This window comes from Macrobrachium rosenbergii, chromosome 8 (assembly GCF_040412425.1).
Source record: "Macrobrachium rosenbergii isolate ZJJX-2024 chromosome 8, ASM4041242v1, whole genome shotgun sequence".
NCBI lineage: Eukaryota > Metazoa > Arthropoda > Malacostraca > Decapoda > Palaemonidae > Macrobrachium > Macrobrachium rosenbergii.
In genome coordinates, this window is record NC_089748.1 from 55229049 (window position 1) to 55356097 (window position 127049).

At 38.5% G+C, this 127049-nt stretch overlaps 1 protein-coding gene and 1 long non-coding RNA gene across 3 annotated transcripts; both read right to left on the minus strand.

Annotated features, from left to right (window-relative positions):
• Positions 1–22896: 22896 nt before the first annotated feature.
• LOC136841269 (uncharacterized) lies at positions 22897–24238 on the minus strand. Its single transcript, XR_010853861.1, has 3 exons — positions 24107–24238; positions 23789–23894; positions 22897–23200 (listed from the first exon to the last, which is right to left on the minus strand). It is a non-coding gene; the product is annotated as an uncharacterized lncRNA (long non-coding RNA).
• A 9876-nt stretch (positions 24239–34114) lies between these two features.
• Positions 34115–121580, minus strand: Gcn2 (eukaryotic translation initiation factor 2 alpha kinase Gcn2). Of its 2 annotated transcripts, XM_067107834.1 has the most exons (19): positions 121388–121580; positions 115893–116015; positions 112421–113195; positions 103596–103769; positions 101862–102041; positions 96793–96960; positions 95858–95950; positions 86031–86175; positions 76007–76136; positions 73354–73536; positions 64588–65830; positions 63937–64182; positions 63279–63433; positions 61913–62058; positions 61614–61744; positions 60972–61206; positions 58957–59060; positions 55875–56050; positions 34115–38677 (listed from the first exon to the last, which is right to left on the minus strand). In XM_067107834.1, exons 1-19 carry the CDS (start codon positions 121504–121506, stop codon positions 38536–38538), a joined length of 4668 nt encoding a protein of 1555 aa, XP_066963935.1. In that variant the 5' UTR covers positions 121507–121580; the 3' UTR covers positions 34115–38535. The 2 variants fall into 2 exon arrangements, with proteins under 2 accessions (XP_066963935.1, XP_066963936.1); XM_067107835.1 differs by lacking the exons at positions 115893–116015; positions 121388–121580 and adding an exon at positions 113955–114041.
• Positions 121581–127049: the final 5469 nt, after the last annotated feature.

The following is a 127049-nucleotide window of genomic DNA, read 5'->3' on the forward strand; positions in this document are numbered from 1 at the left end:
GGCCCGAAGGATTAGATTTATTTTGCCTTCCACAGGCTGTTGCCTCTCGGGCGGCCTTCAGCCGGGTAACCCCCCCCCAACCATGTTGTCACTCATGGCAGTAACCATCCGGTAGAATGTCTCACTATCAGCTCCTTGACGGGGAGCGAACGCTGGTCCCTGAGAATACGAGGCCAACACGTTACCAACTATACTAGCCAGACGGCAATGAAACACTAATCCATGCCTTGGAGTGGTTTGGCCCTGTAGAGAGAATGAGCGAAAGGACAGGAGGACAAAGGGATGTAAAACGTGAAAGGTGCCTAGTTAAGACAGTCAGTTGGCTAGTGTTAGAAATATTTAGGATATGAGAAATCACAGGCAAATAGACATTGAAGGACTGTGCATACTGCTAATGAGAAATGATGTAGGATTCTGTGTATTTGTGGCATGAGGTTCACCTTTATTTAACAGTTCTGGGAGAAATGTTGCAGTCGGTTTTTAAGAGAATTCTTTAATAATAATAATAATAATAATAATCATCATCATCATCATCATCATCATCATCATCACATCATCATCATCATCATCATCATCATTAAGGCTCTACATTGCCTTGAGCTCTTTGTAAAAAAAAACAGAAAATAATATCATCATACTAATGATGAACTGAAGCAACAACATAAAAGATGGGACGATTATTAGGTGTAAAAGTAAAAATTTGATATATAGAAACGAAATAAAAACTAAAAAGTCAAAAGAAATTGTAGCCGCATCGGATCAATGAAACACTTTGTAGATGGCGCCACGAGCAAGCCATCAGATACGGGTTCACCTTGATCGCGCTGAGATTGGCAACTTTTACCCACTTTTTTCACGCTCATCACACTTGATGGAGAGGACTGACCGATTGAAAGTGAGCGAACGGGTCTCTCCACACACAGCGGGATTACTAATGCATCGATTCCCTCGAAGGATGCGCCGATGGAAGGAGATAAAGAAGCGTACGGACAGATGATGAACAAGACCAAGAATGTGTGGGGTGAGACCTTGGCGGCTGGTGCTGTATGAGGGTTGAGTAGTTTCATTGAGGTTTCCCCATCCATGGGCACTTTCGCTGGTGGGCAGACGATCTGAGTAATGGTTCTTGAATTTTCTCCTTAGGCTAAATTTCATAAAAGGCTTTTGGTTACAACCTGTCATCCAATAATACCTACATCAGCAATGATTCCATTTCACACACATATAAGGCAACTTCATTATCTTTACCAACAGAAGAACTAATAGAAAAGTTAGTCAGTGGGGCTGACAACTGGATCAGACAGAAAATTCTATTACACGGAAAAGTTTCACTGGTTGGTTAGTGGTATATTATCACGAAAATGACGAGATGCACTGCAGTTTTGCAAAGCGGGTATCCAGGTTGGCAGACTGCGTAGGACTGAATAAGACTGACTGAGAAGGGACATCAGAAAAAAATAAATATTTTCGTGCACTGAGATCACTATTGAGCTCGCTTTTAAGGCTTACCAGGCTCTTAAACCAGTCATTATGAGAGGCTAGTTTTCAGACTTTTGACATTTTGACATAATAAAAGATTTGTGATTGTTTGAAAGGCCACTTATCTTCACTATGATTACGAGGTATATTTCTCGTTCAAGTCGTGTATTTATGAGTAAATTACATTCGCTACCGAAGTCTTAATAAAAGGAATACCGAAAGCACTAGAAAGTTGTTTTCGGGAGCCGGACAGAAAGATGGACCAGTTCACACAAACAAACGAAAGCTCCGGCCCTTGTGAAGCGACGCGAATGAAGAGCTAAAAATGAAAGTGAAGAAGTGAACGGTCCGGTAAAAAAAAAACAAAAACAAAACAAAAATAAATAACACACAACAAAAAATTCTAGTTTTTCTTATAAACGATTAAAGGCTACGGACCAAACATATGCTTGACACCGCAATGCAGGTAAGCCGCTGTGTCCCCTAATTGTCCAGTCTTCTTCCCACATACAAAGCTGATAAAGTTTTAGTAAAATAATTTCCCTGGATGTTTCTGAACTCCATTTCATCTACTTAAAAATCAAAATCATTGATCTACTTAAAAATCAAAACGTCCTAGAGTCAATTACAAGTATAGATGGTGGGGATTTGTTTAATCTTAATCATGGGTATTAACTCATGACTGAGAGTATTGACATGATTTGCAACATTACATTATGAATTTGATGCTAAGTAACTTTTTTTTAAGATGGTCAACGTGAAAATAGGTAGAAGTCTACCGATAAGTATTCGGTATAGATAAGGGTTCTCTTTTGTTAATAAGTAAGTGAGGCATGGAGGTAACAAGTATTTACCTAACTTACAAATTTGCCATCTATGTCAGTTGCATAGATGGTACCCTTGTTAACACCTGACACCAGTAGGATATGTATCTGAATTACAATGACTGTCAAACGGTTGTTTTCTCAAGGAAATCTCTTGATCAACCATATTTTCCCTGGTCAGTACAGAAAGTGTCACGCGTATTAACTTGAGAAATTTTCATAAATGCCTTCAAAGACAAGGGTAATGTTGTATCACTTCGGAAACTTAGCAGATGTTAAAAGAAAAAAGATAAAACTCTCACCAACTTAGGAAAGGCTGACTGGCATACATCGAATTAACACCGATGTGATTCGGAATATGACACGCTTAACGTATAATACCTAAGAAAATTTGGCATAAATAAAGAGACTGAAAACACTGAAAAACCCCGTAGGGGGCTAGTGGCGTCAGTTCACCTCACGTGGAGACACTGTAGTTATTACTTGGTCTTGATTGTGTCTTTTTCGTTTACGTTGTAAACTCTTCATCTTCTTTTTGTGTAGCCTGTTCATATTTTTCCTTCCATTTCGATTTTCATTCCTTCTCAACAATTGTTTCAAAGTGCGATCGAGGATTCTCCTGTTACACCCCTTCAAACCTTCTTCTGTCGGTTTCCTTTCAGAGCGGAATGACTTCATAGGTCCCAGCGCTTTTTCCAGCCTAAATTTATGTTAAGTATTCTATTCTCAAACTGCAAAAGATAAGGAGGGTAATTTATTAGTTTTCTGTCTTGTTGGAATTTACCTGTGGCTCATGTGAATGTTTCAATTACAGAGACAAGAGGACGAAGCACTTAACGAGAATGATTGATTTATAGATTTTAAGCATACATGCCAAGCACCGGGGTAATTAAGGCCATTCAGCGCTGAAACGGAAATTGACAGTAAAAGTCTGAAAGGTGTAACAGGCAGAAAACCTTGCAGTTGCACTGTGAATCAATTGTGAGGAGAGGGTGGACAGTAAGATGGAAGAAAGTGAATATGAACGGAGGTACAGTAAAAGGAATGAAAGCAGTTGCAGCTAGGGGCCGAAGGAACGCTGCAAAGACCCTTAAGTAATGCCTACATTGCACCGCATGAGGTGCGCTGACGGCGCTACCTCCCTACGGGGTAATTAATGAGAAACCATGTCCCTGTGAGGCCTATGGATGGTTGAAGTATGGTTTGTTTAAACTCCCCGTGATACGCTGGGCCCATAATACCTTATAATCCTGTTGACATTGTGTCGTTTGAGTTGAGGGAAGGGAACACGAGTAAGGTTTTCTTTAATGCTCTAGTTGACACGGATGAATTTCTTTAAGACCTGAGTAGTGAGACCATTGATTAATGGCAATAGACATTTAAAGTGAAACTTGTACGAATTTACTCGAGGTAAAGACAAATATACAAATTTTCATACAGAAATGTGAGAATTTAATGCAATAAACTGCACAGTTTGGTGGTTGAACAAATTTCTCATGTCAGACATGTACGAAATTCTGGTATCAATTTTTAAAAATTTTATTTACCGATAAAGCATGAACATATAATTACTCTCCTAATGGCAGGTAATATTCAGTATTGGTTCTTTACCTTCCTGATGACTGGCAACATTTGAAGGAAAGAGAAAGATTAGTTTAACCGGACCACTGAACTGATTAACAGCCCTACTAGGGCTGGCCTGAAGGATTAGATTTATTTTACGCGGCTAAGAACCACTGGTTACCTAGCAACGGGACCTACAGCTTATAGTGGGAATCCGAACCACATTATAACGAGAAAATGAATTTATATAGCACCAGAAATAAATTTCTCTAATTCTTCATTGGCCGGTCGAAGAATCGAACGCGGGCTCAGCAGAGTGCTAGCTGAGAACGATACCAACCCGTCCAATGAGGAACTGAAATACCCACCAAATTAACCCCATGAGATAATTTTCGACAATCAAAACAACCTGAATCTCCAATTAGACATCCTTAGGTTACCAAAAATAACAAGCGGCATTTATTTTTTCCAAAAGAGTACTTGTGGTCTCTTTTTCCTAATAAACAATTAAGTCGTGTTGGACTTTATCTCATTTTTTTTTTTTTGGTGGGGGGGGGGCAAAACCGATGTGACAAACAACACCATTCCCTAAGACCTAAGTCTATCTTTGGACGGAAAGAAACGCGGAAAAAAATAAGGAAGGATAAACAACAGCTCCCAACACGAATGCACTTGACCCGTCTAATAGAGGGAAGATTAAATAGGAATCGGGGAAAATAGAAGCAAAGAGGGAATTCAGGGGTTTATTCGCTAGTTGTAATCTCCTTTGATAATTTTAACATTTCACTGCTAGCAGTATAAGTCCCTCAGTCATCGATGCAACTTGCGTGTGTTGCAAGCAACTTAAGGAAGAGCTTATCTGTTGATACCCTGTATTTCCGGGCAGAACTTGTGATTAACCCTTTATCTGAATATTCAATCACACAACCTATACCCAGATTAATACTCTTTAAAGCCCTTCATCCATTTTCAAATTAGCAGAGGGAAATGCATCCTTGAGCGACGGGGAAGATAAAACCACGCAGCTCCGGCTAAAACAACACACTCGTTTTCGATCGCGGGCTTATCTACAAACGCGTTTCGCCAATATAATTGCTACCTTGCCGATGATAGTTCCGATAAGCTCCGTTCTCCCACTCACGGCGCCACTGATAGCAGACGATAGACATTATTTCCTATTTGGTAACACGAAACTTCCACCCTCTACCATTCAATGGTCCTCGCCAGCGTCGTCGGTGTTTGCTCGCGTTGGGTTACCGGCTGCGACGGTAAATACGGGTTGCGTTACGTCGTTTCTTTGATTCCCCTTGATAGTGATCTGCTAAAATAGGGGCTCGCAAGGTGATGGATGGCCGATAAACAAGACGAGTGTGCGTGTATCCGGTATAATTGATTCAAGATTATTAGTCCCGAAAGCGATTAAACGCCGTGTGGTTGCAGCGGGTATCGGCTTACCGCTCCTTCTCTAGACTGTGGATCTTTGGAGATTGGGAAAAGTGAATGAGATAATGGATGCTGAGGTCACTGATGGCGAGGGAAGATTGCCAGCCATAGTCATCAGTGATCGATTAAACACGTTCGCACCACTGCACTGGTCTTCCGATCAGCCGAGCCGGGCAAAATTGGGTCTGGACTCTACGCGGAAGGGTGATTTATTTGTCATTCTTGTGTCATGTAATTCACCCCTAACCATCTGGCGTCGGCGGAGTATAAAAATGACAGATCATTTATGTACCACATTCCCATCTTCAACACTGAACTGATGAAAAAGTAGTCAACGATGAGAATTGTATACCAGAGCATTAGAACAACTTATACAAGAGACCGGAAAACTTACGACAAACTAAAATATGCTGTTAACTAAATATACATAAAATAATCGTCTGATACTACCTTTATTTTAGTACACAATTATAATACTTCTACTGAACTGGACCTTAGGAGACCTAAACATCATGGCATCAAGCATTTTATTCTCAACATTATGGGTGAGGTCATTAATTGCATTCCTATTCTTGGTCAGTCTTGGACGGGAGGAAGTTGTAAATTATACGCACGAAGGGAGATGAGTTTAAAATGTCTCCTTTTACAACATACAGTTACTGTGTTATCATCCTCTGCTCATTTCCCTGTTGATTAGTTTCCCGGGAAAATGGATGTAATGTGGAAACAGTGGTTCAAATAAGTGCGTATTGCATGTTTGTAAAAACAAAGGTGCATACTGACACACACACACATTATAAATAATATATATATACACTATATATTACCAGTGAGATTTGAGGAAGGATTCTCTTTAAAAACTTAAAACATCCCACTAAGCACTTTTGTCACCTGATATATAAGTTTGTAACAGCCACAGTGACCTCTTAAATTCTCAGTTTTTCCACACTTCCCGGATACACTGGTCACTACAAGGTTCAAGTAGGTCAGCCTTATTCTGACACATCGACTACGGGTTCGAATCCTGTCATGGGGGTCGCATATTTTCATTTGTTTCTTCATTTGGAAATTAGGCTTTGTCGTGACAAGGATCCACAAAGGGAAGAAAAATTAAGGGGGTCTTATGGCACTCTGCAAATATATATATATATATATATATATACATATATATATATATATATATATATATATATATATATAATATATATATATATATATATATATATATATATATATATATATATATATATATATATATATATATATATATATAATGTATGTCTGTGTGCTCTGATGTACCTGATTTTATGTATAAAATCTATACAAATAAACTCACACATGAGCCCAAGTGCAGACTGCCAACTGAGAGAGAGAGAGAGAGAGAGAGAGAGAGAGAGAATCCTGGCTACCAAGAGTAAACTTTTTAGTCAAAAGCACCTCTCATCAAAAGAATCTTGTAAATCTTCTGGCGCTCTTTTTCTTCTTTTTTCCCGTGTCGCAAATCGTTTTTGTAAAATTAGTCGTGTAAACGGCGCGAAGTCTCGGAGCCCTATCGCCGACGGTTTGCTTTCTATTAGTGTAACAAAGTGTCAATATTTTTCCTGGGACAACTTCAAGTCCTTTCATCGCGGAGATCTCGGGGCCCTAAAAGTGAGAAGGCCCGGCTCGCTTCTCTGATGAGAAAGATGTATATTTGGCATTTCAATTTATTTATTTTTGCTCTGAGAGCTTGTTTTTTTTTTCTTTCTTTCTTTCTCTCTCTCTCTTTCCCTACTTTTCAATATGGGAGTTTATTTTACGATATGTTTTTCCGATATCTTCTTCTTCTTTATCTTCTTATTCTTCTTCTCCTTTAAGGTTCATTTTTTGTTATGTAGATTTTATCCTCTACTTCTCTTCCCCTTTTCAGTTCATTCTAATTTGTTTCTTTTACCTTGATTATTTTCTCTTTCATACGATGTTTTTCTAGTCTTCCTCCTCGGTTTTAATATTCCTGTTTCACCATTTTTACCCTTGAGTTTTTCCTAGTCCCTGTCACCTTCTTTGCTTTTATTTATTTTTTTTTAGTTTGCGCCTTTACAGTCATTAAAATATCCCGGTTTGTCCATTTCATCATTCCATTTTGTTTTCGAGATCTGTCTCTGTCTACATGACATTCTAGTTTATAAATTCTGAAATAATTCCCCATTTTAATATTCTTTGTTCTTCAGCTTATTACTTTACACTTTTCCCCTTTTTCTTTCTTAATATATATTTTTTTACATCCCAGCGCGTTATTTTATCATAAATTTTTTCGAGTGCTTTCTTGTTCTCCTACTTTCAAACATTTCATTTTTCCTGGTTTAAGCTTTCTTTGTATTTTTTATTCATCTCGTTTCAAAATCGCAATTATTATTCTTACTTTGATCTGCTCACGAAGGCTAAGAATACCTATATATAATCTTATAAAATGTGTTAGCTGGCGCTGCCACTTACTCCTCCAAATTGAATATTACAGACAAGCGTCGCAACTACTAAGGTCATCGTCGCCACCTTCTTCACAATGCTTAATTTTCATAATTCTGAGAGGGAACAATTAACATCCCTTACTCAGGCGCGTACAAACAGTACGAGTATTTGAAAATTGCTATGTAAATGTGAATGTAAGTATGAATCTATCAGCGTAACGGGGCAATTATGCTACGAACCGAACTTTTGACATATTTTAAAATGAAATTTGGGTGCACTATCCAGGCTTCAAGCAACTTAAAGTTCGTCTTGCCCAGAAACTTTAAGATCGATAGACCTAATGCAGGTGAAGACCGATTTACAGTGTTCCCCACCTCCAAATTAAAAAAAAAAAAAAACAATCGTTCAGAACCTCCCTAAGGCAGAATTGTCACAGCGCCTTAGACATAAACCTCTCGCCTATAAGACTAGCCTCTTTTATAGTCACTGATAGGGGAACGTTTTCTGCTACACAAGGGCTCATGATTATACCTGCATCTTCCCGTTATAAAAACCCACAATGACGAATAGGTATTTGGCTCAGGGCTGCACAAAACTAAAGCTAAAACGGATATCTATATCTTTATGAATACCCATTTAAATGTTAACTGGGGGCTAAAGTAGTTTTTAGTTTGTAAAATCAATCTGGATATCGATACAAATTATTATTTTTTTTTCTAATATTGCGAGATTGGGCTTTACTGGTTCCTTTGGAATGCCTATGAAATAGTACTATTCAATCTTTGCTGTGTCAGTAGCTTGAAAATAGCAGTTTGCTTTGGATGATTAATTTCTTTGGTGGCGGTAAAGGTATGCGCTATCTCAGCACTTTAATAGTTTCCATAAGCAATTCTTATCATTAAGCTATAGTTCCATAAATGCTTTTGCATGGAATTAAGGACACAGTTATCACACAGACAGTTCAGTATATCACTAGCGATTAATATAACGACATAAGAATCTCTGTTGTCAGCAGTTACATTACTACCTTGTAAAGGGGGCTCTGTGTATTTGTATTACGGCATTATAATTTTAAAAAATTATGGTCAGATGATCATGAAACTTTATACGAATTTGATGCTGAAACGGCTTTTTGTTTCTCCTACCTGTCCACTAGTAAAAACTTAATAGCAACCTCATCAGCATAGACCTATAACCTTGTTTGAAATAACAGAAATCAGCTTTGGACCAAACACGAGTTCATGAGACCGATCGTAATCTAGTCATTGACAGAAAACCTCAGTGCCACTCTGAGTGGCTATGTAAACAAAGGTTATCCAATACGCTAATATCCACATCATTTAGTCACAAAGACTTACCCTAATCTGAATGACAATCGTTAGCACAGAACATTTGAGTGTGCAGCACGATTATACGTTCTAGTAATTATACTAATAGTTACCAGGTCTTCTAAATCACATCACTAGCTCCCTGGTTATTCATTTGATGAATGCCTAAATGCACTGGTTACCCATGTGATGAATAACCAACTGTAGCACAAAGACAACTTCAAGATTGTTCACAATGGCTAGCAAGTTGTTTGTCGCCATTATGTCAAGTGAGGCCAAATAGCTCTTGTTTACCAACAAAAATAGATAATTACGTAAGTGACACGCACCAGTTGGAGGACTGGAGCAAGGTTAATGGGGAAAATTAAACAAATTAAGAGAGCATAGAATCGGGCAGACCTCTGTGCTATTTTAGGAGTACTTTAGCCTTTGTCAATTTTCTTGAGAGCAGCCATTTTTTTTATTAAGCATCCATTTATTTTTAGATTTAGCTTCATCGTGATTTCTATGCTTAAGTAAAGGAACGCATTTGAATTTAGGGTGGTGATCGAGGTATGAAACTGTAGTACTACGTAAGATTAAAAGAGCGACAGAGAGAGAGAGAGAGAGAGAGAGAGAGAGAGAGAGAGAGAGAGAGAGAGAGAGAGAGAGAGAGAGAGAGATAACACAAAACACAGGCCCAGTGTGTGTGAGAGAGAGAGAGAGAGAGAGAGAGAGAGAGAGAGAGAGAGAGAGAGAGAGAGAGAGACTCCTGTACACATTCAACGTTTGAGAGGGAAATATTTGTTGTAAAGAGTTTTAATCTGTTTGGAAAACTAAGAGAAGAATCAAAATGGAAGCAAAATATTACGAGGAAAAAACAAGTGAAAACGGAATAAAATCCTAACTTTATGTTTTTCGACTTGCTCTAGATTTTTTATTCGTCCCAATAATAATAATAATACAATAATACACATTAATAATAATAATAATACACACACAACAATATTATTATTAATTATAATTATTATTATTATTATTATTATTATTATTATACATATTATTATTATTACATATACATATTAACCAGCAAAATTTACACAATAAAAATGCCTGTAAAAAAGAGAAAAATACAAAATAAAAGGAGTGAGTATATATTTTAAAAAGAAGTGAAGTGCTGCAAAGTAATAAAGAAACATCTTGAATTTTAATATCAACACGATTAACGAATGTCTTAATGAATCGTACCACATCATAACTGTAACATTTCAACTGAGTATGACCTGGTCTTATCGTCTCAGACAGATGAATATTTGGTGTATAATCTGGCAAGTCATCATTTATTATGATTTACTGATCACGGTTTGTACTAAGCCAGCTACGGGAATCAGTTTTCAGCCAACACTAAGGTTTACATAGAATTTAGAGATATTTCCCCTTTATAGTACATGCACGAGGTCAAAGAAGCATTACATAACTAAATAAGGGATTGTGATATTGTGCAACCAAAGTCTTGCACAATATCACAATCCTTTATCTAGTTATGAAATGCTAATAACCTCACGTATTTACAATGTAAAGGGAAGCTAATATATAAGTTCTATGTGACCTTAGATTGGCTAGAGACTGATTTCCGTACCTGGCTTAGTAAAAACTGTGATTAGTCAATCAATAGAAATGGTGATTTACAAGACTATACACCAAATATTCATCTGAAAGTAATCACATGATGATCAAGGTCATACGTCAGGTAAATGTTTACGGTTTATAATTAATGATTATGGTTTCACTATGACATTCATTAATCGTACTGTTATTAAAATTCAAGATGTTTCATTATTTGGCACCTGGGGAAAAACGATGACCCAAAGAATGGTGGCATTGATTAAAGTCAGCCAGTGATCTTCATCACATAATGGACTAGCAAAAAAAAAATAAAACTTTCATAACACGTCTCAGTAGAAGCACTGCTATTTTCCTCAGTTGCTTTAAGAGATTTTAATTCATCATATCAATTATTCTTCGTTAAAGGGAGAGAATATGGACAATAAAAAGAGAGACGATAAAATACGAGATCTGAGTAAACTCACTTTTACCTAATTCATTCACTTTAATAGACTTAAATCTACTTAATAGCATACTGAGATATATATCCCAATAACTTGCTTGTAAAACCAACCCTCCATCTTGTGTGTGACAGTTATCCTAGCTATAACTTTTAATCCCTTTACTTTCCTAGATGATATTTACAACATTCTGTAAACCTGCCAGTATTTAAAACTTTTTTTATACGAGTCATTCCTTAGCCAAAGTTGTCTCCAAGCGGAATGCCTACCATCCTCCTTACTAACCACTGACACTTGAGCGAGAAAATTGTGTAATCCACTTAAGCCTTCCGACAAAATCCTGAGTAGTGGAAGAACATTGAAAGCGTCACCACTGCATTAAAGGGTGACCGCGCCGTTCATCACTACCATTCGCCTAATTAAGGACCACCGAGGGATTTTAGCCCTTAGAGAAGAGGGCCATAAGGGCGCAGGTGATTTCACAGGGCGGACTCGGGAGCACTGCGGAGGCTGAGGCGCCTTAAACCGTATCTCCGGTGTCACGGTGTGCACCGCACATGGCGAGAAATGGGCGCCCCACACTTCTCCCTATCCTTTCGGTTACCGGGGAACTCCCTTCACGAACTCTTCATTAGGGCGCTCTCTGATGAAACGTCTGACGACGGTTGGTTCCTCACGTTCCTAGAGTTCATCTCCTCCCTCTAGTTTACACATTAAAAAAATGGAATAGTTAAGCTTCGCGGCCACTGGAGAAAAACTACGATACAATCCCTCTTACCTGAGGCGCCAAACTTTTCAAGATTGGACTTCGCGCGATCTTTAACTTTGAAAAACGGTGAATGAGGGGCAGAGAGAGAAAGAGAGAGAGAAGAACTGAAAAACTTCTGGGGAAATAGAGACGCAACCGGGGGAGGCGATGTTTACCGAAGCAAGCAACCGAAACGACCTCCTCGACAGGATGTTCCACCGAGCTGAAGTTACACCTCTGCCCTTCGTCACGTCTTTTTACCGCGACTTGAACTCCATAACAGGTGAGAGAAGGAAAAGGTTGTCTCGCTAGATATCATAATCACGCTGTTTAATCTGTCTTCTTGTGTGGTTTCTTGTGTAAAAGAACGTCCGGGATCTTGCCGCCCTTTCCCGGGATTTTTGGAGATCGCTAAAACAGGCAACGGCACAACGAGCGGAGCTACATCGGGCTGTTTTCTTTTTCCTTTTAGTTACGAAAAGATATCAGCATTTCACTTCACAGGAAATATCGCGAAAATATCTATTTTTTTATCGTCATCATCTAAGCCAAGTGATCTTGGTGTTCTGATTCAATTTTGCCTTGGCAGTAGACCTCCTAAGGAGTTGGACTTCGGAGGGATAGAATGGAGCCAGTTGCCCTGTTTAATGAGAAAGGTTAGGATGCAAGGGGGTTAAAAGTGAAAATACAGAGCAACGCAGAGAGTAGTGCAGACCCAACGATTGCAATTCATCTCAACAGGTGATTATTTTCCAATTTTATGGAACTATACTTACCAAGGAAATGTTAACAATCTCTAGTTACGAAGACATAACCGTGATATAAAGATTGTAAACCGTTTTCCGAAAACTTGATGTAAGTTAAAGAGATAACAATTTTTGGAAAGATTTAAGTTTTTGCCAGTCAACATTGGATTATCTACGTGCGATTCGTCTTGGATTTTCATGAGTAATTTTTCTTAAGAAATTTTCTTCTCACGAAAACTCATGTTGGCGCAGTACTTCTCGTCCTGCTGGTGTAGAATGGTACAAACTAATTTTTCATCGTGACTCGGAATTGCATCCGCCACCGTCATGAAAAATATACACGTTTCCTTATTTTTGAGAATGCTACGCCTAATCTTACACGTGTGATTTTGTCTGTTTTTTACCCAGCAGTATTAAGATTTGTACAAATGAGTCTTACTATATTGTGACTGTTCTGGTTCCATATGCATCCTGCCTGCAACAATTATTGGCAAACATCCATCATTCTGTGCTTTCTAAGAGTCCTGTCAAGATACTCTTAAAGTCATTATACTGTATAAGTACCATGAATCTAGGCCCTAGCTTCCCGACAGCCAATTAGAATGTTGTAGAAAAAATTTTTATGAAAACACTACCTAAAGTTCTTTTTCCCATCTCCCTGTTACCCCCATTACACGCAAGATGTTAGACATTTCCATTCGACACTACCACTGAGATTCAGATTGTCCAACTAGTCATTTTTTTTTTTTACATTATTTTAGTTCATTCTAATTACGCTGATAGCTGACTAAATCACATAACAATTAAAATCGGTTGTTTTGCATTATAAATGACCTCGTTTATACTATTAACTTGAATAGTAAACTACAGTCTCAATACCAAAGTTTACTGAAGTTGAAAACTTACTCAAAATTTTCCAAGAAGAGGCTCCCTGTAGCAAACGGCTAGACGTAAGAAATTAGAAGAAATTAGACGTAAGAAATTAGACGTAAGTAATTAGACGAGAGTTGAATCACTGAACCTTGCTGTCAAGAGTTCGATGAATGAATATGAATAGAAATTTACTTTCTGTAACGAAAATTAATGCAACTTTCAACATGGTGGCAGTTGTTCAAAGAATATAATATGGAAGCCTCGGAGGGTACTCTGTTAAGTTTATACTATCTAGGAGCATTTCCATGTTAGTCAAAATGTTCATCATAATACTCCACTTTGTTGGTCGTTTCATGGCAGAGATTGTCATTTGTACGGTTTAATTTGTCATTAAATCATCTCCAATCATCCAAGACTGTACGATGACTTCCAGTCTCATTGGCCTTGAGAGAGAAGGTTTAAAAAGTGTCATTTGAGTGGTTTGTTTGACAATCCCTTTTCCTCAGTAATATCAATCTTACCTACCTCAAATTGTCGCCCGCAATAGTGACCCCCAAACCGACGCTTGAACCCACGAACAACCTTTTGTGGAATCATTCCACCATAGAATAGTTTGTTAATAACATAAAAGCAACCTTTATCGACAGTGAAATTGGAATTGGAATATAAAATTCCGACCAAAGGCCAAGCGCTGGGACCTATAAGGTCATTCAGCGCTGAAAGGGAAGTTGAAAGCAATGGAGGTTTTAAAGGTGTAACAGGAAGAAAAACTCGCATCTGCACTATGAAACAATTGTTAGAAGAGGGTGGAAAGTAAGATGGAAGAAAGATGATATGAACAGAGGTACAGTAAAAGGAACGGAAGGGGTTGCCGCTAGGGACAGAAGGGACGCTAAAAAGAACCTTAAGTAATACCTACAGTGCACCGTGTTGGGTGCACTGACAGCACTAACTCCCTACGGGTTCAGCAATGAAACTGACATCGTATACATACCAATGAATTTATCTTCCCTCTAAAAAGAAAGTCGTATATTCCAATTGCTATGAGGTCCGCATTTGCTCCCGAAACCCTTACACGGTGACTTTAAGGAAACCTGAAGATCTCAACAAGACTGCTTTGTGCAAAGCTTCAATAAAGGCCATGCAAATGCAATTTCACTGCAATTATTACTTTATAGCCTGCCCTAATCAACCACTAACTTGCGCTTTTATGGGAAACGGTCACCAACATGCAAGTCGACATCAAGAGGCTAACACCAGATTGTCGAACCCATCTGAATGGGCAAAGTGGATCCTTGGACAGGACCCATAAGTTTGTTTTCCACAAGACCACAAACTCGAGGTCTGAGGAGGTCCCTTGCGATATCGAAGTGGCCATAGCATCTCCTGAGTACCATAATGTCCACGCCCCATCGCCCCCCACCACTGATGACTCATCATCACTTGCAGATATGCAGGATGCAGAGGAAGAAACCCTCCCTACCCCCCTTGCCTTCAGTAGAGCCGGGGAGGGGAATCTGTAAACCAAGTTATGCGGACCCAAAGAGTTTGCAGACACTGAATCACACTCTTCCCCACCATGGGAAGTTAGTAACCACGAAGAGGACGATATGTAGGGTACGCACATTTGCAGAAGAAGAAAAAAAAAATATATTTGCTCTCGAATGACCGAAACCCAATAACCTCGAAGTCTTTCGCTATGAAAGTAGGAAAAAAATGTCAAGTTCTTAGCCATAATTTACAATTTTCATTGACTGCACTCCGCCATTCAGAAAATTAAGGATCTCACGGGCTCTGACCGTCTTATCTCCAACAATCTTACAAGCATTAACAAAAGCAGAATTGCCTACAGGATTACCCGCATTTTCTGTCTTCTTTGTCTAAGGCAAGAACTTCTGTTCCAGTGTACAGGACTCCAGATGTTACCTTGGTTAAAATCAACCATAATTCCCAGTGTCAAATATACCCTAACTCATCAGCTTCTCCTAGAATCCCTGTTCCTTGAGCATTTTATGCCACTAATAAAAAGCTGGCTGAAGGATGCAACTGCTCCAAGAAATTCTAATCTGATTGCAAATACAAGTTTCATTAAAAATTATCTTTTTGTCTTGTAAGTGAGCCTAATTCCCTTTCTTGCGCACATCGGACAACTAGTTTGGAATATATTCAACTTAGGCCGAAGGCCAGTCGCTGGGACCTATGAGGTCACCCAGCGCAGAAAGGAATATTGAGAGTAAAAAGTTATAAAGGCGTAACAGGAGGAAAACCTCGAAGTTGCACTATGTATCAATTGTTAGAAGAGGGTGGACAGGAAGCTGGAAGAAAGGATATGAACGGATGTACAGTAAAAGGAATGAAAGGGGTTGCAGCTAGGGGTCGAAGGGACGCTGCAAAGAACCCCAAGTAATGCCCACAGTGCAACGCACGTGAGATGCACTGACAGCGCTAACCCCCTCGGGTGAACAACCAGTCTGGATTTAAAGCAACCACTTAATCGACACCTGCACCCACACCTGGAAATAATTGCTGAACTACAATTAAACTATTAACAGTCATCAGCCTCTGTTTTATTTTTCGGCATCGTTGACGTGAGAAACGCTTTCGACAAAGTAAACAGTCTCAAAGTCTTCCTGAAGCTCAATAGAATAGAACAGAATATAGAATTTAGGCCGAGGGCCAAGCTCTGGGACCTATGAAGTTATTCAGCGCTTAAACGGCAATGACAGTAAAAAGGTTTTAAAGGTGTAACAGGAGGAAAACCTCACAGTTGCACTGTAAATCAATTATTAGGAGAGGGTGGAAAGTAAGGCGGAAGAAAGAGAATGTGAACGGAGGTACAGTAAGAGGAATGGAAGGGGTTGCAGCTGGGGACCGAAGGGACACTGCAAAGAACTTAAAGTAATGCCCTCAGTGCACCGCATGAGGTGCACTGACATCACTACCCCCTATGGGGTCCTGAAGTTTAATAAAAAGGAATACCCTTCTTTCATACTGGCATCTTACATTTATGGTTCTCTATGTAATTAGTGTGTGTCAAGGAAAGCCAATTTATTGCAGTTTGTATAGTCAAAATAAGATCATGTATCTCTCTTTTGTTTTTGGTAAATATTATTTATAGAAATTATAAACATGCTTAACTTCAGCTCGTCCTTGATCTGTTTTTGATGTCTTTTTTTTTTTTTTTTGACAAGCTGTGAAAAAGTACAACTATTCAGCTTTTATTTGATGCCAAAATCCTTAATCAAAGTTCACAGGGACAAAAGAAAAAGCCGAGAAGCAAACCTTAATGCAGAGTTCATAGTATTGTGGTGTAATTCGCAAACAAATAAGTAAAAGCGTGACTCATCTAGGGTTTTTGGATGAGGTTGCAAGCTTATGCCCTTGCCCCTATGGGTGATCGATTGAGGTTTATGTGCCTTGTCAGTTACCCATCCAGGGAAAGGCCAACTGCAGCTTATTAACTTGAATAATGATATTTATCTATACCTACATACACTAAAGGGTCATGCAGAATGAAGGAAAAAAAAACCCGTCATGAATTAGACTACGGGACAGAGAAATATTTTGTTTGATTCACAATGAAAGCTAATTATTTTTTCGCCAAAGGAAAGTTACACAGCTGCATAAGTTGTTAAAAATAGGCTTTACAGCAGACAAGCAAGGAACAGCAAGGTACAAAAGGAGAAAGGGAAGTGAAGTCTAAGAAAAGTAAACTGAAAAAGATTCTGCAACGATATTCAAAGAAGTGGATGACCTAAGCGTAAATAATGAGATAAAAATAAGAGAGTAAACTAGGAAAGAAGATAAAATTTCATCGATGATATCTCCCAGACCACCATCTACGTTAGTCGACGAGGAGGAGGAGGAGGAGGAGGAGGAGGAGGAGGAGGAGGAGAGGAGGAGGAGGAGGAGGAGGGAGGAGGAGGAGGTGGGGGTAGGAAGTATCCTATCTGGGGTTTTCGCCTCACCAGGAATTCTAAAGACGTGGAGCGAATTAGGGCGTTCAGCGGAAGATGCGTTTGGGGAGAAGGAAAAGAAGAAGCGAAGAACGAGAGGGAGCTGTGAAAGAATGTTTTGAGAGAGAGAGAGAGAGAGAGAGAGAGAGAGAGAGAGAGAGAGAGAGAGAGAGAGAGAGAGAGAGAGAGAGAGAGAGAAAGAGGTAATTTTGAAAAACAATATACTGAATATATATATATATATATATATATATATATATATATATATATATATATATATATATATATATATATAGATATATATACAAATATATATATAAATATATATATAATATATATATATATAATTGCATTATATATGTATGATGTAGTAGCCTATATATATATATATATATATATATAGAGAGAGAGAGAGAGAGAGAGAGAGAGAGAGAGAGAGCTGTATGGAAAGAAGAGGAAATCTGAGCGACCGAAGAAAATGGTCAAGAAAACGAAAAGGGCCTGCACGAAGTAGAGGAAAAGATAAGAAAACAAATTATTCGAATACTCAATGCCTGCCTGTAAAATTGTAAATTCGTCGAATATGGAGACATATTTTAGATGAAGTTAATATGGGTTAATCTGACTGAAAAATGCAACGATGTTGTTCACTTATATAAACAAATTTCGATACGATACCTGAAAGGGTTTGATTTTCCACTTATAGAGGAAAGGGCATCAGTGTGGTGTGAAATATCACAACCATCAAACGATAACAATCTGCAATTTTGCAATTATACCTCTAGTACAAGGAAGGGCCTTTTTAAGCAATAACATTAAATGACTGCTGATTTGGTAGTACGCATTATCATTACAATCAAGTAAGAGGGGAGAAAAAAATTTCATGAATGACACAGAAACTCTCACTCGATATGACAAATGAGAGGAGGAATGGCTTAATTCGGCAGCGATATCAGTGATTAGATTGATCGCCTGTCAGTGTTGCCAGACATAAAAGAGGTGGTGTGAGATTTATGGCCCTAAGCAAGATTACATGCTACGCTACACGTCAAAATGTGGTTTAACCTGGCATCACTGTAGGCTGATGATGTATCGCTGTACGTTCGTTTCATTGTACGAAGGCATCAATTTGCTGGTTTTATTCTTTCTTTGGTGAGGACGGGGCAGGTGATTCTTAACCACTACCCTCTTTTTTTCAAGGTTTTAATTTTCTGTGCAGGGAAATAATAAAAAAAAATTATTTATCAGTGCTAAACCTGCCAGCAAAATAGAAGTAAACGGCTGAAAATGTCTCTACGATGACAAGTTACTCATAGACGAAACCAGCAAACTAATTGATCAAATGAAAAGGTATGCCATGCACAAGTATAGACTCAAAAGATCGTGTAAGTCGGCGTCGCTACTAAATTATGAGACTTCAGACTATTTGTATAAAGCACGTAGAGACTCGGAACGGGGTTTTTTTTTTTTTTAATACAAATATTATCTACGATTTATTAGCCTGTTTTCCTCTAACTGAGTAGTGGAACAAGCCGAAAGGATCATTAACGCGTTGAACAAGATTCATAACGACTGAGAAGGTCCATATGATGAAGAAATGAAAAGCAATGAAGAATAAGTAAATGTACTATATAAAATAAACATGAAAATAACCGCTAAATAATGCTAAACAAATCAACAAATAAATTATTAGAACGACCTTATAACGGTCATAAACGCAACAATTTGCACGTCAGTAATTTATTTCACCATTCTTCTGCTAGTATATTATATAATTATGAAAATTTCAATATGCAACCTTTTATAGCAAATTTTGTCTAAAGGCTAAGAACTACACAAAAATTCCGATCGTCCATCAATGCCTTGACTCTTTATAATAACTTTACAAACTCTCTTACAACTACTTTCTCAGTAGAGGATGATCGTAACAGTAGTTTCAAATGCTCTCTCTCTCTCTCTCTCTCTCTCTCTCTCTCTCTCTCTCGTTCGGGAAACTGGTCGTTGTTAAATTGAATACAGAATTTAGGCCGGAGGCCAAGCACTGGGACCTATGAGGTCATTCAGCGCTGAAACGGCAATTGACAGTAAAAGGTTTGAAAGGTGTAACAGGAGGAAAACCTTGCAGTTGCACTATGAATCAATTGTTAGGTGAGGGTGGAAAGTAAGATGGAAAGAGAATATGAGAGGAGGTACAGTAAAAGAAAAAAAGGGGTTGCAACTAGGGGCCGAAGGGACGCTGCAAATAACCTTAAGTAATGCCTACAGTGCACCGCACGAGTTGCTATGACGGCACTACCCTCCTACGGGGAATTGGTCGTTGTTGAAAACAAATTATGCATGTGGCGTCACTAGAGAAGTGGCCTAATTTAGAGCATTCCACATTGGATATCCTATACGTGACCATTAACACTTAACATCAGAACGTGCAAGTTTGTTACCAGCAATCCTTAAAAACAGGAGGAAATAAGAATAATCCCTCCTATTCAATCATTAAAATTTGTTTCATTTGCATGTGGACAGTGTCTGTACAATTAAGTGTTATTTCCTGCAGCAACTAGGCTGTTGATAGAGTATTTGAGAGCACTTGAATCAATCTAATTAGAGGTAATGGATCATCACGTTACCGTCTCGGTTTAATCTTTAATGGAAATTGGTTAATGGAAGGGAATGGAATATATGAAATTTAGGCCAAGCGCTGGGACCTGTGAAGTCACTCAGCTGTGAAAGAGAAATTAAAAGTAAAAAGGTTTTAAAAGTGTAACAGGAAGAAAACCTTGCAGTTGCACTATGTAACAATTGTTAGGAGAGGATGGAAACTAAGAAGAAATAAAGGGAATATGAACGCAGGTACAGTAAAAGGAATGAAAGGGGTTGCAGCTAGGCGCCGAAGGGACACTGCAAAGAACCTCAAGTAATGCCTCTTCTCTCTCTTAGATACTATGCCAGATTCCACCAATTCTCTACCCTGAAGCTAACTATACCTGAACTCCTCCTTGCCAAATTCACTAACATTCTCAACCGACCTCGCCCTTTCTCTATCCCTATGAAAACCCTTCTTTCTCACTCCAAGGTCTACTGTATAGACCTAGTCTCACTCTTCATCACCATAACTGGAAATCCTCCTTTTCTACAGCCCCACTCCCTCAGTCTGTCCACCTATACTAAACAACTTATCAAAACTTAATACTCCCTCTCCTATTATACGTTCTCAATTCCTAGAGCACATTTTGACATATGACGCTCGAACCCCGATTTACAGAGATGGCTCCAAGTTCCCTAAAGGAACTGGGACTGCTGTCCTCTTCCCCACCATACATTTCCAACTACTATCACCACCTGTGGCAAGCATACTTACAGCAGAACTATATGCCATGTTGTTTGCACTTAACTTCTAATCTACCCCTCATCATCCTTTGTTATTTTCACAGACTGCTAATTCATCCCTCATCCAATATAGTGACTGCATCCATCCTGTAGTCCGTGAAATTCGAGATTGGCTCTTTCGTATTTCAGTCCGGAAAAAACTAATCTGCTTCTGCTGGACCCCGAGCCATGTGGGAATCCTAGGCAATGAGCAAGTGGATTCTCTGGACTGCTCGGGATCCACACATTTCAAAACCATCCCATATTCAGATTACTTCTCATTCTTCCTTAACTACCTACTAAATCGCTGGCAGTCTTTTTGGTCCGGTATCTCAATAAGATCCGCACTGTTAAACCTACCATACTACCATGGTTAAACCCATGTCACAAGAATAGACGATGGGAAACAGCTTTTGCCCGACTACGAATTGGCCAATCAAACCTCACATTCTCCCACCTGATGAAAGGATCCCCTCCAACCTTGTGTCCAACTTGTCATATCCCTCATTCCATATCCCATATAATCCTTCCCTGCCCGTCCACTTTGCCTTCATGATAGTCTCACCGACATAGAACGTGCAATCTGCTTCCTTCAGCAAATAAAGATTCAATTAATGTAACCTGCCAACCTATAATTCTGATCGTACTCTATCTATAATCAGCGTAACATAGCACCATATGGTCTTCAAGACCTGGTGCTTGATTGATATTAACACGTGAACACGGCGCTCTGACGGTACTACCTCCTTACGGGGGAAACTGATTAATAAACTTTCGAATCTTCGGAAAGGCTCGTCAGTACGATATCAGGCCAACTGTTAAAAGATCAAACCAGTATCTAAGACATAACGATCATTAATTTACATTGCGATACTTGCCGATATATAGGAAACCTGGTAAGCAAAGGTCCCTCAAATTCAGTTTGATGTGCTATCACAGTCGAAACTTCGTGGATGCCTGTTTTACTTGTGAATCTGCAGTCGAGATTGTCAATTTTTTTTTTTTTTTTTTATAAATGTTGGTTTTTCTTTTCCTTACGCAAGGTTTGATATTGCAATAGTCCTTTGTAAAGGATTAGCGTTACCTTTTTTTTCTATGTGGTTTTCATCTGCAAATTCGTAGTTTATTTTTTCTTTATAAAAGTAGGTACGGATACACGCTGAAATATGATGACTGTTCAAAGACGAACTTGAATTTTCAATGAAAGACGTATTACAAGGATAATTTTAAATCAGATTCCAGTCATATATTACCTACGTGAGGAATCAGAGTTCTTAATTTTCATTCCAGTGCCAGAACTCCCTAACACAACCAGGTTATGAATAAGTTTTGTTTAATCAAGCATATATCTACGTAACGCTCCAAGTTACACGAATACTATGGATGAATAGTAATTGAAAAGCAACTTCCTTCGATCTTCCTTTAAAGGGATATTTACTACAGAAGTTGGAATATGCTCAAATGTATTTCTAGAAATACGTCCACATCTTGTGGTCGTAAGCAAAGACATTACTGATAGGTTTTCCAGTACCATACCAGCCAAATAATACTCTGTCCTAATTGCGAGTTCGTTCTTATAGTATAACCCTCGTTCCTTTCAAACATGTGAGCAGTCGTTGTCCAACCACAAGTCCATCATACTCCATAGACTATTACTCACTGACAAAATCTAGTCTACCTATTAAGCTTTGAATCTATTTCTGCTTTTACATTAAAGGCTAGACTGAAAACAGCCCTTTTGTTATAAGTATCAGGGCTACGGAAATCAGACCATGAATTAATTATTTGTCTTCAAACAAATGATTAATAACATACCATGCCGGGCGATCTCATTTTCCCCAGAATTATGAAGGTAATCACGCTGTATCCAGTATGGTGGATTCAAAACGTTAAAGCATTTTTTTTCCCCACACCCCTCAGTAGTCAATTCAAGTTCCTCAAACATTAGTCCAGTAGAAAGTGATTACCGAAAGAACTTTCATAACCAGGTAAGGTAAGCTTGCTGCCAAATGAGTATTACATATTGCTTAAGAACATGACTGTTTTGGATCAAGTGCGTATACAGAAACTAGTTAGTAAATCTAAAATTATTAATTTATTTTATTGATTGCACAAATGTTTTGAAAGACCCAAATCAAAGCAACGGCGTGAAACATCCCGTCCTTGCAATTTGCTTTATCCTTTTCTTAATTCAGTATATACTGTATATCTTGCCGGAAGCCCATACTAACTTTCAATTTAAAGAGGCCAGAGCGAGTAGAAAGTCATATGAGTCAAAGAAACAGTTGTCTTAGTTCCCTGTAGTGATTTCATTAGGTCTAAATTTGTGTCTTCATTTCGTAGTCCTAACCACATCCCCTGTTGGTTGGTCAGTCCAGCACAACCTGCCAAGAAAAAATCAGTTTTACTTCATGGTTCCTAATACTGGTAATGTAACTTTCACTTTGAAAATCACAGAACTGGGTAAATTACAGTTACTGTACTAGCTGTATAAGAAAAAAAAAGATACATTTACCAATACGTAAGCTTTCTTTATCAAGAATCTCATTCTTCAGATTTAAGACTTACTACTAAAATTCCTTAAAGTTTAAAAAATCCATTATGAATTAAACATCTAAAACTTTAAAATACACTAAACCAAAGACTTCAGTTAATTATTCTGCCAACACTGATTACTGTATATAAGCAATACCAATCCACTATACTTTCATTATTAGCTACTGAGATTTCCAAAGACACACTGCGCGAAAGTTACATTTTCCCTAAATAATTTAACGCCAGAGTTCCACTTACCAAGTTGTAGAATAGAAGAAAAAAAAAAAAAAAAAAGCAAGCCCCCCTTCCGGCGTACGGTAGACTAGGTCTACCGTACGTCGAAAGGAACTCCTCCCCCTCCAGGGGCTCCACCCCTGAAGGGGGAGGATAGGCTTGCAAAAATTTTTAGAGTACACTAAAAGAGGAAAATTACTTACCCCTTTGTTCTGAGGTAAAACATAGTTACCGACGGAGTTATGAGAAGCCCACAGGTCTCCGGTGTCTTGTTTGGCCGTCATTAGAGTAGTTGAGTAGAGCCAGAATCTGAAACAAATAAAACAACTTACGAACACTTGGTACTTATTTGTAGTTTAAGGAAAATCTCAAGTTGTGAAAGTGGCTTGAAAAATTCTGGAACAAAAGATACCCAATATCTAAAATTAAAGTCTCTAAAATTAAAGTCACAAAAATCTCAGCTGTTGAAGAAACCAAGCAACACCAACCAGTAACAAATAAAAACTAATAAGCGTGCTTACCCAAAGAAGACGAGTTACACAGCAAAACGCACAGAGAACACGGTAACAACAGGCAGCCAGTTACCAGGAGACAACTAAAATCACAACTTTCACCGTCTACCTACACCTACCGAATACGTAACTATCGCCTCGCTATTCCGACGAAAGAAACACACGTGAAGCCAAGGATGATGATGACGGTTGCGAGCACTCTATAACATCAAGTTTACTTAGGCCATTTGACTAACTGACGGTAGATGGCAGTAATATACAAAGCATGACTGCGACCATTACAGGTTGGTGATTATTTATTTACATGATGATTAATCATTAAAACTCAAAACTTCCTAATATAAACAACGAATAGGTAAATATACGTTTGGAAACCAGGCTCTGTTCATTTGCTACATAATGATAGCCTGTAGGGTGGTCCAAATATTAATACCACTTTGATGTAGCAAATTCGCTTTCGTTAACCTTTTATTTGTTGTGTCCTTCGCGGTGCATTCAAATTAATAACCAATTTAAGTTATTAGTTCAGGAAAATTTACTGCACTTTCTGATTAAAGCTTTTATAAGTCATCAGTGTTCTTACAAGATTTTAAACGTCGCTGAAACTGTGAATAAGCTACTTGGTAATAAGGTTATCATTTCAAAATGTTGTGAACATATATACATTAACTGAGCGAAACCCAACTTGCAAAATGCGAAAACGAATGGATAAAAAAAATTATATGCGGTATTGAATTATTTTCGAATTCCATATGTTCTTTTTTCTTCTCAATTCTGGTGTGACAAATGATTTATACGCAATTTATTTTTAGCGGAAATTATTTATTTTATAAGTAATACTAACCTAACTAGCCATCCTAGCCTGCCTAACTTAACTCACTCAATACCACAAATTTTGCATCTGCTTTCGGACCTCATCCAAATAAAAGTAAATAATTACGTGTTTTCTACTACTGTGGCATAAATATGAAGCAAAACTCTTGAGAGTACCAACTCACTCGCTCTTGTTGCACACACTGTACCCTTTCGTTACTCACAAGACACCCATGGTTTGTTCCACGTAACAGTAAAATTTAGGGGAACTAGAGTTCATTTAGTACCAGGTAAATGCTCATGTTACACAGATAAGCCTCCTGTAACTTTTTGGAAAGGTCAAGCAATATTCATGGGTTACATTTTCTCTTTATTGAGTTTCTCCCGTAGGGGGTTAGTGCCGTCAGTGCACCTCACGTGGTGCATTGTTAGCATTACTTAAGGTTCTTTGAAGCGTCCCTTCAACCCCTAGCTGCAACCTTTCATTCCTTTTACTGTACCTCCATTCATATACACTCTCTTCCATCTTGCTATCCAACCCATCTATCAATTTTTTCATAGTGCAACTGCGAGGTTTTCCTCCTGTTACACCTTTCAAATCTTTCTACCCTCCATTTTCCTTTCAGGGCTGAATGACCTCACAGGTTCCAGCGCTTGGCCTTTGGCCTAAATTCTATATTCCATTGATTGAGTTTGTTACCACTTGCATACCTATTAATGACTACAGCCAATGGCAAAGTTTCTATTGTAGATCACTCATTTTTTTAAACATTCAAATTTATCCTTTCACTCATAAGTATTTACTGTGTTAGGTTAGTTTCAATCCAGTGACAAACTAATTTTTAACTGGAAGAAAGCACTTGGTTGCAATTATCTGTTTCACTGCTATTTTGAAGTTCTGTTACTTGAGTTTCCAATAACCAGTGTTGATTAAACTTCGTCTGTTACATTCTTGAAGAGCCTCAATGAAACTATTTAGTTTGATTACTTCATTTTGGGCACCTTTCAATGGGCCAGTGAGTGTTTCCACGATCATCATATTAACTTTCAATGGGCCAGTGAGTGTTTCCACGATCATCATATTAAACTGTTTTAATCCTCGACTCTCTCGCTTCCCCCAACTTGTAATGAAAGTTCTGTTGGTTAGGGATTGAGTCAAATGGTGTTTACATTTGCTTTCCTGCAATCATTAGACTTTAACAGTTACAAAACTGTACAAGGATTCTTAATCCACTCAATCAATATTCATTCTTGAAGAATGGTCAAAAAATACTCATAAATAAAATGTCCATCCAGTTCTTAAGGAGATGGGGAATACCTTTGAAATCCCTCTTTCTTGATGGGGAATACCTTTGTATGGGTTGTAAGTTTCTTTTATTGTTTAATCCAGAATTAGGATATTTTAACTGTAATGTTCAGCTTCCTTTCAAGGTCTTCTGCACCTTCTTCATAGACTTGGAAGCCTCACCACACACACACTACTTCTGAGAGTGAGTTAGTTACAAATGATTTGTTTAACCAGACCTCTGAACTCTTTTAGGGTTCTTCTCGGGCTGGGAAAAGAAGGGGGGAAAGAGTACATAAAAAATTAAGTAGTTAAATAAATAAATCAATAATAAAAAAAGGGGGGGGAATTATAAAAAAAAAAAAAATCAAGAGGAAAAGAAAAAGGGAGGGGAAAAAAGGGGGAAGATTATATTTACTTGATCACTAAAGATATTCAACACTTCAGGCACTTGAACTCACAATTATTCAGAATTAATTTGAAGATTAACAATGAATTCGATCAACTAAAATTATTTAGAGTTTAAACTAGGCGTCACATACATTATACTTATGCACAGGTGATGTAAATGAGGTGCCCACAATTCAGTGTCTCTTTTCTAGCTGAACAACATCACTGCCTCTGATGATACTTTTGCGCGCTTTTCCAAAAAAGCTCCGATGTAGATTACAGAAAATTACTGGTCACATCAATATTAATTGTAGACAATCTTGTGGACTAAATATCTTATAAAAGATTGCTGTATATGTAAAATTATAGAATACTCGGGTTCATTTGTACTGGTTATACACTGTTTAGGATAAAGCAACATCACCTTTGAAAGTATCACACATTATTCAAGCCCGAATTTTAGTGATGAGAGGTGGCACTTTATTTTTCCAGACTGTAAATGAACAAAAATACTGATTTTATATGTTTTCATTATCTAAAGGTAATCAAAGGCAATCTGTCAAATCCACAGCTACACATCTGAATTTTACCCTCAGCCTTTTGAACAGAGAAAATTTTTCTCTCTTGCTGAATCAAATTAAGAAGCAAGTTAAAAATTCGAATTGTCAAAGGAATGAAAAGAAACGCCAACCATTTTTCTCTCAAATATATTTAGGACTTTATAAATTATCACAAAAACATGGCACCTGTCAACACGTCCATGTGAAAAAATATTCTCTCAGAACTACTCTATAGGAATCTATACTTTTTTCTTGTTGTATGTAGCACTTACTAAAATAAAATACCAAAAATAGAAGAACATATCACGAATGCATGAAGAAAGTTATGGAAAAATCTTGAATTTAGCTAAAATTAGTCTGAGCAAGTTTTCAGTAACAAACTAGATAAATCATCCAGTACACAAACTTCTTTGCCAAATCAAAATAAAGAGAGATTTTAGAATCTAAAACTAATGAATTCATCCAATTTAACACAAACATTTTGCAAAATACAAAGCAAGTTTACTGTTCGGGATTATGATAAACAATAGAAGTATTCACACGAATCACTTTGAAAATTACTCACTTTGGAGCTCATACGATGTTAAGGCAGATAAAATATTCTTAAGCACTGCATTGCTACTATAAATCAATTTGTATAGGCATTTTCATATACCTACAACATTTTTTACATTTCAAACAGAACTGAAAGCCTAAGATTCTGAGGCAAGTCATTCCCTTTTCATAATTAAAGACAGATTAGAGTTCAATTAAAAAGAAAAATCTTAAATGAAAATCAAGGCAGCAATAAGTGGATGAAACACAATGGAACATGAGATAACGAAGAGTTTGTATGAAAAATAATACGTACGAGATAATGCAACGCAATTTGCTCAAGCAGCACAGATATACTGCATTATAAACCATAATTTTAGAGAAAACAATAAATCAGTAGAGTATACAAAAATGTGGCTTGAGAACAAAAGTATTACAACCACACAGTTCCAAATAGATATAAATTTCGTCACTTAAATTATCTTGAGCATAAGTATAACTTACATTACTCAAAGGCAGTGTTGAAGTTTAACAAAAAATGACAACTCAGTCTCATCTGTCCATGGATATACATATAATTAAAAAGTTAAATCCCTTGTTACTTTGGGACAATGCACAGGCAATTATACACTCATAAATTTCATTAAAATCATCTAGCAATATAACTTCAAGTTAAAAAATGTTACAGAGAACTTACATGATCTGAAATGCAATTTAAAAACAAGATATTTTACCTCAACCTTCAGCTGACAAAATGCTAAGCTGTCACATATCAATAATAAACCCTGACACCAACACAGAATAAAGAACATAAAAGCTAAAAAATTACCTGACAATTTTTCTAAGTACACACCCAAAAAATAGACATCATTGTTAAAATATACGATCATGTGAATACATTCCATGGCTGTTACATATTACTGTATATACAGAAAATGATAAATATTACCTTCACTCCACTGACTCCCAAAAATTTATAAAGATTACTGCAAAAGGGCACCAATATTAATTGAATGTTAAAAAACAGACTGCAGCTAAAGAATTGAGACTTGACTGTAAGCAAAGTTCTCAACTTGTCCTTGGTATCTGCAAGAAAAGTGGTGCACCCAGTAGTGAAATAATGCAACACATCTGAATCACCCAGTCTTCAGGACAGACAAAGAATATGATAAGTAATTGTTACTTATCCGAAGGGTATTAAGAACTTTTAAATCGACATACACACATACAAAATGTTTTGCAAGTGCAGTCAAACTAGTGATGTGAGCCTACTGGTTTTAATACTTCCTACTCTATCATATATTTGCCTGTCCTGTTTCTGCATTTCCATGCATACCAGTACAAAAACAGAATAAAAAATTAGTGGTTGAAATCAACCATCTGTAAAAAAATTAATGCTAGATAACACAACGATAACCACCCATAAAGTGAAATTAGGTGGTTGATAAATAAAAATTCTCAAAGCAATGTCACACAGTTATACTTCTGACATAGTTTTGCATCAAGACACCACTTTCAACAAAGTTGCTAATATTGTCGATTACATATTCTTTTGAAAGCTATCTCTCTCTGAATCCTTATCTGTCAATATGATACAGTACCAGCAACATTCACAAATAAACAAATCTTGCTTATCTGCAGAAACAAAACCATGATTAAATGAAGTTCAGGGGTATCCATGAGCTTTACATATCAGCTATACATAAGATATAAAACTAAAGTTATTTATGATTATTAATCAATTTTCTATAACACTGAGCAATCACTCATGATAGAAACGAAACTTGTATTCTCCTACAAGCAAAATCTAAATTCACTCAAGTTTCAAGGATGCACAAAATCTTGTAATGATTGTTAGACACCACCCCCTGTCAAAAAACAAAAGTTATCTTGTCATATGAGCAACATTTAAATTGAATTAATTTGCCAGAGACCATAAAATTCAGCAATGATTGTTATAACCCTCATTCATTATTATTGTATATAGTTTAGCCCAACCACCTAATCTCATTTCTAGCTTTTTTATAGGGCTGACCAAAAGGATACATACATATATTATAAATAGGGTTGGAAAGTCTGTTTTCAACTGAGGTGAAAATTGTTTTTAAAAGATGGGTGAAATTTAACTGACAAAAAAAAGTCAAACAGCTAGGGATTTCAAAGGGTATCAAAGGGACCAGATGAAAATAAAAGATGAAAATGAAAATAGCTGGAGCTAAAGTAACTCTTTCACAATAGCTTTAATGCTGTTGACAGTGTTCCAAAGGGTGCTATAACCATTCAATGGCCGCTGGTGTACTATATAATATTGCTTTTGATAGCATAGCTGCTGTTTACTCTTATGATTCCCCTCAAGGCTCCATAAGGCAGACCAACAAATGTCAAAGAATTCTCTCAAAGTTGGTCTTGGTCAGAATAGCAATAGAGTATAAAATTACTTAATCATGCTTACCACCATTATTAACATTAAGATTACTATACCATTATGTGTAAAACTATTTTGGATGATTAGCAGAAGAGCATATGAAATAAACATTACTTTATATGAGAATTCTTGCATAAAGTATGTTCTTACAAATATTTTAAATCAACTCCATGAATTTCCTCCTATAACAGACAGAAAGCAATAAAAAAAATTCTGACAAAGTTCTTCAAAAGACTTACAACTAATAGATATCTTTATCACCTAAATTTAATGGTTGTAAGAAAAAATGTCTAATTTTAAAGTAACTATACATTTCCTCAGCAATTTACTTCGTAGTTAGCCATTTTCTTTTTAGTTTATTACTAGTGTAGTGATCATAGTTTTCTTTTCTTTGATTATTAGTTTTTAAGTAGATAAATTGTCAACCAGCTGAATACTAATATCTGCTGTGGGTATCATTACAGCAGATTCAGGTTCCTCTAATACTTCCTTTCTAAGCTGGGACCCAAACACTTGAGTAACGTTATTTGGTAATGAACTGTTAATTACCCTACACACTTCAATGGAACATTTTTTTATTAATTACACCTTTGTATAGCAATGGTGCACTTCAAACTAGAAAGTTTTGCATTTTCCTTTTTACACTACTGCACTCTCATTTTATAGTAAAATGTAGTATGTAATATTTATAATCAAGTTTTTAATTAGCTCTTCAAATGTCCATTAATAAGAAATGTAACTTGAAAGTGGAAAACAGTGAAGCAAATATTATCAAAACTAATAAACTCATAGCAAACTAATATGATCTAAAGAAGCAGCACATTCTGATGATCATTTAAGTACATAATGCCTACTTTGTGTAAATTCTTTCCATAAATACTACACTATTTATTACTATGGGCAGCTTACATTCAAGGTTTATTCCATCTACAGCGAGAAAAAAGTAAAAAAAACAGAAGGAACGTTCAGAAAGTAAAAGTCATTATAGCTGCACTTGTAATAATTTAAAGCATTTGCTGTTTCAACCTAAACTTTACCTGATACAATGTTCATCTTGTCAGATTTGTTTGCATTTTAATCATACAAAGTGAAACAACCCAAAGTCTGCCTCTTGTAGTTAACCATAGCTGGAATTAAAGACTTTGCTGTCCCTTTGGGTTCCAATTGAATTGCTCCCTTCCTTTTCATTTTCTCTCATTCCATTTAGCCGCTTCCCACCTCGTTGTCCAACTTCCTTAACTTTACCTTGCTTCAATTCTTATGTATCATTCAAGAATAAATCCAACTGCAAACTCTGTCACAGTCTAGAGATTCTGTGTTTTGGCAAAACTGTATACTGTACTAATAATAATGAAGCAGGATAAAAAGACCCTTGAAAAGAAAAGTACTCAAGAAATTATGATAACTTTCCAGCTTTCATGCTTCCTTCTTCTGAGAAAAAAAGAAACAGGAATTTCCTGGAGGTTGAAGAGTTGTTATAATATTCACTAATACTATTGCTACTTTTTATGCTTTTGGACATAAACGATCATATGTTAATAATAATAATAATAATAACAATAATAATAATAATCTTTTGGACATAAACGATCATATGTTAATAATAATAATAATAATAATAATAATAATAATAATAATAATAATAATACTGTAATACTGTCATATTTTCTTGTTTCATAAGTTTTCAGCGTACAATGAATTCTAAAACATATGCATTCACATCCTTTCCTAAACACACTACAAAGATTGCAAATATAAACATTTAAAGTTTGAGTCATGACATCTGGCTATAAAACAATTAGAATTCTCTTCTTGTCCACCCCCAAGAAGTTAAAACAGTAGTATATGAACAGTCTGTGCAGAGTTGGATGTTAACTGTATTATGAACTGTGGATACGTGCCTTTAAAGCAAGCATGAAGCACTGTATAAAAATTTTCCTTCACTCTCATTTCATATCCTCTATAACACTCCTGATAGTATAACAGAGCAAATAACTTATTACCATCAGCACCATAAATATTTCTCAACAACGTCATTGCTAAAAAAATTCACGTCATGATTAAACTATTGTAGATCAAAAAATCCACAATCATAAAATTTATTGACATAATTGCATATTTTTTTATCTACACCATTACTATTATCATTATCATTAGTTAATTTAAGCAGACCATAATATTAGTAGTGTAAAGAAGGTCAAGCTGAGCACATCATGTATCTGTTTCTTATGAAGTCATTTGATTTATCCATTAATTGTGCCGTTAATTCTTTTGTCTAGAAGTAAAATAGAAAAACAAATTCCAAAAGGACAATGCAAAAGAGGCTATGTTGAAGATTTGAGCACTGAATATGTTAACTTTACAAATGGGAAAACTAAATGGCCAAATTCATAAGCTAACTTAAGTACACAATATTTAATAAATACACTTCCACATTAACCTTTCATGTCACAACAGTATTAGTCACAAAAGACAAGTTCATGCGTAAATTCACCTTACTCATTAAAGTGCACACTCTTTGATAATAAAAATTAAACATTTTGATTACTTGCCCAAAATTCTGTTATTTGTCAAAACCATTTAGCATTTGCTTACTGTTATGTGTAAAGTCAAAACATTACTCTACAAATAAAATGTAATATATATACAGCACATACAAAATAAATATTATGGTTGTCTCAAGAAAACAGCCCTACCATAACAGAGCATTTCAGTTCTTCTGTAATCAGCACTAATAATCTGGAGTAAGAAATTCTGAATCAATGTAAAACTTCTTAAAATTAGAACATATCTTAGAGATAAAAGATACAAAAGAAATATGGACAAAAGTGCACCATATTGCAACCATAAAATATTCATATGAATGCCATCACTCAATAAAAAATAAGCTTTATACTATGTGATTGTTCATCCTCATAAATATAAAAATACTGCCACTAAAGTACCATGAATATACCAAATACAAAAATTGTATATGAACCAAAACAATATAAACACAAACCCTACCAAAAAACCTTTACTTTCATACACAAAAGTATTAACAGTGATGGTTACTAGCACTTTACCCAAAAAAATCTATATGAAAAGAGTAAGATATTCATAAAAATATTAAAAAAGATCACACTATTAAAACTTTACACTTACCATTCACCATACTTTTCCACTATTAAAACTTTACACTTACCATTCACCATACTTTTAAGTTAAAATTGCCTAGTTATATGGGGCGACCAAAGAAAGACCATGAAGGTTAGACCCAATTAATAATGACAGTAAACTATGGGGGGGCCACAATAACTATTTTCCAGAAATCCATAAAATTACTATTTGGTAATTATGTTTCCAATAATACACATTCCTTTCACTTTCCATTGTCAAACAAAGAAACATATAAAAAAGCCACTCCAATAACCTCACCAAATTAAAATACTAAAAGGCAGTTTTTTATAATTTCTAAACCTTAAGGCTAAGAAATGCAAATTCTGAAATATTTCGCTATATTACCGGTACTTAGACCTGGCAAATAATTTCTGGAGTCTAATATTCTTTAGTAATACTGACAAGAAAATACAGCCTTTTTCTGGACTGCTTTTGGAAAATTTATCAAAGATTACTGGGTATTTTATGTCAAGTAAATAACTGCACTACAGGCAGTCCCCGGTTTACGACAGGGGTTCCGTTTTTACGCCATGTCATAAACCGAAAATCATCATAAACCGAAAATCATCGTAAACCGAAAAATCGTCGAAAATTGTCAAAAATCCTAAGAAAATCTTACTTTTAATGCTTTGGGTGTATTGAAAACGATGTAAACTACATTTTTATTGAGTTTTTCATAAAAAAAAACTCCAAATTTTTATTATTCTGCCGTTTTGGAGCCATCTTTCTTCCGTCGGATCGGCATACGATGCGTCGTAACCCTGGAACATGCGTCGTAAACCAGGAAATAATTTCTGATTAATATATTTGAAAAGTGTCGTAACCTCGGAACGTCATAAGCCGGACCCGTCATAAACCAGGGACTGCCTGTATTTGGAGTTTGAGCATCTTTGCTTTCTTAAATTATTTCACTTAATCACCAAAAGATTAATCAGTTCTCCACACAATTACAACAACTAGTTCAGTTAATTTATCTTATATTTTTTTTATCAATCAACAATATCTGAAGTACATTTTTACCAAAAACTGTAAATCATGACCTAAAAGACATGTACAAAATTGTGAAATTTTTCATGTATTTTTTAAAAATTACATTAAAGTTTTAAAATAAACATACAACAGTGAAAATGTTTCAGTGGAATCCCACGATAACAAACAAAAAATGCAAAATTTAACATTCAAAGGCTGGAGAGTACAAAAATGATTTAAGTACATTACACAACAGCTTCAACATGCCAACCTTCAGATAAATTAATTATAAATTTAAAAAATCAAGTTACTGGTTTTCATTCCATTATGTTAATAGCCAGTTACAAAAATTTCTTACATTTCAGTTACTGGGGAACTACTGAAATGTAAATACATAACAACCAAACCAGATATCCTATCTAATTTAACTCTAACTGTTATAATCATTAGTTATGAATTAACAAAAAATCTCTACCAGTAAGTCTAATGCTGCAGGGCAAAATTAACCTTTGTCCTGGTGTCTGGGTATTGCTTACAATCCTGTTGGCCATCTAATTCTAACATACTGTAATAAAATAATAGTTGCACTGTAATAATTATGTTTTCATCTTTTTTTCAACAGTGTCATGGTTTAGTATATTTCCACTGGAAATCTTGATATAAAAGTTATTTGAATATAACACTCCAAAATTCATAACCTTTCTCATTTCTATACAATTAATAGTAGAGAGCCAGCAACAAAAATAAATTAAACAAATAACCTTTCATATAATGACACTGAAATGAATATATAGACTACTGTAGTACTATAAGGCAATTATAAGAAAAGATGGAAAACAAAAGAAGCACCCTATCTACCTTCATATATGAGTATCTCATAACAAAAAAACATTAACATTAGCAAAAACTAATGTCTTTGCCACAGATGTATAGTACTGTATCAGTGCTGATACTATACATTTATTGTAAGAATACTGTGCATGTATATGGCTCTGTATGTTAATAAAATGAGAATACTGTAAAACAAAATACAAAATAGAATATCACATACTTATACCTTTCAGACAAAATATCACATTACAGAAAAACTGAGAATTACCGTACCAATAATTGGAGAGAAAGGTAAAAAGCAAATAGAAAAGGTGGTTTTCTTTATGTGAGTATTAGAACAGACAAATTATTTTTAGCTAAAAATTATTAAATCAAAAAAGCTTCTTGGATATTCCCTCTCTGGAACAGTTAATGTCTTCCAAATGCGTGTATGCTGTTAGCCAGTTTTGCCTTACTTCACTGTCTTACATTTACTTTGCTTTAAACCTCTTATTTCTGATTCTAATGTATTCAGACACTTTACTAACATGTACACTTAATTACAACTTCTCATTAACCAGCTGATAATACTGAATTTACCACAAGCAAACTCTTCTTTCCAGCCCTAAAAAGCATGTGAATTTCATTAAACAAAAATAGTACTAATGCCTAAACAATAAATCCATTAATACATAACATTGATCAAAAATCATTGTATTTGGTCCACTCTGGCAGAATACACTGGCCCCTCATTAGGTGATTCATGTTTTTCTCCTAACTTATAATTCCAATAATTCTCTTAATTTGTCTGTTCCTTAATAACTTCTAGCTAATTTTATTTTCCTCTCATGGAATCATCTATAACATCTAAGGAATATTAAAATCCATATAAAAATTACGAAAAGAATAAAGTAACAAGACATTTTTTCCTTTGCTGATGTGTATTCTTAGTCTTGTGATAGATGGGGATAAAAAGAATTATGCAATCCAAGAGTAGCTAACCTCAACAGTGTCTGTAGGAAGATGTTGCCTGACAGCTGTTTATGTTGCCTGACAGCTATTGCATAACCTCTTTAGAGATTAGAAGATGCAGTTTCTTGACTCTATAGAACAATGATCCAACAAGAAATTTGGGGATGTGATGCACGAAAAAATACTGAAACCATTTACTGGTCATGAAAGCAATATTTACAAGAAACTGTGAAAGTGACATGGTTACAAATCTCAGAAGATGAAAATTCAAGAAATCAAAACTGAGGATTATATTTTCCTAAATTTGATTCAGCAAATTAGAATTATAGCATAAAACATACGGTCAGCTCTCAACTTAGGCAATGCTAACTTACACAAATTTGAACATGGATTTTACAAATAAAAAAAATGCACCAGGCACACAAATAACATAAAGAATATGTAAAAAAAAATTCAGCTTTCCAAATAAAAACATGAATGATGCTACTACCACCAACTTACAATACTGTACTACAGTATATAAACATGACTTCAAAACAGAAACTGTAACACATCCTACGACTCCTGCTGATGTAACCCCCTTCCAATGTGCTGTTATGTAAATACAACATGAAACTGGAGCTTAAATCTATCCTTGCTGAACTGAAATAAAGACTCATCATATCAGAGTAAATGCCAGGTTTACTTAGTTAAATTCACTGTTACTAAGAGAAACTGTATTCAGAAAGAGAGAGAAAAAAAAAATTATATCCATGTTACATATGACCAAGTGCCAGACTTAGCTGGGTAAATTCACTATTACTAATGAAAACTGCATCACAGAGATAGAGAGAGAGAATTTATATCAATCACTGTTATAAAGAATGCCAATCAAGCTTACTTAAGTAACTAGTAATTAAAACTCTGGAGAGATTTACATTAGTCACAGTTATATATGTATGAGTAAATGCCATACTGCACTGTACTTGGTTAAATCAATTACAGTGCCTCTGCATCTAAATCTCCAGCAAAATAAACTACACTTAGCAATGATAATAATAATAACAACAACTGTTAAAAAATAATCAAAAAACTATCATTAAGCTCGGTTGAAATCAAGCACTTCTCACTGTCAATTAATTGAGATGACTAAAGAAATAAACTGTACGCCGAAATCTCAATTATCACATCGACGGTGTATTTATTTCCCTCTTTCATGTCATAAATACAAGCAATTTGTAAAACAAGCAAAACAAAATAAAACAGGTTCTTGCACTGTTGCTTACACAGTAGTGCTAAGACAAAAAAAACAAAGAAGGCAGATGAAGACTGATGGGATGGTGCCATAAACCTTTAGTATCCTCTATAATTTAAGTGTCACCCTTACAGGAATATGTTCTTGAAGTAATAGCAGAAGAAACCTAGTCAATCTGAAAAGTAGTGTAATGTAGTTTTGCAAATACACAATGTGTGATATGATATTTAAGAGCAACTGACATTATTAAGTAATTTAGGCAGACCATCAATTTAATTGACATGATATGCAGGTAATTCCATAAGTGACAAAGCTCTTGATTTAATATGCCTATGACCAATCTTAATCAGTTACTGGAGGAATAAATTAAACAGGACTTCATAAAACTATTTCACAAGAGATATATGAACAACATAATTTTGCATCCTGCAAATAATGTTCATCAGAAAAAACACATCTTACTGTTCAATGTACATTGAATATTTGCTCACTTCTAGTATTCATTATGACACTAAGATTTGCATGATGTATTCCTAATAATTTGGGGTGAATAACATAATTAGGTAAATAAATATTTCACTAGTAAAAAGAGAAAAATTACTCATAGGCGGCATGCTATGTTTATAGAACAAAAAATTATGAGTTGCGTTGATGAAAATTACTTACAAGAAGTTAAAATAAGCAGGCAGTGATTTTACAAACATTATTTGTCCATGCTAGCAGGTTACAGAATTACAGACTGTGATTTATGATACTATCTTTAATCTGCTGCATAATAAAGGAAAAGTAGCAATAATCAAATTCTCTAATTGTAATTAAACTAATTTCTACACTCCTCACTGTATCTATGAAACATTAATTTTTTATACATATATTTAAAATGTCTTTTTTAACATTATTCAGTAAATACTGAATACAAATAGTCAGCCAATATTAAAAACCTGACTCTACAAACTAGAATTTTTTGTGGGCTTGAGAATTCCAAATCGATAGTAAATTGCCCAAGACGCAATACTAGTGATATTTGTACTGCACTATATTAATCTTTGTAATTCTCATATGAAATTGCAACTAAATTGCATTGTAAAATACAATTTCTGGGATACAAAAATAAAGTTTAGAGGAACCAGTAACTTGATCAATAATCTAAATATTAATACTGTTTAATAAAAAAAATCATAAAAATAAAAAATAACTACTCAATGTCATATATTGCACCAATACTTAGCTGGCAAAAACTTTAATAACAGTAATATCACCATTTATTGACTAATATCACAATTTGAGTTATATAACTCTCTTAAATGTATTAGAAGAAATAGTGCTATAAAGTATGATTGGAAGACATCGCTCCGACTTTTTTCTTGGAAAAATCTTCCTGTGTAATTGATTACTTATTTCTTCAATGTAATCTTTTTGATCTTGAAATCTGTAAAAACAACAAATGAATAATTGCAAAACATAGCACAACTACATAACAAAACAAGGTGGGCACTGTAAATATGAAATTTAGAAAACTACAAATCTTATATGTTCAGATACTACAACACACTGAAGAAAAAATTCAATAATTACAAAAATGTACTTGTAATAAGTCCCTGAACTTGAAATGGAGAGGAAATGGTTGAGAAAAAATTTGTTGAAGGTTTGTTTCCTTCAACAGCTCTCATGCCTGAAAACTAGAATACCATGGCATAACTGAGTTATCAGCATGTCCCTACACAAACTAATGGCCTATCAGCTAGTCAAGGGTTTTCTCTTATGATGGCTACAGACTGTTTTCAAGGTAACAATGTTTATGCATATTGTGCCCAAGATATAACTGAATAGTAATTATAAAATTTTATACTGATTTATATAAAAACTAATCATGTTGGATCTTGTCATTCTGAATATTGGTTTCTGACTGGCCTAAGTAAGAATAGGCATATGGGGAACTAATATGAGCTGGCAAAAATGGTGACAAACACTGATGTCAAGGTCTACATTTCTACAGGGAAAGAGCAATGACAAACCCCTAATTCAGCCATTTGAAAACTTCTGAGAACATGAGAACTTTATAGTTATCATTTTATGTCCTTAAAAGCAATCATTTACTCGCCTACAAAACGATGAAAGGAATTGGTTATGCTCAGTGAACATTCATCTACTTTTCATTATTATAAAAACATAAAATCCTGAGTTATCTCCATTCTAAAGTTATGGATCACTAATAGTCATTGGTCTGATAATTCACTGTATCCAGTTCAAAATCTGTGATTTACCATTTGAAAGAAACAAATATATTATCTTGAAACTTCAAATAGAAATAATAACTACAGGTACACAATCCTTCATCCAAAATTCTAGAAACCAAAAAGCTCTAAAAACCAAAAAAATTTTGTTGAGAGCAGGTCATTTGGGTGTGTGCTGCTACTCAAATTATTTTTCTTTAGAAATCCCAAGAATTGACCTTAGAAAATCCCAAAAATAACAAAAAATCTAGAAAATCCCAAAAATAACAAAAAATCTCAGAATAATAAGATAATTGTACATCTGCCAAGCCTTACAGCCCTTTATAATTCTCTCTCTCTCTCTCTCTCTCTCTCTCTCAGCTCTCTCTTCTCTCAACCTCTGACTTGGCAGGAGGGGGCTCTGAACCTAGGGATCTATTTTTCCTAAGTTTGATCCCAAGTGTCCACATATATATAAATACGCTTTAGGAATAATTTCGTGGATTTTTCCACTTTTCAAAATTACCAAAATTAATAAACTAAGGAAAACATATCAGGGCATGGAGTGAAGTTGAATCTGAAGCTAAATAGTGGAACTGGTAGAACCATCAACTACCTGATAATGTTCAGACCTGGTTTTTCAGGCGGAACTATTCTGTGGAGCTGGACCAGTTCAGGGGGCCTGGTTCTAGGAATAGGACTCTCGGCTTTCTGTCCGGTTAGCCCATATTGTGATTGCTAGGATGGGATGACTGTATTGGTTACAATACACTCAACCTAGCAAGCGGTTTTGCTTACACTTGGGCCATACTAATCATGATGTGCCATCCCCTTGGAGTAGGGTAGGACGCTGACATTTGGGAGTCAGTTCACTTGTGCCATTAGTGGAACATCCAACTTCATAAAAAGCCAATGATATCTTTTCAAGATTTATTAATTTTTTTTTTTTTATATATCTTTTTTGAAAAAGTAGTCTTGAGGATATTAGTACCCCTGACCCCATGATGGTAAAATTTGGCACAGTCGATGACTAAATGGAACGTCACTCCTAATCTCCTTAACATAGATAGAAATGCTACAACGGAACATCCTGTTCCAAGTAAAATATCAATCACTAAAAGACTCAAGAGTCTAGAAAGTCAAAAAGAAAAAGAAACAAATAACCAACAAATTGGTAAGCTCAGTATTATAACACTGGAACCATACATTAAGGACAAATGCTCTAAAATAGAAACAAGTAATCCCTAAAACCCCATCAACACAAGACAGCTCATCACCGGATGAATGAAAAAATTAAAAAGAAATAACTATCGACTAAATCCAACACTAGTTCATTTTTGAACATATTTTGACCAGACAATTGGTCCAGATTTTTAATATTAAAAGCAGAAAAACAGATCTCACCAGCCATGTTAGAGAACAGATTATTAAATATACACCCCACACAAGACATGGAATGTAGGCATATCAAAAACAATGAATGGCTAATACAAACAACAACCAAAGCCCAATCAACAACTTTTCTACAAATAACCAACATAAATGAAATAAAAGTAACAGTAACCAGCCATGAAACACTTAATTATACACAAGGCACAGTAATGCTCCCAGACAATGATGAAAAGAGCTACCATCAAAACAAATCTAATTGACTCCCTTAAACTAAGATACAATAACATACATGACTTGGAATTATATGCTGTCCCAAGTAGAAGGGATGCAACAAACATATTAAAATAGTCAAAAATAAAATTTACAAACCGAAATCCACGAAAAATAAAAATTTGGACTGAATAGAGGTTCGCCCCTTTGTCCCTAAACCTCTCAATGCTCTCCTAACTGCCAAAAAATATGGCCATTCAACCAAAGATGTAGAAATAACGCTATATGCTGTATGTTCTGAAAACCACACAACAAATTGGAAAATGCAAACCTTCAAATGTGTAAATTGCAAATTAAATCATCATGCTAAATCTAAAGACTGTATATTTTATCAATATTATACAGAATTACAAATGTTAATGGACAGAACTGGTATGCTGTTACCTAAGCCAAACTCGAACTGAAGGTGAGAGGAATCAATGACCCAGCAAAACTCCATTCATATTCAAATATTGTAACAACTCATAATAAACATAAAGAATCTCAACACAGAATAGATGTGACACACCTCTCCCCTCCTCTACTATTCATAAAAGCCCAAGAGTACAGTTGCAACAGGCCTCCCCAGTAACAAGCGGTTAATCGCTCAGAAACAATTCCAATGATATGGAAAATCAACAGAGGTTAATAATCCAGATCTGGAAACTCATAATGCATTAACATCATCCAGAAAACTTAATTGACAAAATAACCATAATAAAAAAGGAAAGTGGTGATAGAACTCCCCAAGGGAAAAAAACCTAACATTCCATTCATAGATCGATCTAGCAAAATCCAGTCTCACCCATTAATCAGAAACAGATTACATTAACTGCATCACAAGTGGAAATCCATAGTGTTCACAATCCAAGACAAATATAAATAACGATTCCCCAAATATGGATAAATCAACTAACTCTTCTGCATTCTCATCAAAAATCAATGCAGAAACTTTCAGTTAAACATCCCACTGAAGAACCAAAACCCATAAAATTAATCAAATTACAACACATCAAATCAACCTCAACAAGACCAAAGAATAGTAATAACACAAACCTAAAAATTCAAATCAAAATTTTGTACCAGCACATCGGAGATCCAGTATGCCTATACCAGAAATTCTCACAAAAAATATTACAACATCCAGTAATGGAGCATAGATGGGACCCAGAGATTAGAACCATTCCTTCAACACTCAGAACATGATTTATCTTTATGGATGTCAAGAGTGTTTTATCATTACGCATAATCGCTTACCTAACAAAAATGAAAATGTTTTATCAGTTACGTACAATCGTTTACCTAACAAAAATGAAAAAATATAACCCGAAATTTCATAATAACTTTAATAGGTTCAGAAATGCCTTTAACATTCCATCAAGATGGCGAACTATGCTCAGAATCCTTAAAACTAAAAGAAAAACATGATCAAAACTCAAATAGATTTCCTAATAAGGAAATATGAAGAAGAACCGATCAATGCATCAAATATTCAGCAATCAAACCTAGCTGCAAAGAAACCACAAGCAACACAAACTCTCTTAAAATGTTCATGGATGTAGCTAAATCATCAATTAACTTACAAAATCTAACGCCAATCCCCTTCAAACAATGACCAATAAAATAATTCAGTGGAACATGAATGGATTTTCTTCGGCTTCGGCTAGTGAAATCCAGAGAATACTAAAGGAACATAAACCTGTTTGCATATGTCTACAGCATATTGGTACAAACTCCTAAGGACTTTAGAAACTATAAATTAGCTTGCCACTCACCAATAGTGGATTGGCAAGCAGGAACAGCTATATGTTCATAACGATTCAACTTAAACCCCTAAATATAACATCACTGTCATATCAAATAACTGCAATCAAATTGTATATGCCAGACAATCAAATTGTCTCCATAATAAATCTATATAATCAGCCAAATTTTAACTCAAACTTTTTAGTGATTTACCACAAATAGTAAATAATGTAAATGGCCCTACTAATAGTGCAGGCTTTTAATGCCCATAACCCATTGTGGACAGCATGCTAGTAACTTGGCCGGCTCAAACATTGAGAATTGCATAAATGTTCAGAATTTACATTGCCTGAATGAAAGTGATTCACCAACGTATTTCTCAAAACTCATTTAACCTTCTCCTCAATAGATATTTCAATATGTTCACTGGAATTAGTTGAGACTGGAATGGAATGTCCTAGACGACTCATATACTAGTGATCACTTTCCAATTGTTTTGAATTATTTGAACAACCAAAACAATCATTTCCCATAAAATATAACTTACTGAAAGCTGATTGGGATAAATACAAATTTACAAACTAGAAATATCCTCCCTTCCCATTAAATCAAAACAATAATGTCACAATGATTTTCTTTTCCAGTTTTGTAATCAGTGCTGCAGATAAATGCATCCCCAAAACTTCTTCAACCCCTAATATATCCTGTTCCATGGTGGTCTAATAATTTATCTCTTAATCCAACCAAACACACACTGGCACGAATTTGAGTAGACTAAAGTCCAGATTAAACACCCTTAATAAAGGCCCTTGTAATATAAACAAACTAAACAAGATAATAGTTATAAGTATAACTATTGATCACATTAAACCACTTTTCAATAAATATAATGCAAAATTTCGAAAACAATAATATTCGAAAAGCTCAGTCATGGAAAAAATTATATATCGGAATTGTCACCAAATACTTCAATTAAGGAAATATGGCACAAAATCCGTAAAATCAATGGTAAACATGTAAGACCACCTAGAAGCCCAATACTATAATGGCAAACTAAATCATAACCTACAAGATATTTCAAATATATTAGCCAAACATATAGAAGATATTAGTGCTTATTCTAATTTAGATGAACACTTCAAAAGAATTAGGAACACAAAATAAATCATACACTTAATTTTGAAACTGATGAGGACCTTGATTATGGCAAGAATTCAATATGAACGAACTTAATTTTGCCCTAAAATCATGTCGATCATCAGCTCCAGGGCATGATATGATTTCTTTTGAAATGATCCAGAATTTAGCCACACTAGCTAAAGAATTCTTATTAAAATTATATAATAGCATATGGCTAACGCATGTCTTCCCAACTAAATGGAGACATGCAATAATCATACCCATCAGTAAACCAGGAAAAAAGACCCAGCAACCCCTTACCAATTATAGGCCAATATCTCTAACAAGTTGCTTGTGCAAACTGTTGAGAAAAATGGTTAGTTTGAGATTAACAAGTCATAACAAAACACTCAATTTTATCACCTACCCAATCGATCAATAGCTGGTAGATCTACACTAGACCCAGTTAACTCAAATAGAAGATCATATTAAAAGGATTTGAAAAGAAAGTTGAAGTGGCTATTTTCTTTTGATATAGAAAAAGCATATGATACCACATGGAGATACAATATTATGCAGAAACTCCACAGGTCCAATATTCGAGGTCACCTTCCAATATTTATCAATAATTTTCTAACAAATCGTACATTTCAAATCTGATAAAAATACATATTCAAATTGCTACGTGCAAGAGGAGGTATCCCCAAGGCAGTGTTTTGAGCTGCATCTTATTTGCCCTGCTTGACAGATGACATTACTCATGAACCTGCCTGAGGGCGCACAAAATAGTTTGTATGTGGATGATTTTGTAATTTATTATTCAGTTATTCTTTGAGACATGCTCAAAGAATACTTAATATAACAACAAAAATATAACCACTTGGACCAATTCCGTGAGGGCTTCAAGTTGTCAGTAACAAAACAAATGGCATTGTCTTCTACAAAGACAAAAGATGGTTGAAACAACAAACCATTAAGTTATATCTTTATAATGAAGAGATAAACATGTGCAATAGTGTTAAATATTTGGGTATAATTTTTGACCAACATTTAAATTGGAAAGATCATGTCAAATATATCAAAGCCAAAAGGATCTAAAAGCCCTTACTTTATTAAAGAAAATCTCACACACCAAATGGGGTGCAGGATGAGACACAATGTTAATGTTATACAATGCAACAGTACTATCAGTTATAAATTATAGCTGTCCAATTTATTCAACTGCCTCAGAAACAACTTTAAAATCTCTAGATGCTTTACATCACGAGGGAGTACGATATGTACAGGAGCCTTCCACTCATCTCCAACTGTGTCTATTCTAGCAGAGGCAGGCCAGCTGCTCTAAAATATTACAGAGATCTAATTACTTTAAGAAGAGGCTTATCCCTTCAAGCAGGCACATCTCTGCATCAAATAAATTTCAATCAAAATACAAATAATAACCCAAATCAAAACTCATTTACTAAAAAACTAATCATCTATTGAATTTACATAACATGATACCCAAATTTACCCAAGAAATAACCGGTCACACCATGGACACTAAAAAGGGCAAAACTATGCACATATTTATCATATCTTTCAAAGAAATATATGTCCAAATACAGAAATGTATCATCAACATGCCATGGAACACATAAGACGGAAGGGTAATCCCTTCCATAATCTACAGATGGATCCAAAAATGAAGGTGGAGTGGGCTCATCAGCCTATTCAAGTGATAAAACTATCCAAATGGGCCTTCCTCTAATATCATCAGTATTTACAGCAGAATTAACAGCCATACAATTGGCTCTCAAGATTATAAAAAGGAATTCCTTCAGCACTCATATTGAGCGACTCGAGAAGTGCAACTGAAGCAATAGGATCATTTAAATCAAATAATCACCTTGTCCAAATATACAACGGGAAATACATCAGTTAATTACAAACGGCCTTCAAATTCAAATTTGTTGATCCCAGCCCATGTAGGCATTGAGGGTAATGAGAGCAGATAAAGCTGCAAAATTGGCTTGTACAATCCCCCCCAACTACTATGAAAAGCACCCATATCAGACTGGCTAGCATCAGTTAAACCCTTTAATTTATAGGGGATTGGCAAAATGATTGACAAATATACCCCCACAAAACAAACTAAAACAAATTAAGAACAGTTAAAAAATGGCATTCTTCTACCCAGAAGCAAAGAATCAATGAGGTTATTTTAACAAGACTCAGAATAGACACTCCAGACTCACACATGGTCATCTGATGTCAACTCCGCACACAAAACCCAATAACTTGTGAAAGATGTAACATCCAGTAACAATCAAACACATCTTGATTGGACTGTCCCAGATGGCATCATGAAAGAAAGACTTATTTACAAAATAAATCAATAAAGGATATTCTAGCAGAAGGTAACAATTTTCAATTAATAATATCATTCTCTTCCTAAACAAAAATTAAATTGATAAGTAAAATATAATCTTCCCCTTTTTTTTTGTTTCTCTCGATTGTTTTTTTCTAATTCCCCTTTTTTTATTATTTATTTATTTAGTTAACTACTTAATTTTTATGTACTCTTTCCCCATTCTTTCCTCTAGCCCGAGAAGAACCCTAAAAAGAGTTCAGAGGTCTGGTTAAACAAATCATTTTATACTCTCTCTCTCTCTCTCTCTCTCTCTCTCCTCCTCTCTCTCTCTCTCTCTCTCTCTCTCTCTCTCTCTCTCTCTCTCTCAAGAAAAGATACTAATAATTTGAGTCTCTTTAAACAACAGGTATTAGCACATATGTACACAGTGAGTGTGTGTGTGTGTGTGTGTGTGTTCCTAATGTTTTAAAAAATGTGCAGTACAGGTAATACATCTTTGGAAGACAAAAAAAAAAATTTGTCGTCAGTTGCATGGACTATAAAGAAAGTGACCGGCAGGTAAACAGAAATGGATTAACACTCCTCGAGAGATTAAAGAGATGAATTTTGTTTCGAAGGTATGTCAACACAGCATTAAATATCTTCTGAAGTAAAGAAAAAAAAATGCTTTTGTTGCAGAAGAATCTCTGAACCAACAAAACTGGCACTCATAATAATGAGAAGGAATTCATTCTATTCTTCATATAATCAGCAAAATACATACACTTAAAAACTACATTCTGTATTCAAAACACACCCACACACTTACGTCATCGTCAGCTTCACGTGAGCAGAACGATCTTTCTCAGACAGAATACATCTAAAACCTGATTGGCTGCCTGGTTGCCACAGAGATTTGTTAGCCAATGACTGCCCTATACTTCTGTTCTATTGATAGACATGTGGACAGCAATAAGTTTGAACGTTGCCATGATCATGATTATTCGACTGATGGCAAAAATTACTCAATAATTTGCTTTACATAATTACTTCTTTGTGAAAAACAAGGATTTCTGAGTTCAGTCCTGTCAGCGGTGAAATTCCATTACAGCACGAATTTCTAGGTATAACAATGCTAGATATACCAGAGAAAAGAGCTTTCAGAAAGCTGGGCATTTACCCCCAGTCCATCGCCTTTAGAAGACGCTGGTATAATGAAGGGTGAGTGAAATACCACTACCACGGAAATATACTCGAAAGATCTCTCCTATCAAAACCTCGTAAAAGAGCGGTGAGCCGCTACAGCTCCCACCTCAACACCGGGCTTCAGACGGCGGCACCAGCGCCACCTACTTCATTCCATTTTCTAGCACGTGATATGCGTTCGCTTTTTGTGTGCTCGTCTTTTTTGGATTGTTTTTACTATCATCTACAATGGCTTCGGAGCACCTTTTCCATCTCTAAGTTAAGTACCATCTTCTTGTGGGGTTTGATCTGTTTATGGCTGTTTTGGTCTCCTATTTTCATAAATATTGGGATCTTCTTGACGCCACGGCCCCCGTCAGCCATGTCGCATCATGAGGCAACTCCTTCTGTTCTTTCGGGTCGGTTTTCTCCTCAGTCGCTATATATAGATTTTAGCCCTTGAATTCCTTTCCTGGTGGTTCCGGCGGTGGCTCCCCTCCAATTTTAGTTTTGTTTTGCATTTTTGGCCTGTCGGCCTCTCTTGGGAGTTGCTCCGTCCAATTACCCACCAGGTTGGGTTCTTTTTCATTTAGTCTCATCGGCTATTATGTTATTCTTGAAGATGGTGCTCTTCTTTTTAGTTTTAGTATTTTTAATTTTATTTGTTATTGTTTTTTTGGTTGTGTAGTTTTTGTTCTGGTGGGCCTCCGAGGTAGGCTACACTTCTGTGAACGTAATTTTATTTTGATTGTTTTTATATGATGGTTGTAGTGTGGGCTCCATCCCTTGCCCTGGGTGCGGAGATCAGGTTGAGGGAGTTTTGCTTGCTGTTTCCACAGGATCGTGGTTAGGGCCAGAAAGTGAGCCCTCAGTCCCTCTTCCTCCACCTCGGGGAATCGAGTTCTTGGATGTGTTTCTCTAGGCTAGTGCCTACTTATCCCCTACTGCTCCTGGTTGGCTCTCGGCACAAAATTTCTCTCCTGTTGGTTCCTCCTCTCCTTTACACCCCTTTTCTCCTTCCTAACCTATACTAGGTTGGGTTTATATTAGGCTACGCCTAGGAGAAGTTGGGCTTTGGGCTGTGTAGCTCCCCTGTGGGCTTCCCTCCCAAGTTCATTGGGAAGGAAGGATGCAGTTGAGCTGGTGTCATGTTCTCTTTGTCTCCCTCTCCCCTTCCGGTAGCCTACTCCTCTTCACTACCCCCTCCCCCTCAGCTTTGCGACTGCGATGCGGAGTGACGCTAGATGGCGTTTCTCCGAGTCAGGGACTCCTCCCCCTATTGGTAGAGGGATTGGCTCCTCCCCATCATCGTCCCCAGCTTCGCTGTGGTGGGGTGGGTGGTTGCTTTGCTCGAGCGTGTTCAATCCCTGTCTCAACCTCTCGTCTCCCCATCGAGCCACGGTTAGGGTTTTTGTGTGGTTCACGATGTTGCGAAATGATAGATCCTTTACCCATTTGTTTTCTCCGGCGGGGAGGTGAATGTGAGATGATTCTATGTCACGCTAGCGTAACGGACTCCTCCGGTCTCGAGTGTTACCATCATTGTTATTTTTGATTATTGTTATTATTATTATTTTGTATACGTGATTCCGGTCCCACACCTGGGGCCCGCCGCATTTTCTGGCAGCCCTTATGGTTGGTTCCTGCATTTCGTTCCTTCATTCCCCGGAGTCTTCGGGTCTGAATCTCACCTTCCACTCTGTGCATTTAAAGCTTATTGGCCCAGTTTAATTTGGTGTTCTTCTACGGAGTATTCCGGTTGTAGTTGAGTTTCCGGCCTTGCCGACTTTATTTTTGCTGAGAGTGTGAGGTTCATGTACCGTTACCTTTACAGACTGTCGCTGTGAGGAGCCGGGTGCACCGCCTCCTTCAACAACCCTACGGGCGTGGTGCGCCGGACCCACGCTGGTTGTGCGGTCCGACTGGACGACCTGGTTGTTTGGCACCCCGATGGCTGTGAGGGTTTGCTTTGCTCTCTCCTCAACCATCCAAGACGAGCGTAAGTGAAAGTCTTTTCCTCCGGTCCATGCTCCTCATAATGATACGTTGTTTATATTCTCCATCTGTCTTTCATTCCTGACTAACTGCAGGTTTCCTTGCAGGCGGATGAAAACTTCCAAGAAGTCTGCCTTGGAATCCCTCCGGCCTGGTGGCTGGGTTGGCAGAAATGTTCCGTCGGGAAGCCCATCTCGACGCCAGGTTGAGGGACTTGCTTTTACCCTCGGCGCACGGGTGGCCGCTGCAGTACCAGAAGAACTTGCCACCCCTATTATCCAACAGATCCGCGGATGGCCCAGCCACCTCAAAGTGGACATCATGTCGCCCGGATGTCTCGAGGATGTTGCCGCCCTAAACCTCGACTTGGAACCAATGAATACGGAGCAGGACCAGGTGGTAAGTGGTGAGGTAAGTGAGGATATTGGGGCGGGCCCCCTTGTTTGACTCTGCTTCATCTGTGTCTTCATTTGTAGGTTTTGTAGAAGTCTTCCTCTTTGGGTGATAGAGCTCCGCCTGCTATCCCCAAGTTGAAGACTTCATGGAAGGCAAGGGCTATAAGTCCTCGACTTCCAAGAAGGCATTGCCCCTTCCCGAAGGCTAAGGTTTCAGGACCGTAGCCTCGGGAGTAAATCTAGCTCCTCTCCGGCAGTGGCGCGAGTAAGAGGGGCAAACCAAGCCCTCCTCGCCAGCCTCTTTTTGATGCTAAACCTCCCAGCCACTGAACTATACAAAAAAGTTCACGGAGGACCTAGATTCTAGGTTTGAGAAGATCTCAGATAAGTTTGCCAACTATGACAATATACTGCAGGTTTGGCTGCCAACTAAAAGCAGAACCGCAGTATTCTATCCCCGACACTGCGGACCTCCCGCCGCTTGATGTCGGAAACCCTTGGCGTTCGTGACCGGGCCATCCAACATGATGGGCAAACTTACCTTAGACGGTCTGGGCATGAGACGGTTGGAGGAGTTGGAGTTCTTCCCCGATCTCTTGCCCCTTATCCTGGCAGTGAGGCTTACCAGAAGCTCTGGATTCGGTCAGACAAGGTACTAGGGAGACTGTCATCATCCCTAGAGACCAAGCCCAGTCGGCTCTCCTACACCCTGGACGGAGTGGCAGGCAGTGAACACAAATTGACCCCTTTCAAGGGGCAATTTCACGATGTTCACCCTGGGAGAAGATCTTCCCACTCCTTGCATGGACAAAATTGCTCTGGCTACCGACCTAGCATGCTTTGACGGAATCCTTTTTCTCAATTAAGGGAAACAGATCTACTTCCTGGTATTCTAGGAAGTAACGAAGTTCTGTGGACGTCCACCACTTTCACTGTAGGCAAGCTGGACCTTCACTGCTTCCACGCAGTTTAGCTTTAACAACTCCCTAAGCTGCCTGAATCATTGTTAAAAAGCGAGTTTGAGACCGGACTAAGTTAACCCGGTCCTTGAGTCTCGGCCGTCTTACTGAGGCTACTGCCGCCTCCGCTCGGATTTAACCCTTTTCCAGGTCCTAGCTAAGTCTTTCCCCCATGAGCTTCAGTTAGAGCTTGCATGAGTTTGTTATGGCTAGGCTGGAATGCAGAAAATTTATTTTTGCTGACGCTATTAATCCGCCACGAGCCTAACAAGCTCATTAAAGTTCAATCTGGGGACCTAACCTCTTCCCTGAAGGAGAGGTTACATCAAATCATGTCTGAAGCTACACGGGCCAATCAGGAGTCTGCGCGCCGGTGGGGAATTCCCACTTATAAGCGCAAGACCCAGAATCGGCCGACCCCCAGACGAGAGGAGGAAAAAGGTTCAGGAGACATAAGAGGCCCCATCAGGCGGTGGTTCAAGCCGTCCCGGTCCGGCAGTGGCCCAGCCATCTACCTCTAAGTCCCAACCCCAACAGTAGCACGTGTTGTCCAACCAGCGACGCCCCTCCCATGTATCCTCCACCAGCATACAACCCTACATGAAGGCCGTGGATTTTTTCACTGCCTCAATAGGGGTTGCAAGGGGAGGAAGGGGCAAGGCCCCACAGAGGAAGGTCTAACACCACCCCAAGGGAGAGGACGTGGTAGAGGGAACAAACCCGCTCCCTCCCACTGAGAAAAACGCAGGGTGGGCGGTCGCCTGTATTGGTTCAGGGACCAATGGACCCTTCAGCCCTTTGGGCACACAGCATTGTGTCCAAGGGACTAGGGGTGGAGCTGGATCAAGAATCCTCCCCCTCTAAAACAGATTTTACCAGCCACCCACATCAATCTACAGGATTATGTAACAGAATTGCTCAACAAACGGGCAATAAAGAAAGCAAAGGCACCCAAAGTTTCAAGGCAGGCTATTCACTGTTCCCAAAAAGACTCGATCAGCAAACAGTGATCCTGGATCTATCGGCGTCTAAATCTCTACATAAATGCGACAAGTTTCGCATGCTTTACGGTAGCTCAGGTTCGACTCTACTTCTGCGTGGAGCGTCACCACTTCTTATCGATCTTTCAGACGCTTATTATCACGTCTTCGGTTGCGCCGGAACTTCTCTCAGTTCTCGGTTTCAGACTCGGGGAATCAAGCCCTCACTCCTTCGGGTCATGCCCTTCGGTCTGAACATTGCACCCAGGATATTCACCAAGCTGGCGGATCTGGTAGTACAGCAGCTCCGGTCCTGGGGCGAATCTCCCAGCAGCGTACTGGACGACTGGATAATCTGCTCCAACTGTTCCGGAGTGTCAAGAAGCCACGCTCCATAGTCACCAATTTCTAGAGTCATTGGGTTTCAGCTGAACAGGAGAAGTCCCGCCTGACTCGGAGTCTCGGTTTCAGTGGCTGGGTCTTCAGTGGACTGTCCTCCCACATTATCTCTCCCTCCTTCCAAGAGGAAAGAGATAGCATCTCTCACCAAGAGGTTTCTCAAAATCAGTCATCATCCCGTCGGTCCCCAGGGAAAGGGTCTCGGTCTCTCCAATTGCCTCAGTGACAGACCTGCTCTTGAAAGCCAAATTAAAAGACATAAACAGAGTGGCGTGGAGTCGAGCAAACACCAAGCTCAGGGACAAGGCCTCTATCCCTCGGATCTTAAAGACAAGACTGCGGCCTTGGACCACAGTCAAGGGCCTGTCCAAAACAGTTCCACTTCAGTTTCCCCCTCCGGCACTAGTTATCCACACAGACGCTTCTCTGCGGCTGGGGGATATTCACCAAACAGAAAGTACAGGGAACGTGGTCCACAATGTTTCAGCAGTTCCATATAAACACCCTGGAAGCCATGGCGGTCTTTCTAACGCTGAAGAAAATCCGCCCTCCAATCGGATTCATATCAGGTTGGTGTTAGACAGCGCAGTGGCAGTTCATTGCATCAACAGGGCGGCTCCAAATCAGGTCGGAGTAAACCAAGTGATGGTAGCTATCTTCTCCCTGGCTTAACAAGCACGGTTGGCACCTGTCAGCCACCACCCTAGCAGGTGTCCGAACGTGGTGGCGGATTCTGTCCAGGACTACCCCGTTGGAGACGGAGTGGTCCCTGGATCGGAATCTTTCCAATGGATTTGCCGGGTTCCGGGACTCCAAGTGATCTGTTCGCAACGGAGAGCAACTTCAAGCTCCTGTTCGTAGCCCCCCAACCTGGACCTCAGGCGTTCGCCACAGACGCAATGACAGTAGATTGAACAGGTGGGAAGAATTTATCTGTTCCCTCCAATAAATTTGCACCTTTGCAGTGTTACACAAACTAAGGACATTCAAAGGTCACCAGCTCTGTAGCCCCTATTGGCATGAGCAACGGTGGTTCCTCATTCAGGAACTGGGCTTGCCCAGTCTTGATTCCCAAGCCCATTCTGACCCAGACAGTACAAACCAGACTGTGTCAGCTTCCTCAGGATTCAAGATGCCTAGCTTTATGGACTTTATAAAGTTCGTAGCTCAAAAAGGAGCAAACATTGACCTGTCAACACTCTGTTTTTAGAATCAGATAAAAGAGATTCTACTATTAGACAATATGACTCAGCAGTCAAAAGTTAGCCTCCTTCCTGAAAGCCATCTAGCCAAAAATTATGACGACAATTTAGGAGTTTCCTTCTTTAGGTCACTGTTTGAGAAAGGTCTGGCTCCACTATTACCACAGTCAAGTCGGCATTGAAGAGGGTATTTTTGCTTTTAAATCGACCTTACAGATTCTTATTTTTCATCCATCCCCAGAGCATGCGCTCGTCTGAGACCAGTATCACGCCCACATTCGAGTTACTTGGTTTCTCAATGACGTCCTTAAGTTAAGCGTCAGAGTTGGATAACTTCCATTTCTTATCAGGATCTGTTAAGGAAAACTCCATTTTTACTTAGTTTGGCTTCAGGTGCTAGGAATTTCAGAGCTGTCAGCTCTCACTAGAGGTGATAATTTGTTAACTTCTCCCATCCGGAGAAGTCCTCCCCCTGACCCTATAGATTTTTAGCTAGAGCTAAGACCCACAGGACAGGGTGGTCTCCTTGGAAGGTGGTGCCCTTTCTCTCAAGATCAATCTTTATGTCCAGTCCATACACTAAAAATTCACTCTCTCAAGAACTCCACAGAGTAAGTCGGGTCCTTTTATCAGGAGAAAGGTGGTACTCTTTCTCTTAATGGTATAAGACAACAAATTTGGTATTTCATTAAACAAGCCAACCCAGACCTCAGTTTCTAAAGTTCATGATATTCGAGCAGTGGCTGCTTCTATTAATTATTTTCATAATATGGACTTTTCAGAGTTATCAAAATATATGGGTTGGAAATCACCTCTAGTGTTTAAAAACGCCACTATTTAAAATCACCGGAAGCCTGAAATATACTATAGCAGTGGGAAGTGTCATCTCCCCACCTTAAATAATTATATCCTTTTCCTTTTCCCCGCCTGCCTACCTCCATTTGCTTCTCTGCTTATTCTCCTGGTCGTTTATGCCTCACTGCCTAGCTCTTCATATTGATATATTGTATTTGATGATGAAAACTGTAATCTGATTAGCCATAATTGTTCGTTTGATGGGTACTGACAGTTTTTGTTTGGCTCCATGTACACTGATAATTGTGTGTGTTATTTTCATTAGTCTTGTCTCTTACATGTTTGACCTAAGTTTGCCATATATAGTTTTAAGGTTGTATTTCTTGTTCTGTGCACATTTCATGTTTCACTACTTTTAAGTAATTTTAAGATTTTGAGGTTTTTTCCCATCAGACTGGGGACCTCAGTGTTTTGTAGTGTTAAGTTTATTGGTGTGCTTTAAAATTAAGTTGCCTTACTTTTAAGTATTCTTGTTTATGGAAGTGAGATTCTTAATTAAAGTTATTTTCGTTACAATTTTGCCTTTTCTTCAGGTTACCCCCTTTTTTCCAGTAGTAGCAGTCTTGCATGATTTCCCTATCACTATTTCGGGCTGACAGGACTGAACTTCAGAAAAGGGATTTTGACAGAGGAAAATCTATTTCTGAGAAGGTCCCGATGTCACCCGGTGACCCTCCTGTCTAGTCTAGTACTCTCCCTCTTGCACATGCCAAGTCTGGGGTTAGCATAGCATGGAATGAAGTAGGTGGCGCTGGTGTCGCCGTCTGGCGGGTGCTGAGGGTGGGAGCTGTAACGGCTCACCGCTTACGGGGTTTTGATAAGGAGAGATTCTTTGAGCATATATTTCCGTGGTAGTGGTATTTCACTACCCTTCATTATACCGACGCTTTCTAAAGATCATCACTGGGGGTAGTAACCCCAGCTTTCCTGGAAAGCTTTTTCTGGGTATATCTAGCATTGTTATACCGAACATGCTGTAATGGAATTTCACTGCGACACGGGACCTTCTCAGCTAGATTTTTCTCTGCCAAAATCCTTTAACAATAATTTTAACTTTATTATAGTGGCATGAAAAACTTAATAATAGTGTGTTGTAGTGATGCATCATCACTTGCGAATCCAGTTATATAACCGGAAAATCATGAACAAAGCTGCTGCAAGTACTGGATGTTTACATCAAGCACGGCAGAAACAAAATGAGGTTGTCTGCTAAGTCGTTCCTAGTATTGCCATTAGTGGGTGGTACTGGTCACCTACACCAAACAATCGAAGTGTTACCACTGAATTTTGAATTTAAGCTATCGTACTAGTTGGAAATTATAGCTATGTAATTACTTGGTAAGTTACTTTTATGAAAGTAAATAATAATAAAATATAATGAATAAATAACTACCTGTATAATGAAAAAAACATGTAAAAAGGAAAAAAATATGTTTTTGCTGCAGTTCTGAAATCAAAAAAATTCCAAAAACCAAAACACATCTGGCCCCAAGATTTTGGATAAAGGATTGCATACCTGTACTACAATTAGGGTTTTACTTATATCTAATATATTATAGAATTACTTGAGCATCTGAAAACATCATCATTATTATATTTTCTTACTGAGATTTGAGATCTTTCACAGAATCCTTGAAGTTTTTGGAGCTGCTATCTGTATCCAGCATTCCAAAAGCCATAAGAGCCCTTTTATCAAGGTCTACAGCCCAGACTTCCAAAGTTGTGCTTGGTCCTAGATTTGGCCAACGATTAGTCACAGCATGCATAACATCACGGTATATCTGTATGAAAACAAAGAAAATTGAAATACTTAAGATTCTGAGTTCTCTAAATAAGAAATTTTAACTTTACCACTATTATAAATTCACTCATTAAACCTTTTTAAAAATGAAATACTGGGCCAATTGAGAATGCTCAGAATATGCTGCTAGAACAGTGTCCAGTATCAAAATTTATTTCTTAATGATATTAATTGGTAGTCATAAGGTTTTCTCAGTAATTGGTAGCCATAAAGTTTTCTGTTTAATTTCTTAAAAATTCAAGGCTACCTACATCTGATTAAATATAAATGCATTGCCTCTAAAGTATGCCTATATCATCTCTGTTTGGAGTTCTGCTCTCATATTGGGGGCACCACAATTTTATTTCCTTCCTTGACTGGAATGAACCAAAAGCAATTTGTCTGGTCAATGTTTCCACCCTTGATCCTTTTTTTTTTGGTTCCCTTGTCTCTATACATACCACTGTTATTTGGTCACTGTTCTACTAACGACAAAGTTAAAAGCAGTGCTTTACTGAGTTAAAAATTTGCACACTATATAAAAGAAGAAAAAACTTTATGCTCAATTTCCTGAGGCACAGAGGTACAATTTATAGAAAAGGTAAGACTCTTGGTCTATGCCTTGAATTTATTAATACAAAACCTATTAATGCTATAAAAACAAAACAACCTTATACTGAAAACAATATGAATGCAATACATAAACTGCAGAACTGGGATTTTTCCTATAAATTTCACCAATATTATTCTTGATGCCAAACCTCTCTCTATGGAACATCACAAGGCATCTTCCTAACCATATCTCAGTCCATAATTAGTTGTCCAGTGATGCTTCCAAAGAAACTACTATAATCTTTTACAACCTACACTCATGATCCCATTTCAAATGTAAGGCCTATGGTACTTAGCAATGTCAACACCTCTGAAATTTCTGCAAAATCAATATGAACGATAAAACTTAAAATGATTTTAATGTTTTCTAAAAACAACTCATTTTGTACACTTTACTTCCCAGAACAGATAAGTTTTACCAAAGAAATAAGTCTTTAATTTAAGAATTCAGTCTGACTCTTCAGCCAAAACATAATAAATACTAACAAAAACACCACAACAAAACAACACAGCAAATAGCACTGAAACGTACAGTGTCACACCACAACCAAACAAAAGGGTATGAGTGCACTGAACCAGGTCTAGATCATCTGGCAGCTATAAGAAAAATGGCTGGCAAGGGTTGGAGAGTGTGGGAAACCACCCCTCTCCACCAGGTTACCCTCCTTGTTATCCAGGTCACAGCCAGTCCAGTGCATGCAATGTAAGATACGCCTTTTATGAAAGTCATAGTATCTGTATCCCCATAAGAACAACTGAAAATTCTGGGAACAAACAAAACAAGTCTACTTGAGACAGCTGGAATGAATTATGCCAGGGTATGCAGACTACAAGTGCAAGCTCTTCTTCCATTCTGACTGAGTCTGGAACTGTCCCCAAATTTAAGTCTATCGTTAAGAAAATAACTGACTGCTTAGCAGTTTGGTCCTCCCACTTAAATTTAAGGTTCAGGCTGATACGTATTAGGTTTTCATGAAATATGCATAATTCTCTGAAAACTAGCTTACTTTTTTCAACAAATCCATTGCTGTACTTATCATGAACTTATGAGTTCTTACCTCCAAGCCTAACTTTTTCTTGATCTCAAGAATCATAATGCAAGAATAATAATTCTTGCGTGTTTGAAAAAAAAAATGTTTCATAAAATTACATCTTTTATCATGTAATACATGCATTATGCATTTTGAAATAAAGTATACACTGTATTCTATGATATGCATAATACTCCCTGGCACGCACACACAATTTTTCTTTATGCAATTTTTCTTCTACGTTTTGCTCTGTAACATTTTATCCTGCTGGGTTTTAATTACACAAATACAGAAAATGAAAGGATTCAAGGCAGCATAGTCCTAAATAGACTGTAAGTGTGCACAGTGGCCAACATGAGCATTTCATTAGTAGTGCATTTTTTTTTAGCTTACCCTGGGTTTTTCTTGTTTACTGTTTTGGGCATTATCTCATAATAGTGTAATGGCAATCTCAACTGGTCATAATAGTATAATGACAATTTCAACTGGTCATAACAGTGTAATGACACTTTCAACTGGTCATAATAGTGCAATGACAATCTTAACTGGTCATGATAGTGTAATGACAATCTCAACTAGAAAATTTTTCTGCTAAAGTGTACTTTAACATTTATGGGTATACTGAAAGTAAGGAAATTTGTTTATCAGACTTTAATTATACTTTAGTGCTATACTGTTCTTTCTTATATGAATTCTATAGGTCTTACTGACAATGAATTTTTGCATAGTACCCTTTCCAACTTGCAACCCATTTTTGGCTTTAATTTGGTACCATTTTTGGCTTTAATTTGGTATATCTTCAAGAGTTTACTAAATTGGTACCTTCAGAAAGTAACAAATATGAAATATAGTATTTTGAAAGAAGAGGAATCTAATTTATAACACAGTCAAGAATTTCAGCAAATGTATCATATGTCCCACTACCATAGCATACAAGGGTTTTCACTGAATAATTCTCTCAGGAGTTTTGCTAGGAAAAAATCTTTGCAATTCACTCATAAACTTTGGCAACAGCTCCATTTCATTATGAAAAAGCTGTATGGTCTTTGGTGCTACCTATCATGAAAAATAGAATGGAATGAGAAATTCACATCAATATGAACATTTATGCTGTCTTACATTGCATGGAAGAGGCAGTTTTAAAGGGTGTTATACACATGAATCAAACAGATCTCTTGAAATGTGACACTACCAACAAAATTAACAAAACATATTCTTTTCCCAGAGTAATAATACTACAAGAGAGAGATAAAAGTATACTTACTGTGTTCGTTTCTTCTTTAGGGAGGTCACGGACTTTGCTCTGTTTTTTCGATGTATTTGTTATGAATGATATATTGAGCTGAATGTCTTCTTGGCTATTCACACCTGTAATTCCAAGAAATTCAACAACACATTAATTACTGTACCTATCTAAAATATATAGCACTTCTTGACATTACACATGAAAATCAAGTAAACTAATTAATTAGGCAGTTTATATGTTACATTACAGAAAAGCATACCATTAAAGAAAAAAAGGACAATAATATTGACTATATACAGAATCATAATTTTTTCAAGTGCCAATAATAATATCAATTAACCCTCATCAAGAATCAGTCTCCACTCAGCAAGAGCACAAGATTCTGGTAAATTATGGCATTTCAAATGCTGTACTGCATTTCTATCACCATCTGAAATATATACGGTGAATGAACTGTACTCTGCTTACAACTTGATAATACAGTACAAAATAATTTCACCAAAATCTCATTGTTCATATTTAACCCATACATGGAGCCTTTGAATGGCCAAACACTACAGAAGAGGCTCAATGCATGATGTGCATGATACATCTGGATCCATAAGTAAAGAGCAATTGCTTAAATAACTCTTCCTGTCTGATATGCTGTTAATAACTTAAATTCTCAACTTACTTTTGATGTTTATCATGCTATTAACAGCTTTCAGAATTCCCCACTGACTTTCCATGTCTGTCATGCTGTTAACACCTTATCAGAATCCACCACCACTTTTTCCGTCTGCATTGCTGTTAACAGCTTATCAGAATTCCTCACTCACCTGTAATGTCTGCAAAGCTGCTTGCAGCTTATCAGAATTCCCCAATCACTTTTCATGTCTTCCATGCTGTTAGCAGCTTATCAGAATTTCTGAAAGCATTTATTAAATAAAGTTCACTTTCACCTGCAAATTTGTGGTCAGTGGCATCTCTACCCAAGAACTCCCCAATACTAACCTCTGGGAGATATCCATTGGAGGGGGGGAACCTCAAATCACTTCCAGGTAGGAGTTCCATTAGTTCCACCCAGTCCAGTGGTACAGATGTTTACAATAGGATCATAGATACTGCATGATAAGGAACAACAAATCAATTTTCTCAAGTTAAAAGCCATCTTTCTAGTCCTCCAATTACTTTGTTTACACCTTATGGGAAGAGCAGTTGGTGTCATAATTGACTATTTATCAACAGTGGCATGCCTTGGCAATGAAGGAAGCCTGTGTTCAGAAGTACTGTGAACACTAGCGGTGAAGATTTTTGAACAGGAAAAGGCAAAAGAACTCAGTATAGCAAAGTAAACCAGGGTCTACTGTCAAAGAAATTGCTGAACTCTGAAGTTTGCAAATCTCTTTGAATTCTATGGAGCATGCCACTGGTAGATCTATTTGCAACACGCCAAATTTACAAGTGACTGGTTTCCTGTCCATTTAGCTATACTCAGCAGTCTGGAGATTAGAAGCAACGTTTCGCTGCTTGAAGAACATTGACATCTATGCCTTTCCTGTCTGTGACTTTATCAGCTAGGTACTAGGAACGCTTCAATCCTTAGTCAACACAAGGATGACTCAATAACCCCTTTTGGCCATAAAGGAAAGGTTTGCAGATCTACTAACTATGGTGGAGGAAAATCCCAAAAGTCTTTCAGTTTGGAAGAACTCCTCAACCCAGACAACCTTCATCTTCATGCTTGGGGGCTATCCAGCAAAGATTCAGAATTTAAAGATTTTCAAAGAAGCAAGATCATGTAGAAAATATATTATTCCATTATTCATGGCTCTCTTGAGCTAACACCACACAATCTAAGAAGGTATAGCATGAGTAAAATATAAGGTTTGTATTATGACTTAGAGGTGCAAGGGGGTACCTGCAGAACAAGTATGTTCTGTGTAAACTATCCCAATATATCCAATTTACACAAAAATATATATAAAGAGCTGGTCAAAAATCCAAAGTTCCTTTATAAATAACTAAAAATCATAGTAAGTCATAATAATTACCAGTATTTTTGGATTCACTTCTTGTGTAACCTGATACAGGCAAAGACTCTGAAATTCCTAGAGTCTTCAAAAGAGTCTCATATACTCTATCAAGAGGGAGCTTTCTTTCCACCATCCTGCCAGCAGTGCCTGAAGGATCACTGGTCATCTTAACAGTTGCTTTGTCACCACCCATCAGCATGACCAAATTAGGAATACACCGATTCTCTACAAAGTTCTCAGCTTCTTCTGTAGTCTGATAAAATTAAAAATAGAGTCACATCATTCACTAAATAAAACTTTACAGTGTCCACTCTTTTCTTATAGCAAAATCAAGAATTTGTTCAAATAAACACAGCAACTACTTTTCCATATCACATCCTTGTGCAACAAATTTGCATTTTTAATACGTCAATAAACTGTATTACAGTATCTGAAAAATCTGAATGTACTTCGTAGAGATGTTAAGTAGTATAATCAAAAAGAAGACAAAATCTTTTACAATATCTAGCCTAAACCTGGTTTAAAATGACTGTACAAAATTCAGTGTTGCCCTTAGCACACAAAATTTCATTTGTCTCAACACTCAGATCACTATACTATAAGGACTGTAAGGACTATATATAAATAAAATCTAACAACAGGAAAACTATGAGAACTAACCAAGAAGTGACAATGGTCAGCTGAAATATTGACAGCTCTCAGCTTACACACAATATCAACACGACTCTGAAGCTGCTTTTGTCCCACAGCACACACTAGTACGCTAATCACACCAAAACCACAACCTAGACCTGTCATTGGAATAAAAAATGTAAATAGCATAAAAACCAAAATTGATCTCAGAATGTCATGTTCAGATTAGACTCTCACAATGACCATTCTGGAAGTTTTAACAGAATAACTGAATTATTATATGGAAAAACATAAAATTTTTTTTCCTTATAAATGGAAGGGTTTACCTGCAGCAACCTTCGTAACATCACTCCTCCCTGAGGCTGCTAACTGACTGATATCGCATACACAACCAACAAACTTATCCAAGAAAAGACTGATGCCAAATGCTGCTGGAATTTCATAGTTGTTTGGTTTACACAAAAATGTACTTCTGGAAAGAAACACAATAATGAAGCCTGTTAAAAAATGGTTGAGCTAACTAAATAACAACAAATCTATAGCATTTCCAAGTTTTATAATCTCTGAAGTTTCTTGATTCTTCCCACACACCTCAAATGATTTCTGTGATACACTTGAATGTCAGTTCCAAACATGGGCACTATCCTACTGTCCTGCAAGTTTACAAGTGCTAAAATTAAAAATTTATATTGCCTGTCAAACATTCATTCATGTATAGTAAAACAAAATTACTGTCACCTTCAATCATACTTAAGTTGAAAGCAGCCAAAATTTTTCTGATATTCATTGGATAGTGAATGTGTACTATGTCAAGGATAATAGTACTGCCATACATACTAACAAACTTCTGATTAACTGTCACAAAACATCCAGTTTTCTCCTACAAAAATGACAAATATTCATATTCTCAGAATAATCCTTAACACAGATAAACTTCACTCAATGAGACATTCAGTTTCTTTCAAGTAAATGTTTCTTAACTAAAGAAAAAGACATGACAATATGAAATCAAAAAGCTCTCCCAAGGAACCATTTGTGATTTATCGTAACCATCGTTAGTCTTATCATGAGATGCTTTAACAGGTTCAATAAGAATGGAATAAAGCAAAATTTCATTTGCACCATACCTAATGAAACTAATCTACCTACAGTAATGAACAAAATCAGTTTCTAGACTGCAAAGGACAAAATTTACAGTTACTGCCATGGCGATACAACACTAATATAACTATATGTTAAGAATGTGTTCAGCCATTTAAACGTTTCAATTTAAAATTAAAAGCCCAGATTCAAAATGCCTAGATGTACATAAATAACAGGGCTGTAAGATCCAGTAACTGATAAAATTACTCCCAAAATACAGAAAGACATTAATCAAAGTAAAAATTATATGAGTCTCATCATTTGCAATGATGTAATGCACAACAAAAGTCCTTACCAGTGATAAAGCTCAAATAAATGACAGATAGTCATAGAATTACATAGACAGATAGTCATAGAATTACATTTCTGTAGGCATAAATCATATAAAATAAAAAATACTCCACATTATTGTGGGTGGTACATCACATATTATAGCAAGCAAACTTTGTCTAAGAAGGGTAACCATCAAATTACGGACAAAGTACAAAAGAATGTTGCCCCTAAGACACAGCTGATTAATATATTCTTTTGTATATAAAATCAATTTACCCATGTTTCTGGATTAGTTGCTCATAACCTCCTCCTTGTGCCAACAATTCCTGAACAATGTTATTCTTCTTCCGAACATCCATCAAAAATTGGCACATGAATCCACAATACAGATGAACATCCGCCACCATCATAGGTTTAAGTTGAACATAATACTGGAAATTACAGAGATAATTTCTATGAGACCATATGAAAAAACTTTAAAAGAATGACATAATAATACTAACAAAAAAGGATAATGATGATAATGAAGAACTTTTGCAAGTTGTAATAAAAATTACAAAAAACTAGGTCTTTCTCAGATGAGTCCATGCAAATAAAATTGGGTAAGCAGCAATGTAAAGGAATATGACCCATCAAATTTCTTTACTCACCAGCTATACCACTATGTTTCACCAATAATGGGATAATTTGGACTAACAATGGTCAACTCAAATCAATAAAACTACTTTTTTTATTAATTATAAACACATTGTCAACATATATGCATAAATTCAACAATAATTAGCACAAAGTATTGTAACCACAATTATTACAGCAGCTGTAATTTGCAACCACAAGCTTTAAAATGTTCCCAGAGCTCAAGTTCTCAAACAGAAAAGAAAAGAACAAACAAAGAACCACATGAAGTACCAAATGCTTTCCAATCAGTACTTACTTTTACTCCTAATGTGAAAGCAGTTTCTGTAATATCTTCAATTTCAGATATAATTTGTTTTACAACTGGTATTAGACTCCTATGGCGAGATGTCAACCCTTTGTCTTTAAAAGATTTTATGACTTCCTCAACAGGTCCATCTAAAACCAGAAATCCTTTCAGACTTTCTGCAGACGATCTAGCAACCCCAAGGTCCCGCAAGCATTCCCCAAGATTTTCGAAAGTCATCCGTTTTCCATTCCACTCCTGCATTTATTTATAAAAATATTAATTATATAAAACAGTTTAGGAATTATATAGCTCTGTGAAAATAAGCTTCAGAAAATGCTAGTTTTCAATATACTGTAGTGTATAAATAAACATTGCATTTACTCCAAACAAGGAACAAATACATATATCAGAAAATATCACACAATTAAGGTGCATCCACACCGCAGTAAAATGTCAAATAAACATCCACAACTTATTGCATACATCTTAAAACAAGCTTATAGGCAGTCCTGACAAGTGCTCCATAAGAGCATAAGATTTGTTTTCCACTTATTGTCTTCAATTTGTTTTCAACCTTTTATGATATAAATTCAATAAGTTGCCAGCATGTGTTCATCACATGTTTTACTGGAATGTGGATGCATCCTTAGGATATCATACCTTCAGGAGTATAATAAGTTTATTGTGAAGGGATTCATCAATTCCACAGTGCTTTAGAATAACACGTACTAGTCCCATGTGTCCAACACTAATTTTGATGTCCTGTGTGCGTCCTTGAATTATTTGCTGTATCAGATCATGTGTTACTAGCATCACTCTTGCTGCAGATTCTGAGGCCTCCCTTTTTGAAGATATAATGTCAAAAGCACACTCATAAGACTCCTTAGGATGAATACCACTAACTTTGTAAGCACGCTGAACACGATCTATGCAGTATCTTCTCATGTACTTGATCTCATTGCGGGCAACAAATCGGGCAAATGGATATCGTAGTTCATACTGGGCTGAGATCAGTTCTCCTCTACGAGACATTAGGCACACTAGATTATCTTTGTCCTCATAAAATGAACCTTTTGGTATGTAAAAGGATGTAGGTATCCAAATGCCACCATGAACTTTAAACACTGCATTGATAAGAGAATGAAGGTAATCTTGTTTCCAATAGGTGGCATGATCAGATGATATTGGATGTGTGTATTCAAAAGTGGCTTCCAGTTCAGGCCGAGCAGAGGGTTTGAATACCAGGCTTAAGATTTCTTGATAGCTTGATGATCTGGTATTGTGCAATTTACTCTCCAGGGTCTCCATAAATTTTCGTTCCTCGGCTGTTGGAGGGGGCAGAAGAGAAGATTTAAGAATGTCTGTTGTAGTTGGTCTTGAGTGAGGATCATGGTTGAGAAGCAAACGGACGAGCTGACGACACAGAAAATTTTCTTTTTCCTTCAGATCTGAAGGGAAATGTATCTCCTTCAGTCTCAGATCAGATAAAACTTTAACCCTCTCCATTCCAGTTTTGAGGGGAGGATAAACCATCTCAAAGAAAATAACTCCAAGGCTATAGATATCAACTTTATTTGTATAGCTCACTTTTCCTTTGGCTTCAGTGACTTCTGGTGCAATGTAAAAGGTAGTTCCAACCTGACCTGTTAACACACTATCTTTGTTCTCCTCAATATCTGCCATTGGGATAAAGCCTATTGTTGTCTTGGCTTTGATAGCAGCAGTGGCTAATCCAAAGTCTCCAATCTTGATGTGATCAGAGGAGTCAAGAAAAATATTTCCTGGTTTAAGATCTCGGTGAATAAGACCCTGGGAGTGGATGTAGTCTAGACCATTCACCATTTCTCGAAAAAGCCGCCACATACGGTCTACATCCAGGTATAACCCATTGTCAATAGCCTGCCTATAAGAAAGAAAAACTATTGAAAGCAGATTTCATCCAAAAAATAAATCAATTCTAATAGTATGTATATCATATTCACTATATTTCATTTAGGTATGAGTCCTAATTTGGAGCAAAATCTAAGAATATTAACAGGTCTGTCTTATAGAATATCTAGGTTACTTATTATTCTTTTGTATATTATTTTAACAGGCATGAGGAATGTTATCTACTGTACATCTTCAATTGGTATACTCTCAGTTAATTTAGCATAACTGATGACTAAAGAACCACAGTGGTCAGGAATATCTATGGGATATTTTGGTATGTATTTTTAAAAGGAAAACTACATATTAATTCATGACCATGCAACAACCTGGATATACTTAGTGAATTAATGTATACCTTTAAAGATACCAAGTGGCCACGAGTAACAATAAATGCCATACCTCTTTCTTTATATACGGGCAGTCCCCAGTTATTGGCGGGCTTGGTTATCGGCAATCTGGTTTTTCAGTGCTTGTCTAGCAACGAAAATCGCGATTTTTGGCGCCGATATGCACCAATTTCCACATATCAGCACCGATAATCGCGTATTGGCGCCAAAACATACCTAACAGAGGCGCCAATAACCAAAAATCACCGAAAAAGCACTGAAAGGTGCCGATTTTCAGTTATTGGGGATTTTCAATTATTGGCGATTTTCAGTTATCAGCGATTTTCGGTTATCTGCGATTTTCGCTTATCATTACACCATTGGAACAGAACTCCGGCCAATAACCGGGGACTGCCTGTAGTATAATTCAATAATGCACAGACAGCGAACTCTTCTAACTACTGCAGAAAAAAAATATTAAAATGCTGTATATCAGAATTAACATTTGGGCCCTATCAAGAGCCACTGAGGAAGAATGACTATTCTCAGTTAACACCACACCAATCCATGCAGTTAAGTAGAAGAGACTTGTATACTGTACACAGAGAAGTTATAACTTTGGTAGGGGTGTATATTACTAGAACTATCTTCTGCATCAAATAAGATCATTAAGTCTACTTAATCTTCTTTTACTCAAGACATTCATTGCTAACTACTCAATATGACATTTGTATAATAACATAAAGTTTTATATATACTTACCAAGTAATTACATTGCTATTATTTCCACTCCTGCGGCAGCTCAACATTCAAAAGCCGTGCCAGTGCTTCTAATGTTTTTGTGCTGGCGACAGCCCCGCTCACTCTCCAGGAATGATAGGGAACAACAAAGTGAAAGAACTCAATTCATTTATGCCCTGATGTCCATGACAAGGGAGGAGAGAGGGCTACGATCATGCAATTACTTGGTAAGTATATATAAAACTTTATTATATTATAAAATGTCACACTTAAATAAGTAACTTACCAAGTAATTACATTGCTGAATCCCACACTGACAGGAGGTAGGATACATGGACACATTCTACTCCAAAACATTCAGTAAAGGTAATGAATTTGAAATAGAAAAATTTCACTAGCATTGATACAATGCTTGTTGTATCCTTACCTGGTTAGGGAGCTACTGCTGGTGATTACTGCCTCTGGTCAGCACTCATCCTAACTCATACTGGCATGGCGTAAGAGCCATGGGGCGCCTCTACTTCAAGTGGGGCTTTGCAGCGAAGGAAAAGTCCAATGGCTTGCAAAGTTAGAAGACCAGGTATCCTTGCCCTGGGTGCAGTACTAAAAAACAATAACCAGACAACACTGTCACCTAAACTGAAAAATAAAAACCACCACCCAACCACTAAAAACTGGTGGGCACTCCAGGTACATAGTAACTGCCCCCCCAACTCCCCAGTGACTCAACACCCACATCTAAGTGTAGAGATCAAGGATAGGAAGGAATGCTTCCTATGCTTCTTCCCCCAATACCATGCCAGCCACTGATAATGGTCCCAAAGTACTGCAATTATCATACACTGTTTCAATGTCAAGTAAATAGTGCAAAACAAAAACAGACTTACACTTCCAGTAAGCCGCCTGTACAACTGAAGAGAGAGACATATTGTCTGAAAGCATAGGTGGCAACTGCCCTGACATCGTGTGCTTTGACCTTAAAGGAAGGCAGAATGTCCTCTCGGATCCCAGCATGTGCCTCCGTAATGAGATTCTGAAGGAAGAACGACAATGCGTTCTTAGACAGGGAGCAGGAAGGATTTTCGATCAAGCACCAAAGATTAATGGACGGTCCTCTGATTTTGGCAGTCCTGTCCAAGTAATATCTCAAGGCCCTAACAGGGCAGAGAACCCTTTCTTCCAATTCTGGTCTGATGATATCCATAAGATTCTTAATTAAGAAAGAGCGAGGCCATGGCTTAGAAGGATCCTCATTCTTAGGCAGGAAGTCAAGGGTAAAAGAGCAAACTGCGTCTCCTTGGGCAAATCCTACTCGTTTGTCAATGGACTGAAGTTCACTAATACACTTGGCCGTTGCCAAAGTGGCAAAGAATAGAGCCTTTCTGGTAAGCTTCTTAAGAGAGGCAGAACAGAGAGGCTCAAAGGAGGGGCCCATTAGCTATTTAAGAACTACATCAAGATTCCAATATACAGCAGGTCTATTCGGTTGTTTGGAAATCTTGAAAGACTTATTGGGATCAGAGAGGTCCTGGTTAGAGGACAAATCTAACCTTCTATGTATGAAGACAGAACTGAGCATAGCTCTGTATCCTCTAATAGTGGAAGGAGCGAGCCCTTTGGAACTTCTTAAGATAGAGAAGGAAGTCCGCTACATCTGTTACAGATGTCTTAGGAGACAAGATGTTGTGGGCAGACCAATGCTGGATCTGTTTGCCACATCAAGGAACTACCATCTAGCTCTCTTCTGCTCTCTGACCCCGGACCCTCTGGCATGGGCGACAGATGCCATGTTGCAGAATTGGTTGGACCTGAACCTCTATGCCTTCCTGCCATTCAACGTGGTCAGGGAAAAGCTAAACAAGTTTTGATAGCATTCCAGTGTGATAGTGACCCTGATAGCTCCTTTCCGGCCTTGAAAAGAATGGTTTCCAGATCTTCTGAGTCTTCTAGTGGACTTTCCCAGGCTACATCCTCAAAGTCCACATTTACTCAGACAACCACACTTCAGGAGGTTCCACCAGGGGTTATCTGCTCTTGCTCTGATAGGCTTCAGACAGTCTGGAGACTTGTCAGTGCAAAGAGCTTTTCAAGAGCAGCTGCAGAAGCTATTGCTAAATGCAGACGTCAGTCCTCCTCTAAACTTTACCAGTCTAAGTGGACAGTCTTTCGCAGATGGTGTGCCAGACAGCTTCCAAAGGTCATCACAGACCCACGGGTCTAATGTCCACTCTGTAGGGAGGACCTGTTACCAACAACTGACTTCGTCTGCTAGGAGGTTCATCTTCTCCGGGATGAAGCAAGTGACTATTTTCACTCGATTCTGGTCTGCCCAGAGCAGGAGATCCCTCGTCACCTCACAGAAGAAAAAGGAGTGGGTCCTGCCCTGTTTCTTGATGTAGGCATGAGCCGTGGTGTTGTCTGAGTTGAATAAGACTGCCTTGCCGATGACTGTGTCCGAGAAGGCTAAAAGGCGTAAATGGATGGCTTTGAGCTCCTCGAAATTTATGTGAAGGCTCCTCTGACTTGGGGACCATGTCCCGGAAACCTCCCTGTCCCACAGAAGGGCTCCCCAACCTAAATTTGAGGCATTTGAGAATAAGCTTAGGTCTGGGTTCACAGTAGCGACTTCCCCTCTGAAAGCCTTTCTGAGGACATCCACCAACGCAGGTCCAACTTGATCTCCGTCGTGATGGGGAATACAAAAGAGTCAGGATGCATTCTTCTGTTCCAGCTGGCCCTGAGGACAAACTACAGAACTCTCATATGGAGTCTGCCTAATCTCACAAACTGTTTGATGGAGGCCAGTGTCCCTAACAGGCTCATCCATTGATTGGCCGAGCAGGATGGGAGAGCAAGAAAACTGTGGACTGTCTGCAAGTAAGATTCTATCCTCTTGGGAGATGGAAAAACCCTGAAAACTTCGAGAGTTTATCTTCATTCCCAAATAGAGAATCTCCTGAGTCGGAGACATTTGGGACTTCTAATGGCTGATAAGAATTCCAAGCTCTTGGGCGAGGAGAAGGGTCTTCTGTAGGTCCTTCATGCACGTCTCCTTCGATGATGAACGGAGGAGCCAATCGTCGAGGTAGAGGCAAATGTTGAGGCCAAGAAGATGGAATCATTTCACAAGAGGGGCTATAACCGTCGTGAACATTTGAGGAGCCATGGATAGGCCGAAGCATAAGGCCCAGAACTGGAAAAACCTGTCCTCAAAGACAAACCTTTGAAACTTCCTGGAGTCCAGGTGTACTGGGACATGGAAGTAAGCGTCCTGCATGTCGAGTGTTATCATCTAGTCGCCCTGGTGCAAGGATGATAACATGGACTGGTTCGTCTCCATCCTGAACTTCGTCTTCTGGATGAAGAAGTTCAGGGCGCTGACGTCTAGGACAGGCCTCCAATCCCCTGATGACTTGGGGACCACAAAAAGGTGGTTGTACAAACCCTCTGTGGAGCCATCCTTTACCTCCTCTATGGCTCCCTTCTGGAGAAGTGAAGCAACTTCTTCTGAAAGGGCCAAATACCTTTTGGAGCCTTTCGAATATGCGGTCAACAAGATGGGAAAGGTAACTAAGAGGGGACTCTCCCTGAAGGGGATGGAGTACCCTTCTTTCAAGACTTGTACAATCCATGGCTCTGCTCCTCTGATGTTCCACCTTTCCCAAAAATGTTGAAGTCTGGCTCCTACAGGTGCACGAAGGCCACGCACATCATTTCTTGGCTAAGGGTCTGGAGGAGGACTTTTTAATTGATCTGGCTGAGAACTGCACAGTCATACAGGACTTAGAAGGAAGGAAACTTCTGTCTAATCCCACAAAAGGGTTGTGGCTGAAGAGGCGAGGCAGTCTTAGTGACAAATGAAGCAGGCTCCTTGGGGCACTTTGAAGACTGAGCAAGAAGGTCTTGTGTGGACTTCTTTTGACGGTCCATGGCTATTTCTTTGACCATGGCCTGAGGAAATAGGTAAGAGTGCAGCAAGTTCAAGAGATCCGTCTCTAATTGCATTGTCCGTGCAAGACAGTACTCTTAACCAGTCTGCGGTGACGTCCTCTGCAAGCATGGGGCAGTCTTCAATCTTCTTGGCTAGAACTCCAGCTGTCCAGTCAAGAAAACTTAGGGCCTCATATACCTTGAAATATTTTTAACAAGGTGGTCTAATTCTGCCGCAGAAAGCATAATCTTGTCAGAAGAGAAGGCCGAACGACGAGCCAAGTCAATTAAGCCTGAGAAGTCCCCCTGGGAGGAGGCAGTGACTCACAGGAAGGAAGCTTATCCCGCAGCGTAAGCAAGATATCTCCTGCGTGTAAGTCTCGAAGGAGAGAAGGCAAAGGCAGCCTTGCCCTGTTCCCTCTTCTTAGAGAGTCAATCATTGACTTCCCTCAAAGCCTTCTTAGAAGAAGACAGTACCATCTTAGGCAGACAAGAGCTGATGTCAGGCTGATTCCTCATGAGGAAGGTAGAGGCAGGAGAAACTGGAGCAGCTGGGGTAAAGAAGGTTGGACAACTTGCCAAGAAAAACCTTAACAGAGTTGCATATGCTGATGGAGCAGGTTCTTGATCCACTTCCTCTTCATCTGAAGAAACTGGAGACAACAGAGGGTCTTGAGGAGGCTCTGACATAGCAGGAGCCTTCTGCAAAAAGCCCTTAATATCTGCCAATTGCCACTTGATGGGCAACAAGGATGGGTCCACAGTCTGAAGTGCAGAAGAGCTCAAAGGAAGAACAGGAGTCAGGAGCTCGGTTGGCGCTGAACGCTCATCTGGCACGGGTACTTGTCAGCTGGTGCCAAGCAAGAAGGAGACAACGGGTGCCCAGAAGGTGAGTGGCGCCTGAAAGAGGAGAGCTTCTTAGAGCTCTGGCGCCAGGGAGCCAAATACTGATGTGAGGTCGAGCGTTCGGGAGAATGATACTGTGGGCTAGGCCAGGTGCTGCAGGAGGATTGAGGGCTGTGGGGCGGCTCCTAAGGTCGCTTACAGGAGAAAGGCAATGACAGGGACCCATTGTCCAAACATCTCTTCAACAGGCGAGACTTCCCTGGAAGGCGCCATCAGCACCTCTTGTCGGGGCACGAACTGTCCGAGTCAGAAGACAACTCACTCACATTAACAGAGACGCTGCTCCAATGGCTGTCTGTAATCGTAGCCTGAGTCACAGGCCCAACTGAGGAGGCAACTACCTGTGGGCAAACCCCACCGGCCTCACGTGAACCTCCGGTATGTCTTCTCCCAAGTTCAGGGGAGTGTGACAGTGACCTTTGTCTAGGAGAGCCAGCGGGAAGGGGCAGCCGCCTCCTCCACTGGCACTAAACTTTCATTCTCGATTTATCACTGAAAACCTTCTCCATAAGGACTTTGATGGATGCTCCTAATTCTGCCATAGAACTTACCATAAGTTCGAACTTACGTTCGATTCCACCTCCAAGACTGGCAATGGCACTGGGATCAGACGCATGGGAGCCAGATACAGGAGCAGGTGGTACAAAGGTAGGAGGACTGGAGATAAGAGACAATGCTGAAATGGGGGAAGGAGGAATGGAAGGAACATTTTAAGCACTAGTGTTAGGAGTAGCATCAATGCTACATGCCCTAACTGCTACTCTAACTGCCACCCTCCACTTCCTATCCCTATCGAGTTTATCATGATAGGACTGCAAAATCTTCCATTGCTTTTCACTCGTCTTTATATTCATTGCAGGTATTCTCTTTTGAACATGAATGTTCCCTACAACTAGCACAAATTGTGTGAGAGTCGCAAGTAGATTTAGTTACTCTGGTGTTACACCCCTCCCAACAGTACCTAATACTAGAGGAACTGGAATCAGACATAATGAAGTCACAGTTAAGTCAAAACTAAGCTGGTTATAAAAACCTAAGCTAGTGCTAATAATAGAAGCTACACAAATGTAAGAATACTTCACCGATCCTGAGATATAACCTAAAGACCAATGAGACAATTCACTACAGAGCTGATGCAAACCTTCGATGTTACTTGAAAGCCGGCAGAAATGAATGGAGCTCTTTCACTTTGTTGTTCCCTATCATTCCCCAATAGTAGGCAGGGCTGTCGCCAACACAAAACAATAAAAGCGCTGGCGTGGCTTTTAAATTTTGAGCTGCCGTACGAGTGGAAATAATAGCAATGTCATTACTTAGTAAGTTACTTATATAAAACTGATTTCTTAACAATTCATTACTACATCAAATGATAATTAAATTCAGTAAAATTATACATTATCATGTAGGATAATAAATGTAAATTAACAAATTCATATATATCAATTCTATGCCTGAAGGAAAAAATATAAATTCCAACCCTTTACAGTTGTTAATAACAGTAATACTCAATTCTACTTGTAATCAATTTGGGACTCAGTTTTACACTCTGATGGAAAGACTTTGGTAAAGTGCAAAAATCGTGATATCTTACCTAAGTGTATGTTTTTCACATAGCTGCATTTGAATGTACAGGAACTGGAATTTTTTCTGACACTGAGACAAGGCTGCTAATTCAGGACCATCAGGACGATCTAAAGCATCCACTTCCATCTCTGGATTCTGAGAGTCATAAAACTCCACATCTTCAGAGCTCTCATCATCCTTCATCATTGGCCTATAAATTATGAAATGAACAGAATCTTACTAAAGTATTTTATTTTATTTAAAACTAAAGCTCACTCATGCATATTTTGTATTTGTCAGCACAACTGACATAGCCTGTCAAGTAAAAGTATCATAAGGACTTTGACATATGAAATTAACTTTGTTTATAAAAAAGTGAGTACAATCCACATCAACAACCTCTGTCATTTTTGTTGCCCCAGTAGTATCCTCAAGGGGCCGTTCAAAAATTACGTAACACTTTTTTTTGCTAATTTTTTATCGCCCCTACACCCCTTGTCACGCCTCATAACACATGTCCAGACCCCCTTGAAAATTATGTAACACCAGCTAGTAACCCCACCCCTGAATTAGTATGTTTCCCTATTTTTAATGCAATGATATATTAAAGTCTACCCTAATACCTGGAAATTATTACCTTTAGGTTTTTCTTAATGATTTTACGTTATGATATTAAAGAATCACAGATTAATTTAAAATGAAAATGTTCTCTTATGCCATGTTTAGAAGGGATTAATTTGATTTGCATATTTATACATAAAGTAGAGAATGTCAGAGCTCAGAAAAGGGATGAGTTTGTGATACTACTCTACGTCATGCAATATAATACAGGTATAGTGGAAAATGTTGAAGTACAAACAAGGGTTGAGTTTGTGATATTTTTTAAACATATAATTATGGAAAAAAATTAAATACCATATTCTCAATATTACTTAAATATAATAAAAGTCTACTGCGGAATCTTTACTATCTCTTACATCTTTCAAAAGAAACAAGGAAAAAACATCTGAAAAGTTATGTAACATATAGCTGCAACCCTCCTCCCCGCCACTGTCACTCATAATACTTCATCATACCCCCCTCCCCAACTAAGGCATTATGTAATTTTTGAACGGCCCCAAGGTCTTTACAGAATGACTTAAAATACAATAGCGTTAAACACCTAAAGTTCCAGTGATTAAAATATTGTAGAAACATATTACACTATATTAAAGGAGTCCTGTAAAGTATATATGTTTTGAAACAACTACATATTAAACTAAAGGAAAGTAGGAAAGGCTCTTATTTTCCTTAATCCCAATGTATTTGCAATATTTTGCCTCTAATGATAATTATAACAAATACAATGCATTAGATACCTATATATTTTTGGAAATTTTCTGCATCACATACCCATGATAAATACAAAGCATCTGAAATAAAACAAAAATATTTTCTTGAAATTCTACAAGGTTTCCTCCACATTGAAAAAAATCTACCAAACAGCACAAGCATTGTACAGGCAGTCCCCAGTTATCGGAGGGGTTCCGTTCCCGACAGTGTGACGATAACCGAAAATCGGCGCTAACCGAAAATCGGCAATAATCGTACCAATCCCTGGTTATTGGCATTGATATCCGGTTATCGGCACTGATAACTGAGGATCAGCGCCACTGATAACTGGGGATCAGCGCCGATAACCGGTTATCAGCAGGGATCGGTGCCGATAACAGGGAATTGGTGTCCAAAATCCAGTTATCGTCGTCGCTAGACAAGCGCCGTAAAACCGGATCGCCGATAACCGGGGACTGCCTTTACTATGGAATAGCTGACAAGAACCCTTAAAAAGCCATCCTGGAAGATGACCCTTTCCTTTCCAACAAAAAATATTCCACCAAAAGGAAAGTAAATGAGTGAAGAGCCATTACACTTAATGCCAATGACTAAAGACAGCTTAGTTTGCCAAGTAAATTCTGCTGGTGAGGATCTTCCTTTTTGTGCCACCTCTAAAAGATCTCTATGTACAATTTCTATGTATTCCCCTTTGGAGTCAGTTAAAAATTTAGGTGTCTGAAAAATTAGGGAGAAAACTTGCATTTTTGATCTCCCAGTTTCAGATCTAAGGTCCTATTGGTCTGTGGCCTTAATGGATCAATATGAATTTCACTAGAAAAAGGGAAGATAACATCTTGCTGATCACCAGCTGCATGGGAATAAAGAAGGAACTAAGTACATGCCTAGAGTCTTGTCTGGGAGCAAGAATTTCTATTTATCAGATTTTGTGGTTAAGGAGTAATACAACTACAGCTCCCAGATATCACTCAAACCTGTTGTAAGGGCAACAACTCTGACTGGGCACCTTTCATGAAATTTGAAATCACACCCACAAATTAGGTCAGTCATAATTTTAACTGCCCTGTCACTGCTACTAAACATTCAAATGCTCTCAAAAATAGGAGTCTGACTATGCAGCAGATAATAAAATAAAATACATTTATAAAATATTATTTGCACTTAAAGAAACTTGAATTAGCTATTTTCAAAAAACAGACAATTGCAAACTGTATATGCTATAAACCACTGATAGCCAGCAATCATAAAAATATACAAACCTTCATAATCAAGAATATTCTGAAATAATATTCAATACAGTCAGTTGGTTGACAATAAAGAAAAAACCTAATATATTACATTTAACTTACGCTAAACTGCTGATCAGCCACTCTTCATCATCTTCATCACTTTCATCATCATCAACAACTGTAGCAGGAAATTTGGGATTGGTAGTGCTGCCTTCAAACAAAATACTCCAGTCTGAATCTTCATTATTACCTGGAGCCAAGCAAGGGAGAAAGAAATACAGTATTTTATATCTCTTGTAATCAAAGTTCATTTCTATGCAAAAATTTTGAATCACTAAAGCCTAGAAGAAAAAAAACATCAAAAGCTGCCATAAGTCAGCAACCAACAAAATAATTATTAAAAAGCGAAACTTTCTTGGTTCAGGGTAACTAGTGATCATATGAAAAGAAACAAAACAAACATTTTATGAGTGTTATTACAGCAGACATGTACCCGATTAGTCAAACTAATAGAAATCTGAAAGAACATCATTAGTATGTTATGCATGCCAAATATGAAGTCGCGATCTCTTATAGTTCAAAAGTTATAGGCAAGGTCGAAGTTGACTGCAGACAGACAGAGAAAAGGACTATCACTGTTTTTGCACATCTCTGTATAACAGTCTACCTCTGTATTAAGTTTGAAATCCATGACAGATATATAACAAACAATCTCCCATTAAGCACACCTGTGCATAATGGTCTACTTTTGTACCAGGTTTGACTGTGATCACTATAGCCATGTAGAAGTAATTGCAATGAGAAAGTAAATACGACAGACACACTGCCTGCCAAAAAGATGGACAGCCAAGCACTCAATATCCACTCACACACACTTATGCAAGACAGTCTATCTTTGTACAAAGTTTGACTAAAATTACCTCAATAATGTACAAGTTGCAAGTACATGTTAAATGTGACAAACACACTAAATGGACAGACACATAGACATGCAATCTCCCTTCATTCACATTTCATGTATCATGGTCTACCTTTGTACCAAGCTTTGACTATGACTAAAATCCCTTCAACTGAGTAAGAAGAGTTGAAAAGACAAGGTAGGTCTGACAGGTGGATGAACAGGAAAACAAACTGATGGATAAACAAAGAAAACTATTTTCACCACTACGTTTGTCAGCAGGAGGCCAGCAATTTACAAGCACTTGGGATAATCACTTAAGATTCCAAATTTTCAAAATAATTTGCATTTTTCCTACATATACAAACCAGTGCCTTTTACTTAGGATTGCTCCTGGCACAAGCTGGAAATGGTTGTTGAAGCTTGGTAATTAGGTGGATAACTGGCAGCAGGCAAGTGAGTGGTGGGGTACTACCCACTCACCTACTGGGTAACTTATCACTTTTTTCCTTTGGCAACAAGGACTATGTGTGATTGGTTGAGGTGAGGTAACAATAAAATCCTATATGTAATCTGTATATCTAGGAAAAATGTTATTTTCATGATAAAATTAAGTTTCATATATCTTACCAAGTAATTACACAGCTATAGTTTCCAATTTAAAAAATGCGGTAGCGCTTCTATTGTTTATGTGTAGGGGACTACCCCGCCCCTATCTGGGAACAATAGGAACAACAAATCAGAACTCACTTTGTTTGTGCCTTTATTTCCATGAGAGAGGAGGAGGGAGGGCTCCAATCTGTAATCACTTGGTAAATATGCATGAAACTTAATTACAGAGGTTTACTGACGGTTCCACCATTTAGGTTCGAGGGCTCAAATATATTCATCGAAATTGTTTTCTGGGCTTACGAATCACTTGGTAAAAGAAATATGGCAGAATAATCATAATTTGAAATGTAAACTTAATAATGCAGTTTATATCGTTTTCAATGCAAGAGCAGAAAATAATATGATTTTTGACGATTTTCGAATGTTCGGCTTAACGATTTTCTTACCGGAACCCCGGGTCAAGACTGAAAATAATATTTCATTATAACTTAATAAGACTAATAATTATACACCTGAATCCAACAATGACAGGAGGTGGGATACATGGACATATTCTACTCCGAAACATTCAGTCATGAAAATGAATTTGAAATAGACAATCTGTGACACGAGGTAGGATACATGGACATATTCTACTCCGAAACATTCAGTCATGAAAATGAATTTGAAATAGACAATCTGCTAGCACTGATACAATGTTTGTTGTTTCCTTACCTGGTAAGAGAGCTACTGCAGGTAATTATTACCTTTGGTCAGTGCTTATCCTGACCTGCAGTGACGTGGCGGAATAGCCGTGGAATGCCTCTACTTTTAAGTGGGAGATTTGGAGTGAAGGACAATTCCGATGGCTCACAAAGCATAAAAACAGTTGCCCTTGCTCTGGGTGCAGAACCGAAAAACAATAACCAGACAAAACTGTCACCCACACTGAAATAAAAAACCACCCCCATCTACTAAAAACTAGTGGGCACTCCAGACACAAAGTAACCCCCAAGCTCCCCAATGACTTGACACCCTACTTCAAGGCAAAGAGATCAAGGATAAAAGGAATGTTTCCTATGCTTTTTGCCCCAATACCATGCCAGCCATTGACAAAGTTCTCAGGGTACTAAAGTTTTCAAACACTGTTTCTGTTTCTCTTAAATAGTGAGATGCAAATATGGACTTACACTTCCACTGAGTAGACTGTAGAATTGCAGAGAGTGACGTATGTCTGAAAGCAAACATATCGTGTGCTTTCACCTTAAAGGTAGGCAGGATATCATCTTGGATCCGCAAATGTGCCTCGGTAATAAGATCGCTTAGGAAGAACGACAATGCATTCTTAGAAAGAGGCCAAGAACGATTCTTGACAGAGCACCAGAGATTGCTGGAAGGGCATCTGGTTTTCTCAAGTTCTGTCTAGGTAATGCCATTATGCCCTAACAGAGCAAAGGACCCTTTCCTCCTCTTCTGGCCTGAGGATATCCATAAGGTTCTTAACAATGAACGAGCATGGCCAGGGCGTTCAGCTGGCACCAGGCGCTTGTCAACTGGCGCTGAACACTTGAGAGCTGGCGCCAGGCACTCGGAGGCTGGCAGTGGGCACACAGGACATGGCGGCGGGCGCTCGGAGACTGGAACTGGTGCTTGGAGCTCGGGAGAAAACGTTGGACACTCGAGAGATGATGGACGCCTGGACGAAGATGAAGAGCATTTCTTGACACTGGGGTGCTTGGGCACCAAATACTGGTGCTCTGCAAAAGAACGCTCAGGCGAAAGGTACTCCGGACTGCGCCAAGCACTGCAGGATGGATGAGGGCTGTGAGGTGGATCCTTAAATCGCTTACAAGGAAGAGGCGAAGAGCTGACCATGTCATCCCTAAGTCTCTTCAAGGGACGAGACTTGCCTGGAAAGCACCGTTGGTTCCCCTTGCAGGGACTGGAATTCTCCGAGTCTGAAGACAACTGATGCAACTAACTGAGACGCCATTCCAACGGCTGTCTGTCGAAGCCTGGGCATGCGACAGGTTCAACTGATGGGGGAACTACCCATAGGCAAACCCCACCGGCATCCTCTGGACCTTTGGTATGTCTTCTCCCAGGGTCAGGGGAGTATGACAGGGACCTTTGTCTATGAGAACCAGCAGGATGGCCAGCCACCTCCTCCACTTGCACTTGCACGACACTATCATTCTTAGGACCTTCACTGAACTCTCTGTCCATAAGGACCCTTAGGGATGACCCTAATTCAGCCACTGTATTCACCACTAATTCAATCTTGCAATCAAACCTGCACTCAAGACTGGCAATAGGATCAGGGTTGGAAGCATGGGAGCTAGGCACGGGAGTAGGTGGTACAATGGTAGGGGGACTGAGGATGTGAGACAAGACTGGAACACAGGAAGTAGGAATGGAAATATCATCTACAACACAAGGTCTAGGTGTAGGTTCTAGGCTACGAGCCCTACTCTTGGCTCTAGAGGCTGCCTTCCTCTTCCTATCCCTATCAAGCTTATCTATGTGGGACTTCACAACCTTCCACTGCTTATTGTCCCAATCTTTACACTCATTACATGTTTGTTCTTTCATACATATCTGACCTCTACAGTTTGTACAAATTGTATGGGATCATAATTGGACTTAGTTAACCTGGTCTTACAACCCTCCTGACAGTACCTAATCCAGAGTTTAGTTCACCACAGAAAAATGTGAAGGCTTATAAATACAGGAGTAGGCAGTGCCTCACCATTCACTTACACGCTACCAAATAATCTCCTTATCACAGTGGTTCCAGCACATTCCGAAAATACTCCTGTATAAGAGGATATTAACTGTATTCTTGTAGGAACAAGTGTCAATGTCTCAATCAGGTATGTAAATTTTAGCCCAAAAAATCAATTGACAACTAACAGCCAAATGCTCTGTATCCTTAAATGTTAGTATATTCAGCCTTGAGAGTGAAAAGTTGTGTTGAATGTCATAAAATAGCTTTTCATTTTTAAAAATATTTTCTAATTTTATTTAGGTGTTATCACTCTTCTAATAAAAATTTTTCCTCTATTCTTATTCTTTCTTACATTCATCATTCCTTGTCACAAATCTGCTTCTATCTCTCATTTTCAGCAATCAGTGTTGGCTGTCATACCTTACCCTACCTACTTAATTTAAAGGCAAAATCTACATTTAATTAAGGAAACAAAACCATTTCTCTAACAACTCAGAGCATCTATTGTGGGGATGAATGAAATGCATCATGCAAAAACATACCCCTAACCCTTCTTATAGGAATGATGTTAGGAAAAGTCACAAAATTTATAAAAATGTGTCAACTCTGTACGTTAGATTATCATTTTCCACCATTTTGCTTCATTTACTAATGTTTTACAAATCAGTTCCTGTTCAGTCAATGCTCCCTTGCTATATTACCATCCAATCGCAAAAAACTTATTTTCTTTGTGTGCACATGAACCTTCCAATCTTTTTTAAATACATTATGTCTTGAACAATGGTGAAACATAAAAGTCCACAAAGTGGATTTACATAATACAGTATATTACTTTCAAACCATGCCTATATGTTTAAATTCTTACAGTGGACCCCCACCTATCCGGGGTTCTGGATTCACGGCTTCACCTATCAGCGGATTTTTCCGTGGAACATATATAGTGGACCTCATTTTTACGTGTTTCACGCATCCGCGTTTCCTTTTTTTTGCAGATTTTTGTGGAAAACATCATTCACTTGTCCGCAGGAGAAACTTCACTAACTTATAGATTTTTCTTTAGGCCATATCTCTAAAATTATCACTAATTCACTTTTTTTTGTAGAGCAACACTGTATATTCACTAATTACTGTTACTGTATTTTCTAATTAAAATATATGTATAATGAGAGAGAGAGAAAGAGAGAGAACTGTGGTTTTTAAATCGAAGTCTAAGCACAGTATAAATGGATTCTGTAAGTGAAATAAAGTTTCATTGATATTTTGCAGTTTTTTTTTTTATTAAAGAATATGTATTGTATACTGTTAGAGAGAGAGAGAGAGAGAGAGAGAGAGAGAGAGAGAGAGAGAGAGAGAGAGAGAGAGAGAGAGAGAGACTGTGGTTTTTACATCAAAGTCTAAGCAGTGTAAATGGATTCTGCAAGTGAAATACCGTTTCATTGATATTTTGCTGTTTTTTTTTTATCTAAGGATATGTATACTGTTTGAGAGAGATAGAGAGAGAGAGAAAGAGAGAGAGAGAGAGAGAACTGAAGTGTTTATACATCGAAGCACAATAACTTGCTGGGGACAAAATACCAAAGGCACTTAGCCCTTAAACGCCGAGCCTCTATTTACAAAAACGTCTCCCGTATGCCGGCGGCGTTCGGGAGTTAGCGCTGCGGAAAAAAGTTTTTTTCAAAAAATCACAGCACGCTTTAGTTTTTAAGATTAAAAGTTCATTTTTGGCTCCTTTTTGTCATTGCCTGAAGTTTAGTATGCAACCATCAGAAATGAAAAAAATATCATTATCATATATAAATATTGAAATATATGACAGCGCAAAAAATTTTCATATAATTTTATACAAATCGCACTGTGAGCAAAAACAGTTAAAGCTAATGGGTTATTTTTTTCTTTGTATTGTACACTAAATTGCGATATTTGCATATTTCAAATTGTAAAACGATCAAAGCAACACACAGAGAAAATATTATCACAAAATGATGCATGAATCGTAACGCTGACGTAAAAAATGTTTTTTTCAAAATTCACCATAAATCGAAATATTGTTAGAGACTTCCCGTTTGTTTAAAAATGAAGCTAATTGATTGAATATTACGAGATTGTAAAGTGTTTTAGCTATAATTGCAGTTTTCGACCATTTCGTCGAAAGTTAAAGTTGACCAAAAGTAATTTTTTCTATTTATCGTGATTTATGTGAAAATATTTCAAAACTGATAAAAGCTACAACTATGAGTTATTTTCTGTTGTATTCTACATGAAATTGCGCACATTTTCATATATAAAACTTTATGTAACGACTAATATAAAACGGTGCAAACATTACGACAACGTGACTAAAGAATTTCTGAGATGTTCGCCGAAGTTACTCCGGGACGTAAGAAAATGTTTTTTCAAAAATTCACCATAAATCGAAATATTGTGCTAGAGACTTCCAACTTATTGCAAATGAAGGTAAATGATTGAATATTACTAGAATGTAAGGGTTTTAGCTACAATTGCGTTTTTCTACCATTTCAGTCGAGTTAAAGTTGACCGAAGGTTGAAATTTTGGCAGTTATCGTGATTTATGTGAAAATATTTCAAAACTGATAAAAGATATAACCATGAGTTATTTTCTGTTGTATTCTACATGAAATTGTGCACATTTTCATATATAAAATTTTATGTAACGACTAATGTAAAACGATGCAAACATTACGACAACATGAAAGAATTTCTGAGATGTTCGACCGAGTTGTAGCATGCAAGAGACGTAAGGGAAAAGTTTTTTCCAGAAATTCACCATAAATCGAAATATTGTGCTAGAGACTTCCGGTTTGTTGCAAAATGAAGGTACATGATTGAATATTACTAGAATGTAAGAGTTTTAGCTTATAATTGCGTTTTTACCATTTCGGTCGAGTTAAAGTTGACCAAAGGTTGAAATGGCAGTTATCGTGATTTAAATGAAAATATTTCAAAACTGATAAAAGCTACAACTATGAGTTATTTTCTGTTGTATTCTACATGAAATTGCGCACATTTCAATATATAAAACTTTATGTAACGACTAATATAAAAATGCAAACATTAAAACAACGTGATTTAAAGAATTTCTACGACGTAAGGAAAAGTTTTTTCAAAATTCACCATAAATCGAAATATTGTGCTAGAGACTTCCAATTTGTTGCAAAATGAAGTTAAATGATTGAATATTGCTAGAATGTAAGAGTTTTAGCTTACAATTGCGTTTTTTACCATTTCAGTCGAGTCAAAGTTGACCTGAAGGTTGAAATTTTGGCAGTTATCGTGGTTTATATGAAAATATTTCCAACTGATAAAGTTACAAACTATGGGTTGTATGTTGTTGTATTTACATGAAATTGCGCACATTTTCATATATAAAACTTTATGTAACGGCTAATATAAAACAGTGCAAAATTTACGGCAAAATGACGAAAGAATTTCTGAAATTTTCGGCCGAGTTACTGCGGGCGTATATGAAAAAGTTTTTTTCAAAATTCATATAAATCGAAATATTTTGCTAGAGACTTTTGTTTGTTGCAAAATGAAGGTAAATGATTGAATATTACTAGAATGTAAGAGTTTTAGCTACCCTTGCGTTTTCGACCATTTCGGTCGAGTCAAAGTTGATCGAAGGTTGAAATTTTTTGTAGTCAACGTACGGTACGTCCACTCGGCACCCAACAGACAATTTTAGTCGATGTATGATACGTCCAGTCGGCGTTTAAGGGTTAGACTATGGCTGGGAGCAAGGAGGAGAATGTTGAGAGCTGCCTACATATGAAATTCAGATTTTAAATATTTTTACAGTGATTAGAGATGAAACATCAACAGATAAAATATTCTTTTATGTATCGTTACAATATGTGTGATAATCATAGTCAATTAAACTTGTAATGAAATATGGTACAACAAATCAGACAAACTAAAAAATATGGCAACACTACCTCTGTCAATCTGTCATGAACTTGCTGGATTTGTTTATTTTCGTGTTTTTTATGTTTATGGTACAGTAATTGATATTATTTTCATTAAAGGATATGTACAGTACAGTACTGATATGAGAGAGAGAGAGAGAGAGAGGAGAGAGAGAGAGAGAGAGAGAGAGAGAGAGAGAGAATTATACACTGTCATAGAAAAACTGCTAATCGTATTTTAAATATTTTTATGGGGATTAGATCAATACGGTATACTGTAAAATGGATTCTGTAAGTGAAATAATGTGTTATAGATATTTTGCTGTTTCCTCATTAAAGTATATGTATACTTAGAGAGAGAGAGAGAGAGAGAGAGAGAGAGAGAGAGAGAGAGAGAGAGAGAGAGAGAGAGAGAGAGAGAGAGAGAGAGAGAGAGAGAGAGAGAGAGAGCAATTTTTTAATAAATTTATGGGAGATGGTGAGGACTAACCACAAAATGACATAAACTAAGAACATAATCATGAAAATACTAACATGACGTAACAAACCTAGCATTCTGTTTGCAGGTATGTGTCCGTTGTTCTAAACCACCCATGTATTTTAGATATGCTCTATACAGTAGTACTATCCTAACATATATACCTGTACAGTAAATATCATTTCAAAATCATCTTACAACATAGGAAAATATCAATATATGTAAAATGTACACCCAGTGCATTACACTATGCGCAGAACAATGCACAAAGTTCCGTAGGCCAAACAAAACGTGCGTGTCTGAATGACAGGAGATACTTAAGAGTAACAGCTCTAGGCTGGTACTTAATTTTGCAACATGACTTTGAAATGATATTAGGGTGTTCTGGGATGATAGTTTGAGGTATATTTCTGTTTGAACTGTCAAGTTTGACAATGAAACTATTAAAATAGGTAGTTATAAGCATTTTATGGATGTATATAGCCTACTTCAGAGTAACGGTAGTAGGGGAGTACTGTAATGTAAGGTTACTTTGGGTATTTGGGATTATGGTTTGGGGTATTTTTTTTTGAAATATTAAATTGTTTTAGCATGATAAAATAACAAGCAGTGAAATGTTAAAATAGGCAGTTATAAGCCTTTTAGTTCAAGGGGTACATGGTATTTGGCAGTTATAAGCATTGTTAGAAGGGATTTTTGCATTTCCGCGGTAGGTTCTGGAACCTAGCACCGCGTAAAAATGGGGAAGCGCCGTATACTCATTATTTACGGAAAATTCAACTACTGTATTCACGGTACGTATTTTTCATAGAGAAATACAGTATTCACTAATTACTGCATTTTCATATCATTTTCGAGACTAAATGCATTTTTTGTGATAAAACTATTAAAATACTCAGGTATAAGCATTTTTAGAGGGGTTTTTTGGCGTTTGAACAATTAAAATAAGCAGTCATAAGCATCGTTAGAGGAATGTCAAGTATTCAGGGATTTTAGCTATTCACAGGGGGTTGTGGTGCGTATTCCCCGTGAATACCGGGATTCAACTGTACAGGCGGTCCCCAGTTATCGGTGCTCCTGTTTTATGGCGCTTGTCTAGCAATGACGATAACCGAATTTTCGGCACCGATATTCACTGATCTCCACTTATCAGGGCCGATCACCGGTTATCGACGCCGATCTCCGGTTAGTGGCGCGCCAATCTCCGGTTATCAACACCAATAAGCGGGCTATTAGTGCTACTATCACCAATTTTCGGTTATCGGCGATTTTCAGTTATCATCACACCGCTGGGAACAGAATCCCCACCGATAACCAGGGACAGCCTGTAGTTCTGAAATTCCTATTTCTGCATACAATATGACTGGATGGTAATATAGACTACCTGAGAATTTTGAGCTCCTACAATACATTTTTTAAATGTTTAAGCACGTGAATGATGAAGTTCCAAGCACTGTATTACTTACACAGTCAGGGGTTATAATTTATTTTACATTTCTTTAAAAAAATAACACAAATACCCTTACCTTTCTGCTCACTTTTTGAATCAGAAGAGAACTTGTCTGTGCTTGGCGTAGCTTGAGAATTGCTTGTGTTTTCTGTGTCTGTTGGTGAAGTATCTTTAGCAATAACAGAGATGCCATCCACTTCAGTATTTTCCCCATTGTCAACCTAAAAATATGAATAAAGTTATTTCCCTCAGTAACAATAAACCTTGCAAATAAATTTTCAATTGCCTTCAAAACTAATAACTAAGCTTACCACAATTACAGTCACCACCCTACTTACAAACATTCAAGTTACAAACATTCAAAGGTACAGACAGACAGGGTCATAAGTTCAGAATTTGCTCTGCATACCTATTCAACTAGTAAGAATTGTGCAAAGAATAGAACACAAGGAAGAAGAACCTGTTCCTTTAACCCCTTTCATTGATTATTCTGAGTATTGTTGTGATTAACTACCAAGTATTCTTCTTACAATCACGAGAATATTTGTTCAAACTCGTAAAACTTTCCTACTTATTTCAATCTTCCCAATTTAACTCGTTCTTTGTTGAATTTCCAATTTTCTGTACAGTATTCCTTCTCCTCATAGAAAACATTTAGTATATATTTTGTTAACATATGGCAGTGTGCATTGTTTAGTCTGTGAACTTCCAATGTTAGATAATGCTCCTGCAAAATTCTCTCCAAGTTCATTAATTTCAAAGCATGGAGAAAATACTTTACTAAATTTTGAATGTTGCATGAATCTAAATTTTATTTTCTTGTTTTTACCTTTTTAGTATCCAAAGTAATTCTTCGTAATACTGCAACACTTAAAAATGCAGTGAAAATACTGTAGTATGTAATCTATGTTAACTCAGGAATGTAAACATCCACAGAAATTATGCACTACTGTACATATAAAAAACCAACTTATGAACAATTCAAGATACGAACAGCCGTCTGGAACGTAACTTGTTCATAAGTAGGGTGGTGTCTGTACATCACAACTTGCACTATAAACCTCATCTAAATGAGAGTACAATAGAATAAATTATTATTTATTCTACTGAATGAATGAAAATTAACACAAATACAAAATTCATTCATTCCAGAAATCAAATGAAAATCATTAAATTCAGTGAAAATGCCAATAAACAATTTGCTGTAAGGAACATGGGCGAGTGCATAGACCACAAGATGTAGGGCTATTTATAATTATGGTAAAACAATGGTTTACAGTCCCATATGAACTAAGCACACAGCCACTGTAGGTCATATTTTGTGTATTTGTATGCACAAATACACAAAATATTAACTGTAACAATGCTAAAAGCAAAAACAATAAACAAAAGATATGCTAGGATTAGTAAGGTTCACTCCACACCTCAAAGAATATGATATCATACCAGTGAAGTCCAAACAAAACCAAAGCCCAATCTCCTAATTCAAGTAATCGTAGCTATCAACAAGTATGATCTAAAATAAGCTAATTATTTCAAACTTCATTATAATCCCTATACGTACTCAAATTTCTTTATAAAACACCAACATAAATCCCTATCCTATACATATATGCTAAATCTATTACTACAACAATCAAACTACAATTCAGAACTTCTACTGCTAAAGTGTTACCAGCCAAAACCATTACAAATAGCAACTATTCCACTGTGCACCAGTGCAGTAAAATTTAGGTAAATAAATAACAGCTTTTCTTGGGTTTTTCTTGGAAGTTTTTAATTACATATAATCTACTCTATTAAAAGGTACACAAATGATTTACATGCTCTAAAGATGTTACATTCATCATTAAGAAAAAATCCTTCACACCAATAGTGTGAGCATGAAGAAATGACTAAGTGTTCTTGTAAAAGTACTTCAAAATAATAGCATTTATTATCATTTTTAGTTTCCAAAGACGACTGGTTACAACCTATATTGTGCCATGTCCAATATTACTAAACTAATAAACGGTTTAACCAGACCACTGCACTGAGTTAACATTTTTAAGCCTAAAAGGCCTGGCTCAAAGCACCTGTTCTCAATTAGGACATTCATCCTTATAACAAAACTGCAACTCCTTAAATATTCAATAACCGAATAAACTAAAAACGGTGAAGACTTTGACAGAAATTCTTCAAAGGATTTGTTTCCAATAAATTGCTGGTTGAAAACTGGAGAATCACTAGGATATGTTTGATTTTATATGTTGTTCTACATTCTTTGCATTCATGGATTGGGTCATGTGGGTTATTCATCAAATACCCTATTGCAATACACTGTTGGTGGTAGTATTGGTTTTTTCATTGTTTCTTAGGTCCCAAATGCATGGTTCTCTGTCTTTTATCTCTTTAAATTTTTTATCCAATTTTTCTTCTTCTCATGAATACTAATAAATGTTCTTTGGAAAGATTTAATCCTCTTTCTAAATAAATTTCCATAACTTCCTTCATTCTCTTTACTCCAGGAGCTCCATTGCAACCAACAATTCCAACTACTCTCTTCCCTACCTTTTCACTTCACATCACCTAGTGCAACCATCCTTTCATGATCTCCAAAACCTGAAAGGCTAAAGTTAAGTCTCTACCAAAAAGATTCTTTGTTGCAAAACCTGAAAGGCTAAAGTTAAGTCTCTGCCAAAAAGATTCTTTGTTGCTTTTATTCTATTCCATTTCTGGTCATAAATAATAGTGCTCATTAACCCTTAAACGCCGAGCCTCTATTTACAAAAGTGTCTGACGTATGCCGGCGGCGTTCGGGAGTTAGCGCCGAAGCGGAAAAAGTTTTTTCAAACTCTCTACAGCACGCTTAGTTTTTAAGATTAAGAGTTCATTTTGGCTCCTTTTGTCATTGCCTCTGAAGTTTAGTATGCAACCATCAGAAATGAAAAATATCATTATCATATATAAATATTGAAATATATGACCCAGTGCAAAAAAATTTCATATATAATTGTATACAAATCACACAGAGCAAAACTTAAAAAAGCTAACGAATTTATTTTTTTCTTTTGTACTGTACACTAAATTGCGATGATTTTGGTATATAACAAATTGTAAAACGATCAAAGTAACACAGAGAAAATATTATCACAAAATAACGCATGAATTTGTAACGCGCGGACGTAAAAAAAAGTTTTTTTTAAAAATTCACCATAAATCGAAATATTGTGCTAGAGACTTCCCGTTTGTTAAAAAATGAAGGTAATTGATTGAATATTACTAGACTGTAAGTGTTTTAGCTTAAAATTGCGTTTTTTGACCATTTCGGTCAAATTAAAGTTGACCGAAGGTAGAATTTTTTCTATTTATCATAATTTATATGAACATTTTTCAAAACTGATAAAAGCTACAACCATGAGTTATTTTTGTTGTATTCTACATGAAATTGCGCACATTTTCATACATAAAACTTCATTTAACGACTAATATAAACGGTGCAAACATTACGATAACGTGATTTGAAGAATTTCTGAGATGTTCGGCGAGTTATAACGCGGACATAAGGAAAAAGTTTATTTCAAAAATTCACCATAAATCGAAATATTGTGCTAGAGACTTCCAATTTATTGCCAAATGAAGGTAAATGATTGAATATTACTAGAATGTAAGGGCTTTAGCTTACAATTGCGTTTTTCTACCATTTCGGTCGAGTTAAAGTTCACCGAAGGTTGAAATTTTGGCACTTATCGTGATTTATGTGAAAATATTTCAAAACTGATAAAAGCTACAACCATGATTTATTTTCTGTTGTATTCTACATGAAATTGCGCACATTTTCATATATAAAAGCTTATGTAACGACTAATGTAAAACGGTGCAAACATTACGACAAAGTGACGAAAGAATTTCCGAGATGTTCGGCCGAGTTACCACGCGCAGACGTAAGGAAAAAGTTTTTTTTTTCAAAAATTACCCATAAATCGAAATATTGTGCTAGAGACTTCCAGTTTGTTGCAAAATGAAGGTACATGATTGAATATTACTAGAATGTAAGATTTTTAGCTTATAATTGCGTTTTTCGACCATTTCGGTCAAGTTAAATTTGACCGAAGGTTAAAATTTTAGCACTTATCGTGATTCATATGAAAATATTTCAAAACTGATAAAAGCTACAACCATGAGTTATTTTCCGTTGTATTCTACATGAAATTGCGCACATTTTCATATATAAAACTTTATGTAACGACTAATATAAAACTGTGCAAACATTACGACAACGTGACGTAAGAATTTCTGGCGCGGATGTAAGGAAAAAGTTTTTCTAAAAAATTCACCATAAATCGAAATATTGTGCTAGAGACTTCAATTTGTTGCAAAATGAAGGTAAATGATTGAATATTACTAGAATTTAAGAGTTTTAGCTTACAATTGCGTTTTTTTACCATTTCGGTCGAGTCAAAGTTGACCAAGGTTGAAATTTTGCACTTATCGTGATTTATATGAAAAATATTTCAAACTGATAAAAGCTACAACCATGGGTTAATTTTTGTTGTATTTTAAATGAAATTGCACACATCTTCATATATAAAACTTTATGTAATGGCTAATATAAAACGGTGCAAAAATTACGACAAAATGACGAAAGAATTTCTGAAATGTTCGGCCGAGTTACGCAAGGACGTATGAAAAAGCTTTTTTCAAAAATTCACCATAAATCGAAATATTGTACTAGAGACTTCCAATTTGTTGCAAAATGAAGGTAAATGGTTGATTATTACTAGAATGTAAAAGTTTTAGCTTACAATTGCGTTTTTCGACCATTTCGGTCGCGTCAAAGTTGACCAAAGGTTGAAATTTTTTGTAGTCAACGTACGGTACGTCCACTCAGCACCCAACAGACAATTTTAGTTGACGTACGATACGTCCAGTCGACGTTTAAGGGTTAATAGAAATTTTACTCCTGTAATACTCAGCCTTAAACATACTATCCTTGAACTAACACAACTCTCACCCATTCCCAGTGTTCCTGACACTATAAGCATTAACCCTTCCCATTTCTGCATGCAAGGTTTTTGCAATTTTGTCCCACTAAATTCCAACACATCAAGCTTTTTCAATTTGAACAAAGCAACTATAATAAATCTCTTTAGAACCATATCCATGCTCCAAGACTTAGTATTCAATTCTTTTGTTTTTATGCAATACAGATGCACAGTATGGAGCTGCAAACACCATGCTCCTAGCCATTTGGTGAAACACCACAAAGAGAAAAAAGGATGCCATTTCATTCCTTTCCTGGCATCTCACTGGAATAAAAAGTGTGACTGCCACTGGCCTCATGAGAGGAGATTCATGTAATTAAGAAAGCATTTTTTGCCACCAAAAGTTCCACAACCCTTTACTAGCACTCCAACACACCCTCTTCCTTGACCCCACCAGACAGTGGTACCTATTTACATTCGGGTGAACTTGTAGGTAGTAGGCCAGGAGTGATCCTTGGAGCTAGCAAACATGACCCAAACATTGCACCACTGCTACAGCACTTAATTAACTGACTGTACCTTCCAACAGTGGGCAGTGGGTTGCCACATCCTTATTCTGATTACATATACGGTACTATAAGGTTCTTTGTTATTCCTCATAACAACACCCCTCTGGAGACCTACAGAGACATGATGTAGCATACCTGTTAGAATGACACATTTGAAAGATACCATCAAACTAGAGAGGTATGACTACTGCGTGACTCTCAAAATGTCTTACAAGGGCACACATGCAAACTATGATCCCACAAATCACATAAATACACACTGCATACTTTAGTTTATTCTGTCTTTGAACTTGCCAAAAGGTGATTTAATGAAATGTCAGTCTAACCGAACTAGAACACTTTACTTAGCAGGAGTGGATCCTCAATGGTACCAGTTCCATTATGTCTTTGGGTTCTCTTTATTGTATTATTATTACAGTATTATTATTTCATTAGATGAAACCTATTCACACGGAACAAGCCAATGACTTGAAATTCAAGCTTCCAAAGAATGGTGGTCTCAGCCTCCCACCACAGACCCCACATTGCAGCAGTAACTGATCATGATACAGAGCCAGTGATTTTTTATCCCCCTGGGGGAGGCGTTAACTCGTAACATCTGAGTGGCATGCCACACACACTAGCGACCATACCAGAGGACCAACTGATTTCACTGCCTTGGTATTTCTCTTGGGTGAGTGTCAGTGTTTAATGCAGGTTACATGTGTTGCTTGCTCCTAAATGTAATGAAGCGGGATACAACCTTGTACAAGCTTTCTAATTTGCTGCGTTTCTCTGACCCTGTAGCTCCAGGCCTTTTCCTGGAGGAAACGGTCCAGGCACTGGAAGACAAGTTAATCTTTACTGGCACCACAACTGCTATCATTAATGGGGGGGCTGCTGCATCCCCATCACCATCATCTACTCATGCTGCTTTCAGCTCAGGTCACCATATCACCAGCACTCCTCTTCCAACCACAGAACTGATGGCAGGCTTCATAATAAATCAAATTAATAATTATGGTTTTCTTAAATTACAAGTGAACACAAGTCACTTTCTCATGACTAAGAAATTTAACATTACTGTGGGCTACCCTCAAACTTCACGCCTAATTTATTAGTTTTTCTTTCTCAAAATGGAACTGCCTTTTCCATTTGGTCTGAAGTTTAAGCACTCTCCTTGGACTTCAAGAGCTAAAAACTATGTACCAATATTTGTTAATGTTTACAAATAAAGTTCTGTTGTCATAATATTGTTTATGATGACATGCACACACAACAAACAAAGTGAATCAAAGCCAAAAGAAAAACAAGAAACTTCATTCAAAATGTTATTCTGTTCAAAATTTAATCACAGCCATACATTTTAAAACAACGTTAACACTGCCTAAATTCATGCCAATCACTTTTACTAGCGTAAAAAGCAAAAAACCAAGATTTGAGTTGTTCTATCTGATAAGCTAAGTAGAGGGTCTGCAACCATTAGATGTAAACCAATCAGAGGGATAAAGTAATAACTCCCTACAAAACAGTAATTGGTTATATCAATGAAACATACACCTTACTGTATTTTAAACATTTTTGTGCTCACATAAATTGCACACCTATCATTCTTACTAATGCCAAGAAGCAACTTATAAGGATATAATGGAACTGAGTCATTCAGCTGTCATTATCATCTATGTAAGAATCACTGTCATAACCACCACCTGAAAATGATTATTTAAATGAGCCATGCTCTGACCATGCCTTATAATATCTAAGTTAAAAACATAAATCCATGGGTGTATGCCGGATAAGTTCCCATCTGCCTTAGTAGCAAGAACAGGTTGTAACAAATGAAAATTGTTGGGCCACACTGTATCTCACACCATACTCATCTCCACTTGTTCACATACCCACTCTTGCCCACTTCCCCACAGAAACATTCTAGATTATAAGAAGCTGTTTCTTTGATGAAGATCGACATATCAAAAATGACATCGGCATCAGATCTCCTTCTGTACTGAAAAGTAACACAAGGGTGATACAATCCTCAACATCAGAGGTAATGGTGCTGTCTTGTATTCTCAGGCAATAAATGTCATGTGAAACATTAGACATCCACAAGAGACTAGTGCCATGCAAGTTTGAAACCTGTCTGGTGCCCTAGCCACTGCCATAAATCCATTGATTTATGATATCAACAACATCCTAGCAGCCTCCTCATCAGCACTAGCATCTTTACCTCATGTTTTAAAAGGACACAGTGCCTCACATTCTCAAACCTTCATAACAGCTGTGGCTTCTAGCAAATGTCCATTGTCATTTGGCCCTCCAACTTTATACTCCAGACTGGGTATGCTGGTTTGCCTCCTATTCATGAGCAGGAGCCTCTCCATTTCCTCCTTGACTGTGCTATGTATCTTGGTGAAACTGGTAGCCGAAGATACAGACTTGCTCATTCACAAGAACACCATCCCTCTTCTGAGGGATGATGAACTTAGTCAACTGGGTGAGTCCTTCACTTGATTTCTAAATACTGACTCAGATTCTGACATGTTTTCTTTATAAAATGACTTCTGTTCATAGTATTATAGCCTAGGTGATGAATGAATAAACCCTCTCTGTCTGTCTGTTATCTATGACTGATGTCACTGGTACTGTAGTTGGATCTTAACTGTCTGATGATTGGGAGTCATTTGGGTCAGGTTAAGCTAGGAAGTGATATATATAATGTCTCACCTTTTGTTTAGCATTCGTTACAACTTCTTTTTGAACCTCTTCATTTCTCTCAATGATGAAGGAATCTCCCTTGTGCTCTGCAGGCTCCTCTTGCCATTTCTTGCAATAATAAGTACTAATAAATCTGAAGCTTCCACAACACAGTCAGTACAAAATCCATCAACACTACCAGAAACTAGAAACTGTCTTAAAGCTGTCATAACCTTATGTCTGTAGTTACTATTATCATACAGTTTCATGAAAACACTGAGTCATAATTCTACGCTTTCACAGGACTTACCTGAAGGGTTTATTCTTAAATGATGGGAGGACATTAAAGCAATGCTTCAAGTTGAAAAAAATTAGACAGCTACAGTGAAAGAAAGCATACAAAACAGATTCAGAAGGAAAAGACAGAATGCAATGCAACTGAAGGCTAAACGGATGCTGCAACAAATTTCTTGGCCTGACAAAAGCATATGCTTGAGGGACTCTGACAGCAGTGTTCTCTATGTGGTATGTCTACAACTGAGCATTATTGGGTCATCAATCCAGCATTAACTCAGTAATTAAGACCTTCATCTACAAGAACTTATAATCACCTCATGAACAACTAGCACATGTGGAATGAAAGATCTTTGGCACCAGGGAAAGCATGGGTGTTTTTAACATTTAGCCAGTGATCCATGGATTAAAACATTCTTCCCTTCTAGCCCACATAGCTTGCTCTCTATCAAATCTTGAGCAAGCCATATCCATCCATATCCTACTCTGACCAAAAGAGTAAACCATGTGAGCTGTTTTGCTCAGTGTAGCCCTGAATTCTTGCATGTCTATCCTTCTGTAAGAGCCTGACAATCTCTTCACTACCTTGCTACCTTAATACACCTGCCTCCATCAAGAAATACTTTGAAGACCATGAATATCACATCCAGAAGAATGAGAGGTGAAAGAGCCATGTGGGTTTTTACTTCATTCTACGGATACATTCTACAAATAAAAATACATTAAAGTATACTGTACAGTAAAATCACGAGGATTTAAATGCAGGCAGTCTCCGCTTCCTGACGGCATTGGTTAACACCGTTTCGGTGTTACGGTGCTTGTCTAGTGACGCCGTTAACTGAATTTTCGGCACAGGTAAGTGGTTTATCAGCATCGGTAAGCAGTTTTATCGGCGTCGATAAGCAGTTTTATCGGCGTCGATAAGCAGTTTACCAGCGCCAATATCCAGTTAGTGGCACCATTAAGTGGTTTATCAGTGCTATTATCAACGATTTTCGGTTAGCAGCGATTTTCATTTGGCAGTGCTCAGCGCCGGGAATGGAACCCCCGCTGTTAACCAGGTACTGCCTGTACCATATAAAAAAAAAAGAATATAGGTCTGATTTAGGTCTGATTATTGGCATACACACCAGGAATCAGACCTAAAAGAAGAGTGAACATTGTTAATAAGCAGGACAAAAGCATCAACAGCCAGACAGCATTGCACACAAATTATAAGTACCCCTTTCTTTATTATACAGAACAAACTCAACTCTTGGTCTATAACCTTTATGCAAATGGCAGTAGCAAAAGTGACAGCATTGTCAATTTGTAAGGACAAGTCTTAATTAAAACATAAAGCATGGACTATTATACTATTATGAGCAAAATTACTATAAAAGCAATCAACCACTAAAATTCACTTGAATAATAGGTGTATTATCATCATCAACCACTTGAGATTGTGACATCTGAGGCTGTCCTTCTAGGATAGTTACTTCAACCTCATCTTTAGCCTGTGAGATTTATGAAAAGAAAATTGTGATCTCACTCTACAAGAATTAATATACTGTAACATGAAACTTTTCAAAACAGAAATGCTGCCAAATTCTGATTCCTTTTTAAATTCAGCATTATTTTTAATGTCATTAATCAGTGCAAGCTACTTCAGTCTTCAGGGTTAACTAATAATCAGTACTATTAAGGCACTGCAGTAATACCAGATCCATAATTAATATCTCTACACAAGTGATTCTTCATAAAGCTATAAAATGATTCAGCAAAATATTGTTAAACAATTAACATGAAAAAGAGAAAAATCTAAAATTGATATTAAAAATCATGAGTCAAGAAAACCATGTAGAGAATTACTATACAAGCCTCAAAATTCAGTATATACTGTACTGGCAAAATAGAAATTGGCAAACAGTAAACACCCCATATTCGCATTCTCACGATTCACGGACTCACGATCATGATCTCTGTGGAACGACTTACACATTATTCATGAAAATTCACCATTCACTGTATTTTTCACTGAGAAATATTCACTAACTACTGTATTTTCATATCATTTTCATGATTAAATGTACTTTTGTGATAAACTATTAAAATACTCAGGCATGCTACTTTTAGAGGGTCTTTCTTGTATTTAAACTCTCAAAATAGGCAGTTCTAAGTGTTTTGGGGGGTTTAAGTATTCAGAGATTTTAGCTATTCACAAGGTGGGTGGTACGCATCCCCGCTAACACGGGGGGTTTACTGTAACGCCTTTAACCTCTTCAGCCTCAAATATCATGCAACTATTATTCCTTTACATACTGTACACTTATAATCCCATAATGCCTTCTCCCATTACCTGTACAAAATTATCAATCCATGATGTGTAATAGCGAACAACATTTTCGTGGTTTAATGACGACAAAAGCTTAACTTCCCTGATGATCTTCCTTTTAACAACCTCCTTTTGCTGATGAAGAGGAATCCTTTTCAGAGCATATTCCCTCTCGTCAACTTTATTTCGAACCTGAAAAAAAAAATCAATCACTGATTCTTGTCTTACGATAACACTCTAATACCTCTTAAGAGTTCCATTCAGAAACTTCTTTCATTAATTTCATGGTGCCTATCCATGGTGGTACATAAGTCATATTACATATCAAAAAATAAAATAAGAGAAGTCATATTTCAAATGAGTGTGAAATATTACTGAAGAGTAAAAAGTCTTGTGTTATCAATACAATGATGCTTTAAAATTTTATCCTGTATTCACACAAATTACAAACCAACTTTATTTACTAGAAAGGAATAACTACCCCGAAAGAAGAGTGACACAATACTTGACCCATCTAGTCATCACTATCATTTGATTGCACCATCAAACAGGTATTTGGTAGACAACCTTGATTACATCTCTAATTGTACTGTTGAATCTAACCTCCAATATATTTAGTGAAAATTTACATTATTTGGTTAAGGTTTATGAGTTCGGGTTTTCCAAAACTATGAACTGAAAGGAAGATGCATAAACTATATCTATTTATCATAATAATAAGGCAGATTAGCAGGAAGATGCTGAGGCTGAGAAAGAAAAATGGGATTCAACCAGTTACCAGCCGCGAAGCCTTCTCACACCAAGAAATATCCACATATCTAGGAGTCAGTGCCAGGCTTCTTATTTTGATCATGCTGGTGATAGTCACTGCACTATCCTCACAGCTAGGGGACAATAAACCAATACTGTCCTACACTAAATCTATCCAGAAGAGTAAATGAAGCTATAATTGGTATCATTTGCTTGAATAACACTTTTAAGTTTGCAACTTGATTGGCTGTAGCAACTAAATTACAAACATGAGAACATAGCTGGGGGGAGTCCTCATTCTTCTCCATCTGCTTCTCCTCTAACCCTAAGAAGACAAGATTTGATCCTGGTAAGGATTCAGTTTTACCGGTGGAAAATTTTGACAAAGCAAAAGAAAATGTCACTCCCACAGAATAAGGAGAAAATCCAGGTGATAATTTATTATAAAAATATGAGAACTAGCCGGCCCGTTATGAAAAATAAGCCAGCAACCTTAGAGACAGACTTGATGAAAAGTAACGTAACCAAAAAATTTACATGCCTGGTGGATGGATGCCACCATTCATATATTGGAATGACAACTATTAAGCTATCAAAGTGTCTCTCATGTCACCTACAGGATGGTGCTATATTCAATTACTAAAATTATGCTACAGTAGACTAGAAAAAGAAAAATTCATTAAGGCCATTACTGACGCTGAGGGAGAGAGAGAGAGAGATACGCAATGTACGACTATACCACCATCTGAACAGTCCCTATCCCTAGTGTAACAGCAAACAGTATGACTAGAAACGTAGAGAGAGAGAGAGAGAGAGAGAGAGAGAGAGAGAGAGAGAGAGAGAGAGAGAGAGAGAGAGAGAGAGAGAGAGATGCAAATTACCAACCAGTACCAAGTGCAGATGAGAAAGAGGCATAATTAAGACAAATATCCACCCCAGCACCAGAGCAAGACATCACATCAGTCACATCAGCAGAAACACCCAACTTTCCCAATCAACACAACCAAGGAGGTCCCAACATCTGTGATCTTTACAGCAAAAATATCTGACATCATAACAAACCCGTAACAATATAAAATGCCCATCCAGACTTTCGATAACTTAAGCCAGCTCCCCTGCTTTGAATACCTTTCCACCTTTGTATTTCATTCAGAGTAAAAATAAACAAAAGCAGAATATTTTCCACATCCTTTGGAAATTTATTATACCAATTATCTGGTGATGAGAAGAATATAATAAGAAAAACTGTACAAAATGAATGCTGCTGAAACGGCCATAGTTTTCAAAAATAATAATAATAATAATAATAATAAAGGTACTCTAAATATGACAGGTTTATCATTCAAATGACCCCCTTACATTTTAAATACTTAGCAACACAAATTAGAACATAACACATTAAAAATGGTAAGTTACATTAAATGAAGAGCCATAACCACCACTAATTTTTTCACATTATTAAAATTTTCCCAGTTTAGAAGTGCCATAAAACTGGTAAGCACAATAAAAATAATAATTTTCATTATAAAATTAATTATTTGAATACTTACCTACTGTTAAAGTTAGCTTATACCTACGTGCCATTAGGTGCGATCGGCATACAAAATTTAAAAATTAACGCCTGGCTAATCCACTAGGACTGTCTCTGTAATCACCTGTTTCCCACCAGGTGGCACTGGAATGTTTATGTTCTTTTCAGAGTTTTTCATGACCACCTACTAAGATGTGAGGAGGCTAGGTGGCTTTCCACTTTAAAAGTATGTAAGTATCCAAATGATTAATTTTATCATGAAAATTATCATTATTTGGAATGGATCTTACCTGCTATTAAAGGTAGCTGATTACCACACTGAATGAGGATGGTGGGTTGGTATGGCCAGAGAAACAATGTTCAGCTAAGCCATCTAAAAGCTTTTTAAAGAAGGGAAAAAAAGCTTCTCAACATTCCTGCCTGTTGTGTGATCCTTACTGGCAAGTACTGTTGCCAGACGTTGGAACCACAACAGGGTGTAAAGCCCTCACAAGCAAGACTTGTCAGAGGATCCTTAAAAGGACTCTATCTCGTATAGTACTAGTGACTTCTGTGCCTGAGTTGAAAGCCCATAACCGACAGCCCAAAACTAAAGACAACTACCATCTTCATATATGAAGGTGTGCTCCTAAACACCAATGTGTACCTTCATGCTCCAAAAATTAAATAGTAGGATTTCCTAATATCTAACGATAAAATAGAAAGCAAGGTTACGATCATAATTGGTTCAGGAGAAAGCATCCCTACTGCAATGATAGGACTAAGGGCTTTACACCTCATGCTAAATTTGAACATTTTGCAAATAATATGAGTCAACAACAATTACTGTACATATCCCCTGAGCTGCAAGACAACCTTCTCTAGTGAAAGGTTTTAAAGGAAATAAAGACATGCTTAGGGTACGAAAGCCATGAGGATTATTTTCAAAAATGGTAAAAGCTCAGGAATCTACTGTTTGTGTATCGACTTAAGCATTCTTGGACAAAGGAGTGTTTGGTCTCCTAACACCATAGATAAATACTTAACTCCTCTTCTTAAAGGCTTATATCTGTCCAGGTAAACACTTAAGAGTTCTAACTGGACATAAGAAGGCTACTTCTTCCTAGCCTACCAAAGCAGTAAATTAAGCACTCACAAATCAGGGTAGGATTTTCACTTCTAATCTTTTCTCTAAGCAATGAAAGAAAAGAGAGAGGTTGCCACTAGAATGAAGCCCACATACAAGAGAGGGCTTGAAGCTCACTAATAATAAACTCTTAAGAGTTCTAACTGGACATAACACAGCCACTTCAGCACTGCCTACCAAAGCAGTTAAATTAGGCACAGTCACAAATCTGAGAAGGGCTTCAACTTTTATATTTTTTCCCTCAGCAATGAAAGAAAAGAGAGAGGCTGCCACTACAACAAAGCCGACACACAAGAAAAGGCTTGAAGCTCACTAGCACACTTTGCCACATCAAGAGCTAAAAGAAAGGTGTCTTCAAAGTTCTTAAGTGATGCCTTAACAAAAGGCTCAAACTGAGGTTATGTTAAAATCTGGAGGAATACATCTAAATTTCATTGTAAACCACAATAAGAATATTGAAATTTCCAGCAAAAAAATAGAAAACCTCTTCAAACTTTAAATCGTGACATTCCAGTCAGCATGAGACAGAACTGAATGCAATGTAAAGTGGTATCCTTTGATCGCTGTGACAGAAAACTGCAAGACTTAAATCAGGATATTTAGTGAAAGGGTGCTGGATATCACTCTGGACAAGCACCAATATCAATAAACTGACCACTGCTATTGATACACAAGTTAAACAGTGGGGAGCCCTCTAGACATAAGGACTGCTAGCAATGCCCTCAGCATAATATATGTATTACTCTTGCTGTAATCGAGCTGTAGTGCTAAGAGTGAAATACCAAACTCAAAGGTACTTCCGCCTCACAATTAGACCAAAGTACCTTACCTATCAGAGGAGTCTTCGCTTCCTTGGTCTAAGAACTTGAAACTTGCTAGTTGAACAGAGGAAGGTGAAAAAACTTACATTGTATGTAAGTCCTAACCTAGCTCTAAGCAGCTTTAAAAACTGGAGATATATGGTCAAATTTCTAACCATAATAAAAGAATATATCTCAATTACTTACTACTTTTCTCCTGAACCACACAGGGAGCAAAAGAAGACAGAGCAGAAGGAGTGAAAGAGGAATTAAACTAGGCTGCCGGCTAGGCTAATGGAGGAGGAGAAGCAACATTGGAAGACAAAAGGAAAAGACTGAGTAGGCTTATGGTGTGCCATAATGAACTGTCTATGTAAACTATCAGCCTCTAGTGTCTTCTGATACTTCACAAAATATTCATCCTTTCATCAGATCACTCATTATCTTCACATCAAGAAAACAGCACTTGTGCCTCGACAGCTAGGCTATGTGGTCATCATGCAAAACCAAAACATTCAGTCTCCACAAACTCTTTCCTGTACAGCCTAATGCTTTCATCTCTGCTTGCTATGGATGGCACAATGCAAAAACAGAAAACAAACGCAATACCATACAGGAGAAAATTGGCCAGAAATCATCAAAATTATTACTACTGCCAATTCACACCGTCTGCATAAGGATAAAGCATGAAGAATTCTGACAAGAATGTAAACATTCCAGTGCCACCTGATGGGAAACAGGTGATTACAGAGACAGTCCTAGCAGGTTAGCTAAGAGTTAATTCTTTTTTATTTTGTATACCGATCGCACCTAAAGGCACGAAGATATTAGCGAACTTTAACAGTAAGTAAGATTCATTCCAAATAATATAATCTCAGAAGTATACCTTATATACATGACCAAATCCTCCTTTCCCCAGCCACTCCAGACAAACATACTCTTCACTAAGTCTTGAAAATCCTTTTAGGTTTGGAGGAAGATCAAAGGGCATTTCCCTCGAGAGCTCTCCACCCTCTCCAGATGACAGGTCTTCATCCCCTTGTGAATCATACTTGTCTTGACAGCCCTGAAAATTAAACATTCCACATATCAATGGTTACCTGTATCAACATGGTTATAATTCAGTGATTATCACACTGAAAAAAATATAAAAAAAGTATAGTACAGTACTCTTACCAGATTTTTTTTAACAATTTTTAAATTTTACCATTAAAAATAAAATGTCTGTCTTGTATGGATGCATATTTTATTGTCAACAGTAATTTTTATAAACAACTTGAGGATATGGCAACGGGAATCAAGTTGGCCCCAATTTTTTTAAATATTTTTGTGTGTTACCTACAGGAACAATTTTTAGATTAGTGTCCTCTTTTATCTTTTATAAATGGTACATAGATGTTAAGTTTGCTACTTTTACATAACAACATATGATATTTTAATGTCATAAACCAGTTAACATCTATGGTCTTATCTGGATTATTATTAGTGTAATCCTTGCAGAAATGTATCTCAAGTACTACTTTCTTGATTTTTATGAATCTGGAATACAGCACTCAACCATTGGAGGACAATAGAATTTCCCACAGAGATGATAATTATATGGGTAAGGCGAATGTCCACCTCTGGCCATCTAGTCCTAGAAGTTTTACCATAGCAACCATAAGGTCAAAGAGCTCTTGAAAATTCCTTCCTGGATTTAAGTTCTTGCATTTTAGGTGACGTTCAGCTACAAATAAATTACCCACATGACTTCACTATTAACTGGAGAATACCAGGGATGTTCGGGTGCCTTAAACAGTCTTGTTTTCCCTATTTAAGCTACTGCAAGGCAGATCTGCCCTTGCAACTCAACTACTTGACCTAAGCAATATCCTCTTCTGAATCCTCAGTTGAAGTCATGGGATCTCCCTATCAAGTTTTCTTTGCTGAAGAAGTTACAATGTTATGATGATCTGCTCCATGTTGCCTTCTCTCTTGTGCCTCAAAATTTTAATCCTGCATTGGAAAGGACAGCCAGCCCTATAACATCTTTTCCCTGTGATTTATTTCATGACTAAATAGCAATTACTTCTGCGCCTTGGATGTGGCACCTATTTGCACATTTGTCTCGTCTCCTGTTATGAATCAAATAGGATGAAGACCAGGATAATCTCTTGTTCCATCTACAATACCCCTGTCTGGTAAAATTTCTGGTGAGAATAAATAGTTAAGTAATGAACTGTAACTTCCTCTTTACTTTTTGTAATTCCATAGCTGATTCTCTCTGATTTGCAATAGTTTGGAATGGAAATGTTTTCTTCTGGGTTTGCCAAATGTTTATGAAATTAAGTTCAAGCATGAAAGAATTTATCATAGAGAAAACTTAACTGCCCTTATTGGAGAATCTTACTTAACAATATCCATCATCTAATTACTTCAAGCAGCTATTAGAACCTTTGCTCATTTTTTATCCTTAAGAGAACAAGAAGGCAAAAGCAAAAATAGGGGATTATAATTATTTGAATGAAAACCTTTCATATTTCTAATTTAGAGCCAAAATTCTTCCATGGTTTTCAGGACCTAAAAGAAGATTTATGTTTTATTTAAGACATTTCTAATTTATAACATCACAGCTACGTACCTCTCTAGAGTTCTCATCCTTTTGGGTATTCTTAGTCTTATCTGAAAACTCACTGGTGAATGTGTGGGTAAGAAGACGCTCTGTAGTCCATCTGTCTTGGTCACTTACTTCAAGACAACGCTGGAGAAAGTCCTTCAAATCCACATTCAAATCAGGTGGTAAAGAAGGGACAATCTGGGGTGAAAAGCAAAATAAATATATAAAACCACATGACATCATACATACAAAATTTAAAGCAATTTTCATGTTTCCAAAAATATTAAAATCCATGAAAGAGAAGAATAAACTCTCATTCTTCCATCTGCCCACTGTCAATCCTAGTTTCATCATCCTAGCTTTGCAAATATCACACTATACATTCCTTTCTCAAACAACTTACCTTCCAGCAAAGGAGGAATTCACAAATACACACAGAAACCAATCACGAAATTGGAGAAGAGCAATATTTGTAATACAAATAAGATATAAATGGTACACTCTAACACTAAATGTAAACACCCTGAATGGGCGTACTTGGTTACAATTTAAACATATTACTAGTCTAGATTGTAATTGTAACATAATATGACTTACACCATAATGATCACCTTATCATTATTATTAAAAACTATTTTCTGGATCGGGTCCCGTGTCAGCCGATGAAAAAGTCCATTCAGCACTTATTTCTAGGTAATCCATGCTAGATACCAGAGAAAAAGCTAAATGAAATGCTGGAGTTACTACTCCCAGAGCGAGCTCCATCAGATGGAGTCGGTATGGAAAAGGGTGAACTACAAAACACGGAACTATCCTATAGAGATCCCAAGGTCAAAAGTCCCACAGGAGGTGCCACATAAACCCATGCACCACCCGCGGACAGCACACAAAACACCGCCACCACATTCCATTTCAGCAAGCACCATCGGTCACACGCGTTTTTTCGTGTGCTTTTTAATCTTGTGCCTTTGTATCATTATGGCTTCCTCACAAGGTCTTTTCGTCACCTGGGTGAGTACCAGTATTTCGTTTTTTAGTTGAGGCGATTGAGTGGCTCCTTATTTCCCTTTAGTTTAATAATTAAAGGGATTATAACTTCGCCTGATCTCCCTCTCACGGCCTCACGTGACTTCCATGCATGGTTCGTGATCTTGGGCGCCTGCTGATCTTTCCACAGTTCCTCTTCTTGTTTAGAGCATTTTCATGAGGTCTAATTAGTGATTTTGATTGATTAACGCTTGTTTCCCTTTGCTTCGGAGTTGAGGGCTGGTGTTTAGGCCGGGCTTCCTCGAGCCTATTCGCTTTATCAATTCATTAACATGCCTTATTTTGCCTCTTCTTCTCTTAGCTTCTGGGAATTTTATTTACGTTAGTACTTTTTAAGTTTTTTGTTTTCTTTAACCCAGTGTTCGGATGCATTTGATATTTGATGATTATCATGGATATTTTTTTGTTACTTATATGCCATTTTCCTTCACGCCCACATCGTGGGTATGGTCCTCCTCTTGTTTTGTTTTGTTATGTTTTACTTTTTATTTTATCCTTTTTTTAGCTTTGGGATTTCTTTTGGGGCGTTAGAGCATGCACTCTTTTTCCATGAAAAAAGGGGGTGGTCGCTCATTCTTTCACCATGCCCCCTTCATAAGGTTTTGTGTCGCTTTCCACGCGGCGCTTTCCTTAAGCTTTATTTTAGGTCTTCCTATGTTCCTCCCTGTTTCGCTTTCGCGCAGGCTAATAAGCCTCAAAGCTGAAATAGCGAGGGACCTCATGTTGCTCCCTCTCCCCTGTTTTCAAGCCGCGTGAGGCCAATGAGCCTTCTGGTTAAGCTGGGATAGCGAGGGGCTCTCCATGTAGCCCACCCAGTTTGGCATTCATGTTAGTTCCAGTTTTTGGTTATGTCGACCCATCCTTTCCTAGCCTAGCCTATGCCCCCTTCCCTGCATTGTTTGGCCTCCTGGTACGGTCCGCGACTTTACTCATTTACCCTCCTCCCTGGGACTGTTGGTGGCCGAGGGCTTCCCTCTCCTGTCCACCATCTTGGCCATCTTTATCTCCCTGTCCCCCACCCCATGGAGGAGGTTGTCCCTGTTCTCTCCTGCTTCTCTCAAGCTTGCTGCAACGACCAGTCAGCGAAAGTGGGTGGGAGGACACGGAACGCCCGGATTGCATTCCCACCTCTGGTCGCCGGTTCTTCCTCCGGGCTTTTCATTCTCCCTTCATACGCCTTCTCCGGCGTGTCGCCAATTTGGCGACACTCCGTTCAGTCCCTTCCTTCGCCATTGTGTGAGCTTTCCGCCTGACTGTCTTCGTAAGTTGGGCTTTTTGACGCTTCCTGCCCTTAGCTAACTACTGTCTTCTATCGAGCGCATTCCTGCTTCCCGCTTCCAGCAGTTCTAGCGCGCTTATCGTCTTCCGTTATCGCTTAGTTTTCATATTATTTTTAGTGGCCGAATGCGCCCGACAGTTTAACCTTTCCCATTTCATTTCATTTGTATCCGCTACTAAAGGCATGGGCATTCCGGCTAGTTCCGGTAAATTTATTTTGTTTTATTTATTTATTATTTTTGTTTTGTTTGTATGAGATTTTTACCCAGTTACCTCCCGGATCATTCCTGGTTTCACGCTTTTTTAATACTGTGTTGCTCCGCACCTACACAGTGTACTCATAATCTCATACCTACAGGTGGTACGCTGCCAAGAAGAAGGGTGCCCGCAGCTCCTCCATCAGGCCAGCGCCACGTTTGTCGGTCTCATTCGATGTGCGTCCACGTAGGGGATCTTATTGTTTGGCACTTGACAGATGTGATGTTTGCTACGCCTACGAAAGTAGGCTATCGGCGATTCGCAGGTGATCATGCATCTTTCTTCTTAGCCAACTATAATGTTTACATTTTACTCCATTCCTCCGCTTCTTCGTAAAACCGCAATAATGTTTTTCTTCGCAGGCTGACCGCAAGTCTCACGATTCTTCGCCTTCAGGCCCCAGTTCAAGAAGCGGCTTCGGCGCAACGGAGCTGGCAATCCTTACATACTCGGGCGACATTTGTAATGTCCTTTTTCTCGGTGCTTGATCACAGCTTGTCACCGACGAGGTTGTTGCCCGATTGCCGATTCGAGTTGACCCAGCCCCTTCCAGACGCTTTCGCTTGAGCGGCGGCGCCCAGAAGACGCGCGAACTCGATCTCGCCTTGAGTCTCCGAGCATTATTCGGAGCATCAAGCAGGTAAGTGTGCAAGTGAGGCAGGTCACCGTTTAACTCTCCTTCTTCCTCTGTTGCTTCTTTAAAGGCTTCAGATCTTCATACCTTTCGGCACGCTCTGGGGCCTATTGCCCCGAAGGTGAAAGTCCGTTAAAAGAAAAACCCATCTACCCGCAGGCCGATATGAGGCCCTCTCCGGGCGCGTACGGATGACGAGCCCTGCCTGGGCGACGAGTACAGCCTCTTCCGGTCCTAAGCGAGCCTCAATCACGTCAGGTAGTTCTCCTCCTTTGGATACGTTTCATTTCTTTGAACAATTTCTGAAAGAAATCGACGCGAGATTTGAGAAGATCGACGCGAGGGTAGACAGCAAGTCGTCTTGTCTTGCTTCTTCTTTTCAGTCTCTTTCAAGAAGGTGGAATCTCAACAAGGTTCTCGCTCTAGGTCTCATTCTGTTCCTGACCCTTCCACCTCCCTCTCCTCCCTTGATCTAGGGAATCCTTACGCCTCGCCCTTATGCTCCCGAGCACGGTACTCTACCATAGAGGGTTTAGGCACGAGGGAGAGTGGAAGAGTTGGAGTTCTATCCTCCGGACCTGACATCTCCTACACTGGTTTTGCCAGGCTGAAGGGAGAGGTTTGAACAGGTCTGATAAAGTCCCAAGGAGACGGTCATTATCCTAGGGACCAAGCCCAGTCGCCTTTGATGAGGACCCTTACGGAGTGGCAAGCCGGAGAACACTAAGCTTTACACCAGCTAAGGGAGGTTCACTATGTTCACTCTCAGTGATGTTTTCCCTTCTCCCTTGCACTTCGAAAGTGGCCTCCTGACTAGCCAGGCCTGCTTTCAAGGTAAACCCTTCCTCATCTCCCGTGAGACGGACCCTACATCTCTGCCTTTCCGGAGGCACCGAATTCTGGAAGGAGCCCCCAATACGCTTACGGTGACTGCTTGACCCAGACTGGCGCCTCTGATCTGTTCAGTGAACAGCTCCCAAGATCCCGAGACGCTGGAAAACAGAGGCTGATACTAAGGAAAGGCTCGCCAGGTCTTTGAACTCTTTGGCTTTAGCGGAAGCAACTTCTTGGTTTACAGGGAAGATCCATATTCCAGGTCTTGACGAAATCTCTCTTGGCGAGCCAACAAGACCTGTTTGACTTATGACTGCCCGACTGGCCTGCCGGAAGCACATCTTTTTCAGCAGCCACAGTTCGGCATGAACCAAATAAGCTTCTTAAGAGTTCGATCTGGGAGCTAATCTTTTCCCACAAGAAGAAGTTGATGCAGTCTTATCTGAGGCAGGGGTCAATCAGAGCCTCCTGCTCCTGGGGTCTGCCCTATAAAAGGAAACAGTCTGATCTTGCCAGCTCCTCCCACAAAGTCCAGTAAGAAATTTAAACACTTCAAACGTCTTCCAGCTCAGTCCTGGTCTAGGTTCCCTTTACAAAGTCAGCCTTCACCTTCTTCCTCTCCCATCCTCCGCCTCAGTATGTCCTGGTAAACCCGGCACATCAGTCTTTGGGCTGCTTCCTCCTATGTCCTCCCAGCTTTCAATCCTGCAAGGAAAGTCAGGGGAAATTTCGCCTCCAGACAATCAACCAGAGGCAATAAGCCCCATGGCTTCGCCCGGGAAGGGGGAGCCCCGCCCTCTCCCAGGAACAGGGGAGGTAGAGGCCCAGAGGGGGGGAAGCAAACACAGGGACCGGTGACATCATCCTGTGGGCGGGAGGTTGTACCATTTTTCGAGCGTGGTGGACCTTCTGTCCCTGGGCTCAGAGTAGTTTCAATGGCCTAGGATGGAGTTGATCGGCAATCCCCCTCCACCAGTCAAGTTTTATCAGGCCACGATCATGATCTCGAGGACTTTGTGGAGGATCTCCTCACAGAAACAGGCTATAAGGAAATGCTGAGGTCTCTGGAAGTTCCAAGGCAGGCTCTTCAGTGTTCCCAAGAAAGGTCTCCAACAAACGGAGAGTAAATCCTGACTTGTCCTGCCTGAATTCCTACATTCGCTGGGCATAAGTTTCGGATGCTTACTGGTCTCCTGTTCGACCCACTGCCCCCTGGAGCCGTAACCACCTCTCTAGATCTTTCCGACGCCATTATCACGCCTGGTTGCGAAGGTTCTTCCCCTTTCTGGGGTTCAGGCTCGGAAGGCAGGCATATTCCTTCAAGGTGATGCCTTCGGCCTCAACATAGCCCCAAGGATTTTTACCAAGCGACAGACACGGTCGCACAGCAACTCCGGGATTCATAACACGCTTGGTGCTGCATCTCGACGACTGGATCATCTGGGCATCCAGCGCGAGGAATGCCGAGAGTTACATCCGTGGTGGTCGACTTTCTAGAATCCTTGGGCTTTCGCAAACAGGGAGAAGTCCTGGGTTCCGGAGTTTGTTTTCACGGCTAGAAACCCAGGGATCTGAATTCTCACAAGTTTCTTCCTCCTCCCAAGAGGAAGGAGATAGCCAGAGCAACCAGACAGTTTCAAATCCAAAAGGGCCTTCTCGGCGGACCCAAGAACGAGTCTTGACTCCTTCAGTTCGCTTCGGTGACAGACCTGTTGCTGAAAGTGAAATTGAAGGATATCAACAGAGTGTGGTGAGTCGGGCAAATTTCAGTCTCAGGGACAAGGTGTCTCTGATCCCCACATCTTGAAGAAGCGACTGCCCTGGTCGACTGTCAAGAGCTCGTCCAAGCCAGTCCCCTTCACTTTCCTCCTTCGGCGTTGGTTATCCACAGACGCCCCTAAGCGGGGAGGATATTCTCAACACCAAGAAGTACAGGGACTTCGGTCCTCATGTTCCGCCAGTTCCATATAAATGTTCTGGAGGCCATGGCGGTCTTCTCTTACCTTGAAGAAGCTTCTTCCCCAAGAAGATTCACATAAGACTGGTTCTGGACAGCACCACGGGTAGTCCACTGCATAAACAGGGGAGGTTCAAAATCGAGCAGGATCAACCAGGTAATGATTGCACTTTTCTCCTGGCCTGCAAGAACAAGTGGCACCTATCTGCCACCCATCTTGCAGGGTCCGAACGTCAGAGCAGATTCTTCTCCAGGACAACTCCCCTCGAGTCGGAGTGGTCCCTGTGACAGGGGCCTGCTCAATTGATCTGCCAACCAGTTCCAGGTCTGAGGTAGATTTGTTCGCAACCAAGCTTCAACAACAAGCTCCTCATTACGTAGCTCCCAACCTGACCCTCAAGCTCTTTCACGGACGCAATGTCATTGATTGAACAGGTGGAAGGTGATCTATCTGTTCCCTCCAGTGAACTTGTTGTTAAGAGTCCTTCACAAACTGAGGACGTTCAAGGGTCAAGTAGCTCTAGTGGCTCCCTACTGGCCAAAGAGCAGCTGGTTTCCTCTTCTACTAGAACTGAAACTTCGCCACATCCGAATCCCCAGTCCGAAACTAACACAAGTAGTACAAACTCAGACTGTGTCAGCTTCCTCAAAAAATCCAAAAATGCCCTGGCTTTGTGGACTTTATGTGAAGTTTGGTGCTCAAAGGGATGCTAACGCTGATCCTGTCAATACCATGTTCTTGGAATCAGATAGGTGGGACTCACTCTTCTTCACAAATGCACCAGCAATTAAGAAACTAGCACTCTTTTTTTAAGAGAATCTGAGGCTACAGTAATGACCATAAATTTAGCAATCTCCTTTTTTAGATCACTGTTTGAGAAGGGTTTAGCCGCTTAGTACTGTTATTACAGTCAAGTCAAGCCATTTAAAAAGTGTTCTTGTATGGTTTCAAAATTGACCTCACAGACCCTTACTTTTTCTTCCATCCCTAAAGCATGTGCATCGCCTGAGGCCAGTAATCCGTCCACATACGGTTTCCTGGTTTCTAAATGACGTGGTTAGTTAGCCTCAGATATCGATAATCAGTCCTGCCCCTACCTTTCCTTGTTGAGGAAAACGTTGTTCTTAGTTAGCCTGGTGGGTGCTAGAATTTCAGAGCTGTTCTGCACTCTAGGGAACCCAACCACGCTGACTTCCTTCCATCAGGGGAGGTTTTGTTGATTCCTCACCCTACCTTCTTGGCCAAAAATGAAGATCCGAGCATAGGTGGCCGCCTTGGAAAATTCTCCCCTCTGCCTCTGGACCTGTCCCTGTGCCCAGTTCATACTTTGAGGGCTTATTTAGACAGGTCCTCTCACATCACTCTCTTCTGGGCCTTTTATCAGGAAGGAGGGGGTAATCTCTCTATGTCTGCTATTAGACAACAGATCCTTTACTTTATCAAGCAGGCTAACCCTGACTCAGTCCCAAAAGTTCATGATATTAGAGCTGTGGCCACCTCCATTAATTACTTTCATTACATGAATTTCACGGATCTTACCAGGTACACCCGTTGGAAGTCACCCTTGGTTTTCAAACGTCACTATTTGAAATCCTTTGAAGCTCTTAAATTCAGCAGTCGCGCAGGAACGTTGTCCCTCCTCTGGTTCCTTTCTGATTCCTAGTCATTTCCTCCTCCACTGCCTCAGTTATCCCTCATTGTCATTTCAGTCAGGCTTGCCTTGACTTCTCACCTGGCTGTGTTATCCATGCATTTGTCTAAATGACACATTTAAGTTACAAGGTTTTCAATATTGTATAGTTATTTTGTTTATGTATATTTTTCTACATTGTCATGTTAATTTTTTAAGTTAACATCAGTTTCTTTTGTACATTATTGTTATTGTTACTAGTGATTAAATACTTTTTTTGGACCTTCGGTCTTCTGTCCCCCTTAGAATTTTTTTATCTCTTAGTTCAAGAATAATGTTTATTTCTTCTGTTATTTTTCATCGGTTGACACGGACCCGATCCAACCAGAAAAAGGGATTTGACGAAGGAAAATCTATTTCGGAGAGGGGACCGTAGTCACCCGATGACCCACCTCCATCATGTGTCATGTCCTCCCATAGTAAACATCATTCTGGTGGGGTGATGCTTTCATGGAATGCGGTTAGCGGTGTTTGTGTGTGCTGTCCGCTGGTGGTGCATGGGTTTGTAACGCACCACCCTGTGGGACTTTTTTGACCTTGGGATCTCTATAGATAAGGTTCCGTGGTTTTGTAGTTCACCCTTTTCCATACACGACTCCATCTGATGGAGCTCGCCTGTGGGGTAGTAACTCCAGCATTTCATTTAGCTTTCTCTGGTATCTAGCAACGGAATTACCTAGAAATAAGTGCTGAATGGACTTTTTCATCGGGTGACACGGTCCCCTCTCCAGAAATAGATTTTTCCTTCGTCAAAATCCCTTTACACTAACTATTTATCATATACAGTATTATCATCTGATAGGAGTAACTGTATTCCCAGCAACATATCAATATGAATGAAATGCAGTGACAAAAATGAAGAGCACTGGCTATACTTCTTTCTTTTGCATGAGATGAACATATAATGGTGTAAACACATATGACAGATGAACAAACCCTTTCAGTAGCAGTCTTATCTACCTCATAGACTTCACTATGTTACACCTAAAAGCTTGAATTCAGCACTCTGCTCGACGGCCTTTTGAGGTCTTAGAGCAAAAGTAAAATCTGATGTTTATTCACTGTACCAATATAAAATCATTTCCTATTAAAAAAAAAAAACTCCAATTTACTGTCTACAAAAAAATAACCAGTAAGTACTAAAACTTACCTCATGGACCCTATCACCAAGGAACAAGGAAAGGATGACAAGTCCTAATCTATAAACATCCCCTTTCTTGCCCCCTCTTCCAGGGGAAATAGGATAACTGGATGGGACCTTCGAGGATTCATTAAATTCCACTACTGCTTCAACAATTTTTCGCTCTGCACCATAATCTGCAACTCTGACTAGATGGGACTGGTTATCAAGATAAATACTTGAATCCCTGAGATCTCGATGTACAACATTATTCATGTGAAGATAATTCAGGGCTTCCAGGGTCCCTTTTGTAATATGTTTTAGGATATTACCAACCACTGGTATATGACTCTCAACATAGTAATTCACAGAAATTCCATGTAAATATTCCTGTAAAACACTAACACTAAGACCTTCATTTTGTCGTACATTAACTTTCATTCCCCAATAATGGATCAAATTAGCATGAGAGAGCTTCAAAATAGATGTCATTTCTTTTTCTAAAACACTAAATTTACAAGTCAAATCCTCCAACTGGGATTCTTGACCAATTTTGGTAAGATTTCCTTTACGGCCTACTCGTTTGAGCTTCACTTCCCAGTGATACACAACACCATGCTCTCCTGTTGATTTTTCGTAAGTCTCTAAAATACTACAACCCTGATTTTGTCTCTCAGCTATACAGTCAATTATGGTCACGACACGTTCCTGCTTTCCTCCAACGGGAAATTTCAAACACATGCTACCAAAGGGTTCTCCTGAGCCTCCATCAGAGCTGCACTCAGAAACTGTGCGATTTTTCATCCTGTAAACAGAGAACACATGAAAGATTGTCAGAATTTGAAATCAATTTAGTTTACAGAATTATAAAATCATGAAAAAAGCAACTACCCAAAATGCAGTTGCCTCTCTTCTTCCATGACCCATAAACTGTAAGTGTTACGGCAAAGTAAAATGCTAACCAAGTATTAAAGTTCTACTTAATTCTAATCAAACAGATTTTTGAGAGACAGTGAAATAAAGTACTTTTACTATAAGACATCATCTTTTACAAGCCAGTTAATCATAAATAGCCTTAAACCTTGCAGAGCAAATCCAGGCAAATCAATCTGAAACATTTAAAGAAAAATCCTACTGCACATGCCCAGCCAACTCTATTGGGTCTGTGATGCTATGGCTATTCATTCTTCTGCAATATTCTCCATCTGTGGAGAGACAGGAAGGGAGGAAGGCACTAGAATTTTGATTTACAAGTGTGTGTATAAAAATTTTTATTGTTAAACACTGTTATTACAAACTTATTAATCATAAATAGCCTGAATTGAATCAGGAGCTAAATAATAGCTCTTTCACATTTTCATTCCCAAAAACTATATCTTACAAAATCTCTTCACTTGCATTCCAACTTCAATAACATGGAGAGGAGAGAATATCACTATAAGATTATCTTTTCCTTTGTGTCATACAAAAGTACAAGTTATCCTATGCGCAACTAGAGAATGCTTTTCTTAAAATTGCATCATAAACAACTGGAAATGGACAATCAGCACAAAACTCCTTTAACCATGAATTCATCACTAAGGCACATATTCCTATCCTTCCTGATGATTTCTGGGGATGTTTCAATTTTACAAAATTAAGCTCTTCCTGTTCCAAGTCATAGCTCTACATGAGTACATCCTTACTATCTTATCTAATCATATCTACTAGTCCCAATTGCCAATGTTTGTTTTTCACCTCTACATTCCTCATCCTCAAGTTTCCAAGAACACTACTGTGTAGCCTTCTGGCCAAAGAAGCTATTAAAGATAGTACAGTATAACATTCTGTCTATGCAGGGCACTCACAATTAGTACAATTAGAATTCATGAATTCTGGACTCTGGCTAAATGGGCACTCATCAAAAAATTTTTATATGACCAAGTCCAACATTTGACAGGTTGGCAGTCAATCAAACTTCTCCCACACACACCTTGCTATATTCTACCTACATCAGAGCATGGTATTAATCATAATTATCAATAAAGTTAATGCTTCTACATCAGAGTTTCCTTTTACGGGAATAGATGTATAATTAGTTCTCTCAACTGTCTTCTCATTCTAGTCATGGTCTTCCTTGTGCCCTTTATTCTTTAATTTGCAGACCTTCCAACTGTTCTTTGTCCTAGACCTTTCATATGTATTACAGTACTTTTCTGACTAAATGCTCTTAAAACTTTTACATCAAGCTAAAACTCTCTCAGTTTTTTAAACAAGTCTATTTTCCAGCCTCTGAATAAATCTCAACCAATCTTCCTCACTTGTAATCTTAGCATTCTACATTCACAACTCTTCAAAATCATTCTAATTTTTTTCAGATCCCATACAGAAGTACCGGCCTTGCACATCCATTACAAATGACAAATGTTCTACCTCCTCCATAGCCTGCCCTACTTTTACAACATGGAACTTTCCCTTCTCCCTATCTTCACCATTTTCTCTTCTTATAAATTCTGGGCACTGTTTTATTACTTTAACTTTTGATAAATCTACAGACTGTACTGCAAGATTACTCTCAAACTGACTTTTGGTAGCTGCTTCAACCATGTTTTGTTTTAGTCTAAAAGTCATTTTAGTTGTTGGAAGTCTATTTAACCAGCAGTTTTTAAGTTTTAGTGATGATATTTGGTGTTCACTTTCTAGTATGAAGAACCTTTACCAGTTCTCGTTTCCAAAGAGAGTCAAAACAAGTAAAGGTTAGATCCTGTGTGAAAGTAGTTTTCCTTTGGTTTTGTTACCTCCATCCCCCATCAAGTTTCATGAGCAGTGTTTTCAATAGTTCAAATCATAGTTTGTGTTGATAAAAAATAAGAAAAATGAAATCTTTACTGAGAAGAAAAGGGCCTGACTAAAATTTGTTAGGCCAGCAGCTGAAGTTCAAGACTTCCAGGGCCTTGATGTCTATGGTCATAAAAGCACAGGGACACTGCCTTCACCTACCATCCTCCAAGCCCCCAGCAAATGCAACAGGTCAATTGTTGTTTATTTACATTTACACTTAAATCTTTGTTGAAATATTTCCATTTATTTGTAATTTTCATCCATACCTTACAATATTTCTATTCACTATTTTCCATTTTTTTTTTTAAATAAAGGATTTTTGTTCCATGGACACAATAATAATGATAATAACCAAAGATCACTACAGTCTCACACAGTTCATAAAGCAGAGGAGATGATGTTTGACAGCCTCAGAATAAATCAACTGGTTATTCATGGACTGTAAGTACATGTACTGTACTTGTAATTATATGGGTACAAGACCTGATTTTATCATTTTCTTACAGCAAAAATCTATTTTCAAATATACCCTATATTAAATCATAGTGAATACTTTCATGAATGCTCTTTTCCTTATGAAATGCACAACTGTTTGAGATTAAAACCAAGCTGCTGTCCTCTGTAATGTAATATTTCTTACAAGGTGGAGGGCCATCAAACACATGTATAAGCAACAACCTACCGTCTATGACTTGGGGAGTCACATGTTTCAGCACTTGAAGGTTTCTCTTGACATATGTCTTTCAGTATCATTCGAGTTCGTTCCCTCCTTTGACGTTCTTCTTCTTTTAATTCCTCTTTAACCCTTTGAGAATAAAAAAACAGTACAGTACATCAGTTCATGACTTAATATGCACACCATCTTGAGAAATAAATATCTGCTATGAAATGTAACAGCAGACTGTATCTCAAATCACAAGATTTTTTAGTGATCTACCACATAGCAAAAACCTAGACTTTTAAGTTTTAGTCAAACTGAGGAAAATGAAAGGAAACTAACAAAAAGCAAAAGGATAATCCCAACAATATAGGCCATATAAAAACTATATGCCACACAGAAATTAATTACTAATAGTTGCAGGACAGGGAGCTACTTCACTGGGCAGAGCTCATCCTAAACTGAAACAACTACTGTACATGGAACCCCTCCAGTGATTTGATCAATTTGGTTTAGATCTGCATAATTATCCTGGCATGCACCTAGCTTCATGCTTGAACTTTTGCATCATAAAAACATCATCACTGTACTTAAAATGACATTTTTATGATAAAATAAAGTTTTATATATACTTACCCAGTAATTACTTAGCTAAGTTTCTAACGAGATGGCAGCTTCAATTTTGAAAACTGCAGTAGTGATAGTCTTTTGTTCATGTAGGCGACTAACCCCATCCAATTTTGGAGTAAGAGAGAGAGGAACAGTTCACCCAAGAGCTTTGCTTTTGTTTATGCTCTAAAGCACACGCGAGGGGAGGAGGGTGGGCTCTATCCGTAATTACTGGGTAAGTACATATAAAACTTATTTTATCATCAAAATGTAAATTTTATATAAGTAACTTACCCAGTAATTACTTAGCGGAATCCACATCGACATGAGGGGGTATTCATGGACTTCTTGTACGCAAAACATTAATACTGCAGTGTTAATGAAATGAGAACAGAATAAATAAGCTTAGCAACGAAACAATGCTTGTTGTTCCTTACTTGGTGAGAGAGCTGTGCAGGTAGATACTGCCTCTGGTTGGTGCTCCTCTCAATTGAGTAGCGGCATAGCGATATAGCAGGAATGCCTCTACTAAAGTGATGTAAACTTTGCAACGAAAGGGACATCTGATCATTAACAAAGCCAACAAATATATGTACCTGCCCAGGGTGCAGTACAATAAAAAACACAAAACTGGAGAATACAGTTGCCTACACCACAAATTAAAAAACACATATATATAAAAAAAACCACTACTCTACACAGAAAAAACTGGTGGGCACTCTAGATACCTTGCATCCTCCAGGCTCCCCATGAATTCAACACCCTTGTGCCAAGGCGAAGAGACAGAAGAGCGCAAGTGTTGCTTCCTACGTTCCCTTCCCAAACACTAGGCCAGCCATGGATAATGGTCCTAGTATAATGCAGTTTTCATTAGTTGTCTCCACGTCTCGCAAATAATGCATAACAAAAACTGACTTACATTTCCCGACTATAGTCTGTAGGATTGAAGCAAGGGAAAGATTATGCTTAAAAGCCACTGATGTAGCAACTGCTCTCACGTCATGGGCTCTAACCTTCAGCACAGGTAGGATATCGTCTCCGATTTGAGTGTGTGCTTCCAGAATCAGGTCTCGTACAAAAAAAGATAGAGAATTCTTTGACAGGGGTCTGGAAGGGTTCTTGACCAAACACCAAAGATTCCTTGATGGGCCTCTAATCTTCTCTGTCCTCTTGATGTAATATCTAAGCGCTCTTACTGGACGCAGGCTTCTCTCCTCTTCCTCTGAACCTAGGATGTCCATTTAGCATTTTATATTAAAGGAACAAGGCCGTGGTTGTGATGGATTCTCATTCTTTGCTAAGTAGCCCAGAGTAAAGGAACAGACAGCATCTCCCTGGGAAAAACCAATTTTTCTGTCTATTGCGTGGAGCTCACTAACTCTCCTTGCAGTGGCTAGAGCAACTGGAAAAACAGTCTTTTTAGTAAGATTCCTCAGTGAGGATGAACGCATGGGTTCAAAAACTGAATCCAAAAGCCACTTGAGGACAATGTCTAAAGACCAAGGACACGCCTCCTCCTTATTAGCCTTGGTCGTGTCGAAAGACCTAATAAGATCTGAGAGATCCTGGTTGGAAGAAATGTCTAACCCTCTGTGACTGAAGATGGAACTAAGCATAGCTCTATATCCTTTTATTGTTGAAGAGGAAATGCCCCTGGTGGATCTCAAGTATAGAAAAAAGTCTGCCACTGAGCTATACTGTAGTGGTTTTAGAAGAAGAGATGTTATTCTTCTTACACCAATGTCTAAAGATTGTGCACTTTGCCTGGTAGACTTTGTTAGTAGAATTAGAGATAGCTTCCGCCGCAGCTCTTGAAAAGCCCTTCGCTCACAAGAGTCTCCGGACAGTCGAAAGCCAGAGTGGGTGTGTCCTGATAAAACTCCCTGTAGTGGGGTTGTCTGAGTAGACTTGGGATTGCTGGAAGAAGTCGTGGGAAGTCTACTAGTAGCTCGAGTAGCTCCAGGAACCATTCTTTCTTCGGCCAAAAGAGAGCTACCAACGTCATCTTGGTACTCTGGTGAGACTGGAGTTTCTTCAGGACCTCCCTTACCATCCCGAATGAAGGGAAGGTATAAACGTCCAGGCCGGACCAATTCTGCATCATTGCATCAGTCACCCAGGCTCGAGGATCCGGAAAAGGTGAGCAGAACAGGGGAAGGCGGTGGTTCCTGGATGTCGCAAACAAATCCACCACCAGTTCTCCCCACAACTTCCACAGGTCGGAACATACCCAATCATTCACAGTCCACTCTGTAGGGAGTATTTGCTTGCGACAACTGAGCTCGTCTGCTAAGGTGTTGCACTTTCCTTGAATGAACCATGATAACAGCTGGGTCCAATTCTGATCTGCCCACAGCAAGAGACTTCTGGCTGTATCGCAAAGGGAGAATGATTGAGTTCCCCCTTGGCGTCTTATATATGCTAATGCTGTGGTGTTGTCCGCATGTACTGCTACTACTTTGTTGTGGACTTCCTTCACAAAGTGTTGCAATCCCAAATGGATCGCTTTTAATTCCTTTAAGTTGATGTGAAGACTTCTCTCCTGTTGAGACCATGCTCCAGAAACTTCCTTTCCCCCCAAAAAGAGAGCTCCCCAACCTAGAGCCGAAGCATCAGAAAAGAACTCTAGGCTGGGGTTCACTACAGATAAAGACTTTTCCTCTGATAGTCTACTTGCAGGGTTCCACCAACGCAGGTCCTCCTTTATCTTTGTGTTTCCAGGAATATGGAAAAGTCTTGATTTCTCTTTTGATCCCAACTGATTCTTAGAAAGAATTGTAGAGGCCTCATATGCAGCCTTCCCAATTTCACATACTGTTCGCTCGACGCTAGAGTGCCCAGGAGACTCATCCACTGAGTGGCTGAGCACGTGTGTGGGGAAAGGAAGAGGTTGACTTTCTTCAGACAGTCCTCTATTCTTTTGGGGGATGGAGAAGCCTGAAAATTCTGAGAATCGATCTTCATTCCCAAATAAAGAACCTGTTAAGAAGGAATAAGTTGGGATTTTTGAAGGTTCAACAGTAAACCTAGATTCTGTGTCAATAGCAAAGTCCTTTGAAGGTCCTCCAAGCACCTCTCTTTCATGGGTGAACGAATCAACCAATTGTCCGGATGTAGGGAAATAATTACTCCCAGCAGATGAAGCCAGTTGGCTAATGGGGTTAGTACTCACGTGAAGACCTGTGGTGCTGTTGAAAGGCCGACGAAACACAACACTCAAAGCTGGAACACTTGACTCCCAATAAAGGAATCTTAGATACTTCCTTGTGTCCTGCTGAATGGGAATGTGGAAGTAAGCATCTCTCATATCATAGAGATCATCCATTCCCTTCGACGAATGGATGATAGGATGGATTGAACTGTTTCCAGGTGAAACTTTGTTTTCGTTACATAGAAGTTCAGTGCACTCACACTGAGTACTGGCCTCCAACCTCCCGTGGCTATGGGTACTACAAAAAACCTGTTGTAAAATCCCTCAAACTCTATATTTACCACCACTTCTATCACTTTCTTCTTGTGGAGTGATGACACTTCTTCCGAGAGGGCTAAATACCTCTTTGATCCTGAGGAGTAACCATCAATTTGATGTGAGTGCTGGACAAGGGAGGCTTCTCTTTGAAGGAGATGGAATACCCTTCCCTTAAAACTCTGATCACCCACTGATCTACCCCTTTCATTCTCCAACTTTCCCTCCGAGAATCTCCACTGGTGTCTTTGAGTAGGGCTAGAATCTCCCACACTGGACAACAGATGATGAACACCAGACATGCCTTTCCAACGGCTGTCTTTTGTTGGCGCCTGGGACGTCGCAGGTGCAACTGATGGGGGGGCGACTACCTATGGGCAGATCCCACTGACCTCCCTTGGGCCTCCAGTATGGCTCCTCCCGGGGCTGGGGGAGTATGGCAGTGACCTTTGCCTGGGACAGTCGGTGGGACAGGCAGCCACCTCCTCTAATAACACTTCACTTGCAGGCTTTTCAATGAATTTGTCTAAGAGGACACGCACTGATTTACCCAACTGTGCCACTATGCTAGCAAGAATATCAAACCTCTTATCAAATTTTGATTCGTGACTGGCGTAGTGATCCGGGTCGGGAGCGTGGGAACCAGGAACAGAGATCGGTGTTACAGGAGCAGGGCTGGAAATAGGAAAGATTACTTTAGCAGAAGATATAATAGGAATATTAACATCACTACAGTCCTGAGTCATGTCTTGAGTTGCTAACTTAACTTCAGCTCTAGAAGCCACTTTCCTTTTACGATCCCTTTCTAACTTAGACAGGTGAGAAGCTAAAGTTTTCCATTTTTTCTCACCCCATTCACAGCATTCCTCACGTCAATTCAACTGAACAGATTTGTCCTCTACATGTCATACATAAAATGTGTGACTCATAACATGCTTCACTCAAGCGATTATTGCAGCCTCTGCTGCAATACCTAATACTTGATGTGCTAGAGTCTGACATAGGTACTAGTTAACCAAGTCAAAATAAGTAAATCTCCTAGAAGAATAATAGTAAAAAATCAGGAAAAAACACTGTCAGCTAATTCAAATACGAAAGCCGAAGGCTACCACAGCTGAAAATATATCACCAAAAGGTAAGAATCTCAAGCCAGAAACCAAAATCGAGCTGCTTTCTTAACACTGTGTTGCTGTTAAGCCGGCAGAAACAAAAGTGAAGCTCTTGGCTGAGTTGTTCCTCTCTCACTTACCCCGAAAGTGGGTGGGGTTAGTCACCTATGTGAACAAAAGACTATCACTACCGCGGTTTTCAAAATTGAAGCTGCCGTTGAGCTAGAAACTCTTAGCTAAGTAATTACTGGGTAAATATATATAAAGAGAATAATTCTCATAACAGTGAGCAAGATTCTAAGGGTTAACTTCTGAGAAAATACTGAGCAAGATACCTTGCAACTTCCTCCTGATTCACAGTTCGTTGCTGCTCTTCTTGCTTCTCTCTCTGACGACGATTCTTCAGTTTTGCTTCCTCATTAGCTTGCTTCCTGGCAGCTTTATCAGCCATCATTTCATCATATATGCTATCAGAATAAGGTCTCGCATGCTCACTAAGAAAATTCTGAAAACATAAATCAACACGGCATTAATCTCAAAGGGATATGATGAGTTAAAAAATACCAAAAATACAGAAAATGCAGAAAGATATCTCCAATTCCATATCCATTTTAACAGATATGAACCACTACACAATGGCTCTTTTAACAGTCTCAGAAAGTCATACCAAGCACTAAATTCTTAGTTGTTTTGTTAGTGGTGACTAACAGATGTGAGACATTAACAGCAAGCAATCACTAACTCTCACTTGCATTTAAACCTTTCACCTGCACTTCCAAAGCATGATTTAGTGGTGAATAACAGATGTGAGACAGTAACAGCACGCAATCACTAACTCTCACTTCCATTTAAACCTTTCATCTGCACTTCTTGAATTTTTTAACATTGTTTTACAGGTATAATCCTATCATTTTAACAAATACTCGTACTGCACCTGGGTTAAGCACAGAATCTTATACACATTGTAAAGTTCAAATTATCACATCTATGGTTATAGTTATTAATAAATATGTTTAATAGAAAGAAAAATGACATTTTATAATAAAATAAGATTTTATATCATACTACCTGTTGTTTACATATAGCCTGTAATTTTCGTCAACAGAAAATTCAAAACTGGCGGTCAGCTAATATATGGTCAGGTGATACAACTACCCGCCCTGCACGGGAGTACCTGATCCATTTCCATCAACAACTAATCATATTTTCTATGTCCCCTGTCCCACGGGGAGGCGTGGTGGAATGTTTATGTAAACAACAGGTGAGTATGATATAAAATCTTATTTTTATTATAAAATGTCATTTTTGTTTGAACTACCTGTTATTTTATATAGCTGATTGCCACATTGAGGCGGTGAGCATGGACAGCTGTAAGTGTTAAATGGAAAAACCTGAGATCATCAGGCAAGAAAACGTTTTTACTTTTGGAGCCTTACCTGCCTGAAGCTGTTTCTCGGCATTGCTCTGTAACCTGCTATCCTTAGTGCAACTCATGTGGGCCTAGTGGCTCAGTCGAGTTGCTATATGGAGAGAGGTCTGTTGGCCCAGCCGTCTTCGACACAATCAACCAAAGCATATAATGCCCCTGCTCAGGCGCAGTCACAAAGCATCCACCATCATCACCACCATAAAAACTCACACCAACCTATTGGAAATCAGACCTACTAGGCCATCTAACCTCTAAAGGTCTAGTAGTCGACCAAAGAAACTTCTGCACCCATGGAAACTGGGAGAGGATCTAGAGCCTCTGGTTTTTGCCCATCACCGTGTCAGACGCTTGTAAAGGGGCCCAACGACTGCAGTCTTCATATGTGGTTTTGGATCTGTCTCCGAATAATGCAGGTAAAAACAGACTAACATCTCAATAAGTTGAACTTTAGAATGTCTCAAAGCCTAAGTGTTCTTGAAGGCTAAAGAAGTTGCAATAGCCCTAATTTCATGAGGCCTCACTTTTAACTAAGGGGAAATCCACAATCCCTTAATTCCTTGCCTCCTGTATCAGTTCCTTTTCAAAAGGGAAAGCAATCCCATTTTTTTAGATAGAGGTTCTTGGGGTTCTTAGCTGAGCACCATAAAAATCATGATTCCTCTCTTACACTTCTGGTCCTGTCCAGATAGAATCAATGCTCAATCGGACAGAGAAGTCTCTCCATTTCCTTCCACCCAAGGAGGATAGGCTAGCAATGAAATTCCCTTGTACATTTGAGTTCACTAGGGTTTCGTTCTTAGCTGTGAAACCCAAGGCAAGGAAACTTCAGCCTTATCCTGACAAAAACCAACTTCTTTTGTCCAGAGCATGAATCTCTTACTCTCTTTGCCAAGGCCAGTGCCAAGAGAAAGAGAGTTTTCTTAGTTAGATTCCTAGCAGAGCAGGAATCAAAGGCTCAAAAAGATTTGGAGGTAAGCCACTTTAGCACCACATCCAAATTCCAATGCAGTACACGAAGAGATTTGCCTTTTAGTGGTAGCAAAGGATTTAAGGAGTTCTGCAATATCTTTGTCCGAGGAAAGGTCTAAACCTCTATTCCTGAAAACTGCCGCCAGCATACTCCTATACCCTAATCGTGCTGACAGCCAATTTCTTCTCCTTGTGCAGAAACAAAAGAAAATCCGCCACCTGGCTTAGAGTCGTAGAAGTGGAAGACACTCCAGACTCGGAGCACCACTCCCCTGAAGCGCTTCACTTACGCTGACAGGCCTTTGCAGAGGGGCCCATCCAGCCATTGCCTCGCCCACTCTTCTATAGAGGCTGCTCTCCTCCTGCAGAGTCGCCGAGAGTCTGAACTCCTGTCAGATTTAGATCTGACGGGTTTTGTGGGCTTTCTGCTGTGCAACTGGCACAGAAGGTCTGGCCTGAATGGCAAACTCTTTGGCCAATCCACTACTTTCTCCAGTGACTCTGGAAACCATGATCTTCCTGGCCACCATGGAGCTACAGGATCATTGACACACCTTTGGTGCTCGAACTTTTTCAGGACTTCTCCCAGCATCCTGAGGAGGGAATGCATAAGGAAGAGATCTCGACCAGTCCAGGAGCATGGCATCCACCGCTAATGCTTCTGGTCTGAAACAGGAGAGCAAAGAGGAGGTAGTCTGCGGTTTTCCCTCGTTTGCAAACAGGTCAGCATGGAGTTCCCAAACCTTCCACAGGCCTTGGCAAACTTTTCTGGTGGAGGGTCCACCCCGAACACCTGGAGTGACCTGCTATATCCGCTCTTACGTTGAGAGCTCCCGGGATGAAGCGAGTTACTAGCTCTATGTTCTTGGTTGCCACCACAAAAACAGGTCTTTTACGATCTCGAACAGAGACAGGAGTGAGTGCCTTGTTTCTTCACGTCGCCAGGCCGTGGAGTTGTCCAGTGCACTACTATCCTTTTGTTTTCCACCAGAAGCAACGAAATGTTCCAGGCTAGATGTATTGCCTTCAACTTCTTTAGCATTTATGTGCTGTCCCGTTGGGATGAGACAGTGCCTGACACTTGAAGATCCCCCAATGTTGCTCCCAACCTCGTCTGAGGCGTGGAGAACAACATCAGGTCTGGGTTCCTCTGTCTCAGCGATTAAACCTCATCAGTTTGTTCCTGTCGTTTCCACCATGACAGGCCTTGCTTTTACCGAGTGGGATAGAGGAAAACAAACGGTCCGTGTCTTTCTTTCCTGTTCCAGGTCTGTTGTGAGGAAGAACTGAAGAGGTCCTCATGTGTAGCCTCCCAGACTGACGAACATCTCTAGCGATGAGAGGGTGCCTAAAAGGCTCATCCATTCCTTGGCAGAACAAGTCTTGGCTGCCATCAGGTATCTCCACTTTCAGCAGGCATCTCGATCCTTTGTGACGGCCGGAAAACCTTGAAAAGAACTGAGTTCATCCGAACTCCCAAATAAGTCAAGTCTTGAGATGGAGAGTGACTTTGGAAGATTTACTATATGAGTCCCAATTCGTCGGTAAGAGAAAGGGTCCCTTGCAGGTCCTTCATGCATTGGCCTTTTGACGGAGACCGGATCAAGTCGCCGAAAAGTGGGAAATGTGAATTCTCTAAGTGAAGCCATTTCGCAATTGGAGCCATCGTCCCTGTGAAACTTGTGGGGCTGTTGATGAGGCCCGAAGCAAAGAGCCCTGAATTGGAAAAGTTCTGCTCTGAACACAAACCGTAGGGAATTTCCTTGATCTCGGATGGATAGGTACATGAAAGTATCGTCCTGAGATCGAGGACACCATCAGTCTCCTTCCTTCAGGGAATTGATAAATCACTGTGTGGTTTCCATCTTGAATGGTGTTTGGGCACAAATTTGTTCAGGGCGCTACGTCGAGGACTGGTCTCCATCCTCCTGACGATTTTGGAACCAGAAACAGACGGTTGTGTGAACCCCCGAGATGAAGGTTCGAGGACTGCTTCTATGGCTCCTTTCAAGGAGGGAAGTAACTTCCCCCCTCCAACACCACAAGTTTCTCTCTGAGTCCTGATGATACGTTGAAGTCTACTGGCGAAGACTTTAAAGGAGGACTCTCTGAGAAGGAATGGTAGCCTTCTCTCTCAGAACGTTGATCACCCAGTTCTGCTCCCTTGGCCTCCCCAAACTTGCCAGAATCCACTTTAGTCTGGCTCCGACCGCCGCATGAAGGACCTTGAACTCATCGGTTGGTACCCTAGCTCTGGGGATGAGAAGAGAATTTTCTCCTCCTAGCATGGGAGAAAAGGGCTGAGAAGGAGTACCCTCGAGAAGGCCTAGAGGATACAGGGAAAGAAGGCTTGGTACTTACTGGAGAAGTGAAAACCTGGGTCTTTTCAAGAATGACAGTAGGGTCTTGAGTAGACTTCCTGTGAGAGAGCCTCCTGAAATTTCCCTAACTAACGTGGGCGGAAAAAGGGTTCCTTAAACAAAAGGACAAAGAAGAGCAGATTTCTGGTTCCTGGAGACTCCTCTCTTGATAAAACGAAATCCAATGTGCTCTCTTCTTCAAAATGCCAGTAGCAGTCACTGAGGCAATTTCTGACGTTCCGTCCGTGATGGACTTGTCCAGGCAGGCCAAATCGCATCAGATCCGTAGCAGACTTGGGAAGATCACAGACTTTCACTATCCTGCTCAAGGCTCCTATAGACCAGTCAATAAAGAAAAGATCTCCAAGATCCTGGGAACTTCACTCAGATGGTCAATTTCCCAAGACGAAGCCGACTTTGGAAGAAGAAAAACTGAGCAACGGCAGAATCCACAAGGCTGAGAAATCCCCCCTGTGAGAGGAGGCAGAGTCTTCCAAGGAAAAGACTTCCCAGTCTCATACCACGCAACGAGACTTAAAAAGACAGTTGAGGGGGAAAACAGGAAAGATGTTTTACCCTGAGATCTTTCTTGCTCAACCATCCTTCTTGCTTCGGAGAGAGCTCTTTTCGGGCCGAAACAGACAGGGACCAACAGAAATCTAGAGAAGGAGGTTTTAAATCTTTGGCAACCTGAGTTGGAGACGAAGATGTAGTTGGAGCAAAGTCTTCTTGAAATGTTCTTCAAAAAGTTGTAAGAGATGCTTAAAGTTGAATCGTAGAGCAGACGGAACATCATCTACTCAAACATCGAAACTGGGGAGAGAATCTCTGAAGCAGTTTGGAGAACCATGATAGAAACGTCTCGGGAGCCAAGCTTGCGTTATCCTCTGGAGTGTCGCCGAACGTCACCGAGGCGCCAAGTGCCCGACCCGTGCCAGCGTATCAAAACATGAGCTGAGAGAGTCAGGAGCCTTAGAAGATCCGAGAGCCAAAGAGGCCTTAAAACACGGTAGCGCCAGAAGCGCCAAACATTGTGCACCTGAAGCGTGTTGTGGAGGCGCTAAGCGCCAAAATGGCATTGTCGGGAGTGCGGCCGGTGTGGCGGAAGGGCGCCTAGGAGCGCGGCGAAGCGAGCCAGGCGAAAGCGGCGGAAGCCGGCGCCAGGTGCGTGAGCTGGAGCAGAGACCGGAGCCTCAGTTGCGAAGGATCCTGAAGTGCTGGTGTTTAAAACCTTCGAAA

Coding starts and splice junctions, on each gene's coding strand:
- Gcn2 (XM_067107834.1), bottom strand. CDS start 121,506: ATGATGGCTGATAAAGCTGCCAGGAAGCAAGCTAATGAGGAAGCAAAA. Junction 61,745..61,912: donor TGTTACGAAGGTTGCTGCAG/GTAAACCCTTCC, acceptor TTCCAATGACAG/GTCTAGGTTGTGGTTTTGGT. Junction 61,207..61,613: donor CTGACCATTGTCACTTCTTG/GTTAGTTCTCAT, acceptor TAATTTTATCAG/ACTACAGAAGAAGCTGAGAA.